Below are 131,477 nucleotides of genomic sequence, written 5' to 3'. Positions count from 1 at the left end.
CACCTCATCTGATCCAGCAAAAATATGATTGAAACATATTTTTATGCCCTATTTATCTCTGCTGTTGACATGCACTGGAAGTAAAAGTTTGTAATCAATGGGTATTGCTAAACTCTTTTATGTAGAATTGTGAGCATTCATTCTAATTAAACACAGAGTATAATTTTACTTAAAGAACAATTACCATAGCCATTTATGCATATAACAAGACAGTTATCAGACTATGTCCTGCGCCTAATTCTGATCATTCACAAACACAATTTCAACCTATGCAGACTTTTTAATGGTGCACATCTGCCCCCTTGTGCCAGTTTTACATGCCGGCCCTTTTTACTGCTAAAACGAGGACTACTGAACTACGGCTCACCTAATCCTGCAAGGCTGTTTTAAAAGCTCACGTGCAGGTATCTTGTGCTCCAGTTTCCCTTTCGGTGGACAGCAGAGCACAGGTATTGTTGCACGTCCCCATCCCAGTTTCTGGACATTTTTTCCTAAAAATGCAGAGAGATTTAGAAAAATGCAGAGGGGTGCACAGCTCTCAGTGGTGTGTGCATCAGCAGGGTTACAACAAATGACTGCTGCGGCAGTTTGTGAATATCTTTGCTGCACCAGGTGAAGAGACCTTTGCTCTCAACACAGCGAGAAACTACCCAAACAAAAGAAACAAGAGAAGCTTTCTCTGCATTTTAACAAGAAAGAAAATAAGAAACTGTGATGGTCTTCCAGACCATGACTAGGGGACATACTTAGATCTCCTTTAATCCAGTAATACAAACCCTCATCCAGGATTTGTTTGTCCTTCTCATTGTCAAAGGGATTTTGAATAAGTATCTTGTCCAAGAATAATTAATTGCCAAACCATGAAGCCTTCACAACTGACACCAAAATCACTGATAACGTCCCATTTCATATAACTTAACAAAGTTCTCACACTAAAGAGATGAAAAAAGAGTCAACATAGCTCAAGAGTAGTTGTTAAATACTTGGTTTAAGGGTGAATAAATCTTTTATGATCCCTAATTCAGTGAAAATTTTACTATTTATACTGAAATAATTAAAGGATTATGATTGATTTCTTAAAGCACACTGGAGCGTCAAAATGTTGACTGAAATTTCCATCACTTTGTAACCAATACTGATGAACTCAGATGCAATTTGAAAAATCTCACTTGTCTCTCATCTTCTTGGTTCTGAACCTAAATATACTACAAAACCTGCCTCTTCAACCTTGTTTTTGCCTCAGCTGAATACACATCATGATAGACAAGAAATACAGCAGACTAAAACCCTCAGTCTGGACTAAGAAACAAGATCCTCTTATATGATCCACAGTTTCCCAACACTGCTTTCTAAAAACAGATAAAACTGTTCCGTCCTGTACAGAACACTTCACTGTATATTTGTACAGAATTCAAATGAGAAAAAGGTTTTTTAAAGCAAACTAATGCACAGACCAGTTAAACTCATTCTACCTATCTTATTCAGGTGTGAAGTTCTGATCCAGTTGTAGTTCCTTTGGTCATCAGGTTTTGCATGCTGCAAAATGTCTCAGATGGGTTTCATGTAACCCCAAAACACATAGTAACTAGACCAGTGGTATCTAGAGAAGGAAAAATTTTTAGGGGCAGAGAACTCTGTGTGCTTCATGGATAATGTGTTCAGCTTGGAGGACAAATTAGTTTGATTGTGACCAGTGAGCATGCCCTTGTTCGGAGTCATTTGTACCAAGTCAGATCATGATTCTTGCCTTCTTGTAGGAGGGCAAGTACATTCCTCAGCACACCCTCGATCTTTGAGAACCAATCTGACAGTGCTGGGAAAGAGAAGAAAATATACAGCTCCAGATTGGGAGAAGGCCCTCAAATGAGCAGATCTTGATGTATTCCTCTGGCTGGGCCATCATACCATGAGAAGCAGAAAAAGAAAGCGGTAGAACACCAACAGAACCATAAACAGCAACTACTCAAAACAAAATCTAAAATCATCTTGTCTGAAAGCAGCTGCAGCTGTGTTCACTTGCTAGCATCCAGAAAATAAACCAAGTTGCAAAGTAGCCACCTTATGGATCTCACAGAGTACTGCTACCATAGTGACAAGTGCTAAAGGTCTCACAGGAGTCTTTGCTAAGTGCTTGCTCTCATATCAAGATTGTAACTGCTGTCATTGTAGCACGACCTACATTTCATAATAATCATAGTTGTGCAACAGAACATCATGTCCAGTGGAATATGGTACTTCTTTTGATATGTTGCTGGAGGGTGGAATTATGTGCCTTGGAATTGAGGATATTTCACAGATGTTATTTAGCATAGCAGCAAAAAATTGGAGGAAGAGAAGGTTATCTGAAGTACTCCAATGATTCTGGTCTTTTGCCCTTCTCACAAAGGTAACTGCCACAGAGAACACAATGTTAACAGTAAAGCAGAACAAAACAATTTCAGCAGGTTTTAAGGGCCAAAAGAAATTGCAAGGGACCAAAGTAAAAGTTTAAATAACTTCAAGATTTGAAAGAAGGACTGTAAAATGTTGTCTTCCAAGACCTCACATCTGCCCTTGAATCTGTTCTTCCATTAAAGATTAATTTGTCAAGCAGCACATTAAGTCATGCTGTGAGGAACAGAGCTGTCCCGTATCTTTTTTTTTAAGTTAGAAAGAAAGATAAAGGTTGGAAGTGCAAGCACACTGAACATCAATCCAAATGTCAAACCCAAAGACACCCAACCTGCTTGTTTGCTCCACTTTGCAGGTGGTTTGCAGAACTACCCAATTCACTTTCTCCACTTCTGTGTCAATAGAGGACTTGTTGAAGCTGCACAGCTAATTAATTGATTGTAAATAATTAACATCTAATTCTTGTAATTCTTTTGAACTGCTGGAGTAGAAATTAAAATGACAGTCTCTTGAATAGCTGGGTCACTCAACACATGAACTCTGTTCTCAGTTGAACTACTTGCCAGCAAGACCTGATGTGCCATTTATCCCATCTAACTTGAGATAGCCACACTGTATAATAGTTGCAGTCATGAAGGTCTGCCTAAACAGTCCCTTAGAGCCTAATTTATCTAACTTATTTTAGATATATACTTCCTAAGGTCAGTACAAGCTGTGAAACTGGAAGATATCAATGTCATCTTGAGTCAGAGGAAATATAACTCAAGAGGATGTGTTTATTTTATAATTACGTATTTATAGAAAAGCTGGATTTTGCTACAGATAACCATGTCTCAGAGAGGTCCTATCTGATGAATTCACAATAAGCAATGCTAAGAACTGAAAGACTCCAGGAAGCAAGATAGTGCTGGATGACCACACACAGAGTTGCAGTCAATGGCTCAATGTCCAATTGGAGACCAGTAATGAGTGGTGTCCCTCAGGGGTCAGTGTTGGGACTGATCCTGTTCACCATCTTTGTCGCTGACATGGACAGTGGGATTGAGTGCGCCCTCAGCAAGTTTGCTGATGACACCAACCTCTGTGGTTCTGTTGATACGCTGGAGGGAAGGAATGCCATTCAGAGGGACCTTGACTCACTTGTGAGGTGGGCTGATGCCAACCTCATGAAGTTTAACCATGGTCCTACAACTGGGTTGGAGCAATCCCAGGCACAGCTACAGCTTGGGTAGAGAAGAGATTCAGAGCAGCCCTGCAGAGAAGAACTTGGGAGTGTTGGTCAATGAGAAAATGAACATGAGCCAGTTGCAGTGTGTGCTCGCAGCCCAGAAAGCCAACCGTATCCTGGGCTGCATCAAAAGGAGTGTGACCAGCAGGACAAAGGGGATGATCCTGCCCCTCTACTCTGCTCTTGTGAGACCTCACTTGGAGTATTGTGTGCGGTTCTGGTGCCCTCAACATAAAAAGGACATGGAACTGTTGGAACAAGTCCAGAGGAGGGCCACAAGGATGATCAGGGGACTGGAGCAGCTCCCGAATGAAGACAGGCTGAGAAAGTTGGGGCTGTTCAGCCTGGAGAAGGCTGCATGGAGATGTCATAGCAGACTTCCAGTATCTGAAGGGGGCCTACAAGAATGCCTGAGAGCAACCTTTCATCAGGGACTGTAGTGATTTAACAAAGGGCAATGGGTTCAAACTTAAACAGGGGAAGTTTGGACTGGATATAAGGAAGGAGTTCTTTACTGTGAGGTTGGTGAGATACTGGAATGGGCTGCCCAGGGAAGCTGTGAATGCACCATCCCTGGCGGTGTTCAAGGCCAGGGTGGACAGGGCCTTGAGCGACATGGTCTAGTGTGAGGCGTCCCTGCCCATGGCAGGGGGGTTGGAACTAGATGATCTTAAGGTCCTTTCCAACCCTAACTATTCTATGATTCTATGGTTCTATATAAGAACCTGATATGATTCTATACATGAATCTGATATGGTTCTATATAAGAATCTGATATGATTCTACTAGACCATGTCACCCAAGGCTCTGTCCACCCTGGTCTTGAACACCGTCAGGCATGCGGCATTCACAACTTCCCTGGGCAACCCGTTCCAGTGCCTCACCAACCTCACAGTAAAGAATTTCTTCCTTATATCAAATCTAAACTTCCCCTACTTAAGTTTGAACCCATTGCCCTTTGTTAAGTCACTACAGTCCTTGATGAAAAGTTGCTCTCAGGCATTCTTGTAGGCCCCCTTCAGATACTGGAAGTCTGCTATGACGTCTCCATGCAGCCTTCTCTTCTCCATGCAGAACAGTCCCAGATTCCTCAGCCTGCCTTCATATGGGAGAGGCTTCAGTACCCTCATCATCCTCATGGCCCTCCCCTGGACTAAGGAATCATTTGAAAAAAAAACACAAATCTGGATCATTTGGTGATACCGTTTTAGTGTGTCCCATAGATAGCTTCATGTAAAGAAGAGTGAGATACACTGTAGGCCAGAACTGTAAAGATGGTTGGGCTTGAGGGTTTCAGTGAGATGAGTGAGGGCGAGTAGTACTTGTCACAGCCAATGCATTAGGCACCTATTCCCTCAGTACAGAGATCTCCATGCAGAAACAGCTTACTTAATTACTTACTAATTAACACAACAGAGAAAATCAAAAGCTCAGTTCTGTGACAGCAGAAATGAAGGCATCCTAAAAGCAGTGATTGCTAGAAACTCTAAACCTATCTAATACACAGTGTGGAGTGTCCCCACAGACTTTCAAGTGCCAGTACACAGACCCTTGGGGATCCGTAAAGACAGGAAAGCCTTCTTCCTTAATTTGTGTGGTAGCAACTGTACATCACTTACCTAGAATGAACTAAGCAGCTCCATTTGTAGCTGCCAGTTGTCACTGGTCATTGTTAACAGCCTTCTTCCAACTAAGACTTGATAAAAATTAAAAGATTCTATTGCAGTACATTGGATTGTACGCCTAACGCTTGAATAAATAAAACATATCCCTAAGCATAATAATCTTCTTCAGCTACAGGCAGAGCAGTTCCAAATACTTCTGGATTTTATTTTAACTTAAACTTTCTTACAATGTTGTAAAACATAATTTACTTGTGTAGATGAATAAAGATAACCCAAGAACCCCATTAGTATATAAAATTACCTTAGAGAGGCCAGTAATTCAACTTGTTTTCATTATTGTTGCACTGAAAACACATCTAACCAAATGCTCATTCAAAGACCAGCAAACCAGTATCGGTCAAATCAGCAGACCTCCTTCCCTTACTATCCTTGCTTCTTTAAACAGTCAAAGAGACATGGAATGTAAGGGTTGAAAATACAGACTGAAAAGGCAAATTAACACTCTGAGAAGAGGGCACTTCTGAAATAAAATGGTGTTTTAGGAAACTATTTTCTGAGATCAAGCATAAAGAATAAGAGTGCTAAATATTCTAATTAAGTTTGAAAACTCAAAGCTTCCTCAGTTAAAACAATATACATCTTTGCTAGCTTATATTAATGGGTATTGTAGCTTTGAAGATTATTGCTTATGAATATAATACATACATAGTGCTGGGTTTAATATTTTATTTGAATGATGTTTAATGTTATGCAAAATAAATTGTTATGTTACATCCACTGTGACATCAACTAAAATGTGAACTAGTTTGCATAGGTTAGTACTTTGGGCAGCATGATGTTGCTCTAGTCCACTAAGGCTTAAATATTCACAGTGTAGAGGAAGAAACAGGAATTAAAGCATTTCTACTAAAATATATTTTAATAGCTGGTGTTAACTTTCTGCATAACAAAAGCCAAATTAAGATGATACATCATATGAACCAAGAGTAAGTATATCTGTCCTTTGAAAAACAATTGTTACCTTCATAACTGTATACTCCCAAGTACAGAACAATTTTGCAAAATAACTAAAACTTTACACACTTGAAAGCAAACATAAGCCAAACTGCACAGCGGTTCATTTTTGCTTTTTATACCACACTGCAAAAACCAACAGCTGAGTTTCCACATCATGCTAATCAATGTCAATACAGTCATTGCTGTCTTCCAATGGTCTAGCAATTTCTAATAGTAATATTACATACACATGATTGAAATGCTACAGTATAGCTTATTTTCCCCCCTAAAATAATAATAATTGAACAAATGTCAACAACAACTGGATTACAACTTAAGTACAATATGCAAATTCTATTTATCAGACACAAGAAGCATATGAAATTCCTTTGAATATACTGTTGTAGTGCAGGCAGTTTAGGAAATACAGCTTTCAGGTTTTCTTTCAAAAGGAGAGATGGGGTTTCTATGGCATAAAGCTGGAGAAAATCACTAAAGCATTGCAAAATGATTTATTCTTCTACAGCTTACCAGTACTTTGCATTTGCCAGCACAACAGTTTGGAGAACTACTTTCATTAGCATCTTTTGTCTGTTTCAGTATGTTATTTAAACATTTACTAACTAAAGCATATTCTGTATTTTAAATGGAGTACTAATCAATGTAATTAAAATCTAACATTTTATACCCTGTATACTTTCTGCTAAAGATTTCTGTATTTGTCATTTCTTTTTCATTGTACAAGATGACATGCAGTCACTGTACAATAAAAACTAGAATTATTACCCTTCCAAAGTATTGGAGACCTTCCATATCCCTGAGGAACACTCAGTAGGGACACATTTGTCAAAAATATAATCCATGGGAGGTGATTCTCTGTCAAATTCCAATCTGCTGAAGTGGTTTATGGTATGTCAAATGTAATCAAGAAAACCCTGTTTCATCAAGATTAAATGCTAATGTTCCATAATGAAAAATTACAACTGCAGTTTCTGTAAGTAGCTTTGTTTAGAAAACGAAGATTAGCCAGGCAAGAAAGAGTAATGAAAAGCAAGGCACCCATTTGTTCTTGTACATATGTATAAATATGCTTTATGCTGTTTTCTGTACTTACACTTATGCTACCAAGAATTACAGCATACTATATCTTCTTTATTTCTAAAATGCTTAAAATGGGAATGTGTGAACTTCCAACCTGAACTTCGGAAAATCTTGGAAATTAGGCTCTTTAAAAAGTCTTTTCCTTTTCCCAGAAAAAAATATTGTCTACAGGAAGAAAGTACAGTGAGTGGAACATGCTGTGTTAAGAAGGAATATACAATTTAAAGGTGACAAGGCAGAATATAACATCTGTTTACCCCTATATCCCACTGCATGTAACAGGCTCCAACATACGCCTTGTAAAACCAGTGCTGGCACAATTTAATTGCTGACTTACTTTCCCTGTCTTACAAATTTTAGATCTTAAAAAACAGTTTTATAATCGCACTCTGATAATTTTGGGGATTTGATTCCATTGCTTAGAACAGAACTGCATAATGACACTAAAGTTTGTTTTATATCAAAAAGCAGGAACCATTCCATATGAACGCAAACTATGAAGCTTATACAAGATTAAAAACATAGCTACATGAATGAGTAACTCAAAACAATCATAATAATTCTGCTGACATACCATTCTCAAGAGAAATACAGTTCACATACTGTTTTGTTTTCCTGACCTTTTTTATTCTGCAGTTTGCTTCAGCTGCTTTGCTAGGCTAATGAATATTCAAAGTTAATGGAGGAAATTCTATTTCCATTGTTTAACATAACATAGTCCTCTAATGACTAATAATCAAATGCTCATTTTCTGATTTCCTTTTCACTATACATACAGTGTCCAACACTGCAAGCCCCCTCCTCACTTAGGAAGAATGCTAGTATTTTTATAGGTGGAGACTTCCTTTTTTAAAGGTCACTAAAAATTGCATCTTGATACAATATATCTATTCCTTATATCTCTTTTTATTCCCATCTGGTTAACAAATTGCCAACTTCTCTTTATGGTTGTCAGCATTGCACAGCTAACAGAGCTGCACAGCAGCAATTGATGGTAAATTTTGCCTCGGGCATCATCAGAAAATTTGCCAGCCATTGTAAAATGGGATTCCTCTACTTGCTGTTGATGGCTACTAATGAAAACCAACACAGAAGCAGACTGCTTGTTTCAGAGCTTCTAGTTCAGCTTGCTACATCAGCCTTTTGAAAAAGCTTTCTGATTTAACATGGGAGACACCAGTAATGAAGAAGGGTCTGTTGCAGCAGCAGCTCTGTGTACAAAACTGCCAAAAATTTTAAATTGCATCCATACAGACCACATATTTACAATATCACATCCCTGGTTTTAAGCCACATTTTTCTGAAGTTAGATACTCCTGGTCACTGTTAGCCTTGGAATTAGTCAGATGATAAGAACATATAGGCAATTCCACAGTCACTGACTTTTTTTATGCAGTTATTCCGCTCTGTTTGGCAGCTGGGATCAGCCCCATGTTAGTAACACCTAAAAAAACTTGCATAAGCTTTCCAATTCTTAATTTCATGTAAAAGTAGCAGGTATTTGCATTGACAACTTTCTGTTGACATAACAAATCTATGCTCCCTTCCTTCTTTATTCTTTAAATAGATACTGCAGGCTTGCTAACTTTGTGAAATCAGAAATACAAAATTACCTATGAACTCTGTATTTAATCCTACTTTTAAAATTTCAGAGCAGGCTCAACGCTCTGAGAACTACTCCAAAATTAACTTCTCTATCACATGGCTGAACACCACATAAATCTTTAACTCTTTTCTCCTTCCTCGCAGTTTCTCCCTGGGAGGAAATGCGGCACCCTCCTAGACCCCAGCCAAAGCAAAAGCAACTTCCCTGTGACCCAAGACTGATGACACATTCCCTCTTACAGGTCCATCATGTCACCAGTTACTTGGTCCTCTCCTCAGCCTCACAGACTGAGGACTGGACGTCTCAGCTCAGATGACAACTTAATGGATACCAAATAGCGCATGTGAAGGTTTGTCAGCAAATTATTTTTACTGTTTTCTACAGACAACTAACTGAAGCACGATGGCATAGAGTGTGTTGGACTTCCTTTTGGTTAATTTTCCCTTCAGTGTCAGTTATGAAAAAGATTAAATCAATAAAAGAAAACATAGTATTTCTCCATCATTAATCATTTGGCAAGTGTACAACCCACTGTTGGACCACCAAGATTTCTGAAGGAAACAGAAGCAACAGGCCATTGAGCTGAAATGCAGTACAATTAAACAGAGCTCTCCTCCATAACTCAATGGAGGTGTATTTCTGCAGCAAGGGTAGGTACATTAGCTCATCAGCAAAGCAGCCATTAAGCAAGTTACCTGTGGTAAGGAGGAGGGATGTAACTGCAGGCTTTGTGTGACTGCACAGCACTGGGGCCTCACACAGGATATTTACAGCAGTACAGGTGAAGGTAAAGGAATTAACATGAAGTACTGGTTGTTCATTGCCTTAATGGAAGTTTCTATTTAAACGCTAACTATTATTAGAATGAAACAGAAGAGTTTACAGGTTTCATACTCTAGATAGTCTTTGCAAGGAATTTTCTGTGGAAAAGTTACTGAAGAACCATGAATCCAGGCATGAACCTAACTGATGGAAGCAGAGCTGATAGAAGAAGTCACTGTTGGAAATAAGAGAAAATGTGCAATCCAGGAATAAATGTGGGTATGCAAGAGTCAAGAAATTTTTGCTGTCGAACCAGACCATTTTACTGTAAGGCTGTTGGGCAATAGCATTTTATATCTGCTTTTTGTTTTTAGTAGAATATTACTTGTCATTATTTCAAATTATTATCTACTCAACATTTTTATTTTTATTAGGATGCTAACTGTTCAAACACTAAACAACTCACTAATAATTTGAAGATGTGTTCAAACTCAGTGTGTTAACCTCCTGTGACTTCAGAGTGCCGTAAGAATTGAATCGATTTTATGGTTGTTATTATAAAGAGAATAATGTCTTTCAGGTGTAGGGAAAAGTTTCTTTCCCCTTTACAGCTAATTGACTGAAATCATTATAGGACTGGCAGCACCAGACTTCCATATATGTTTTTCGTTTTGAGGGAGCACTATTATAATCAATGCTGTGTTGAAAGCTCTAAGTTTCTTGTTGATTATTTATCTTTACTTTAAAGGGCTCTAAATTGGATTCTGAGTGAGAATGCAGACTGTTACAGCAGTGATAAAGTAATGAACATGTACTCTTAAAAGATTCTTCTGATTTTTTCTAAAAGGTCAGATTCTAAGTAAATCATAATAAAGCTCAAAGGAATAGAGACAAAAATCAGTTAACAAACTCAATATAATTTGCTGGAAGCATTCCTGTTTTCCCAGTTCTCTGAACAGTACCATACATCCAGCCATCATCAATTGGTTGCACATTGATGATATAATCACCATCCCTGAAGGAAACTTCATCTTCATCTTGAGCACTGTAGTCATACATAGCTCTGTAGGTTCTCTGTTGAAGGAAAAAAAAAAAGGCTGTAAAGTCTCAAGTCTAAACAGAAATAGATTCCTCCCTTCTTTGCACAAAGAAAATGAAAAGAGCAGAAAAAAAAAGAACAGAGGGAGCAAGGCAGAGAAATCATGTTACCTGTTGAAAAGAAACAACACACCCTTCACCCCATCAAATATACAATGAATACAGTCGCTTGTTCTGAGTAGCTATATAATTGTTTTTGTGAACCTGCATTGTTCAATGTTCTCACACAAACGGAGTTCAGGCCTTTCACTACCTCTTGAAATATTCCAACTCTTTTTTCATATATATTTGCGAGTAACAGTACATTACATCAAGCCATGGCTAACTGTGCCTTTGCTCCCTGTTTGCATGATCCCCAAAGAACTTCTCCTGTGTCTTCACTACAGAAAAGAAATACAGTCTTCATCCAGGTCATTAACTTGCCATTTCATTGAATGTCCTTCATTTAATTTGGATTTTATCCCAAAATAAAAATTAGGAATATATTATCATCTAATCAGAAAAAAAACCCCAAACAAACAGGATTTCAAAAATTCTGGAAAAATAATGTTTGTGAATACATTTTTTTGCATATTCAGATAAAAGATTGATCTAAACAGAACACTAAGTCCTATCATTAGCAAAGTCAAATTTCTGTATACCTCTGTCCACTGTAAGCCAAGTTTCCATTTTCTTTCTAAATAGAGTATTTATTTCCACTCATAACCAGTAAAATGCTATCATTCACTGGAATCCAAAGTGGATTTTCAAATGCAAAGGGAACAGTCTCCCTTTGTATCTCAACAGCAGAATAAAACTAACTCATTTTAAAATTCACAGGAGTATTTTCTTTTACTTTGTGTCTTGACAGAAGCCAGGAGCAGTTCAAGCATCACTGATAAATTTCCCTACCAGTAATTCTTGGTGTGTCAACATATCTAGATGAATTTTTCTGGTACAATAGTTTAAAGAGGAAAAAGGTAAAACAGTCAATGTTTGAGCTAATGCCTACTACTATTGTCTGAACCTTTTAAGAGACAGCAAACTGTTCTGCTTCTCAGAGGAAAACAACTTTGGATTAGTTTTAGTCCATCTCATTATCGGGTTTTGAGGGGTTTCAATGAAATTATTTTCAGAAAATACTCCACACACAGTGAGTAGGCCAGTTGTCACATGTTAGAAATGGGGGATCACCTAATCCAAACACTATACAGCAACTCATCATTGCTGTTCCCACACTGCAAATACACTTTTTGGCTTGATTCTGCCCTATCATTGGTAGTGCAGGTTGAACACTACAGAGAAATCAACTCCTGATTAAAAACTGGAAACCACTACCTTTCCTGACAAGACTGATCTGAATTTTGAGTCTTGCTGTGTATAACTGTTCACTGCCATGCCTTGTAATGTTGCTACCTGACAGGCAAGCTGAGGCTTGTGGTTTCTTGGTGGTTCGTTAATGTCTTCCAAGTGTTAATGGAAGGTCATGAATAAACTCATCATTTTTATGCACTACATAGAAGCAACTAATTAGGAGGGTTCTATCATTCTCAAAATTTCCTTGAAAATTCACAAACTAGAAATCTAGCAATTGGAAGACAACAAGCCCAGCACTAGGTAGTCCTTTAAACAATTTATTTCAATAAAAAAAGGTCCATTTAAGAAAAACTGTGCTAAGTCTGTACTTGGCATGAGGCAGAGAATGGATTTTCCTGAGCCATGCTTATATGTTTTCCTTAAATGGGCAAAGACTGAAGGAAGAGATTAGTTGTTTTATTAAACTAATATAAAAATGGGGAAAAAAAGAGAGAAGTTTTTGCTCACTCAGAATGATGCTCACTCATCCTTAGAGCATCATGGCATAGGACATACAACTGCTGTCTCCTTTAAGGCAGCTTGACTACATCACTGTGGTGGCACAGTTGTGAAGACAAGCTGGTAATTTCAAACTTTAAGAAAATTTATTAGAGCCCTAAATGCTGCTGAGAAACCTAAATTTATGGCCTTAACACCTAATTAGGTACTAAATGGCTGTCAGGAGAAATCTCCATAATAATCCTGTTAGCATTTAATGCCTAATTATCACTTCAGAGTGTAGTCTGGGCTATGTAATTGAGAATTACAATGCTTAAAGGACTCAAAGAAGGGATTTTTAAAATGCATTTTAGGGAGTTACTCCTCTGTCAGTAGAGAGTTTAGCAGGTACCCAGAGTACAAGAGGGTATAAGAAAAGGTTGGGGCTTTGTAAAACAATCAAATACTAGCTTATCTCCCCACCTCCTCAAAGGTCTAACTTGGAGCTACTGTTTAGAAAGAAAAGTAACTCTTGTGTGTAGGAAGAACTTAAGCCAGCTTGTCATACTCCCAGCTCCCAAGCCAGATGTGAACTCAGAGATGCCTATTTCCAATGCATCTACCAGTTTAAATTTATTCTATGGATCGCTCCTTGAAAGGAACAGTATCTGTTTCAGTGTCCTTCACATATAGCAGCTATCAAGAAAAGCCAATTTGCAACGTGGATTTTGTTTTCCTACCACTTTTAGTTATCTAAAGGCATGAGAACATCCTCTGTTATTTTCAGAGGCAAAGAGCCTTCAGGAATCTGTTATAAAACATTCTATACTGTGAGCAAGAATTTAATCCAGCCCATTATGGAGAGCTGCTCACAGAAAGTGAGCAAAAGTTAAGAATCAGAAAATAATGACATTTAACTGACAAAAATCTACACAAAGGACAGTGTTAGAATTACACTGATACAATATTCAGCTCAAAACTAAATAAAACTAAATTTGAAAATTTAGACATTAGAAAAATTTTATTTCTCAACATAGGAAATTGGTGAACGTGATTATAAAATGAAGTTATAGCTTTTGAGGGCCTGAATTTGACATAACAGTGCAATAAGCCAGCTGAAAGATGTAGGCTTTACTACAGCAGTTCCAATCATCCCCACCTTGATACAACCTTTGTCAAATCTCCTGTGACATGTCAAGATTTTAAAAGCACCCCAAGACTGCCATCAATATTAAGCCTCTGCAAATCACTACATTTCAACACATCCCAAAACAGGGGTTTTCCTCAGCACACACTGAGAGCACCCAGCACACCCGGATAGGATGTCAAATAACTATTTTCTCAAAAGGAGTAAGAAAACCTGTTGAAAGGAGACAGTCAATCCTCTACTTTTAAAATGCTTTAATGTCACTCCCTTCCTTTTCATATTACTTTTACATTCCTAATTCTGGAAGGAGAGGCAAATGATGACTCTCAAGATGATTGAAATTATATTGTTTCAACAGGCAGCCCACCAGGAAGGTCACTGGGAGATAGAGATACTAGGGAAATCGTAGTCTTTTACCTGCCCACACACCTGTGAAACCTAAGTGTATTTCCAGATTTGCAAGCATCTCATCTCTGGTGTATGTGAAGGCTGCTTGTTTGCTCCCCACTAACTAGCAAATCTGCTAGCAAAGCCCAGGCTTCCAGTTCTCCTACTTCCTGGAATCTGGCCCTTTCGGAGAGCAGCCAGCTTCCCATGAGCCTTTTGATATCCATGGAAATTAATGGTTGATTCCAGCATCAGTTGCCTCACAGCTGTAATGCAGGTGCCCAAAGAGTTTCTCAATTATTAGTTCACCCGAAGACGCAGGTATCTGGTTCCAGATCCAGACTTCCCAGCAAGTTAACACCTCAGAACCCAAGCAGCAGAGAAACTGGCAAACCTGAAAGCATCCAAATCTCACATAATATCATAATCTTTGCAATATAAAATGCCATGGAGTTTCAGTCTTAAAGAAAAGTACAAGCTTTAGCTAATCTTGAAAGAAGGTTTTTTCCACCTCAGCAAGCTTCAAGCTTGGTTCATAATTAAATACTACTTCAACTCTAAAGGAAGTGGCAGAAGTAGTAAATCTACATCCATTCAAAACAGTTTAAAATTCAAAATTACAAGTGAGTATTTTTAAGGTGAAAGATGACTAGATCTGGACTGTGAAATCTCTAGGCAGTGGTATAATAAAAAATATGATAACCACTGGAATTTTATTTATAAAGAGTTCAAAAACAGTCAACTCCCTAAAAACCTCAGCTGAATACCAGTTCAGCTCTTCTTCCATGACCAATTATTCTGAAACAAAATATTCACTCCAGCATTATATTCACATCCACCATAATCAAGAACTTCATGACATGGCCTTGATTTCATGATAAAGCTTCTTCTCAGTCACTCAGCAGTATATTTGGTTCAGCCACGAGTGGGTTCATGACTCTTCTGTTGAATTAGAAAGAGCACATCAATACATATCTGATGTAGCTTTATACAAGCAGAGATGAGTAATACGGATGGGCACAAAGCCTGCTAGCACAAAATCAGCAAGTTAAAATATCTGAAACAAATTTAAACCACCAGGGTGATATTAAGAGATCAGTAGTTTTCCTCCAGCACTAAGAGCCAGAATTCATCACAGAGTACACCACCAAATCTCAGCCTGTGAAATACCATCCAAGCATCTACCATGTTTTAAGCATGCAGAGGATTCAGTTATTGCTCTGCCTTTTGGAGATCATAAATTATTTTTTTTTCTAATGCATACAGATATAAATGTTCCTGCCACTACCCTGACACTTAATCTTTTTCATACATGAGTACTATCACATTTAGGAACAAGACGGTCAAATAGTCCAGCTATAGAATTCAAGGGTACCAATTCACAATAGCTGATGATGTTGCTTACCAAATAAAATAATTCTTTAAATCCAGTACTCACCAGACTTGCTGAATGGGGCTGTGAATGCATGGACCGCATAGATGACATACTGGTCTGGTGCATGTATCCATATCCTTGGGTCTGGCTTTGCTGATATGCCCCAGGGAGAACAGGGGCTGTGTGTTAAAGAAATAGAGGCACATTAATTTGGGTTTTTTTTTAAAGTTCTTGTCTAGCCTTTTGTAGAAATTGTAGATTATTTGCATTACAAATAACAACTCCTCAGTATGAAACAGTTCAGAATTATTTCCATACACAACATAAGGCTTTTCATTATTTGAGTTACACACAACTGTAGCCAAAGCTACAGCAATATATCCACAAGGTTAGCTGGAAGGAAAATCTTAACATACCTTAAGAATTTTCTCTAAAAAGGTGTACAGAAGCTTGAAACACCACTAACTAATTTTGGTATTGGCATAGATTATGTACTAAATATCATGTGCCATGATACTGCCAATTTTTAGGGAAAGATTGATGAAAAAAGGTGTATACTAATCCAGTTCTGGAATGTTTCAGTAGAAATTCTCTGCAATTAATTCTTAACACATTGCCAATTAACTCTTATTTATTGGGCTATGAATAAAGAAGGACTGTGATTCACAGGAAGAGACAGATATGTTAAAAAGTGAGGCCGTTGTTGAGTTTTTCAGTTCATTTTGATTCCACCAACATTCTTTGTTGAACACCGAAAGATCAATGGTTACTTAAATATTTCCAAGACCACCTCTTTCAGAATTGTCCTCTTACCACACTATTGTTCCATCTCTTTCACATATATTTTATTCACATTATTTTAACAATTACATTATTTCAACAATTCTGCATGCTAATCATTAACATGTTAACTTTTATTGTACCAAGAGCTGCTAAAAGAGTTAACACAACCAACATTGACTCCCTACTTCTACTAGGAAAGCACTCATAAAACTTCTGTATCTGCTGAAACACCTTATTTTGGCAGCAGACCAAAACAGATTGCATTAAAAACATGGTTGATCAAAAATCTGTGAGAAATGAGCACAACATAACTGACTATTCACTATTTTCCCAGCAAGCCCAATGATGAATAATGGATATTTTAGAAGTGCCAAGTTCATTCTAATGACATATGAGTACAAAGACATTTTAAAGCAGTTTAATCATCAGAGAATTGCTGCTCGTTAACATGTTCACAGGATTATCATGCATTAAGTGAAGTAGTTCATCAAATAATTTATGTTTTAGTGTTGTTACAAGCTATTTCTACATGACCAGATATATCCCTTCATAAGAAAATAGAGAAAAATATAATCTAATCAAAGGTTCTGCAATCAAGACAGAACGAATTTTTCTTAATTCACTACCAGCATAAACACTGGTCATTTCATAGAAGCCAGCAGAGTCTCGTACCATACTCATACCAGCAGTAAATTGCTTATGTGGGTTGAAAACTGAGCAGAGCTTGAACTTTTTTACTTAATAGGAATTTTTATCACTCAAGCCATCACTAGCCACTGATCAGACAGCATCTTGCCTGCTCTGCTGTAACAAAGGGCTAGCAGTTTTTTTCTGCTCCCTAGTAGGGGCAGACACCCGGAGAGTCCCTTTCTTCTTCCTAAGAGAAGTGACAGTGCTGGTAGAAACTTTTGATTCCTTCTCCCCAAAACAGATTTTTCTCAATTCCTACCAATCATCCTTTGTCAGTGTAAGGCAGCAAGCCTACTGATGGTCAGCTTCACTGTGGCCTCCAAATGAAGAGGCTTACTTTGGGGAAGATAACTTATGCCGCCTGCCTCTGTGACAACTACCAGCAGCAGGGTTGAGATGTGCTTTCTTCTTTTGCTATCAACTTCTCACAAGCTAAGAGAATTCACCTGCAAAGGTGAAAACTAAGCCTGGGGAAATAAAGCATTTCTTCCCAAGCAAGAGAAGTGGGAAATGTTAGAAGCTGAAGTATTGGAAAAAGATTCTATACAAACAAAAAGAAGAAATTTTTAGGATTAGCTTTGCTAATTATCTTCTAGTCCTTTATTTAGGTATCATATATATGAGCCTATATACCAACACATCAGTGTTTGAGACACTTGATTGAATAATTCCAACCTTTCCATTAAAAGAATATTGTAGTAGGGCTGCAAAAAAAAATTATCAATACTTAATTTCTTACAGAAAATATTAAAGAAATCTCGAGATTACTGTCTACTTGGAAGATAATTTGGGAATCATAAGTAAGTAGATTATTGAACAGACAAGGGCTCCGAGCTGTGTTTCTGGTGCCATACAGATATTTCAAGGTGAGATTAAATGACACAGAGAAAGAGTTAGACTTTTCTTCATCATCATCACCCATAGGTAACTGCAATCTTTTGGCTCAGACCAAAGTATAAAGTTCTATAACATCACTGACTGCAGCAGCAAAAGCAATGGTTTTAGTTAACCTAAGGGAACAATAAAACACAGTGGTGGAACATGAAATTCATTTAGCTGAAGTCAGATTTATTGGTGAGGGAGCTGAGGGCTGACCATTGCTCCCAGAAGTACAGGTGGTTGTTTTTTCTTGTTGCATTAAGACTTTACCAGATGCATTCTAATGTATCAAAACTTATTTTTTTCTTATCTCACCAAGTAAGTCAGACATTCATTTTAAATTAACTACTTGAAGAAATTTATCATATATCCCTTACTATATCTTTACAGGACTTCCCAGAGAAAGGAAAGAGAAAAATGAATGAACATGATAAAAAGCAAACAGAGAGAAAGGCTCCAAGAAAAAGAAGTTGAGAGAATGATAGTGAGTATCAACTTGCTGCAGCAGAGAATAGGATCTGCAGAGTGCGTATTGATCAGGACATGCTTTGAGAAGCACTGGGAAAGAAAAAGGTCAAACTATGGAAACAGAAAAGGAATAACTAAGAGAGCACTGTACAACTGCAAGGTTAAAAAACAAAACAAAACAATAATTTAAAGGGCAGGTAGCAATACATGTTTACATTTTATATAGACCATACTTAAACTCTCATTCTTTCATTCAGCAGAACATCAACAATCCATGTAAAACTATATATCCCCACTGCTAACTACTGCTCTTCTGTCATTTACTGCAATACAGACCATTTACTGGATCAGATGTAAAATAATAATCACTTTGCATCCTCTTACAGACATCACACAGTTTTAAACACATATTTTAATGCTATCTCACTTCACAGTTCCACTACTAAGACTTTGGAGAACTCATGAAGAACACTGCAACACATCATAATAAAAGCCACAACATAAGAGAGCAGGAAGTAAAAATAAAGATGATTAATATTATGTGCTTAATTCTAATGTCTGTACAACACCAGAAATTAAGCTTTAGATTCTCTGAGGAGCACAAGTTGCAACCTAGCCAGAATACAGCATCATCGTACATATTTGTGTTACTGGCACTATGACTAGCTCCCCAAAAATAGATGAAGCTGCTGGTGGGAATCATGTTGCTCCAAATATATTGAATTCACTCCCCTGTTTTGCCTTGCTGCTGCCTTATTTTGTACAGTTTGCAACACGTAGAGCAGGCCTCATAGCCTTACATGAGAAGGCCTCTCCCATAGTTTTCAGTTCCTTTTTTCTTTTGCCCTTCCCTTAGAAATTGCTCAGCTATGATCGGTGCATAAGAAAACATTAAATAGTGATCCAATCACGTGTGTGGAAATGCATGTCTAGAACACACTTCTGGGGTGTTCGGGTACACCCCACATGTTTTTCATGTGACTGGGTCACTGCTCGAATTCTATAACCCCCTTGACCATCTCCCACTCCAAGTTACAAGAATATATAGCTAAAAAAGTATAGCTTTAGTATAAACTTTTATTGCTCTGTTGAAGCTCGTGCATAATAACAACTGGTACCTTTTTAAAGCCTTCTCCAGAAAGCATCACAGATTCAACTTTTACTACAAATTCTGGCTCAGTACTTTATTTTTTTGTCTTCTATCACTTTTCATAGATGTTGGCTGCTGCTCCTTATCATTAAAATATTTAAAGCTATTTGGGTTGGAAGAAACCTCTAGAAGTATTATAGCCCACCCCCATTTAAAATCAGGGCCAAATCTGCAATTAGACTGGATTTCTTTGGGACTTGTCCTGTTAATTTTGAGTTTGGGATGGAGATTTCACTGTACCTGTTTGGGCAACCACAAAACCCTATAATTCCTCCTGTTTATTTTCTAGGCAGTGTATATTCCTGTGCAAGCTCTTGAGATGAACTCAGCCCAGCACTGCATTAATCACACAAGCATCCTGAGTAACAGTTTTAAGGAAAGACTTGAAGGTTAACATTTATTCTGCAGAAATTCACATACTGCCCAAGTCTGAACAGTGGGATACCTGGAACTTAATTGTTGTCAAATAAGAATTTAATGAGAGTTTTAAAGAAGGCCCATATCACAGTCAGTTCAGAATCAAAAATCTTCATACTTTGGCAGCAAATAAGACAGGATAGATATGCTGAATACAGGATGTGAAAGACTTAAAAAGAGAAGAAAAGTAACTTGTCTGCTATGACAGATAAGCATTTAGCAGGCTTTTAAGGGTGATGTGTTAAACATAATACTCTGCTAAAGTTAAGAGTGTTAGAAGAACTCAGCAGTAGTCATGAGGCGCTAAATCTGGAAGAGGCTATAGGCAGTCCATTCCTGATTCCCACTGTATGTCTGAGGTTGATGTTCCATGAGCTGGCTGAGGCTAACATTCCTACCACCCTTTCACTTCCTCTCAGCTGTGTTATTTTTCTGCTGGCTTGGTGAGCTAAGTCAGCTCAGCAATGTATCAGACCAGCAGTAGATGCAGTGCAAGGAAAGAGGCATGACCAGGTACTCAAGGCCACAGGCAGCAGAAGGCAGCAAGCTGCTAGATTAGTTCAGCTGTCCATTGGTGTGCCCTCCCAAGCACCCCACTTCTTAGCAAGCTCCAAGTTCAAACCACAAAAGAGCTGAGCCTCTCATAGATATTTCCCTCCAGATGTCTTGGCACCCAGCACCAAACAATGCATCCCATGTAATGTAGATGCTCCTGTGTGCTAGCATGTGGCATGTACTGCTCAACTACTTGCATCCTAGGTCCCTATAGTATCTGAAAAAAGTCATAGTGGAAGGTTAGAGATTAAGCCTAATGCAGCCAGCAAGACCTGTTTACCTGACAGGTATTGGAGAACTTAAAGACTTTAATGAGCATGCAACGACTGCTCAGAGATAGAAATGGTAAAGGGGCTAAAATAAGGTACAGACCTCTGCAGCATCCCATAGTACAGAGTGAGGGGATAATCTCTAAAGGATACTATAAAAAAGCAGTCACAGGAGTAGAGAAAACAAACAGAAGAATAAAAATATGCTAGATACAGATAACATAACCTCACTAATAATTTTCCAGGGCAGAACTAGTTGCAAGAATGCTCATGTCCCAAATGATGAAAAAGAAAAGAAAAAAAAAATCTCAAAGGTTAATGCAACAAGGAATTTCAAAAAATCAGATGAAACAATATTATGTCAATCATTTCTAAATATCTAGGTTTAATTTCAATAATTTTCAATGTTTATTAACATTTACATGACTTAAAAATTAAATATATTTCAACATAAAGCTGGATGCTTTGTTTCAAAAATATCAATCTATAACCTTAAAAATCTCAAAACTGAATAAAATAGGGGGGTTTGGCATTGAGATGTTAATCATAAGTGAAACATTCCTATAAAGGAGTTTGGCATTAAACTGCTATCTTCTGATGAACAATATTGGAAAATTCCCAGCCAACTCTAAAGTTAAATTGCTCAGCATTAACTTTTCAAATAAGCTAGAAAATGGAAACACATACTTTAAACTGATTGTAACTCTTATCTATTATAGAGTTTTATTATTTTCTAGTCAAAAAGAGTAGCACAGCACAGTCAAGTTTACTGGGAATAATTCAGACTGCATAAGCATATAAAAAGCACTAACCTGAAGACTGTAGATGGTGAGACCTGATACAGAACAAAGCTGTTTTTAGAACAGTAGAAAACAACATGGTAAGGCATCTTGGCATTTTTTCTTGTACCAGTAATTTTCCCTTCATTTCTTTTCTTTCTCCTTTTTCTCTTCCTTTTCTTGCCCTTTACTGGTCTGTTAGGCTGCTTTCACAGATGTCTGAGCTACCAAGCTTGTTGCTCTCAGCACTGTCAGAAGCAGCAGTCTGTCTGCATACTATCCATTACAGGGGTCAGTATTAGTTAGTAAATTGGAATATCAAACCCACGTATAATTAGGTTGTTGAAATAACAACCTGAAAGTATGGCCTAATTCACACAGGGTGCTAATAAATATCTGCCATGCTCACTGACCTCATTAGAACTGAAGCTCTGAACTACTTGGAGTCAGTGGTGAATTCAGAATGTTAAAAGCTCAGGAAGTTTCCTTAACCTAAATTCTAAAGATGTAAGAAATAAACTATGCCATCTTCAAATACTTGGGGGGCGGGGGGGAGGAGGGAGAGGGAAGGAACGGAGGAGGGATGTCAACAATATTATTAATCTTGTATTTAAAAAAACTAACATGCATTACTCATGATGCAAAAAAAAATAATTCAAAACTCTCAAGACCACTTACTGACACACTATAATGGATAAAATAAAATGTTTTAAACTAAACCTCATTAATTTCACGACTAGGCTAAGACTGTTTTAAGCAGTTATTTTATAACACCACTTTATCCGCTAGCCTACCCATATGTACCCACTATGCAGAATCATACATTTATAACTTATAAAAGCAGTTTCAATAAGAAATTAAAATTTGATTTGAATAAACTTACAAGAGAAGATCACGCAGAGCTGTTTAGCATATGTCAAGGAAACTAATTTTGAAAGGAATGACAAAGAGAATGCCTAATGTGCTCATGCCACATGGAATTATGTATTTTATTGAGAAGTTGTTTTCCTCTCTGAGGGGGCTACCTCATATTTCAGTTATGACTGAGAGCAAACTTTCCCACAAAAATTTGTCTGTTCTAAAATCCCTTATTTGTACAAACAGTCAATATCATTACTGCTGGCTACACTGGTCTTTATTGTGCAAGTCCATTATACAGCCAATAGCCAATGGAGTGGGAATTTCAGTAGTATCAGTTGGCAAAGAACAGTTAGAAGACTGCTTATCTAGTATATCAGGATCCATGTGTCTGGTTGTTCAAGTCTTCTCCCTAATTCTTCATATTCTGAGGAATGGTGGATCAGTCAATTCCATTATATCATTTCTTTTCAGGGCAATCTAGTCCTTGAGGTTCATTCTGGCCTCTCTGAGGGGTCTAAATCTCTACTGCAAAAGCCAGTCTTGAGCATATAAAAATAATATGGCTTTTATTCCCTTTCAGAGGAAAAGCATGAGAGGACTGTATTCAGAATAAGCCCAGGCTAGCACAGTCTCCAGAAGCCATGTTTGCAAGCAGGTATTAAATGTCATAGGGGAAAAAAAACAGTTTTCTCTTGTTGACATTAAAAGAAAGAGGACAATCAACTGAATATCCACCCTCTTCATCAAAAGGCAATAACACTGGGAATATTTTTGCCAGCAAGTGCTTGTAGATAATCTTTAGAGCATCACTTCTACTGAAGAACAGGGTTGGAGGATACTGAGTCAAAGCTCAAAAGCCTCTGTGATCATTAACACATTGTTGTCATTGTAAGGCATCACAGAGTTGTAAAGTATTAAATACAATCTTGTGCTCTGCTCACAGGAGAAGCACCCAGTCTCAAACTCATTTAAGTCCTTGCCTGTACCTATCTGACTGTGGAGTAGTGAGGTGGTGAGTGACCCTCACAGCCTCCAAAAAGCACGAGCCAGTCCTGTCCTGGCAAAGCAGACAATTTTGATGAACAGAAAATGCCATCAGCTCCCCCAGACTGCCTTTAGAACAGCCATTTAAGGTTGTAAGGCCATAAACACTCAGAAGAATGGATTTGATAACTGTAATTCCATAGGACCCCCTTTAAACAAAAGCTTTTTCACACAAAAGCTAAAGTTATTTGTTATAAGATAGGGTGGTAAATGATCTCCCAGGAAATTTAATAATACTTATACATGACCCCATTTTCCCTACCAGTATTATAACCAGGATATAACCAAATAACAGGGCATTCTGGAGTTCTGAATATTAACTGCAATCAGGATTTGGTATCACTGACAAACCATATTGCCAGCTGACTTTTTTGCCTGACATTCCACCTAAACTGCAGCATGTCTCAGCTGAGAAAACAGAGTACTATATGCCTCGCCTTTCCTTTCCTCACATACCATACCACATTCTTTTATTTATGAAGGTACAAAATGCCTGAAAGCCAGCCCGAGGCATCCCTGGTCTTAGTGGGGCCACTGTGTACCACAAGAACCTACTATTCCTTCTTAAATTGTGAATAGGTAGGTTGAGGATTTTGCTCTACGTTTCCTCACAAACAGACAGCAAAATGAAGGTTATATTAACATGTTCCATTACCCACACACCTTCAGTTGCAATTTGAACTCACATTTACTGAACAGCAACTGTTGCCCATTCACCCACTGAGGAAAGAAAACTGCAAGTCCTTCTCACAGAAGCTGTGCTTTGATTTCTGTAGAGCTACTTATTTGCATAGTGGATATAATGAATCTGAGCAATAGCGAAAGGATACTATCAACCCGGATCAAGTACATGACTACACATAATTTTACGAATTATATTTTTTATCTGCTGGATACAAAATCTTATGAAGTGTATCAAAAACTGCTCTAGGGGATCACACTAAACAACTGAAACAACTGCTTGCCAGGGGAGCCATTAACACTTTCACTGTGGAGTCCCTTGGAAATTTCCTTTCCACTTTCTGCTCCCTAACTGTTTAAAGGAAAAGGGAACATCAAACTCAGACAACTGGTAGGGCAAACAGAAACATCCCCTGAAAGGATGCTATGCTACAGAAACTGAAAATGAGATCTCTTCTGGATTCACCTCCACCTCCATGTGTGGGAATTACCATTTGATGCTGCCAGATGTCAAGGGTATGGGAAAGCATCATGGGAATCAAATATAGGCAGAGAGAATCTAAGCAAAAATATTTTGGAACTGTGAAATGTAAAGCTCTCCCTGGAACATTAACTCATCCTCTGTGAACACACACTGAATGAAAATGTGCTTTCAGATGAACTACAATTTATATCTTAATGTATTACAACCAATGTGGGATATTTATTTTTGTTCCCAGAGCCCTAAATCAAACCTTGATCAAAACTTAACTAAGCCCTCACTTGAAGTGCTATAAGAAGTTTCAAGTTTTACATTAAAAAATAAGGTTTTACAGATATTTCCTACATCATTGTAATGGAAAATAATAAAATCTAATTTTCTGGACTGATTTTTCTCATGTTCCGCATTAGCAAAGCACTCAGCAGAGGACAGTAAAAGTCTAGTAGTCAAGACTAGGTTATAATGCTCGAGACAGTGCACAAATGTGGTCCGATTGCCATTCTGGATTCTTATACTTACATGGCTTAAAAGGCTGAAATGGATTATCAAAAAGAGACCAAATTATGAATTAAGCAATCAGAAATCTTCTTTTCACAGAAACTCACATAACACATGCAGGCAATACACCCAACCTGTTTCCAACTGAAATCAGAACTCTTTCAACTCACCTTGCATTTAATTTTCCTTCTTACTTCAAATCTAAAGCTGAAAAGGGATCACCTTTCTAACACTAGGAAACCCCCCACTGTTTTCAAAAACCCCTCCAACTGTAATGTCATTATTTTTAATCAGAGAAAAACAACCCTGCCATTCAAACATTATGGATCACTGCAAAACAGGAGGCAAAAGCTGAAAATACAAAACACATCTCCTTCAAAAGAAAGGTTCAATTTTCATTAGGGAGAGAGCTGTCTTGCTGCCTGAACAAGAACTCTCCTTATGGGGTACAGGATATGGTTACAGCAAACCTTTACAAAGGAAACCATATTGCTTCAGCAAAAACCTATTTGAGAATGAAAGCCCAGGAGTCATCAATTATGAAGGAGTGCAAGCTCTCTAACAACAAAAACTGTTCATGCTAAATTATTTCTGGTACCAGGTATCAAACATATGCATGCACTTGTGCCCGTATTATATACATAGAGAAGTATTTCCCAAGTTCAAAAATACCACAAGAGGTTTATGGGTGAGGTATTTATTATTTGACTGCAATAATTTGTACTAAATTATACACTTAAGAACAGAAAATCATCCATTTTACTATGATGCTTTTGAGTGAAAGAAGGCAATTTTTTGCTACACATTACCTTTCAGGTTGGTAAACCTGCTGGGTGCTTGCATGTAAAAGAAGCAAAATCAGAAAAAAAAAAGAAATACATATTTATATATATATATAAGAGTCAGAAACAGATGTAAGAGTCTGGTGGATAAGAGAAGCGTAGATGTAACCCTCACCAAGAGCGAGTACACAGAGTACTGTTTTGATGTGCTCAGCCTTCTGTGGCAGTGCAGCCTGCTGATACACTTGAAAGGGGACAAGAAACCCACAAAAGCCTATAGTTCTTCCTGTGAAATCTACAATTCCTCTCCCTCCAAATGCCATGTTTGATTACTGGACTCTAGGGAACAATGTTACGGAAACAGAGTTCAGCTACCTAGCATAAAAGAACCATTCTTCCTTGGCTGCCAGAGAAGAAAATATAACTGCTGTGTCATTCTGCTTGACCTCCTTAAAATGAGAGCTTAGCAACTGAATATGAATACAAAGAGGGGTGAAGGATTTCTGCTGTGTATTCCTGCCAGCTGCACCTGGAAATGGAAGACAAATCTCTATATTACAATATAAAGAGCAGTCTGGTATTATCCCCCTCTTTTTCTTTTACTTGTCTTTTATTAATGGTGATTTCTCCCATCCTCAAAATAATGTTTTTTTATGAAAATGATAGGAAGGACAGAGCAAGGAATGGAACCAAATTCTGTCTCCTTTCCTTTTCTTCCACCTTCCACTGGAGTAAGAGAAGAGCATTAAAACTGTCCAAACACAAGCAGACTTCCTGGTCAACATAGCAGAGCATCTCTGCCATTCCAGCATCTGAAATTCATTTTTTTTTCTCCACTTCACCTGACTAGTTTGTCTTCTAACCAAAATAATAAGGAGCAGAAGTAGCAGCACAGTTCCTTGTTCTAGGATTTTCTGTGGTACATATGGCTCGATGTCAAAACCTCAGGCAAACCCTACAAACAAGCATGTTATATAGAGTCACAGATACTGTTTGTGTGATAGGGAAAGAGGAGACATCCCTGAAATCAATGTTTGAAATGTCAGTGTTCAGCTGTAGCGTATGTGTACAGTACGTATAGCAATAAAGTCTACATTTGCTGTTTGCAGGGCTAGGTTCACACTGCAATTCAAACAGTTCCTGCCTTGGTGAGTAAAGGAGAAAGATAACCCCTGGAGTTTGGAGAAAGGGAAGGAAGCAGGCACAGCTACTCTGAAGCCTTTATTCTTCATAAAGCTCATATCACACAAGGAGGACATGCCACTAGGGAAAGAGATAAAGGACTTAATGTTTCTCGTTGACTTAACTTGCACTCCAAGCTATACAAAGACTTCAAAACTTTTAAGTACCAATATCCCACAGGAAGATACTGTGATGCTGTGTTTTCTGCAGCTTTCATAGACTTTGGAGTCAAGTTGCCAGCGTGCGTATTTGTCATATTTATTCCTCAAAGTTTTTTTGTAGTAATTTTTTCTGGATCTGACCAATTGTTATGCAGTATCAATGAAGTATCTAACACGAATTTTAACTTTTGTCATAACAACCTATGGGTTATTTTTAAGGTAGATATCAAAAATTAAGACTATCAAAATATAAGTAGAATTTCAATGTTTGTTGAAATTTGTGTATTTCGATTCCCAGTGTGAGTAGAAGAAGGTAGTTTCCCAGACAAAGGTAAAGTGAGAGGCCAAAGTGTTAGTGATAGACTCTTTTCATCAGAATAAAGAAAGGAACCTCACATCAAGGCCTCTTAATGCTAATTTTTACTACTTGCCTGTGGCAGCAGATTATCTGAATATTAAGAAATTAGGCTGAAGGAAACAAGGATAAATAATGAACATGCTGCCAATCAGTAACACACTGGCTCCAACCAAATAGATACAATTTTAGCACTGATTTCTAATACACAAGAAAAGGCACTTGAAATGTCCTAATACTCACTGTTTTTCTACATAACATGAGTTTTTGGGAGTACACCAAAACTGATTTCCATCGGCTATCAAACTGACTTCTGTATAGTTTTTAAGATATGATGATGACTTAGAAAATACCTAAGAAATCAAGTTTTTAAGGTAGTTTTTTCTTTTTCCCAGCAGAGTAACCATTTATCCATGACTGAAAGGAACTGATACTCACCTCTGACCTTTCTGCATCTACAGACTACACACAATTTAAAACAGTAATAAAGGAACACTGAAAAATTCTGAGCATATGGTAACAAAAAATTTATATATCATATCTATATACTGATGTACACCAATTAAACTAGAAATCAAAATGAAATAGAAAACAAAAAAACAGGAAGCCAAAAGCAAACTGGGAGAAAGCCAAACTGAAAGGTTTCAACTAAAAAGAAATGAAGGGTGTATTAAGGACAAACAAAAAAAAAATCATCTATTACAGGATGTTCATTAAGCTCATTTTAAAGCAGAAGCCTTAAGACTGAAAGCAGATCTTGGTAATATTAAATAAAATCCTACTGATTTCAATCAAAGATAAACAGGAGAGAGATAAACAGAAAGCCCCACAGAGATATGATAAACTGAAAGATAACTGAAGTAAAAACTGAGAGAAGGAAGAATATTAGAAAGTGAAATGAAAACATTCTGCAGTTGAAACAAGACTGAAGGAAAGCAGCATAAAAGAACTCTGATAACTAAAACCAAAGGGGTAAGTCTAAGGAAAACACTTTCAATGAAATATAATGAAATCAAAATGCGCACACAAATTGTTGCATAATAAAAGGGGGGGGGGAGGGGGAATGAAAAAATAACAGCAAAATGAGAGTACAGTGAAAACTCTTCAGTGCAGATGGGTCTTCCCATTCCAAACACTCTCAGAGGAATTCTTCACCTCAAAATGAGACAACCAATGCAAAACAGAAGTGACAAAACCAGTAGCCCTAGTAGCAATGCCATGACTCATCTACTATCACCTCACAAGTCAGGAAGACACTGTTCTAGTAATAGACAAATGCATACAGTCATTTCCTTGACATCATGGCAAAGCCTGAAATTTGTTCCAGTAGTAGCAAAGTGACCCCTGTAGACACTAGGTCAACTCCCTTAAAGACAAATTTCTACCTTCTCAAAGACTTAAACTGTTTGACATTTTAATCCAAAACCAGCATTTCTTCTGGTTATATGTAGTATGTTGTTGCTTTGCTTACTACAAACAATGGGCCTGAAGAAAAATATTCATTAATCTTACAGGTTTACTTGCAGCCTTCATTTTATCATGCTACTCTTTCTCTATACCTGCCCACACAGCTTTGAGCAGCTGAGTTTGGTTTTTGTGACTGGTACTGGATCATATACTCCAAATTAACTTCCATATCTTACATTGTACCATATATTAACACTCTAGTGTTAAAAAGTCCTTTCTTCCCCTCAGACTCTGGAGATTGAACTACTGTGAAAAACAGATATATGTAAAGCGTTCTAAAATAACAAGCCTTTAAAAAAAGTCTCCAATATTGTGAACTTGTGCTACTTTCAAGCATCCTTACTCTTACCTCTGGGAGAATGGAACTAAACAAAACAGTCTTGAGCCATGAGGGTGTGAGCTAAATGCCATTTTGACCTACTGAAGTAAGTTACTAGCAAAAAATGGTGGATAAATTTTATATGAAGACCTTAAAATAGGAGAACATATTTTTTATTAAAATAAATACTTTATCACAACTTGTGAGAAACTTCGTGGAGACCATGGATACAAGTAAATCCAATCAGGTGATATCTGTGGTCCTTTCTGTCATTAGACACTGGGAACTTCATAATTATACATAAAAGTAATTCATCTCCTTTATGGAGTAAATGCTTGAAATACAAATGCAACTGTCCAACACAGAATGGATATGTGTTGAATCATATGACTCAAACTCTCCTGGTGCCTAAATGCAAGCTAACATGATGGGACCTTACTTGTAGGGTAGAAAACGAAGCAAAAGAGTGTGTGAACTCGGTAGGTGGGAGGGAACAGAGTGAAAACTGCACAGAAAATCAGGACAGACAGAAAAGACTTTCTAAAGAAACAAACAAACAAACAAAAAAACACAAACAAAACAAAAAAAAACACAAAAAACAAACCCCACAAACAAGCAGTTGAGAAATTTGTCAGACACAATGCTGTCTAGAAAGAGCTAAACAGCAAAGAAACAATCTCTTGTTGCTTTTTTCCTGTGGTGTTCTGTGAAGAAAGAATTGCCTGGTCTGTCTTTATAAACAGGTGATGGAACAACTTATTCTTGATGCCATCTCTAGACATATCAAGGATGAGGGGGTCATTAAGAACAGCCAACATGGTTCTACCAGGGGAAAGTCATGTTTGACCAACCTTACAGCCTTCTATGAGGAAGTAACTAGGTGGAGGGATGATGGTAGAGAGGTAGATGTGTTTTTCTTGATTTCTGCAAGGCATGTGATACTGTCTCACACAGCATTCTCATAGACAAGCTAAGGAAGTGTGGGCTTGATGATCAGATAGTGAGGTGGATCAAGAACTGGTTGAAAGGAAGAAGGCAGAGAGTTGTGGTCAATGGCACAGAATCTAGCTGGAGGTCTGTGACTAATGGAGTCCCTCAGGGGTCGGTGCTGGGACCAGTGCTGTTTAATATTTTCATCAAGGACCTGGATGAGGGAACCAAGTGTACCCTCAGCAAGTTCACTGATGACACTAAACTGGGAGGAGTGGCTGACACACCAGAAGGCTGTGTTGCCATTCAGCGAGACCTGGACAGGCTGGAGAGTTGGGCGGGGAGAAACTTGATGAAATTCAACAAGGGCAAGTGTAGAGTCTTGCATCTGGGGAAGAACAACCCCATGTACCAGTACAGGTTGGGGGTTGACCTGCTGGAAAGTAGTGAAGTGGAAAGGGACCTGGGGGTCCTGGTGGATAGGAGGATGACCATGAGCCAGCAATGTGCCCTTGTGGCCAAGAAGGCAAATGGCATCCTAGGATGCAGTAGAAAGGCTGTGGTTAGTAGGGCAAGAGAGGTTCTCCTCCCCCTCTACTCTGCCTTGGTGAGGCTGCATCTGGAATATTGCATCCAGTTCTGGGCCCCTCAGTTCAAGAAGGAGAGGGAATTGCTTGAAAGAGTCCAGCGCAGAGCCACAAAGATGATTAAGGGAATGGAACAACTCCCTTATGAGGAGAGGCTGAGGGAGCTGGGTCTCTTTAGCTTGGAGGAGACTGAGGGGTGACCTCATCAGTGTTTACAAATATGTAAACGGTGGGTGTCAGGATGATGGAGCTAGGCTTTTTTCAGTGATATCCAGTGACAGGACAAGGGGCAATGGGTGTAAACTGGAGCATAGGAGGTTCCATGTGAACATCAGGAAGAACTTCTTTACTGTAAGAGTGACAGAGCACTGGAACAGGTTGCCCAGGGGGGTTGTGGAGTCCCCTGCATTGGAGATATTCAAGGCCCGCCTGGACAAGTTCCTGTGTGATGTACTCTAGGTTACCCTGCTCTTGCAGGGGGGTTGGACTAGATGATCCTTCGAGGTCCCTTCCAACCCTTGGGATTCTGGGATTCTGTGAAACAGAAATAAATCTGACATACATACATCTCAGCTTCTCTTTCTGACAAAAATAATCTGAAAAACCTTCTCAAAACTGAATTCATAGATCCATGTCTGAACAGCTGCAATGCCAGTGTTAAAAGAAGGATTGAAAGAGGTTATATTCCTTTTTAGCCAAACTGGAAACTACTACTTGAAAAACATCTGAGAATGTTTCAAGAACTAATGTGGCAACAGCTATTTTAGGGAAGTGCTACAGAGTGGTTTGCAGGTAAAAAGGAAATCTTTGTTAGGACAGTAACTAATTACAAAGCATCTAGGCAGACTGAGAAACTAGTGCAACATCTTTTGTCCAGTATGGAGAAAAAATCAATTATACCATGAAGTAATAAAGTCAACCTTGAAATACACTATCAGGGACAAGCTGTAAAAAGGATGAACAAAGCTGAAAAGTAATTTCAAAATAATTTCAAAATTAAAATTCATTACTTTCATCAGGCTTACTGGAAAGCCATAACAAATGTTACCTATTCAGTTTTACCTGCAGTAGTCTAAAAGGGAAAAGAGGGTTTTCTTAAACATACATCATGCAAAAATCTACTGATTTTGTAGGGAGGCGCATCTGGCTCAGCTCAATATCATCATCTAAAATAATGGTCAGGGAATCAAACAGGAAGAGTAATTCTAGTGAACGAACAATGTTAGTAGCCTCCCTGTGATGTTACTGAAATTCCCCGAAGAGAAGAGACAGTTATGCCTTTAACATCTAGTATGAAGCCAGGGACCTAGTTAAAGGCTGGGAGAGTTGGTTAAGGAACAATTCCATCAACACTGGCAGTGGAAGACTTCAGTTGGGGGTCAAATACTGGTAAAGTTATCTAGAATAAATTAGCAATAAATCTGAAGGATGATGAGACAAGTCCAAAGACACTTAGACTTTGTAAAATTGGTCACAGATCTCCAATTGACTTTCATGTTGGCACACCATCAGATTGAACATCTGCCAGCAAGAAACACTGCTAGATCTAAAAAGACAAACTCCATGAGAAACAGCCATGAAAACTCGGCAATATGGATTTGGTTCTCATTTGGTTCTCATCTTAAAATAAGATGCCATAAGAGATACTATATAAAGGTCAAGGGCAAACTCACCCTGTGGCTATGTGCATAACAACATTTGGGATACGATGCTGTCATGAAAAAGGATGGTATTTTTGACAAAAGATGCTATCTTCTGTTGTTTTGGGTTTGTTTTTTGGTGTTCACGGAAATGGCATTTTCTTGTAAATCGTTAGGATTATGTCAAATTATTTAGCTCTGGCATTTATTTCTCCCCTGCAATGGGAACTGTCTGCAAGTGCTCAAACTCTGGCTAGCCAGCTGGGTCAAAAGCGGAAACAATATCTTGCTAAAATATGTTGGTCTTGGCAAGGATCTATTCAACACATCACCACAACAATATATTTAAATAGAGACACAAAAAAGAAAGCTTGCTAGTGCCAAAACAACCGGGAAAATAAAACCCATTTCCTATTCTCAATATGGCAAGTAATAAAAAATATCTGTTAACAATCAAATCAAGCTGACAAAACAATGTTAAAATGGCTAGGAATATAGCCAAAAAAGATCAGAACAGATACAGAGAGACAATATGCACTGGACTGCAAAGGCCACGTCACATTATCACAGAAAAACACATAAAATCCAACATTATATCATCTATTTAAATATTTGGGAATATAATTAAAATGTCAAATAAAGATGAACATACATGATATAGGGGAATACAATTCTGCTAAAGATGTTCATTTCCTTCTTTGCTCAAAGTTAGTTCTTCAGTCTGAACACTTTTTTCCTCATCTTTTCTTAATCAGAGCTGCTTCTCTGTATTCACATGGCACCTAGCACAATGTAAACATCCTAAACACTAGCCACTATAATAACATATTGCTCTGGTGACTGGGAGAACATAAACAGGTATAGTCTACAATTAAGATGCCTTAAAATCTTCTAAAAGCATGGGTAATTCAAGGATGCCAGGCAACTAAATGTAGCAGTACCTTTTAATATGTTCTTGAAAAAAAAAAAAAAAACTAAACACCAAAATAAAATATATTAGTAACCCTTTGGAAACCTTTTTCAATGCATATATTTTCACAGCTGAGGAGAAATCATTTTTTTTAAATATATACTTAGAATGCCATGCTTCTGAATACCTAGAATTCACCACTCAAGTCTAGTACCCACTGCAATACTACTAGGATGACTAGATACTTATTCATAATTTTAATAAATTTCATTCTAATCTGTGGTATGATTCAAGATGCAGTTTTGAACCTGGGAATGCAGGTTCTTAAAAGTATTCTAATATTAATCCATGTTCATAGAATCATAGAATCATAGAAGAGTTAAGGTTGGAAAGGACCTTAAGATCATCTAGTTTCAACCCTCCTGCCAGGGGCAGAGACACCTCACACTAAACCATGTTGCCCAAGGCTCTGTCTAACCTGGCCTTGAACACTACCAGGCATGAAGCATTCACAACCTCCCTGGGCAACTCATTCCAGTGCCTCACCACCCTAACAGTAAAGAACTTCCTCCTTATATCCAGTTAAATTTCCCATGTTTAAGTTTGAACCCCTTGCCCCTTGTCCTGTCACTACAGTCCCTAATGAATACGTCCTCACCAGCATCCCTGTAGGCCCCCTTCAGATACTGGAAGGCTGCTATGAGGTCTCCACGCAGTCTTCTCTTCTCCAGGCTGAACAGCCCCAACTTTCTCAGCCTGTCTTCATATGGGAGGTGCTCCAGTCCCCTGATCATCCTCGTGGCCCTCCTCCGGACTTGTTCCAACAGTTCCATGTCCTTTTTATGTTGAGGACACCAGAACTGCACACAATACTCCAAGTGAGGTCTCACGAGACCAGAGGAGAGGGGCAGGATTACCTCCCTCAACCTGCTGGTCATGCTTCTTTTGATGCAGCCCAGGATACGGTTGGCTTTCTGGGCTGTGAGTGCACACTGAAGCTGGCTCATGTTCATTTTCTCATTGACTAACACCCCCAAGTCCTTCTCCGCAGGGCTACTCTGAATTTCCTTTTTGTCCAACCTGTAGCTGTGCCTGGGATTGCTCTGACCCAGGTGTAGGACCTTGCACTTGGCATGGTTAAACTTCATCAGCCCACCTCACAAGTGTGTCAAGGTCCCTCTGAATGGCATTCCTTCCCTCCAGCATATCAATAGAACCACAGAGGTTGGTGTCATCAGCAAACTTGCTGAGGGCACACTCAATCCCACTGTCCATGTCACTGACAAAGATGTTGAACAAGACCAGTCCCAACACCGATCCCTGAGAGACACCACTCGTTACTGGTCTCCAGTTGGACATTGAGCCATTGACCACAACTCTTTGCATGCAGCCATCCAGCCAATTCTTTATCCACTGACTGGTCCACGTATCAAATTGATCTCTCTCCAATTTAGAGACAAGGATGTCATGTGGGACAGTGTTGAAAGCTTTGCACAAGTCCAGGTAGATGACACCAACTGCTCTGCCCCTGTCCAGGTGCCTGTGCCATAGCCCCATCACAGAAAGCCACCAAATTGGTCAGGCAGGATTTCCCCTTAGTGAAGCCATGCTGGCTGTCACCAAGCACCTTGCTGTTTTTCATGTGCCCTAGCATGCCTCCCAGGAGAATCTGCTCCAATATTTTGCCAGGCACAGAGGTGAGACTGACTGGTCTGTAATTCCCTGGGTGATCTATTTTCTCCTTCTTGAAAATGGGGGTTATATTTCCCTTTTTCCAGTTGTCGGGAACTTCACCTGACTGCCATGATTCTTCAAATATGATGGACAGTGGCTTAGTAACTTCATTTGCTAGCTCAACAGCTATGTTAAACAATACCAGACTATATAAGCTTTCCAGCTGAATATTAACCCTGTCCCCAAACTGCTGAGACCATAAGAAAACATTCATATATGAGAAAGTTGCCAGCTGATGCACTTTTTTTTTTTTAGCATAGAAACAGAGAGGCACAAGCACCTGTATAATTTAATAGGGGAAGAAGTACTTCAGCCACTAAAATACTATTATACACTTGATTTGCCCACCAAAAAGCACAAGGTAATTTTATTTTCACTTCAGAGGTGCATTTTTTCACTTACACTGCCTCATTTAAGAGAAGTGAAAAAAAAAAAAAACAAAAAAAAATGAAACAAAAAAAATTGATTTGTATACATTTTGCAAAAACACAACACACCTTGAGTATTGTAAATGGAAGTTAGGTGAGCTTTCAGGCTGATAGTGTTATCAAAATGGTGAAAGAGGATACACAATAAAGCAATATGGCATGCAAGAAACTGTGCAGTCTTTAGATTTTTCTTTGCTTTCTTAATCAATCAGATGACAGCTTATACAGTTTCTAATGACTTGTGACTATACAAGAATATGAAGTTAATACAGGCCTGTGAGGTCTAAACACACTGTGATAGTGTCATTAGTAAAAAAAAGGTGGGAATAAGGGATACCTCCTTCATCAGATGGCCTTGTTATCTCACTGCAGTAAGAAAAGGTAGGGTTCGTGTCTGAACCATCTGATTTATACTCTCCCAAACTGGTAGAATGTACATATTGCTTACTGTAACGGCTTGCTCTTTCTACAACGGTAGAAAGAAAGAATATCACAATAAATAGATGACAGAAGTGCAAAGACAAGCAACAACAAAAATACCAACACTGCTAACATTGATATCCATACAATGATTGCACTAAATTTAGAGAAAAGTAAATTGTCCACAATTCTGTATCCATTTTAAACACCATGACTTCAGAGTGTTGCTTCAAAATCAGGTACAACTAAACTTGTTCACTGCTTTAAAAGAATAGCAGAAACGGAAGGCAGGATTGAGAATGCTGGGTTAAAAAGAAGTATAAACATGAAGCTTATGAAAACTTCCAGTGGAAAATCAAAATGTTCCTTTATCCCAGCATGCATACAAATACATGTGCAAATACTACTTTATGACATTCAGAATATTTGAAGTTCCACTATTAGCAGCAACGAAAATAAATGTGCAAAATTAAACATTCAAACACTTTTAGGGAAAAAAAAAACAAACACTTGTAGAGCCAAAACATTGCTGTCTATTATTACATTACCTTCTCTCTTTTTCCATTTATGCTTAAATTATGAACACCTTGAAGTTGCAAAGAATAGCACAAGGCATAAGATCATGTGCCATATAAGCAAAATGTGCATAGAAAATAAACCAACTTCATAAATAGGCCACCTTCTATATCTCTGAAATTTTAGTAAGGTCAAACTACTTGAAGATTCTACTTATAGTGAGGACAAAGTAGGTCGGTGCTTTTTAAGTGACTGCTTGTAAGCAGTATGAATAACTGTCATTTAGTATAAGATTTATTTCACTATTTCTTATCTGCACATGTGATTATAGCTGAAGTTCCTATAAAGTACTGCTTTTAATATACTACAGTTATTTATATATATACGAAAACATAGTTACAAAACATATGGTTAGCACACTGACCAGGAAATTTACTGTATCGACTTAGTGTTATAAAAAGGTGAATTGGGGAAAAGACAGGATATAAGCAATACCAGAAAGCATATGCAGACTCCTAGACTGAATATTGTCCTCCAGAGGATCAATGTCGAAGATGGAGCCAGGATCTGTGCGCCAAACTTTAAGATCTTTTCCCAAAGCATAGAAATTATGACAGACAAACAACAAAGGAAGTAAAGGCATGAAAGGAATGACTTTAAACAATCAGCAACCAAATTCATCTAGAAATTAACCAAAAAATCTAGATATTCACTTGAAAGGACCAGAAAGCATTAATTTCCTGCTTAAAAGAACTTATGGCATTGATTTTAAACATTGACAATATTTTCATGAGACTTTTTCTCCAAAATTTTGGATTCTTTTTCTAAATATAACCACAGTATTTTTTTAAATCTAAACAAATGGGACCAAGTATGATATATTGGAGCTCTTTTCCACTAGCAGAACTAAAACCATCAGTTATAAGATATTGCCTCAGTCCAACAACAGCATCCTTACTCCATAGAGATGTGGCAGTATATATCCCATAGACTTGGGTATCAGGAAACATTTCTTCACCATAAGGGTTGTCAAGTATTGGAACAGGCTGCTCAGGGAAGTGGTGAAATCACTATTCCTGGAGGTTTTTAAAAGATGTGTATATGTGGTGCTTAGGGATATGGTTAAATGGTGGACTTGACAGCTTTAGGTTGATGTTTGTACTCTATGATCTTAAAGCTCTTTTCTAACTTAAACCATTCTATTATCTTCTGTCTAAAAATATAATAATCATTTAATCTCTCCAAACCAGTTTAAAATAAAACTTTGATGCAAAGTACAATCAGTTAAAGCATAAATCTATGCTTTCTGCTAAAGGTTTACTTCTTGGGCAGACCTGTCTGCAAGATTTACTCAATGCATTGGAAGTGGGGAAAATAACTGTCTTCCCAACTTGGTCCTTTCACTGGTTTGAGTGGCAGCAAGCTGAATAATGGGTTGGTAGGTAAAGTAGGACTGTGGGGGTCCCATATACATCATATTTCACATGATGAATAGCCAAAAAGAACAGACAAAACTAATAAAACAAATCCCATGGCTTCAGAATACATTCAATGTACGTATATTATGTGTTATGTACTGCAACTCCCATAAGGTGAGGCATAGTGCTAAGTCCCTCTTGACACAATGAATAAAAGTCAATGCAAAGTCTTTTGATAAACTATGTTTTAGTCCTGATAGTGATAAATTATGCAACTACATAAAGTAGTGACAGGATTGAGAGGGGTGGGGGAACTGGTGAATGCCCAGCCTTTCCTGTTTGATCATGCCTTAGTAAGTAAAAATATAGTAAGTACAGCTTCATGGCAGCATCAGTGCAGCAATCATTGATTTGTATTGATTTTGTCCATCTCTGTAGTCTGAAATAACATACAGAATCAGAATCTTGTCAACTTAAAATATCCTTATACTCACATGAGAGTTATGAAGGCCCTTTAGTCAAAGATCTGAAGCTCAGTTAGATTAATTCATGTTGATGGGTTTAGGATGGCTTTAGTAAGGTTAAAACTAGTACCTATTTTCCAAAGCAGAGGCATTCATTTTAGCAATCAGGCATTTTAATAAGTTGTTACAGCTTCACCGATAATACTTTAAAAAACAACCAGATGGACTCTAACACAGAGGTACTTTTGCTAACTGGCTGAACAATTATTAACTAGAAAAAAACACAGCTGTTTCTTTCAGTCTACAATTTTTTTCTAGCTGCCAAGGACATTGCGTGAGCAGGGAGCTCACTGCTTCTTTTCAAACAAGCAGATATTACAACTGAATTTCACTCTGAAAAAGCATTAGCCGAAATACCACTGTGTGTTAAGCTCACAGGTTTGTCATGGCCTCTTTTCTGTAAATAGTTGTACTATTTTGCTGTTTGGCAGGCCTTGGAGTTAAGAGTTCCTGTGTGTTTTGATACTGGAGTATTTTAAGGTGACAAACAGAACTAATATTTCTGGTACTTACAGCTCAAGAATTATCTCGTTGCTCATCCCTTTGTGCTAGCAAACCTTCAGCTACTGAATACAGGATTGGACATGATTCTTACATAGGGCTACAGTGCACATGCAGTGGAATAGAGAGTAGGAGGTTTGAAGTGCACACTAAACAGCATATTGCAACCTGTGTATGAAACTGCAGTTTTAAAGGAACTTTTATTTCTCTCTTTGGCTGCACCACTCTAGCCATGAAAGTGAGTTCAAGTTCTTGGGTCTCTATAGACAGAGATTTTCTGAACAAGTTGCTGACCCTCTGAGACTTGAACGGTCTTAAGAGCATCAGTACCTTCCCCAGGGAGAGCTCTCTAAACAGTTGCTTTTGAGAAATCCCTTCTGACATAAGGATGTAGCTATGGACACATAAAAGGTGGCTATCAAATAGAAAGAAATACACTTCTTTATGTGGTAGAGACTCATTTTGAGACTTCAAGAAAAAGACTGAAGCAGCATCTGCCAGGAAAGACATAGACATAACTAACCCAGCTTTAGGCAGGAAGTTGGACTATATCAGCCACAGATCAGTCCACTTGACCTGCAATTTCTCTGATTTTTGAAAGGTAGACTTAAAGTCAACCCCTGCTATTACTACTATGTATGAAGGATTTTAGATGGCTATCTCAGCATGTTTTTCTATATGTAGACCCTCTGGGGTCTACACTTGTAGAGCACAAAAATACGTCCCCCCCAAAAAAAACCCACAGAAAAAGGACACACAAAAAGAAAAGGGGGGGGGGGCAGTGGGAAGGAGGGAGAGAGTTCAGGAAAGGTCAGGTTACCATCTCCTTTGACACAGCAGACTTTCTAACTTTAAAGAGATTTCAAATATCCATTTTGATTTTGAGATAGTGTTTATTATGAATACCTCAAATTACATCTTAATACAATACTCTATCTCTACATACAAAACCAATCTGTATTCTGCTCCTTGAAAACCTGGTCCCATCTTGAACTATTTTTTAGTACACCATTTCTGAATAGTGGTGTTTTTACCAGAGATCTAATAAAATGTTGATGAATTACAGCTTGACATACTTTGAAAGCTGTGTGAAATTCTAAAACAAGAGGTAGGTGGAGCATGTGCAGCTCTGGAGAAATTGCTGAATAACAGAAGGGGAAATCTCAAACTGGTCTGCAACATTTAAACATTGACATCTTGGAGAATGACAGTTTTCATCATCTCACTTCTGTGCAAAATTAAGATTATTGCAGATATTTCTGCCTTTCTTGAAGAGTCAGAATTCAAACTTGAAGTAATTGCAACAACTACCCATACTTACAACTAAAAATTACAGAGCAAACGATAATTTATCTCCCATGTATTCCCATTATTACTTTCATAGAAGCTGGCACTGAGCCAGTAGAAAAACATAAGTTTCATGCTGTGAAGAGTGAAAATGAAATCTTTGTCTCGGTTATAATGGAGAATACAAGCAGAAGCTTTCAGCTTTCCCACACTGTTTTCAAGAGCAACATTACTTAACAACTTACCAACAATTATTCCAGGTCTTCTATCCATTTCAACAATATGTGGATGCACACCTTTATATGCTGCGTCACTCACAATTTGGGTGTTTTTCCGCACACGCTCTGTTACAGGATCATCTACCACTGGAGTGAAGCCTCTACCCTTTGTCTTCTCAAAATCTTCATGATATTTTACCTAGAAAAACAAGAAGAGTTACATTTTTCCCCAAGCTGCCATTGACAGTAAATGTTATTCTAACACAGGAATATTTGTTTCATGAGGTACTTATATTGTTTGGGTTTTGCACCATAACAGACTTGTTACACACATGAAATAAACTGGATGGCTGGCCAAATCTTTTCTCACTAACTTTCCTGATACTTTAGTATAATTTTTGCCTTTGTTTTCCACTGAATTAGGCATTAACTCAAGCAGCAAAGCATCATCTTACAGTCACACAGGACAGGAATAGTCTGTGAGGTCATTTGGCCCATTCTCTTCTTCTCTAAAATAGGATAGCTCTCTACTGATGTAGACAACTACATCTAGACAACTAAAATTAGACAACTAAAAATGTTCAATCAGTAATAGTTCCAAAGAACTTAAGTATTTTCTTTCACTGGGAATTTTGATTTTATGCAAGGTGTCATGCAAAAGGTACTCTTTTGCTCTTTTATTTTACCATATGCTAGCTGTCTTTAAATATACTTTTTAGAAAGAACTGCAGTTATTCTAAGAAGCTTGCTTTCAAAAAACAACAACAAAAAGTAATTAAAACCAAGGACATTAGGGTAGAAAGAGTTATACAACCAAGTGTTGCAACAAAACCAGTATTAGTAAGAGTTATAAAGGTAGTACCCCTGATTATGCATATTTACTTTTTAAATAGTCTTAATCATCAAAGAATTAAATTGACAAACATTCTCACACAAGCAAATGCACACAAAACAACTCATTCCAAGAACAAAAGTCACGCAGAAACCAGGAACGTGCACAGGCACAAGGTGAAGTGTGTCACCTAATCCAGTGAAAACTGTGTGATGCTCAAATGAGGCATGTACTTTTTTAAAGGAAAAAAAATCAAACAAAAGATCAGACATTTAACTGTTAGAAAACTGTTTATTAGTATTTTGAAAATGTTCATTACAGTCATATGCAGTTAGCAAACACTCCATCAACAGGCATAAGAAGAAAATATTCCTTCCATACTTGAGCACAGAGTTTCATTAGTTACCTATATTAATGGAAGGCAAAATCCAGTGGAAGTCAAGTGCCATTCCTTAGTATACTCAGTTATAGGAAGAAAGTACCCTACCATTGAGATGTTGTTTTGTGTTTCTTTGACATGCCTTAGCTCAGGTGTGTCTAGAAGCACACTACATCTACCTTTCATCTGCCTCTGATCACTGCTGTACTTGACCTGCAAAACAGCAACAGCACACATGAAGCTTTTGTTTATAGTAGAAAGGATGGTGAGAATCACACTGTGCAACAGTAAACCTTTCCAAATCATGTTAGACAATGTTATTCTTGTTTTTTCCTTTACATTCTTTGTCTAGTAACTTATTTCAGGAGGATACTGATGAACTAGTATATCAGAAAGGCCACAGTGCAAATTTATTCCATCAATCACTTACTTGAAAACAGGGTTTACCTGAAAGCTGAAACTCTTGACTAAATGACATAAATAATTAATTTGTGAACTGAAAAATAAGATAAAAAATAAGAAAACATCACTGTGACTTGGATGTCTTTAAAACATATCTGTATGGCTGATGATAAACTACCTTCCTACTACCCGGACAGACCCTGATTCTGTCCTCAAGCCTGCTCCAGGTTGGGATTAGCTGAGAACTCCTGGGTCCCCAGGGAATTCAGCTCTTACAGATTAGTCCTTCGGCACCCTTCTGAGTCTTGTTTGGTGGTTAGTCTTTGCCAGCAGCACAAAAACAACATGTCTGGTACAAATGTGAATATCCTGTTTCCAAAGAGAATATTTGGGCTCTCTTTTTCATCAGTAAGAATAGAACCTCCTGTCACATTTCTCCTAATTCGCTTCTTTTGTGGCATTTCACATATTTATAAAGATATGAAACTTGGTTCATTACCCATTAAAAAGGGGGGGGGGGAAGGGCGAACCCACTCAAAATCCTAAAACAGTTAAAGTAGTTGCTCTTACATGTTGGTTATACAGTGAATACTCTTACAGTTTCTTCTGGCTGGTTGAAATCTACTGTTAGTTAGAATCATAGAATCATAGAATAGTTAGGGTTGGAAAGGACCTTAAGATCATCTAGTTCCAACCCCCCTGCCATGGGCAGGGACACCTCACACTAAACAGTGTCACCCAAGGCTCTGTCCAACCTGGCCTTGAACAGTGCCAGGGTCAGAGCATTCACAACCTCCCTTGGGCAACCCATTCCAGTACCTCACCACCCTAACAGTAAAGAATTTCTTCCTTATATCCAGTCTAAACCCCTGCTGTTTAAGTTTCAACCCGTTACGCCTTGTCCTATCACTACAGTCCCTAATGAGTAGTCTCTCACCAGCATCCCTGTAGGCCCCCTTCAGATACTGGAAGGCTGCCATGCAGCCTTCTCTTCTCCAGGCTGAACAATCCCAACTTTCTCAGCCTGTCCTACACTGCTTTGTATCCTGTGCATTGAATGTTAGTAAATATTTTAGATCTACCTATATATTCACACTCACAGTATTACCTCTCAAATCAGTTGTGATGAGAGAAACCAAGTACTGAAATTGTCTAACTCTCCTTAAAATTACATAGTACCTAAGCACAACATCCCTATGAAAATATGAGTGTTGGTGTTTAGGTTCCTTTGGTAAGTCTGAAGCAATGTACAGAGAAATATAAATATATGGTACTGCATATTTAGAATAATAGAATCATAGAATAGTTAGGGTTGGAAAGGACCTTAAGATCATCTAGTTGCAACCCCCCTGCCACAGAGCAGGGACACCTCACACTAAACCTTGTTGTCGAAGGCTCTGTCCAACCTGGCCTTGAACACCATCAGGGATGGAGCATTCACAACTTCACTGGGCAACCCATTTCAGTATCTCACAACTCTTACAGTAAAGAACTTCCTCCTTATATCCAGTCTAAACTTCCCCTGTTTAAGTTTGAACCCGTTGCCCCTTGTCCTGTCACTACAGTACCTAATGAAGAGTCCCTCCCCACCATATTTGTCATGGTTTAAGCTGAATCCAGGACAATATTCTTCAAACCCTTCTTAATTAAACACATTTTCTTAGCAAAGATATTCAGCCACATATGCCTTTGAATATAAGACATTTTCTGAACAGAGACAGCCAACATAGTTTGGTTTTCGTGTACTATTCCTTAACATAGAAGAGTATTTATTCCTGTAAATCTTGAGAAATGAAGTGAAGAAATCACTTGGGAAAAGATTAAAAGAAAGCTTAATTTTCAGAAATAAAAAAAAAAAATAAGCCTAAAATTGTTGGGAAGTTTTCCTCTTATTTTTAACTATGCACCTCAAAACTAATTGACTTCAGCAAATAAATATGCATAAGCATTTTAAGACTGCTTAAGATATGTAGTTACAAGGTCAGATTCTGTTCGTCAGACAAAGCCTCTGACAAATTCAACCTACTTTACTTTTCACTCCTACACTCAGTTTTAAAGTGTTCCCTACTACTAATTCTCTTCTGCCACCTTGAAACAGTGGCTTTGCATTAAATCTGTTCTATTTACCATCTACAGAGGCTTTGTTACTGATGTTTCAGTGTTGAGGACACAGACAGTAATGCAAATAGTCTGGTCCTTTTCTTCACCGTGCCTGTTGGACTTCTTCCTTGGTCTTTAATAGAACTGTCTACTGCTTCTTACACCATTGTAGTGGCAATAAAGAAAAAGGGGATATAGAGTATGTTTTATCATGAAAACCAAAGAAAATATAGTATTTTATTCTTTACTGTTTACTAATAGGTTCTATTTAGGAATATTCAGCTCTACCATGTCTCAGAGTGGAATGGATGGTTATAAGCTTCTATGTTTTGAATCATTAAAAAAATTCATTTTCACTAAAGATAAATTCTGATTTCCTTTGTTCTTTACTGTAATTTACTACTGCAATCTAGCAACTAAAACCTGGACCAAGAGATGAAGATTCTTGAAAGAAGGGCTGATCTCTTCTGGCTCTCTCCTTGAAAGATAGTGGTGGAACACAACCACTTGCTTTTCCTGCAAAAATAATCAGGCAAGTCTGAATACTTTTGTTGCCTGCATGTATGTGAAATGCACATACTCAAAGGATTTTAAAAAAATTTAATTTGGTGGATGATTCATTTGACACATCAAATCTAAATTGAAAAGCATATCCTTGTTTTATTCCTACAGCAACTGAAAATCTGAATGACAAAAAGACTGAAACAACTTGCCGAGCTGATATTGTCTTGATTCTTCTTGACTCTCTCTATCTCTGGAGTGACACTCACAGCAGTAGCTTTGCCAGGCTGCTCTCTGTAGTGAACCTATTATTTAACAGAATAAAATAGTACACACTATTTCAGCTAAAGCCGTACCACATTGCATTACATTAAAATGTCTGCTTTAAAAGGTCATCCAGGAAACAGCTGAAAAGCTAAAATGTTTTTGAAGTTTATTAAAGCTTATAAACTCAATTTTTGAAGCATAACCTTGAATTCTTTCTTTATAATCTTCTTATTAATGCATTTGTGTGGACATATACACACACATGCACACAATATCTTGACATTTACCTCATTGGTCTTTGGCTGTATAGAGAAATATATTTAGAATGGGACAAGCTACAAATAATGCAGTAAAGTCAAGAAAAGCACATGAAAAACTGAATTTCAGCAATGCCCACTGTAAAAGTATATTTGTCAAGACACAGAGATCCCATAAGGATACCATCCATGTCCTTACTTTTATACTTTATGCAGTGAAAGGTGAGTAAGCATAGTAGGTGCAAAACATCAGACAACTGCCAGTTGAACCTAACTGCCTAAATTTCAACATGGGTTTATTTAAATGTACTGTAGGAATATCCCCTCTATCGCTTTTTAACAAAATAGCTTTGTAGCAATGATGCATTAACCAAATGCACACTCAAGGCAGGATTAGTATCTAAAGTAGATAAAAGACAGGATGTGGCATTGACAGATGACCCTGGCCCCAAATACTGGCAAATCAGTTATGGTAAATATTTAGTAAGTAGAGACTCTTGCATGATTTATGCCAACCCATATAGTTTCATGTAAAATAAGTATTGCTGTACAAACTGTTTGGTTTTGTTTGTTTGGGGTTTTTTTAATAAGCTCTTGGATAACTACACTGATAATTTATGCTCATAATTCTGCTGTGCACTGCAGCATTAATGTACATATTGTTTAAGCAATTGTCTTCCCACACAACACATTTTGTGTCTGTCCACATCAACATATTCCAACTGAAAAATTAACATCTTATAAAAATGATGGTAAGCTATCAAATGGATTAATCTTGTCAACTGACATTTGTAAAGGTAAAATGATTATTCAAGACTTAATGTTTCTAGAAATGTCTGAAGTCAAAGAATCTCCACCCAAAGCTTTTCCAGTGACCTGAAAGAGAATTTAAATTTCCCATTAAATGTGCACAACACAAAAATTGTTGAAAGTTAAACAATGATGTCAGTAGAACTACATTGGCTGGCGTGAATCACTTAAGAAAACAGGATTGTTTGAACAGCATGCATTTTAGGAGAGCTAGATTTATCAACATAAATCCAGAAATAAATAGCAAACACTTAAGTTAGAGGGATGGTATTACTGAAAATTATAACTCTAAATTAATCTGGGGAATGTGTCAGGAATATCCCAGGGAAGCATCATAGCTATTCATAACTCCATGAAATAGGGCTGCTGGTGGCAGTTCTCAATGAGGACCACAGAGGGTCTCTCAAACTCATTAACAGGGTACAACTTCAACAATGAAGGAAGGCAGCAGCCTGCCCCAAAAGTCCTTGTCTTCTTCCCTGCACTCCTGCAAACAGTATGACTTTCTAATGGTTATGTCAGCCACCAAATACTAAATTGGAATAATAATGATAGGAAGGTTACTGAGGAATCAGAAAGAGACAGGAAAGAGAGGTGGAGTTTGAGTGCAGCTGTAGACATTTTTTTTTTACAATGCAAAGCAAAGGAAAAAAAAACCTAGAAAAAGATATTCCTTAAAAACAAAAAAAAATCCATTTAGATTTCCTACAAATATCCAAGACAGAGAAATAACATTTCAAAACATTGCATCCAATTCTCTAATCAAATACATGATGCTTCACATGCCCTTTTCCAAACCAAGCAATGGCTTTTCACAATTGCTTCATAAAAGAGGGTTTTCAAGACATTCCAGTACTGAGCCTGCACCTAAGTAAAGAAAAGGAACAACTTCTGCAGGCAGAAATTTGTACTCATCCTCTGCACCCAAAAATTACATAAGGAATAAACAAGAGCAACTTCCCATGCTGACATTCTCTTGATTCTTCTTGACTCTTTCCATCTCAGGGGTGACACTCACAGGTGTAGCTTTGCAGAGCTGTTCTTTGTACTGAACCTAGGAAACACAGCAGAGAGTATTACACAGGCACTTCTGTGTAATCAAAATACAACACTGTGTTAGACATCATTAAAGAGCACACTGCATTTGGATGGAAAATACCAGTCCTTAATAAATACCTACATCTTTTCACACAATACTTAGTACTCACCCTCTCACAGTTCTATTCCAGACACAGACAAGTGATACTTTCAACAAAAATACTTCACTCTCATTGATGTTAATCAAAGTGCAAGACTAAAGAATTACCATTTTACCATTAACTGATTAAATTAATCTTTGTGGACAAACACCACAGACAGATTCACAGAAGCACAAACAAATTTAATACAGCAAAGAGAAGTGTGTAAGCAATGAAAATGGACACACATTGCTAATATTCTTCTGGTTTTCTTTAACTCTCCTCAGTTCAGGTGGATCAGAAATAGTTGTTGCACGACGAAGTTCTTCCTTGTATTTAATCTGCACAATAAATATTACAGATTATTAGCAATTTTAAGAAGATAAAGATAAGCATTAAAACACAACAAACAGTTTGTAATCTGTCCTTTACACACACTGCACAGATGGACCACATCTATGAACAATATTGACCTGAAAATGAATGGTTATATTTCATTTCTGAAACAGGCTGATAGGGTCTCCAATGCACCTTGTTTGATATAATAAAGCAGAGAGTGCATATAACATGCCTACTATCCTAAAACTCTTACAGAGGGAATATACATCACATGGGACTGTGGTTATCTTCATGACAGTTGGGACCCTGGATATATTACTTGGAGATATACATCATGCTGACTATGACTTGATCTTGCTCTTCTCTTGCTATGGAGTCTACCAGTCCATTTCAGAAACCAGACACTTCACAGATGTCTTCTTAAAAGGGTGGATAACCTCAAATTCTTGTTCATGTTCTCTAAAAACAACACACAGGCATTATCAGAGAAATGCAGATGTTTGGATGGATGATGCCTTCAAAGATGCTGTCAGGTATTTACTGCTCCTTTTGCCACATTCAATCTCTTCTAAACAGCAGTATGTTTAGATATGATAGAATTCCATAATTTGAAAGATGCACGGAACTAGAATTTCTTCAGTTATACACCGTATGTACCAAAACTGGAATTTAATGTAATGAAAAAGAATTGTAAGGTTAGGTGAATATGGTACTAAAGAGAAACACACCATATTTTCTGTTTTCCATATGCTATCCAAAAATCTCATCTTGGACAAATCTATGCATTGTCTTTGTCTTACTGTCTGTTATTAAATACCTGTCCAACATTCAGCACATTGAGCTTCAAATCTTTTATGCCACAGTAAAATTAACAATCCTTTACAGTGATCCAGCATGCTTTCTTTACAACGGTAAAACACAAAATTCACAAAAACGTTCAAAATTGTGGGGGCAGTGATGCATAATAGATGGAAACATTTTTCATTAGAGAGACTCAAGGAAGGAAAAGTACTTAAGAACAAGGGAACAGCATAATGAATTGATTTGTATGGTTTCATGTGGCACACAAAACTTCTGCAGAATACATCTTAAGGCTGTAAAATCAGGAACTCAAAAACTGGAAAACGACACAAGTAACTTGAATGTAACCTTAGTTTTGTCCTTTGTACACATATGCACCATTTACAGCTTTTAATATATTTTATACATTTTCATTCTTTTTCTCTTAAAGTGCTTTATAATCTTCTTTATCTATTATCCAAAGCTGTTTTTCTTCACTCATTACACATAATCAGTGACCCTTAGTGAAGTGACCCTTATTTGTACGCAGCCTGTGACATATTGGTTTGGTTTTTTTCCTTTAGCTGCTCTAAGTTCCTGCTTTGATGACAGAATTACTGATTTCTTCAGGAACTCTTCTTCTATGTGGCTTATTGCTAAAGCATCTGAGATTCTCACACACATTAATTCACTGATTTTGCTGTAAAATGAGGAAAAGGGAATTGTGACAAGGAAAAGTTCTATTTTTACTAGAGAGCACACACAAGTAACAGCTAGTCTGGCTATATAATTGAAAAAAAAAAGAAAAACAAACTATAGGATTACAAAGCACCTGCATTCAATTGGGAATTCTCATTGAACTGTAGTTTGCAAAATGGAAAACCAGAGCAGGTCCACCTCTACGGCAAACGATAAAATCATCTACTTTGGCAATGGATCTTCAGGTCTAGACACAGGGACTTGAATTCCCATTCCTGCTTTTGAGTATTGATTTAGTGACATTAATAATACTCTCTAAAGTTACCTCTTGTGGAGGCAATTTCTCATGATTTAAAAACTATAAATGTACATTCTTCCATGTGCCTTCATCTTAAGTCTCTTGTGGTTTGTTTATACTGACTGCACAAACCCATAACAACAATCATAGTTTGTTACCTCTGTGGATACAGGGGGCTCAGAACTAGATGATCTTAAGGTCCTTTGCAACCCTAAGTATTCTATGATTCTATAATTAAAAAAAGGGAAAACATTTAACCAAGAGTATCTCAGACAGACATTGACAGCAAAGGAGTGGTGAGTCTAAATGACCTTGGATTCTACTTCAGCTCTTCTGGAAGGAAGCACCTATGCACAAGGAGCACATTACCTTTGCCCATCTTTCCCCACATCTGGCCCGTTCACTTCGACCAAGCCATTCTATACTCTCAGTTCCTCATTCCTGGCCTCCCTTTTTCCAAAACTCACTGCACCAAATCTCACTTAGTAGATAATTTCCAACCTTCTTCTCCAGACATGGTACTTCTGGAGAGTGCCAAATTTTTTAACACAGACAAAACAACTTGTTTTTCTCTAAGCTCACACTTGGAAGCTGCTTTGGCTGAAATTTATAAATAAATAAATAAAGCCAAATGAATCCAAAGCACAAACCAGAATGGAAAATTTCAGCCCAGACACTTTAGGACTGGCAGAGGTACTAAACCACTGGAAAAAAAAAAAAAGGCTTTTCAGTAGAGACTATTAGGTAAGCTCAAGAATTGGCAGTGACACTAGTCCTTAAAATGCTTCAAAATGTCCATTGATTCTTAATCAGACCCCAGCTTTGTGGTGTTGACTGACATATCACTGGGGTTTCCTCCTGGACTTCACATATATAAAACCACAATTAGAATCTTCCCCCAAAAGCCTTCTTCCTAGTGCTGTTTCTAGACCTGCCTGTCCCACAGTATAAACAAATTTTCAAAAAACTTGGTATTCATAGCTTCTCAGTTCAGATTCGGTTGCAGTCCATAGGTCTCATGTTTGCTTTTAATGTTTGCTTTTAATCTTGACTCCATTTAGAAAACTGCTTCTTCCAAGTCAGTCATCACAACAGGTGAGATGAGCTCAGCCCTCTTGGCTGCTCTGACCTTGTTTTTCAGGATTTAAAAACAGACTGTTCTGATCTTTGTCTCCTGTATAGGTCATCTGGAAGTATCTCATCACTTTCGGAACATGACGCAATGTCCTTTTTTGCATGGACTGGTTTGTACAGCGTGTGTTATTTTGTTTTGGTGTTCTGGGGGGTTTTGCACTGCAGATGTGCTTCTATTCCACAGTTTCATTTAGTTCAGAACATAGTTTTAAAGCTGTCCAAAGCCCTTCTGGCTAAATTCAAAGCTATGTGTAAAATGTTTAAATCTAATGGAGTCAAAATTGGAGTAACTTACCCTTCCTTTGGGACTCCTGTAAATTACACAATATAATTTCCCTCTTACTGTACAATACATTTTCCCTCTTACTGACATATAATTTAAAACTTTCTTGCACATTGCCTTTAAATTTGGCATTCTACACTTTTAATAATATAATACAAGACTTAAGTAAATTCAAGTACACTATATATAATAAAGTATCTTTTGTAAAATATTAACTCTACACACAGACTAGCAAGGTAAAGGCCATGCTACTTACATCATACCACTAATGCATTTTGCATTTCTCTTCATATGCTTTTGTTCAAGTGTGTTTACTAGCATACTGATCCACTTTTCATACTTCCCTCTTCACTAGTTAGGATTTCTAAACTAGCAAGAGCACTGTACACTATTTTTCCATTTAATTTTGGAAGAACTTCTTTACTGTAAGAGTGACAGAGCACTGGAACAGGTTGCCCAGGGGGGTTGCGGAGTCTCCTACATTGGAGATATTCAAGGCCGCCTGGACAAGTTCCTGTGTGATGTACTCTAGGTTACCCTGCTCTTGCAGGAGGGTTGGACTAGATGATCTTTTGAGGTCCCTTCCAACCCTTGGGATTCTGTGATTCTGTGTATTGAGAAAAAGCATTAGATTAAGACTATTCCTAACAATCCTCTGTGTGCGTTCATGTAACTACTCTCAAAATAAATGACTGTGGTAACCCTAAATCAAATAGGTAGCAGGAGATAAGGGTTTTGTTTCTAGAATGCCAGTATAAAACGGGGGGAGGGGGGAGAGGGGGGGAAGAAGGGAAGAGAACAAAACAACAACCAGATAATTGCATGGGGTGGGGATGGTGGAGCAACCAAAAAAATAAACAAATAAAATGAAGCAAAACAAATAAAAAACAAACAAAAAAAAACCCAAACCCACAAAACATCCTCAAATCAAGAAAACCTACAACTTTGAGCCAGAAACACTAGTTAAGGATTCAGAATGCAAGATAGCTGCACTGAATCTTCAAATTCCACTGTTACTCAAAATGACAAGATCAAAATTTATGGAAAGAGCAGAGAAAACTTGCAAGTTTTTTTTCCAAGTTTTATGGAAATTCCCTTCCTGACCTTATTTTGGTGGGAAATGCAGTATTTACCACTACTCAGTAAGCAAGGAAATTCTAGTCCTCTAAGTGTCCAGAGTCCCTAATTCGGATTGCAATATTTAAACACAATCTAGCGTCACATCCATGTGTTACTTTCAAAACTTATTTTTTTAAAAAGCATCTAATAATCACAGAAGTCATGTCACAAACACAAAAATGCCCCTAGAGAACTCCACACAAAAAATTCCAAAGGAGTGACTAATGCATCTACAAGTGTTTTCTTGCTTGGCAGTCACTTTGCCAAGTTTGACACATATTTATCAGAAGAGCATGTTCTACTTGTAGAAAACGTTCATTTTGATGTTTTATATTTAGTTACCCATTAAAATGCCAAAGACACTGGGCATACATATATAAACAACATCAATTCAGAACCAGTCTCATCAGATCCACAGATCAACTTGACATCAGCATGTAAAGAGGCACCTCCTCACAGAGCTCGAGCCTAGACACAATTTCCCTCTTCTTTGAGTGCAAACTGTACCAACCCCTAGGTGATACACGCAGACCCTACAGAACTTTGCAGATTTTAATTTTTTGTGATATATTTCCATGTTGCTTAATTACAACTGCTGTTCACTGTGACAGATTGGGAAATGCATTTCATGCTTCTCCCTCTTGAAAGACAACACCTTTTCCTCAAATATTTATTTAAAGGTTTTTCTTATTTTTCATTATTCTTTATTTGAAACTCCACCTCTGGACACAGAATAACTAAACTAGAGTGGAGCGCTAACTCTACTAAACTGAAGCTCTATATCCATAATATTACAGTGGAGTAATATTTGAATGAATTGTTAAAGGAAAAGGTAGATTTTTGTAAACAAGATGGGAAAAGATATTTGACCACCATTTGCTCACAGAAGAATAATTAATAACACTTACCGAACTAATATTCTGTTGATTTTTCTTTACTCTTTCAATCTCTGGAGTCTCTTTTACAGCTGTGCCAGCTCCTACTTCCTTCTTATAAAACACCTTCGTTTCCCCAGGAGAAAAAGTAATTATGAGACTGTTAGCAATGTAAGTACAAGTACTCACAAAAAGGCTGGGCAATTTTCCATGGCCCAAATTGGTCTGACTATAAATCTTCTAAGAAAGCAAATACTTTAATTTTTCATAAATGAGACCAATAATCAATAAGAATAATAATAGTGTTTGTTTTGAACTGCAAACCAGATAATCTATTATCATCTTTTAGACTGATCCCAAGCATTTGTAAGTATTTGTAACGATAGTTTTAAGTTTGAAAATAATATAAACATTTAGATCATAATCTATAATACTGTACAAATGCAACTTTATGTTTGTGTAATCTCATTCGTTTCAATGTGATTGAACATATATGTGCACGCAAGATCTGAATTGCTGTTTTAATCTTCAGATCTTAAAATGCTCTGAGAAGTGAACGTACATTATTATTCCTAATTTAACAAGCTAGAAAACTGACATATTCATGACAAAATAATCACAACAGCCAAATCTATAGTCCAAGTCATGCAATTTTTGACTTCTGGGTTTGAGCCAGAAAGCTGAGGACTGCATCTGAAAACAAGGTTCACTTCTGAAAAGATACACATGCTGTTTAGATCATTCTCCTCTCTATTTCAATTGTTTCAGTAAAAGATAAAAAACAGAATGCATCAGTAGAATCAATCATTCAAAATTACTGAAAGAGACAGCAAGTAACTGCTCCACAAATTCCAAATGTGGCTATAATTTAAAAAACCAGTTCATGCTGCAAAACTCCTAAAGAAGTTTTATTTGAATTTCAGTATTTGGTGTCACAGCTGTTGCCACTCCAGTAAGTATTTCCAGGCTGGTAGTGTAAAAAACAAGTCTGATCCTGGAGTTCGTAAAATAAATCTTTACCATTTAGTATTTCTGCCTTTCTGAAACCAAGATTTATTTACCCCTTTTTTTTTTCCTATCAGTGAACCTTAAGCAATAAAGCATCATTCTTGATGCATTTCTCCTACTTCCCTGAAGTCCTCTGTAACCTAGGGTGACTACTACTGCCAAATATTCTAGAGGATAGTGGATTATTTATGCCCATAACTCATTCTTAAATGTTCAGAAAACATTTAACAATTTAGAATTTTGTTTTATCATGTGAGAAGAGAGACAGTTTATGAGTAAGAACTTGAAAATTCTTCTGCACCAACATGTCAGTACAAGGAAGAAAGATTTACATAGTGGACTGAACTAAAATATACTTAAGGAGGCAGTGGTAAAAAATGCTGGAGACAGGAATTTTTCTATGAAAGAGATGACTGTGGAGTAAATATCCTATTGTAAATCATTTGCCAAATGAGCTAGTGAGCTAAGAGCAGCACTGATCTTATCTGGAGAACTAGTCACTTTTTTGTCCCTTAAGGCAAGAAAACACCTGAGACAAAATCCAAAACCCATTAGGGGACATTAATTATTTTATATTGGGGCTGCTCCCAGCTATAACTTAGCTTCGTAAGAAGTAACTTACCTTTATAATCTAAATTGCACAGAATGCTGAAAGATTAAAACACAGAGAAAAAAATGATAATTCAAGAGCAGCTATAAACTGCTTTCCCATATTTGGAGGATCCAGCTCAAAAAAAAGGGTGATCACAAAATAAAGCAATTGCAAATCACTTCAAAGACACAACATTTTTATTTGATATTGTCTACTATACGAACAACAAGGGTAATTGTCATCCTTGGCACTAAAAGCTCAAACTGACCTACACGACTGCAAGCTGTTCAGATGTCTCAAAGGCTTGTCAAAGCTTAATTAAGTAGTGGAAGGTTATTATATGCCCAGTGTCAGTGAGTCTGTGCTGTCAGACGCGCTGACTCATCTGAGGACTTCATCAAAAGCTATCAAAGACTGGAGCAGGGAGGAAAGCAGATCAGTAGAGGCTAGCTTGGATCCCCCTCTGCTACACCAAGTTTCAGCAAAGCATTTTAGGATGCCAGTGATATGAGATACAGTAATAATCACCATCACATTGTACAGCAGAGGACCATTTGAAACCAAGAGGCAACAGATTACAAGAAACAAAAGTGGAGCCAGTGGGCCTGTCAGCAGCTCCTATTAAAAAGATGTAGGTTTCAGCTGGTCTCATCTGAAGGAAGAAAAGGAGCAGGTAAGGCTGGAAGACATTACGGGAGAGACCACTACCTAAAGCAACCTCGAAGACTTTTCTTCTCTCCCTGCAGGCTCTTATTTCCCTAGTGAAGCTGCAGTGACATGGGATAGCTGCAAGTAAACACCTCTGAGAGAAACTAATTGACCTTCTACTCCTGCAGAGTTGGAGAAGCTGAGAATACTTCTAAGTTAAAGAACAACATCTGTGTCAGATAATAAGAAAATATTTAAGTATATTCCTTTGAAATAATTTACTTTATAAGCATTACTTATTCTGCCATAAAACTCAGACACTAACTGGACAGCATTTGGTTCTAGAGGCTATATTTACTCTTCTTCTCTGTTGTATTACAAGCAAAGCCAGAATTACAAGCAGCAGAATTAATGGGTCCAAAAAGGAAGTGGAACTGAATGCATCCCAAACTGGGCAATTTTAGAAAACCAAGCTCATAATTTATATTTAGGGATAAACTGAGACTTAAATCTAGCATAAAATTAAAACAATATATCCAGTATAACATAAAATCATTAGACATAAATATTTATGAAACTTGATCTGTTCCAATTTTATGTTCTGTACATATGATAGGAAACAGATGAAAAATCTTATATGCACAGTAACAAGCCTTACAAATTTTTTGTCCTTTTAAATAAAGCATTTCCTGGGGCTCGATGGAAAAAGAAAAAAACTTCATTTAAAAATAACTGTGACTTGGCAAGGTGGTGTAAGGAGTTTAGCAATTCAAAATAACAGTGTCACACCTAGAAAAACTGGGCTTCTTGTTTTTCACTGAAAGAAATGAGTGATACAGCTTTTGCCAGGAAAATTATGCAAATGGTTCAAAGGATTTTTACTCGTAAGTTCCCTATTTCATGCTGCAGCACAGGAGAGCCTATTTAAACTGAAAAGTGTCTGAAAGGTTGCAAGCAAAGAGAGAAACACTATTACTCACTGAGCTGATGTTTTTCTGAGTACTTCTTATCCTCTCCATTTCTGGAGTGTCTGGGACAGCAGAATAGTTACAGAGCATCTTCTCTGCTTCATCTTTGTACATTTTCTGAAAAATAATTTTAAAATGTCTATTTCCTGCTTTCTTGGAGACTTTCAGAACAGCCAAACTGCAACAAAAGATGCTTATAGCTGATGAGCCTCAACATCCTTTTACAGTAGTTATTTCAACCTCTCTCCTCCATGATACTGTTATTGTTTGTGTGGGACAGATGACACTGTGTCCCACACTGATATATTCTCATATGTGTAATACCTTTTCCCTTCACTGCCAGGATACATATATATATACATATATATATATATAACCTTATTTAGGTAATGCAAAAAGACCTACAAACAGATGTAAACAAATATAATTTACATGACATGACAGGCCTAAATACAAACAAGAATCAGGCAGTAAGATGTTTTACTACATGTAAATTCATTTAATATAAGTACAAAAGCCTCTACAGAGCTAGAAAAGAGGTACTTTGAGCAATGTCTGTCAAGCACTCATTGGTTACACAGAATTAAAACATTCAGTCTTTGAAGTATGCCTACCTGGCTTGCTATTTCTGAAGCCCTTTTGACACGTTGTATTTCAGGAGTATATGGGCCAATTTGCATTCCTTTCCCTATAATTTCAGTCTCCAGATCCTTTTTATATTCTTTCTGAAGAAAAAAGAAAAACAAAACCAAAATCAATCATAACTAATTCTACAGTTATTTGTACATGCTGTCTTCAAAGGTATTTTGATAGTACTGTTCAGATGTTAAATAAATTCTTCAATTTCTTTAACTTAATGTTTCTATTGTGCATAGCTTATTCCTTTTAGCCCAAGTTTGTTCAAGAAGATTTTATGGTTTTAAACATCTCATTATGTTTTACTTCCAAAGTAATCTTAAAGAGATTAATTTTGTACTCACCTGGCTTACTATTTCAGAGGCTTTTTTGGCTCGTTGTATATCAGGGGTATCCGTGCCCACTCCCATTCCCTTTCCTTTAATTTCATTTTCCAAGTCTTTCTTGTATTCTTTCTGAAAAGAATAGCATTGTAAATATGTCAGACAGCCAAATTCTTACATTGTTCCAACTTTAATCTGTGCAATTCCACTGAACAGCATTCTTAAAAGACCAAATAACTTCTGATTCAACAGCACCCACTCTGTAGGATCTATCTATGAGACACCTATGCTATGCTGCTGATCAGTTAAAAAGATCTTTTAATAGACTTCTTCAAATCTGATATAGCCTTTCACATTTATCTGTCTTTGCAGCTTTCACAGCTGCAACCACAGACATACATAAATGAGACTTTCTCCCTCAGCTGCGTTTTGCAGGACTGGGGTCATAAGGCTTTGCTATCTCTCCCATTCTGTGTATTGTTTGGCCCTAACCAAACAAGCAGCTATTTAGACCTAAAAGCAGTAGGGCCCACGGCTACTGAATACAGCCCAGGCCAAGCACAGTTTGTGAGAAACAAGCACAACCTGCAAAAAAAATGACAGAAAGGCCAAAGTTTTGAGAAATCTTAACTTTTCCCGTATGCTGATTATGCAACTTTTTTTTTATAGTGTCAGCTGTGTTCCAGTACATAGCTGAACAGGTTAGGTATTTGGTGAAATTTGTGGTATTGCTACTGCCTAGATTGGTCATTACTTGGAATTCTCAATGGCAATAATCTGTTGCATTCTATCAAATGGAAAGCTTGAACCAGGTATGGTACTGACCATGCTTGCAATTTCAGAAGCTTTCTTGGCTCTTCTTATCTCAGGAGTATCTGGACCTACATCCATGCCCTTCCCTTTAATTTCTGTTTCCAGGTCTTTCTTGTATTGTTTCTGTAAAGACAAAACTTCACACATTATATTCACAGTAGCTAGAGAGTTACAGGTAGATTTTTGCACAAGAGACCCAATTTTAAGATTTAGAGTCAATCAAAAATCTTGAGAGAGTCGAAACTCTCAAGACTCTTGGCAATCTTTTGTCAGGAAACCACAACAAATTACAGGAGGAAAACTTTAGGAGACAGTCACTGAGCATATAAAACTCTACCACTGAGTTTTTAATTAGCTGAGGGGGAAAAGGGAGGAATCAGTCCATACAGCTTGCTACAATTATCCTCTAAAGTAAAATGGAAGTTTAGCTCTGCAGACCATAGTGTAATAAGCTGGAACTTAGTGTCAGTCTAATTGAAACACATTTTACTTTTAAGAAAATATTTTATTTATGAAAGGACTACATGTTAGAAATTTAATACCACACTGAATTGTTTCCAGTGAACTTTCAGAGCAGGAAGTTGTAATTTATTCATTTAATAGGTCTTTCCTGAACTACAGCCATTAGGCAAGTTGCAATACTCATCCATGATTGCTGCTTTTTCCTCACAACATAAATTATAAATAACCAATAATCAGGAAACAAAATGAATATTTCATCTCCATCTTATCCGTTTAAGGATATATTTCTTGTTCATCAGCAAACTATATTAAAATGTAATACAGAAATACTGCATACAATAGTTGTACTTTTTTTTCAATAAAAAATTAATAGATTCTCAGGCAGTTCTTTTTCTGCTACTATAGTAGTAATCACTCTTTTTCTCTTCTATTTTACTTCTGCCTGTGGAAAACAAGGGTGTTTTTTTCCAAAATAAATACATACAACCAAAAAAAATATTCTTACTTTTCTTGTTAATTATTTTTTAGGTACATTAGTTAAAAAAAAGAAGTAAAATATCTTTCTTCTCAACGCAATGGTCTGGTCACTTACAAGAACAAAAAGACTCAATCTTCCATTGCTGTCTCACTCTGATGTGGAAATAAACACAGTAAAACCATTCTCTACTTTGCAAACCACAGTTTTTTGCAAAAAGTATAAGTTAACTTGTGAGAAGACATCATTCATCACTTCCCCTCTGCTAAAGGTGGAATGGCAGGTATTTCTTCCCAGCTGTTTGCATAAAACAGCAAGGAAAAAATAATCCTGGGAGTTAGAGCTATATATTCCTGCATTTCTTTACAGTGATCAGATTGGCCCTATGCATGACATTCCCTCTGGTTCTTATAGCTCAAGAAAATACATTTCTTCAGAAGCAACTCTACTTTTCACAAGTAGAATACTTTGTATGGATAAAAGATCTTCCCAAGATGCCTGGCAGTTATTACCAATATTTATTTTCAGATAGCAGGTACATGATTTCAAAAAACCTCAAAATTATTTCACTGACTTTTCTTTACAAGTTCATTAACAGTCTACTCTTTTTCCATTAAAATATTAATTATAGTATCTTATTAATTAACAAATAAATAGATGGAAAAATGAGCCTAGTTTTAAATGTTCTGTCTACTGACCCCAATATTTCCATTGACCTTTTAATTGCCTGAAAATCTGAAATTTTTGTTTTGTTTTTTTTTTCCCCCACAACTTTTCTATATTCTTAAAGCAAAACAGAAAGAATTCTGGTATCAACACTTACTTATTTTACTGTAGATTATGTAAAACAAAAAAAAGAATATTTTCAGGCAAGTATTACATAGTGAACTTTCTGTGACTTTAGTAAAGTTGACTAGCATAACATACCTCATTTAGTATCTGAGCTGCATTTTTCACTCTAATCAAATCTGGTGTATCTTCAAACACTGTCATTCCTTTTCCTTTCATTCCTTCTTCCAAATCTTTTCTGTACTCTTTCTGAAAAAAAGAGAGATTTCTCCACTTACAATTGTGCACAAGATCTTGAAAAGAAATGCCACTTATTAAATGTCTGAAGGGTCTCTTCGAAACTTCTATGAAATATGAATTAGCAGAAGTACATTCTCCAGAGTTAAAATAGAATTGAAAATTATGAAATGTAAGGGTACAATGTTAAAAAAGTGAAAAGGTTTTAATGTCACCACATTTTTTCCTGTTGCAGTCTTGAAAAATAGTCTTCTCCTATACAGTGCTAGCAGATTGCTTACGGGCCTCAGCTGCCTCTCTATGGACATTTTAACTGCAATAGCATTTGCTTTTACAGACTAATATATGCTGCATAATATATGCAGTTTTTACCTCTGTTCCATTAATGGTATCATAATCAGGATGGATAGCCTGAACACTATACTAGGACCTGTTAAAACCACTACTTGATAAACTGTAATATAGATTCAGAATTCTCTACAGTGGAAAAGCAACAGAATAAGCTGGAACACAGCTGACACTATAAACAAAAAATAAGAAATTAAAAAATTCATTTTTAAGAACTCCATGTTCACCTTCTTGTTTCATGTAATACCTATCTAAGTTTGATTATGAAGCTTCACACAAAAATACTACACTACATCTTTGACTATGAAGAAATACATCATTTTGCTGAATCTCGAAAGAATAATTAAACCTATGTAATCTTTGGGTTTGTTTTTCCTTGAATGTGGATACAAACTCATACGTAATTCATGAAGTTATGCATTAAAATACCACTTCCATTTTCTCATATTCTTCCCCTCTGGCTTACAAGCATAGTTTAGTCTCTAAGTAATGAGTCTTAAAACTTGTGGAGCTAAGAATTAGGGAACATCTTAATGCATGTAGCACTATGGAGGGAAAATACATCAAAATTTTCAGAGATGAACATCTACAACTATGCTTGCACTTACCACTTCTGTGCACATTCAGCATGCAGAAAGATTAACTCAATGAAAAGCAAGTATTTGCATTTTCCCTATTCAGTAAGCATACGAGTCATGTACGTACAGAACAGTACTGCACAAACCATATCTAGCTAGAGACATGTCTACCTGACAGCCAAGCTTATCAGAATAAATGTGGAATAATAAAAAAATATCTGAAAAGAAATATCTGAAAAGAAAATCTTTTCTTTACCCATATGAAAACTAGCATAGACTAGGATAAGTTGTTTAAAGAACAAGGAAAGGAACAAGGTTTAAGGGGTTTTAATTCTAGCATCCTCAATTTGCTTTTCAGAAAAAAAATCAGTTATTAATCCAATAAGTATAAACAAGGTAATGTTGGCTCCCAAATTCATATGAAGTATATACAGCAGCCATTATTTTTCTAACTATGAATTTTTCTGATACATCTACTTCTGCATTTGGTAAAATAGTAAGCCTAATCTACAGAACCATCTAATACTCAAAACCCCTCTTAGCAGCCTTCCAGTATCTGAAGGGGGCCTACAGAGATGCTGGGGAGGGACTATTCATCAGGGACTGTAGTGATAGGACAAGGGGTAATGGGTTGAAACTTAAACAGCAGAGGTTTAGACTTGATATAAGGAAGAAATTTTTTACTGTGAGGGTGGTGAGGTACTGGAATGGGTTGCTCAGGGAGGTCGTGAATGCTCCATCCCTGGCAGTGTTCAAGACCAGGTTGGATGAAGCCTTGGGTGGCATGGTTTAGTGTGAGGTGTCCCTGCCCATGGCAGGGGGGGTGGAACTAGATGATCTTGAGGTCCTTTCCAATCCTAACTATTCTATGATTCTATGAAAACCTAGTATGAAGACAGTTCTGAATTATATAAAACTACTAAAGTTAGAAGGATTCTCAGCTATGGAAAAAAAGTGGTTTAATTTTTAATGCCTCACACAACTGAAGAGCCCTGGACAAATTTCAAAGAAACAGGCATTACAGAAAAACTGCATCTCCCAACAAAATTTTCTTAAAGCAAATTATGTAATAGTATAGCTATATTATGGAATTTTGATCTCCTTTATTTTCACCCATAACGTGTGTGATAGATAATAATTTCAATTAAGTTAGTTAAAAGTGACTATACACAGCTCAAGGCACCTATGTAACCGGAACAGACTATCATAAACCTGAAATAATTACTCAAAAGGAAAAACTGCTATCTGGACACCAACAGAAATCCTCTTTTCCACCCCTTCATCTATCTGGAAAGAAAACTCCAGGTTCTCTCAAAAACTGTATCAAGCATATGTCTTATGCAGCATGCCTGGAAGGAAACTTGAGCTATTTGAGCCTGAGGGAGGAATAAATTCCAGAACTGAAGCCCTCAGAGGGAATGTCCTGCAAACACTCAGTTTTCTATGGAGTCACCTGATTTGTTCATTTAACTCTATTTTTCTGGTTCAGGTATACTAGGCTTTATCATTTTCTTTTGTTCATAAGGAAATCTCAAGAAGTATTATTTTTTACTACAGGACTAATCAGAATATAAAACGACATGCAGTGATTTTCATTCATTAAGTCACTTTTGTATTTAGTTACCAAGTTAACTGTGAGTTTTCAGCACTCAGTAGCTTGTAGCAATGCTGCTTTATTGCTCATTTACAACTTCACAACAACAAAAAAAGTAATAAAAATCCTCTACCTCTTTCAGAAAGTTAGTGACTTGTTTTATATGCAAGAACTCTGGGGTCTTGTCTAAATCCATTGAGGGTTTTCCCTTGATCTCTTCTTCAAAATCTTTGCGATACATTTTCTGTTGAAGCAAAACCAACAATTAGTGGTAGACATATGTGCATTTCCAAGCATATTTCAGAAAGAACACTGCAAACAGACACAGAAATGAGCCCCCGTGCCATAAATTATCACATTAATAAGCAACTTTATAACTCATTACTTAGATTATGTATACAAGACACAAAATTTAGACAAAAATATATACGTATAACATTTCCAAAGAGAACATTTAACCTTGTGTATGAAGAAATGTTTTGCTTCCTAGAGAAAAGAGAAGACAAACGGCACACAAAGTAATGGTTTAAACACAGAAAAGTTTCTACCAAGAGGATGAAATCATCTATTTTTCATGAGACACAGCAAAAAGAATGGTATCAAACTGCAGCAACAAAGACACAGGAAAATGGTCCTTTAGGATGGATGGTGAAGCACTGGATTAGATTGCCTGGGAGGTCACAAAACCTCCATCATCTGAAGTTTTTATTAAAAAGTTAGAAAAAAAATGTCCTGACACAGAACAGCCAGTCCTGTTCCGCAGCCTGGGCACAGCTGTTCCCCCTTGCTGAGCTCCCTAGGGTGAACAGACAGGAGCACATTTCAGTCAAGGTGTGGGGTCAGACTGGCCTGTATGGCTTCACTCACTCCCATCTAAAAAACTCTCCCTCATTAAAGACAGAATTAAAGGCAGAAGGTGAAAAAGTTAGCAGTCTCTGATCTACATGACCTTTTGAGCTTCCTCTCAACTAAATTATGCTACTTACACTTTGCATCTAGTGTTAGAAACTATGCGGCTTTTTGAGAAAAGACATATTGAAGAACTGAGATACAGAATAAGAAAACTACTCAGTACTACTTCTACCATATCCCCAATTTATAAAACCTTTATCATCTGCTTCACCTGTTTTCTTAACCTGAGAACAAGATGTCTGTTAGCTTCTCTGTTGATCTAAATCTTACCAGTTCAAGCACACATTTTTACTAACCTCACTTTGCATCTTTTGAGCTTCCTTTGAAACTTGATACATTGGTGTATCCACAAACTCCAGCATTGATCTGCCTTTAGATTTTTCATAATTCTCTTTGTATTTGACCTAGGAAAATGAAAATAAAGGGTGTTAACAGCTGAGAGAATGTGAGATCTGACTGTATGTTGTGGTGGCAGACAGTCTTAGCCATACTCCTTGGAGGTTTTGAGTTAGAAGACTCCTCCCCAGTTTAACCTGCTGGAGAAATAGACAAGGAAACTTTTTCTGGAGTCATTTATTCCTTTGCTTAAAAATATTAGACCTAAAAATGGTAAACATTGAAGACAGTATGGGTGAGGAGCATCAATCACAATCCTTAAACTAATTGTATGATTTTGGCTGAATGACCTATATCTAGACAGTTGGCAGCTTTTTATTAGGTTCCCCTGTCATGTTTCTATTAAACACCACATTTACTGTAACAACAACAAAATCTGTTTCACAGCCACAGCCCAGAGGTCACTCTTTCAGGCTCAGGAGCATCACTCTGAAATGCACTTTTATTTGTACCTGTGGGAGGGAAAAGGTAATGAAAGCCTTCATAGGGTGCAGTCTTGCACCAATATTCCCCTCACAGCTACCAATGACCATGGCATTAGAGCTAGTAGCAAAATTCCATTGAAGAACACAGGGTTATTACACCCACATGCAATTTTATGCTAACGCACAAAGCAAATATGCTTTGTTTGGAAACCTGGAGAAGAATTCTGAACTCATTCATTCACACTCTTTTGACTAAGACTGGCAAACCTCAAATTAATCAGTGCAGTGTACGACAGAATATTCTACATAAGCCATAAAGGAAAGCAAATATCTACAAATCAAAATGTGATATTCAGAATGAATAATATCATTTTAATTTATTTGTCTCTACAAAAATAATGCTGTCTGTATTTGAGAACAGTAATCAGACTCACTTTCCCTGTCAGGCTTCTACACTAGGTTTGGGTCCTGGAAAAATAAGCTCCTCTCTCCTTATGGTGCTTCTGATTGAATATGCAATGTACATCACTGTAATCTGTCATGCATGTTTGTGCCTGATTTAATCACTGTTAGAATGCTGCATTTTTATCTTTGCAACATGTATTTATGCTTGTGCATACCTGTTTGAAGCACTGCAATATCTTTGTGATGGATTTGCTTGGTTGTATCCAGGGTGAAATCATAAAAGCCCTTGCTTTGCTTAAATGATTTCTTATATTCATACTGGAAAAAAACAACTATCCACAAATGTTTTCACAAATAAAATCTGAAAGGTTTTGTAATTTAAACACCATTTTAAATAACTATGGGAGAAACAGCATAAAAAAACTGTATTTTAGGCCTCAAGAGTTCTACCACTAAATTTGAAATTAAAATATTGTGAGGAAATGAAAAAAAGGGTATGATAAAAAAAACAACAACAAAACCAACAAAAAACTCTCATCAGTTCCTAGAGAAAATGCTTGTCTTCCTCATCCAAAGACAAATGTTTATGTTCTCAAGAAAATAAACATTATTTACACTTGAAGTGCAAAGGGACACATATGATGGTCTGGGCTTGCCTCCTAGTGGAAGTCATTCTAAATGTCGCACACCAAAATCACTTCTGTGGAAACAAACAAAAATAATCTCCATCTACAGACTCTGATTTCATACTTTTACTCCATTCCCCAACTAATGTAATAAAATTATAAGAAAAACCCTATAAAATCAAATGAGGTAAATCACGTAACCTTTTGCTACACTAAACAACAGGCACTAGATCCAGTCTCTTATGTCCTATTTATTCACCCTGTTCCATAAAATGAAACACATCTATGTACCTTTTTTTTTATTTGTAGTTCATAAGCATCTCAAAGTCTTTACAATAGGGACAGATTAAAAATGTGCAAAACAATAAATTAGCTGTTGTACACATATTAAAGTTTTAAATTTTGTGTCTCATATCATTCATGCCAAAGAGAATGAATTACATGTATACCTGCTGTAGTTTAACCCCAACTGGACACTAAGCACCACACTCCCTCCCCCCCCCCCCATGGGATAGGGGAGACAATAAGAAACTTTAAAGAAAACTTGTAGGTTGAGATAAGATCAAGAAAAGAAAGGGAAAGAGAAAGGGAAAGGGAAAGGGAAAGGGAAAGGAAATGGAAAGGAAAAGGGAAATGGAAATGGAAAGGGAAAAGGAAATGGGAAAGGAAAAGGAAAGGGAAAAGGAAAAGAAAAGAAAAGAAAGGAAAGGAAAGAAAAGAGAAGAGAAGAAAGGAAAAAGAGAAGAAAAATAAAAAAGAAAATAAAAGAAAAAAAGAGAAGAGAGAGAAGGGAAGGGGAAGGGGAAGGGGAAGGGGAAGGGGAAGGGGAAGGGGAAGGGGAAGGGGAAGGGGAAGGGGAAGGGGAAGGGGAAGGGGAAGGGGAAGGGAAAGGGAAAGGGAAAGGGAAAGGGAAAGGGAAAGGGAAAGGGAAAGGGAAAGGGAAAGGGAAAGGGAAAGGGAAAGGGAAAGGGAAAGGAAAGGAAAGGAAAGGAAAGGAAAGGAAAGGAAAGGAAAGGAAAGGAAAGGAAAGGAAAGGAAAGGAAAGGAAAGGAAAGGAAAGGAAAAGAAAGGAAAGGAAAGGAAAGGAAAGGAAAAGGAAAGGAAAGAAAAAGCGATATATTAAACCCAAGCGATGCGAATGAAAAGAAACTGCTCACCACCAACAGCCCAGCTTGTTCTCAAGAAGGATCCCCCCAGCCAGCTCTCCCCCTAGTTTATATGCTGAGCATGACATCATATGGTATGGAATATCCCTTGGGTCAGTCGGGGTCAGCTGTTCTGGCTGTGTCCCTCCCAGCTTCTTGTGCACCCCCAGCCTGCTCGCTGACAGGGCAACGTAAGAAGCTGAATAGTACCTGACTTAATGTAAGCACTGCTCATCAACAACCAAAACATCAGTGTGTTATCAACATCATTGTCATCCTAAGTCTAACACACAGCACTACATCAGCTACTAGAAAGAAAATTAACTCTATCCCACCTGAAACAGGGATAATACTATATGAGGGGAAAGCTCCAGCTTGTGAACTATCTCCCTCATCAAAAAAATGAAAACAGGATAAATTCTATCTGTCAAAATCAGTCTATGTGTGTCCAAACATGCCCATCAAGCTTTCCTTGTAACTGCTGGAATTTATTCTGATGGAAGCTGATGTGTATAACAGCTCTGCATTGCTGTTAGACATGTATATTATTTACATATAGTATATGTGTTTCATAAAGTTGCACACACTTCTACACTGTAGGTCAATCAGCAAACCAATTCAATCAACCATATTAGTTTATGGTTTAAGTAACCATACAGTCCAACATGTCACACCAGTGCAGGCATAGCTATGTTATGCAAATGATGAAGTATAAAGTTCAAGGAAGGAAGGTATAGTACAGGGAAACAGCTAAATTGGGCAACTAGCTCTGTGTTTCAGAGGACTAAAAAAATAGCCCATATGATCAGACTTTGGAAATCAGTTAACAGCACAATCAAAAAGGTTGCTCCATACAGTGGAAGCAGACTACAAGAAAGATTTGGTATGAGCTGTGGAGAGATAAAGAGAACACAAAGAAGGTATTGGAAAAACATGAAGAAAGGCAAGAGAGTAGGCCAAGTTAAAAATCAAAGAGATTACATGGGGAGGTCAAATCTAGAAAGGATTTTGAAAATGGGATTTGTGTAGAAGACAAGTAGCTAGTGGAGACCTTAGGGATTGGCAAAGCATTCTTCTTCCTGCTCAAAGCATGAAAAAATATCCACCAGCATCTGGACAATGCAAAAATCAGAACCTCATTATTTAGAGTCCTCAGAAGAAGGCACAGACAATATGAATCAACCCTTCCTGAGCAACAGAAAGAAATAAATTTTGCAAGAAGTAAGCTGCCTTAAGGGAAAGTCCAGGTTTCTATCTTTAGCAGTAAGATGGCAAAATGCTGAAGTTCATTCCAAAGGTCTTCATTTAATTAGCAAAAAGAATGCCAACCTTACTTTACATTGAAGGAAACTAGAATTAGGCCAAAATGTCATGAAGAATGCAGGAAGGAAAGCTATCAATTCATTTATTGCCCATATAAAAGGGGGGAGTCAGTGTTCGCTTTACAAATCAGAAACAGTCAAAAAGCAAGCTTCAAATCACGAAAAAGTAATACAAAAAACCAAGCACAGATGGGAAGGCTGGATTATTTTGATTATTTTAGGCATAATCTTCACAAGCAGGCACTGACTCAGAAGACAGCCCAGTATGATCCTAGTCATTAGGGCTAACTCTGTGTGTGAAACAGTCACCTCCTGCAGACTGCGAGCAGTCTTCCTTCCCAACACCACCCACTCACGCCTTTCCACAGCAGTTCTGTATCCCTCCTGTGGTTTCTGGAGTAAAGACAACAAGTGCAGCTAACCAGCCTACGCACATGTAGTATAAATATTTTGGGAATGGGAGAGAAGCTTCAGCATAGCACAGAAGCCAGGGATTTCCCATCTCTTCCTCCCCATTTCAATCCCCATCACTACTCCATATCAGATCACCAGTCTCACCAAGGGGCACACCTTGTTATGTGGCAGAATGGAGTATGTGCCTATTTCCTGATCCAGTGCAGGACACCACAGACATTTAGGAGCGGGAAAAAGTTTTAGATAGATAAAGTCTAAAGGAAGCTAGCACTCGAGAGGCTGTTTATGACAGAAGGCAAAATATTAAACTAGCATAATGGTCACTTCTGTACAGAGACCTGCAGATGAAAACAGTAAGTAAAATCTTCAGCAAAATGAGATTCACAAGGAAAAAAGTGTCTTATCAAAGTAAGTGGACAAGGTTTCACAAGAAATGCTCAAGTACCAGAAGGCTGTGTGATTCTCACCCAGTATATTAGTTGTTCTAATAACTGAAATATCTCTTCCTAAAAGCCCTTTTTTTCTTTACTACATCCCCCAACTACTATGGTTATAATGCTACGTTCTATTGGCTATGAGACTATGAGGAAAGTAACGAATATTTATGTATCCTAAAAGGAGTATACATACTACAGTACTTACCAAATATATTTTTCAGATCATTTTTATAAAGGCAACTTACATTGCTATGAGTTTTGCTGATATTTAAAGCATGGTTTAAATATAGCAGATTTGGCAGATCAGAAGCTGGATCATGTAGGCTTTCCAAATCTTTCTTGTAATTTACCTGGAAAAAGAATTTAAATTATGTAAAACAAAATTTAAGAAAACAATTCACAGCTTCATATTACAGTGTGGCCGTTCAGAAAGAGAAAGCATTAAGTGCTTGCCTGAACAATCTCTATCAACCACTAGATGGTGGTCATTTACTATTATTTGGAGGATAGGAAACAATAAAAGATTCATTCTGCTGAGCAAGTATTTGGGAACTACTCAAACTTTCCCTCAAAAAATGACATTTACAACAAAATCGTGATTTCTATGACTTTTCAGACTGTTGATTCTTGTTCTTTTTCTCTTGATGCAGGAATTAAACTAACTGTCCAAATATAAAAAGTTGTATATAAACCAGTTAAAGAGAAGTGCTCCTGTAAATTTTAGTTCATACATATTGCTTTCAGCAAAGATAAGCAATACAGTCACCTAGAACAAAAGACAGTCGCTTCATGAAGTAATAGAAAATAACTTCCTATCAGCCTACAGTGGGGTTTACCATTCTTCTGATAGCTGGATGTCCATATTTACAGGAAGGAAACCAGCCAACTTTACCTATCTTGGATGACAAAATTAACCAGTACCGTTAGTCACTTCCACACATTTACCATCCTCTTCGCTGATTTAGGCAGACTTCAAATCATGAGCACTCAATTTGTATACCTCTTCTAACAGTTATTACTTCAACTAACTTTTTACTAAACGTTTAGATTTTTGAAACAATCACACATTTGGCAAGAGCCTTCCCAGAGCCAGGTTCTTCTGTTCCCACTGGGTGGTGTCCCACACTTTGGAAATGCCAAACTACAGAACATGTCCCTACAGAAGCATGTCCCTTGGTTATCTGGGATCATGGCCTCAAAGAGGAGCTCACATTTTTAGCATTAGAAACACTGTTAAATATATCAACTCAATGGCATCGTCACTCCATATAGATGTTTTCTCCAGTCTGGCTCCAACAGCAGGCACCCATTGCTGAATCTAGTGAGTGGTGTACTTTGTAATACCATTCAGAGGATCAACCAGCAGAATGAAGTCTAAAAGACAGACACATAAATCTGAGCTACACATACAGCATCCTTCTACAACCACTGGAGAAATGCCAGCACTTCACTCCTTCCTCTGAAGACTGGAATCTACAACAGGTCAGAAGAATTGCCCCTATACGTATTTATTTCTTTCCCCAATACAAAGGGACCGAGTACAAGGCGATTAGCTCATAGTAAGCAGTCATACCTTTTGAAACACTTAGTGAAGTGAGATGAATCTCGTCTAAAATCATTATGAAAAACTCTCCAGACCTCTAGCAAAGGGCTTTTTCAGAGGCACAAGAAGAAATGCGTAACATACTGTACCTGCTAGATAGACACACTGTATAGCAGAGGTTGCAGCTCAGAGTAATTCGTAAGATGGAAAAAGAAATTCTGTTTGAGAAAAAAATATTAGGTTTTCACTATGTAAAATGCATATAAAATACAAAGCAAATTCACTTACATCACTTGCCAAGGTGGATGCAATCTGTGCTTGCTTGAAGGAAACACTGTCAAGAGGATTGTACTGATGGCTCTTCATTTCCTTACTGAACTGCTCTTTGTATTTCACCTTCAACCAGAACAAACATATCTAATATTAACATGTAGCACTTAAAGAAGGCACAGAGAATTCAGACTACAAAGGAGCTTTTTAAAGGCAATAGCCTTATCCATAAATCTTTAAACAGTCAAGATGTTTAAAGAAGCCCAGTTTAGCCACACCTGTGACTCTCTCACGCTGGTTTCAAAGTAATTTTTCCGTATCTGAATTTTACTCAAATAAAACAATAATTTTTAGTGTGTCAGATGTGATTACTGGTGCTGAAGCATATATAAAAAGGAAACAAACAAAAACCATATAATTCACCTGAGTAATCAAATAAACCAGAACTATTTGACTAGTGGCAATAATCTACTGAGAATCATTCCATTCATAATTAACATAATAAATGTGGTTTTAAAGAAAAAAAGTATAAGATTAATAAATTATAAATCTGGTAAAATAAATCACTTGTAAATTTTTCAACCACTTGAAAGCGGCATATCAGAATCAAACTTCCCACTCAGCCATCTTCCCACCACCAGGTCCACATGTCACTCACACTGAGTCAGACTGTCACCAGAGCCCCCAGGTTTATTTGTAACTCTGCCAGAAATTTCCCATGAGAGTCCCAAGGAATCTCACTGCAGTACAGTCCCTTCTTGGGGACAATGCCCACCTCATTACAGTGTTAGAAAGCATAATTAAATGACTGCCTGCCATCACTTTCATTCTCTCTTCTTCTTCAAAAGAAAAAGGGAAAACTACAACACATGTAAGAGGAAATAAGCAATACATAAAGGTTGAGGAAATTACATTATAAGTAAATAAATCACAAAAAATCCATACAACCTGCTGAAGAACCGAATTCAGAATCTGAATATATGAAATCAAACAAATAGTAAATCTCCCTCCTTTGTCCTCCTTGTTGTGCATGATCATCAAACATCTGGAGACTTTGTACACATGACTTGCTTCTTTTCAATAGCTGAGATTCCATGCAGGAGAATAAAATTCAGTCTGAATTACGCTGCTTTTATGATTATTCAGACACCTGATATCTGAGCCTGTGCAATATCCATTATAATTTACCATGCTCTGCATTAAATAAATACACAGCTTTTTCCTTACTCCTTTTTTCTCTATTCCCACATGAATGTCTGTTAAAGTGGTTAAACCACCTCAAACAATCTCCTTTTTTTTTTCCTCAGCTATAGTTGTGGGAAGAATTTACTTTTTCCTTTTTAGTTCTTCTTTGCCTCAAAAGACTCTCAGCATGGTTTAGCTTACATAACGTCATTATGCTTAGCCACGATGCCCAATATTTCATTAATCAGGATAACAAGAAAGCAAAACTAAGCCACCCAAACAGACACTGTTTATGTTCAAGAACCACATTATGATTCTAGCACTTAAGTTAATTTTTCAAAGGAAGGAAATTCAAAAATGTTGTTACTTTTAAAGAGAAGCTTTATCTGAACGCATGATGAACTACAGGGATGCTGGGGAGGGACTATTCATTAGGGACTGTAGTGATAGGACAAGGGGTAATGGGTTGAAACTTAAACAGCAGGGGTTTAGACTGGATATAAGGAAGAAATTCTTTACTGTGAGGGTGGTGAGGTACTGGAATGGGTTGCCCAGGGAAGTAGTGAATGCTCCATCCCTGGCAGTGTTCAAGACCAGGTTGGATGAAGCCTTGGGTGATATGGTTTAGTGTGAGGTGTCCCTGCCCATGGCAGGGGGGTTGGAACTAGATGATCGTGAGGTCCTTTCCAATCCTAACTATTCTAGGATTCTATGATTCACACTAACTCTAGAAAAGAATATCTATTGCCTTTTGGTAGATTCATCTGGTTCATATTGTTTGATATTTGCCTTGGCTTTGGATCAAGTGCAAAGGCATATATCTGAACATGCAAAGACATTGCCTTTGTCAGAGGCAAATCGACAATCTATGCAAGCAGTAAAGGAATAAATCAGTAGGCTTTTCTCTTTTAAAATGTGTATCTAAATCTTGCCTTCTAATAAAAATCAGGTAGTGCTGGAACATATGATTCAGAAAGCCTCTGAAACCAAAGATCAAGCTTATCATGGTAAGAAAAATTATCTTTTACTCCTTGGGCATCAGCTCACATCATAACAATACTGTGAACAACAGTTTAAATATTCAGCTATTGCAGGCTGTATTCTGCCCAGCCAACAAATGGCCACAAACTCTGCATGCAAGCCGAATGCACAAGGTGATCCTTGATATTCTTTTTAAGTGTGAAAGCATCAGTACTAAAGGGACCTCTCTTCACAACTGGCTTGCCATGTTCCAGCTGCAGCCATTTCATGCCATCTTTTGAAAGATTATTTTAGCAATACATGTCAGTCTAGAGATTTCAGTAATAAATCCTTAATAGTGTCATTTCAGATCACACCACTACTACTGAAGGAAAAAGGAGAGCCAGTAAACCCAGTCTTCAGGGGGCTTGTGTCTCCAGATGTCAATGTACAGGTGGGTCCCAAATTTAAGGAGACTGACAACCAATCCAGCTGTAAATGTTCCTGTTGGATTGAGGGATGTCTCACTACCTCTAGGCCCTACTGCCTCATCTGCCTGCTCTCCTTATTGCCTTTGCTCTCCTCCCCAGCACCATCACACATGTCACTCTGGTGCAAAATGGAGACCACACAATAATATCAGATGACCCCGGCAGTATCTCAAGAGCACTTCCAGCAGTAATTTAACTCTGATGTGTCATAGGGGATTCATCGCATTGAAAGTTACACACCCATTCACTTTCTCTTTTATCAGTATTTTCCTGTTTCTTTCTTCCTTTTGAAAGAAAGCGTGGGGTGGCAGAGGGTGAAGAGAGAAGAGCAAGCCCGTGGATGAGTCACTGTGAAGTAACTCACACGGTATTTATCCTTCTTTTGAACATAAGAAAGTCATGAATGCAATTTAAAGGGGAAAAATAAGCCTGAGAGAAAGGCTTCTGATTAAAAACAACGCAGAAAAATACTTCATCAGTGATTTCTAAAACATCCAAAAGGGGGAGGTCTTAGGAATGCTGTAACATGGAAGAGCAAATAAAAAAACAGAGTAGAAATGACATTTGTTAGTGGAAGTTATCTACAAACTTCATCATTAACCAAAAGCTTTATTTTAATGAGAGTTTAAAAGGTGGCTACTTAATTCCCATCTTAATCGAAGTCTTAAGTTTGTTTATTTTTTTAGAGAGTATGTAGTAGGGATTAATTTAAAAGAAATGTGTGGAGGTTGCTCTCTCATTATTGCTGAAGGAAGAGCAAACTTTGCAGGCTTTTAACACAACATCCCTGAAAAACCAAACTGGAATTAAATAAGGCATGGGTAAACAAACTTCTCATCAGCCTCGCACAAAACCGATAAAAGTCAGAACTGCAGCTGGACAGAGCAGTGTCTTTTGAAGCTTTGCAGCAACATTCCTAAATCAATTCTGTAGTTCAAAGCTGTTCACACAGGGAGTGTTCAGTTTCAGAAGTGGATGACATCACCCACTGTTCAGATTTACAAAGAACCTACAAAAATTGAAGCATTCAACCACTGGAATCCCAGGATGAAGCAGACACTTGCAGCTAAAGCATTTCCTCACGAACATATGAAAACATATTAAAAATAAAAAATTAAAAAAAACTGTCAGAACAAACAGATATTGAAGAAAATGTTACATCAACAAAGAGCTAAATTAAAATATTGGTTGCTAAAAGCACCAGCAGAGCTTAACGCAAAGACAGACTAGGAAAATCCTAGGCTCTTTGTTACTCATAATCTCAGAGAAGGTACATTTTGAAAAATATTCTGCCTCTAACACTTTTATCCCTGAAACAATCAGCACCAGATCCAGCACGAAATACAAATACCCAAAATTATTCATCATAAAACCAATTATTAAACACCATAGGGAAAATACTTCATATCAGCAGCTCTTTGAAAAAGCTAATAAAATGCATTAGAAGACATAAAAAAGACTTAAAAAAGAACTTGTTTTTATAAGAAATACAAAAAAAACCCAAATTATACAATGTACATTCAGTAAATTGACAAGCTTAAAGTTTTCACAAGGGCTAACAGTTTCTGGTTTAAATTTGGTTTAAAATCAACAGAAAGGGGTTACTACGTGCTGTGGGTAAATACACTAGTTCTGGGAGCTATTATTTTTGCTGCTGCTGTTGTCAAAAGCGTTGTTAAATAAAACCTTCAAAAAAAAAAGAGAGAGAAGAAAAAGGAAAAAGAGGGGAGAGAGAGGGTGCTCTGATTTCCTAGAGCCTTGAGTGCCAGTCAAACATTAACACTGTTTTCTTCGCTTTGTTTGCCTTCCTGCTTGCCTTGATTGCTTTCTCCCTTCGTTACACCCACACTGCCTGACCTCTTCTTGCTCCTGTTCTCCATACTCCCTAAATTACCTACCCATATGCACCACATTAAAACATGCTATCATCTTCTCTTCCCATTACATCCATCAGAATTGTCAACTTTGCAAATTTACTGTGAGGGTCAAATAACTAATATTTCTATGCACTGTCACAGCTTATAGATTCATGCTATTAAGGGAGATTACCAACTTTCACCACAAAAACTTTATAATGCTCCCACTTGCTGAGAAACAAAGAGAAAACCTAAAAGCCAGAAAGTCTGGACACAATAAAGAGATTATTAACTTCCCTTTTTTTTTTAATCTTATAATTGTTACAAGCCTGCTTCAAGATCCTTGATGAAGAGGACTGACATGGCTGACCCATATTCAGAGCTCTTCCTCTTCTACAGCACAGGTGCATTTCTCATCCTACCCCACAACCCTGCTCTTTGGACGCAGGGGTCATCTTCATTTTTCTGTGCTCTTGATTTATGGTCACTGTGTCTAAGTGTTATAATGATTCAAATAATATATAAAAACATTAGACAACTCATGGCCACTGCCTTCCCTTCATAGGAGCTTGGGAATTGCTGAGTGCATTCCCCGCTGCTGAAAGCAGCCTGGTGTTTACAGTCTCCATGCTGATGTATGCAGATGGATGGCAGCAGTGACAAGCTGAAGCATTGCCTCCCTTTCTGAAAGTGTATATGTTCCCTATCACACACTGCAAGCAGCCACAACAGTGTAGACTGAGAAGAACACAAGAGAAGAACGGATCCCAAAATATGGACCCAGGCCCAGATGCTGCAGTATTTGGACCACTGAGGCTCAGTAGGAATCTTCTTTACAAATAAGCTGTAAGCAAGCTACATTTTGCCAACTGCTCCTCTCTTGCTGCCACACCTTCTGCACTATCTGGACTCTAAAAAAAGTTTAAATAGCACACCAAATGCTCTCTTCTGCAGAAGTATCACAACTAGAACTGCTGCCACCTCAGTCCCTGGCAGTGAAGAGACTATTATAAACCTTTTGCACATGCAGCATGGATTGTCCAAGAGAAAAAGCACATCTAATAAAAATTAGATAAAAAGTGTATTGATGAAGCCTATGATGCAGCTGGCTCAACATCAGCCTGCAGGACCTCATGCAGCTGGTATTTTCTGATAGTTGAGGTTGTTGCCACAACCTCAATAGTACCAGGCTTAGTGAGATGGAGAGGGCTATTGGTCTCATTTGCTATGACAGGCAACTGCAAGCCGACTAGACTCTGAAATAGGCTGCAAGGAAAGAAGTGTGACAGCCACGGAGTAGACATACAGGAAACCATACACTAAATTTAGATATGAACCCTTTTAAAAACTACTGAAAGTGTTTGCTAAATGACAGACCCTTTTCTATAAGTGACACCGAGATCTAAGCAGCATTGCACTTGGGCCATTTTAGAAAGGACAGGTTGACTTCCAAGCCTGCACAATGTTAAGCACAAAAGAATCCCTTAGGAGACTTGCCCATCAGCAGAGGAATGAGCACATAATCCGTTAAAAAATGGAAGATAAAAATCTATTTGGAGAACACAAACTAATTTTGATTTTGAACGTATCAACAACAAAGCAATAAAAAAACCCACATCTTTAACAGAAAATCAAGTAGCAGATACCTAAGGCAAATGTTTGGAGACTGCAAACCGAGTTCAACCTCATGCAGATAATGCACTGTTTTGCAGCTTGTTCTCTATGGCACATTATTCTCATTTTATGTTAGTTCTAGGGTTGATGTTTACTATGCAATCAAATCACAAGTATTTGTTACACAACACTGATTTTCAGACTGTTTTAGCATATACACTACTACACTCCGGGGGGGTAGAGGGGGAGGTGGTGGTGTGTGTTCTAGTTCTGGAAAGGCTGACATGGCCTTCTCCAATCAAAGGGTGTTATCCTTCTCCTACAGGAGGGCAGAATTTGTTCCTGGGTTTACAAAAGCTCTAAGTGTAGCCTGACAGGATTACTAGCAAGGATTATGCCAGGCACTGTGTAAGAACAACTCCAGGAGGGAAAAAAAAAAACCCACCCAAAAAAAACAGGTCAGCAGTAAAAATCCCTTCTATCGGTGTCAGACTGACCTGTAGTAGAGTCTGTTGCATAGATCTTATGAGAGAAGACTTATAAGATGAAAAGAGGGAGTATTTGTGTGTTCAGCTTTTTAGTTATGGACTAAAATACTCCCTCCTTCCTCCCCCTCCCCCCTTGTTTTGGTCTTTTTTTTTCTGAGGTTAATATATAACAGAAAGGAGTACATAAAAGGTTTGGTTTCAGGGGGAAGGCGGGTGGTTTACGTGTCAGGCCAAATTCAGATCCCATTACTCACATTAGCAAGCAGTTATACAAAACACCCCAGTTACTTCAGTGGGATTAATCACAAGGTAAAGTTCCACTCAAACTGAATGAGAAGCAAAATTTGCCTCTAAATTACATACAGATCAGATATTTTAGAAATCCTAGATAATCTGTATAAATATACACCATCTAGAAAAAGATGAGTTGTAACAGTCAAAGTTCACTGGGTTTTTGCTTTAGAATGTATATTCTGTTTCCTAAGAAACTTAAATTTACTAGTCATTGCAATACTATATGAAAATTTTGAGAACATAATCTTCATGCAATCAGAGATAATCATCTGAAAATCCAAATATTTTCTTGCATTGCTATGAACAAGAGATCTGAATGAAGTCATTGTAAAATGATAGAGACTCTTACTTGGCTTAACAGTTTTGAAACTCCTTTAGCATGTTCAAAATCTGGTCTTCCAAGTACAGTAGGCTCCTTATTCATCTCTCCCCTTCCTTTCTTGTACTCAGCCTTAAAAAACAATTAGCATGAATCACTATCAAATTAATTTGGTTTGCTTTATCAAGAGAAATGTAAGCATTAGAGCCAGTAGAAAAAGTCTCATTTAGTGATCTGCATTGACACTGCTGTTCTAATCCAAAGAAAGCCCAGGCTTCATCTCGTTAACAATAACATATTTATTTATTGTAAAATACAATGCACAGCATTCACAAACCAAATGCACATCTTAAGCCTGAGAAATACTGTTCTTCCAGTCAGGCAGAATATTTACAGTGGCTCAGTATTTCTTACGACAGAGTCTGCAGTTTACACAAGATTATCTGTAGCAGCTGAAAATAGTCTTGAAACAAAACTAGGCTGAGGGGCAGCTTTTTTGAAACGTAGGGTCAAATTCCATTCTCAGTTTCATGACTGCAATCGTGCTGATTGTCAGTGAGGTTGCAGTGGAGTAAGAGAGCAGAATTAAGTCCCACAAGGTTCATGTTATGTGATCTTTCCAGCTGAACTGCCTCCCATGCAAATTGCTGCAATTTTTTTCCACAATGCATTAGAAAACAGCACAGATGAATCAACAATAGGTGCTTTGCGATATCACAAACTAAATTACCCATTGCCTAAAATAGGCTTCTTGCATTACTCAGGCATAGTGAATCAGCAAGGACACTTCATAACAACAGACTGAGAGAAATAAATGCCACTCTAACTCAAATGGACTTGAAGAGTAGTTAGTAAATTTGGGTGTCGAACTTAAAATTTTGTTCTTGCTTTTCAGAAAATCTTAAATATTCAAAAGGTAAATCTCAGGTCTCTTTAAACTCTCTCCCCATAGCTGCCTAGTCAGTCTCACATTAAACTATAAGCAGTTACTTAAAATCTTGGCTAAGGGTTTTTAATATATATATTGTTCGACTTGTCTACAATAAAATATTAAACTGCACCATACATTGCTGCTTTTCAAACTGCTCCTTGACCTATCCATTAGCAGATGTCACAGTGGGAGGGAAAAGAATTTGAGAGGGGAGTTCAGGGAGGAGAGCCCCCATGCAAGAAGCAGTGTGTTTGCACAGCTCTCAGAAGGACAGCAGGGAATTGCATTTCCCTGTCACTGCCAGCTGAGATGGGAGGAGGAAGGGGAGCCCAGGGATGTGAGCTTCTCTTGTACTGAGGTGAAAAAAGGCTTGGTGTGTCTTCAGAAGCACAGTACAGCATACAAGCATATGACTTATTTTGAGAATGATTATCATGAGTAAAGCTGAAACACAACCGACTTTAGGAAGCTTAAGGTTGTCTTTAGATCAATGACAAATAATTGCAAAGGTCATACTGTCAACATCAAATTAGAAGAAACCCATAACTTTGCAACATACCAGGCAAGGTTAGTGGGGGTTTTGTTGTTTTGGGTTTTTTTTTAATGAAACCTCCACATCAGGCTTGAGGTTTCAGGTTTTTTGCTTGTGACATTTGAGAATTTCAGCAGCATTCTAAACAGTCTGAATGACATTGGAATAATATGTCTAAAAACCCAGAAAGAGTAACAGATGAACATACATCGCTCACTATCTTTGTTATCTCAGTTGCCATCTTTATGTCTGGTCTGTTCAGCACTTCAGTGTATCTATGAGTATCTTGCACATCCTTCTTGTAAGATACCTGTCAAACAAAAAACAGTTTTGTTTAAAATAGACAAATAAAAATGTTTGAAGTTTATAAATAAGCTTTGAATGGCCTATCAACTCAGCCATCAAATTTAATAAAACTCTGTTTGACAGGGATTATTTAGTAAAACCCACACAGGTTAACAGGAAACAGAAGAAATTCAGAAGCATAAAATACAATATTTAAATGAAAATGGTTTTGCTTAGAAGCATAGTAGAAAATGAAAGCACTGCAAAGATTGAAATATTAGGTTTTATCATTAAATTTCAGAGGACTTCTAAGAGTATGATATTTTTGCTATGCTGTGCTCTTTTTTAACATAAACTAAACCCACCAGGATACTGAACACCACAGCCTGGCAGACTGCTGCTACCCTGAACCAAAACTGCAATGCTACCACAGCAAAGATCTTTCTCCGTAATAGGCAGCTGTGCAGCTGGTACGTAACTCGATGATACACCTCCACCTCAGCATCCCCCCACTTCCCGCAGCTCCACTTATCTGCTCATCTGCACAATCATTGGAACAAGAAGGCTGAGTGTTCCAGCATGCGGAGCACAAAACTGAATCTGTTTGTGCAAAAGCCGCTACTATAATGAATGGACTCAGAAAGCTTTGGCCAGAAGGCTAAACCACAGGTAGGAAAGTCCAAACATTCTTCATTTAGCAAAGCAATCACAGGAACAGCATAGACCTCAGGGACATTGCAGAGCTCTGGGACCACAAGTTATCCTCCCTCTTCAGGGTCTGTAGACTTTTTCTTCTCCCTTCCTGTAGCACATGTGCCAATCTAAGCCAATTTCCAAGAGCTGTCTTACTGAATTATTCTGAATGATTAATATAATCATAAGATAGTGTCTGACAAATTGAAGTTTCAGGCAAAAGTTAGAGAACACACAATTAAGTCTACAGAAAACAGAAAGTATTAGAAGAATTCCTGCTTTACTGGACAGTCTTTTATATTTTCTATTGTCTAATAAATTTAATCAACCTCTCACCACAGTATTTCACCATCAAGAAAGTCCTCAGCTCGAAGCTTCACTTACAGCCTCCATTCCTATCTCCAAAATAAAGTTTCACTCTGGGTACAATGCAACAAACTCATAAACTGCAGCACTCCACAACAAATATAATTTGTACAAATGTTATTGTAAAAAGAAAAGAAAAAATCTTACTTTTTGGCAAATGTTTTACAGGCAACAGGAAAGCAATTTTGCATCCATATGGCTTTAGCTAAGTAGACAAGCTAAATAGGCTTCAGTGTTGGCCACTTGCCCACAGATAGATCTTACAATTTTTAACCTACAATGAGTGACACACAAGTATAATCACTGATAAAATAAACAAATAAATAGGTTGGCTGAATACAGCCCAAAGCATCACCCACCAAGAAAACAGAAACTGATTCTTGCAGCTGGTTTAAACCACTGGAAGTTTCATTTTGGTTAGGTTTAGATTTCCTCTATTTTTTTAAGAAACTAGATGTACAGACAACCATTTGCAATTCAAGGCTTTACATGAATTTAGTTAATTATATGCTGTTCATCCTAATGACCACATGAGGTGAGGTGAAAACCACAAAGGCAGCAGAAACAGGTTTCTGAATAGCACCCTATCATCCATGTAAATTGCAAATTAAAGGCCAGCATATGTGCTCAAAATAGAAATTAGAAATGGAGTGAATTTAACAACAGAGAATCAAGAATAGTGGTGATAAAGTTGAGGAAATGTGGTCACTTATTGCTCCCAAATGACATGATCATATAGTACATGAAATAATGGATTGTGGTTAATTTCAGGGGGAAAGGGAGGGTGGAATAAGACAGTGACAGTCCTTTATATTTCACCATTTCCAATTATATTAGATGCAAGGCCAATTGCTATAGCTTTCCCAGAGTGAATTATTATTCTTCCTGCACCTAAACCAGTATACCTATTACTTATGTCTGAGGGAAAGTCATCTAGCATTTTACAAATGTCTGCAATATATATTTGCTCCATTCTGCAGCTTGTCATACTCCAGTGAGAATAAAAATGTTATGCAGCAGAACAGTAGTTTGTCAGAGGTAGGCCAAAGAAAGAAAAAATATGTTTCCCATTTCCTGAATAACCTCAATCCCTGGATGCTGACCCTTTCCCATTGGGACAGTGTGCTGGCCTCTATTACACAGCTGCTATTCTGTTCCATGTAGTGATTTTTTTTTTATAGTGCTATGTTGGAAAAGTAAAACCAGAGCTGTTCCAAGAGAGCAGAGGAACAGATGTAGACAGGGCAAAGCAACCAACTTGGTGTGTGCACCTATGGGCTCCAAAAGGTGGAAAGTTAAGAAGCCCACAAGAGAGAAGAGAAAAATAAAGCCTGGTCAAGAAAACAGCAGAAGCACCCTGGGAAGCAGACATCCATCTTTTCTCCTGAGTTGGTTCAGCCCTTACTGGGAGGCTGAAACCCTGACTGGAACCTCCAGGCACTACACGATGCACGTACTCAAACTTCACTTCAAAGGGTTGCTAAGGTACTACCAAAACACATCACCAAAGGTTCAAGAATTGCTTCTTTTTATGAGGACCACAGGTCTACAAAACATCTGCTCAAACTGTTCTTTGCAACTGAGATACTGACAAGAGCAGCAATGAAAGACCTAAATGGAGAGTTACAGCAGAGCAGTGGGAATTGCGAGCAAGAAAGAAGCAGGGACAAAAAGGGAGAAAACTTGTACTACCTTTAGTTTTGAAGTTTCTAATAGTAAATTAAAAATACTAACTAAATTTAAAGTTGTTTTCTACCCTAATTTGAAATTACAATATAAAGTGGTTACATTGTTGAATATTTTTAGAAACAACAATAATCTGAACAAAAGCCATTCTTATGATTACATACTCTGAATTACCACTAGTTTTTGAAAAGCATGGAAAATATTCAGTGCTTGCTCACAATCAGTAGACTAATTTTAATAAGGCCACACCTCCAGCTCTTATAAAAAGGCATAAGGTCCACTCGGAATAAACGTGTTGGTTTATTTATTCCAGCTGATGGTCTTGAAGATGCTTCACCTTTCATGATGGTGAGAGTACACTGGAATGCACTACAGTGCCGCAACATAAACGGATTTCCAAAGGTGCTGCAAAACATCTCAGGTTGTCAATCAACAAATTGAAACTTCTGCTACATGGTGACCCAAGCACACCTAAGTTTAAAGACTCAGACCTTTCCTGCAATCTTTTTTCATCTCCCCTGTTCCAATTCCAGAACTATTCCAAGCTATAGGTAATAAATTATTAAAATATGCACAAGCAGCTTTGAACACATTTTGCCCTCTTGAGATGCACACACAGAAGTCAGCAAGGAGCTGGGCACACCTGCCTGCAAGAGAATTTGTCTTTTACTGCCTGTCTCTTCTTAGTATTTTCTAAGAGCTGTAAGTTCACTAACTAATGGCTTGTCAGCTGTGTCTCTGCCTCCTTTTCTCTCATCTGCACTTTGGGGTCCATCAGCACTAAGAAAATGACTAGCTGGTGACAATCATCATTGGCAACAGCTTTTCTGATCCCCACTCAAATGGTGTTGAAAACTGTTTCCCGGCCTGTGTAGAAGAGACAAACACATTTCTGGTCTATTACAGATTGATGCAGTCATCCTTTCCAGTAATGGGCTTGAAAATTGATTGGTCCCAATTACATCAGGAGTAAACACATCATTTTCAGCACCAGTTGGAAGTGGTCCAGGGGGACCTGCTGTTGACAACCACTGTCAGCAGAAAGTTAGTCAGGGAAAGGTGATTTTTCTAATGCAGATGCTGAACAGAGAGCCAAGAGAAGCTTTAACATGACCTGCATCAAAACAAAGATCAACGTTTTGGTATGTTATTGGTAGTGTTTAAGCTCACTGAGTTTAAGATATGCTGATTTGGTCTTACCAGAAAGAATGTAATCTTGTGTGTGTGTGTGTGGATTGTGACTGCACAATAGCCTCAACATGAAAAAAAAAAAACCCTTACTCCTAAAACAATATAGACTGCTTAAATATTCAAATTTAGATGGTCAGTGGAACATTATAAATTACCCCTACTGACATCATATGGACTACAAAGAGCACACATATCCATCAAAAGTTTACCCAACTGTCAGCCAATGTCTTAAAAGCAGCGCTGTTTTATACATAGGCATAAGAGAAAAGATACCAGAGCTCCAACCTTAGATATGCAAACTGCCATTTAAATGTCCACAGTTGAGGCTATTGCAGTTTTCTTATTTGGAGAATCAGAACACCACTTCATTATTCTGTACACAGTACAAATACTAAACTTCTTTTTCTGTTCATAATGCCTGGTGATGGACCAGGTCATGGAACAGACAAAACTATGATCCACAGCTTTGTTTACCTTGACCAAATGCTATGTGCAGCTTCTACACAGGCACAATGTGGCATTTTCTTTGCTTTAGAAATTCAGTTGTCATGTCATTTCACTATTCAGTTAATTTCTTCCATCTATGTGATCCTCAACTACATGTAAGGTGAACAACTATGTTGAGACCTGATGGTTTTCTAAGTGCCACCACCCAGTTTTGGTCCCAAGTCTGGGAAGTTCCAGATGAGCTAAAAGACATCAGCCAAGCACAGACACAAATTATGCTCATGGCCCCTACTTCACTTTTCTCCAAATGCCTTTGTGCGCCAAAGTTACACCATTAACATTCACTTCACAAAACACAAACACAACTTCTACAGAAAAGTCCTTCGGTCTGGGTAAACATGCTTTCATTAAAGTATTATGTAGTATTTACATTATTTTTCAAGTAAATGCCCTATCATTAAAACAGTCACTTTTGTTCTTTTGAAAGCAACTTTCCTCAGTCTAAGCACGAAGAAGAGAAAAATGTTTTTTTCATACACGATCCACTGTTCAGGAAATTTTACAGCACTTCCCTGTTACACAGCTTCAGCCCACGCTTATAGAGCATGTTAATGATATTCAAAATGGTGAGAAGGCCTACAGCACATGACAGTTTCAAAATGTCAGCATAAATGTATTTTAAGTTGAATACAGTCTTAATTTTTAAAGGAAATTGCACATTTCACAGAGTTGTGTATAAATGTCAGCCTTATTTTAAGGCTGAGTAAATAGTCTTAAACACATCCTAATCCTATTAGATGCAAACCCTGCGTGTAAAGGTTGAATTGAGTTGGCAGAGCATTGTAGGTAAACATGCATTCTGCTCCCGTAGGTAAACTGTACTGAGCACTGGATAAAAGAGCTTTGTCCTTCTATTCTCCCAGTAGTTTCCCTCCTTTTCCTTGTACTTTCAAAGCAGTGATTCTACAAGTAGCCTGAAATGGTTCTGAAAGACAAACACTCCACATTTGGGATGCTCAGTATTCCATGCTCTGACTCAAAGATGAAAATTCACACAGCTCTTAATTAAACCTGTACTAACAAAACAACAATTCCATAGCTACTCACAGTGATGCCCCAACAATTACTCGCAGCAGCTGTGTAACTCCACCGAACAATAACTGGACATACATAACTTACTCCTTTATGTGTCATAAAGATGCATCCCCATTGCACTGCATCTCCCCGTGAGCAACCAGAAAGAATATGTTCTTAAGCAGATAAAACTATCTGGTTAGAGTTTTATGTTGGATATGGAGGGTTTGTTGCATTTTTTTGAAGTTTGCTCAGGCTGAAAAATCATTTCCTTTGTATTTTTTCATTATTTTTAACATGCTGGTTTCAGTTGTCATTTATCAAAACACCCTTGCCTCCTATGTTTGCCTTCATTTTCTTTTATTTGGGTTTTTTTGTTTTGCTCGCTGTAAGGGTGAAAGAAGTCAGAACAACTGAATTTCATTCACTAGCACACTAATCCTCATACCATGATAAATTTGATTAAAAAGCTCATCTCATATTCCTCCTGATGTCATCACCTTCTCTGAGAGGGATTCCAATGTCTCCTCCCAACATTATTTCCTTTCCTTGTAGTCCACCATTATTCCTACTGCTAGGTAAAAACAAAAAAAACCTTGCTTATGGGGAGAGAAGTTCATGTTCCCAACTCCTACACTCTGTCAATCTGACATCCTGATGCTTCCAACAGCAGTGACAGCCAGAATTTGACAGGAAGAGGGAATTCTGTAATCAAGACAGGTTGCAAATTACTGCTGGGAGTTCCAACACAGGTATTTCCCAGCAGAAGAAAAAGTTATTCTTCAAACATAATGCTTCCCTGAAGTTTTCCAGCAGCCTTTTAATCAGCAGCCAGCTGTCAAGATTCTGCACACACAGACATACATCTAACATTGACATTTAGTTTTCAGCCTACATACCCAAAGAGTGTTTGTTATGCTGTCAGTAGGGAAGATAGGGTAAATTTAAGATAATTCAAAATGAACACCCAAGCTTCATTTTCTACATTGTTAACAGCAAACAAATATCCTGTTTAGCTGAGAAACAAGTGTTATAAAATCACCTACTTACCTGACTTGGTTACCTAATAACAATGGAAATAAATTATAATTTTAAAGGTATTTACATGTCAGCTGTTCTTACTGGTTTTGTGTACCCTATAAGAAGACCTCCCTATTTTGGCCAATCTTCTCTTAAAATTTACTTTGCTCATAAGTCAGCTTTTACAAAACCTAAAACTAACATATGTTTGTCTTTAAAGTTGTGTTTATATCATTCAAGACACCAATCTTGGTAGCATTTCTGGCCCCAGAAATGGTGCATTGGGCTAGTATAAGCTAGCTTAACCACAAAATCCAAACTGACTTGACACTAATAAAAAATGTAAATACTATTATTAGGGGGTTATATTGTGAAGTTGAAACAATTATACAAAAATACAAAAATATTTTAATGATGTTAACAAGCAGATCTAGAAGGTAAGCAACTTTAAAAATATTGCTAAACAATCTGAATTATCTAAGCTATCTAAATAAGACTATAGAACAAATACATGGGTCAATTTCAGTCAATGGTATAAACTAATGCCTGGCATTAAACTGAACTCTATGCCTCAGATTCTGTAAAACAAAGTCATAAACTGTTCTTTGAAAATCATTTCATATGTATTCAAAGAGATAGGAACGATGTTATTCATGCACATAAAAGTGTGCAAGAGCAGAGTAGAAACAGCCCCTCTTCCACCTCTCCACAGAACCCTAAAGAACCAAGTTTTGGCAGCGTAAGACACTGAAACTATGCTGGTAAGGTCTTCATGTAAACAAAGAGTTTTATACACTTTTAAAGCACAAGTAGGTCCACATGAATTCAGAGAACCTGTGTTTGTAATTTTATTCCAAAGGGATAGCACTTAATAACAACTTCTACCAACAAACAACTACTTCACACTGAAGTTTAGAATAAAAGGCACATATATCATTACTTGTATCATATTTTATACACACATCATGTCCCAAATTACTTCGGAGCAAATAATGTAAAAAAATACGAACTAATGAAATATGAAAACATTCCATGCCCAATTCATTTCAGTTAATAGATGTATTTACCCAAAACAAGCAAATAGATGGGGGAGTACTTACATCACTCTGGTATTTATTGACTTCCATAGCATGCTTAATATCTGGAGGCTCCTTCATATGTGCATAATCTGAAGTTCCTTTCTCAGCATCATGCTTTTGTTTATAGAGAACCTGAAAAGAGCAACATTATACTTTTGTGGCCTCATCCAGCAGGTATAATAATGTGAGCCGGGTTAAACCTAGTGTCAATAGTGTGCCTGTACTCAGGAAGAAATGCAATAACTAATTAAGCTCCTTAATGGAACCAGAAACCTGAAACAAGAGCAGCTTCCGCCCAAAACAGAGACATATGAGGCACAGTCAGCAGAGAGACTTCTCTGCTCTGTTTTTGCAACAGAGATATGAGTAGACGGGGCGAGAAAAATATACTGAAACAGAAAATTCACCTTAACAAGGTGAGAAGACAGTTCACAGAAAAGCATAAGCAAAAGCTTTTTTTGCTCAAAACAGACTTGAAGCTATCAGCTAAGTGACTATTTCAGGTTTAATTTTTTTTCCTGTTTTTTAACAAAAAAAACCCACAAAAAACAGATTTTGTGCATTTCTCATAAACAAAGAGGTTTACATGAAATTCTCATAGCCCAAACATCTGTTTCTTCCACTGTTCGGAAATTACTAGCACAATGCCCATTTTGACTAGCCCCCAGGTTCTGGGGGCTAGAAAGAGATCTTTACATTCAATTGTTATCATGATAAAGCAAAATGGAATTGGATTGTGAGTTTACAAACAAAACTTATTTTTGTAATAGAAACTGAGCTCAATGTTGGGCATTCATCCAGCTTTCACTATACTGTGTTATACTTACATATACACACCACACACTAAAAATGCCTGAAAAGCTGATCTTGCACTTATCCTTGTCAGAAGCTTTCAGGCTTACATTAAGAAAATTCACCATGTTTTGATTTTGAAGAAGCAGTAAACATTAAGAAAATTCATTTTCTAATAGCTCTCAGGAGTAAGCATTGAAAAAAATCCTCAAGAAAACAGCAAATACTAAATAAGATTGAAAGTTGATCAGGAGGAGAAGGATTTGAAACTAAAACCCTTGACTGCAATAAAAGAATACTGTGAAAGTTTTGAGATGGGAACTCTAAACTACAGTGATTCAGATTCTTTCAGGACATGACACTAGAACTGTGAGAAAATGTTATATCTGTTTGTGTTTAAGGCAGCAAGATTGCATCTGAGTCACAGCTCAGGGTGCCCAAGGCAATACATAAGTATCTCCCCTGGCCATCTCAGATTACAAAATGATATATAGGCTGAGAGATTAAGACAAAAAGGGTTGGGATGTTTTTTTGCACTGCTACTATATGAATGAAAATCAAATTAGTAAACTTAAAATGTGCCATCTCCTTATACAGTGTAAATTCCAACATAAAAAAATTAACAGAAACAAAAATTGAGTGTCCACTATCTTGAGAAAAGATAACTGTTTCTTTAGCTTAATGTAGGAATAATTGACTTGGTATTTGACAGCCCTGTTGTTCCTAACTTTTCACATTATTTTTATTAACTGACTTGAAGCCAGAAACCTTGAAGCAATCACAGGCTAAGAGGAGTTCAATAGCTGTCTAGTTTAGTTTTGGACAGTTTCATGCAGAACTATTTTCTGATCTGTAAATCAGTTCCAAGGAAGCATGAAAAAAATGCTGTTGAGGATTATTTCACCAATATTCTTGGAACCATTATTTTACACATTGGTATGTGTACATTTTTTTCTCATTTCATGTTAATTTTCAAGTTTTAGCTAAACTGAATTTTTCTTATCAACTCTACATATGAAACTACACAGAGACTGAGTATTACAGGCCACTGACATAACCTCTACTCTGTAGTGGTACCATTTACTAACTTAAGAAATAAAAGGTAATTATTTAAGTAGGCATGACTTCAAATTGAACTAATCTGTAAATACTAATTTCTTAATTATTTTGTTCTCTCATGGACACCAGTGTGTCAATAGGAAGCTGCATTAAGGAAGGCTTTATGCTCCTTTAACTTAACTCTGACTGACCCTCTGCTTTGGAATACTTTAAACACTACAAAATTTTTATGTTTGTATTTCTCTATATAGTCAGAAAGATGAGCCCTGAACTTAAAATCCACAACGTAGGATTGTGTAGGAGGAAATGGTCAAGAATACAGAAAATGCCATTTTAATCGCTAGATACTGAACTAGATTAGCTGATATATTTGTGTAAAACAAACTACAGAAGCCCAGAAGGGCAATACTTGTTACCATAAAAAAAGAGGAAGTCTTGAACATGAGATTTGAAACCATAAAAAACATGAAAAATTACATAAAACAGCCTGATAATGTGTAATATGATTGTAAATGATGCAGTAAGCCACAAAAAGATAGCTTTATCATAGTAAAAAAAAACAAATTCAAATAAAAGTGAAAGGATTCTGCCTACAAGTGAAAAAAAAACTCTGAAACTTTCTCTTGAAGTTGAAAGTATTGCTTAAGATTCACTTGGTTCATCATCTTTACTAACAACCAGAAAATACTTGAACATTGACATATAGTTACTATTTGAGGTATTGCCCAGTTCAAAGGAGAAAATTAAACTGCCTTCAGTTTGCTTGAGATTATTCCTTTCAGATAAGAAGAAAAACAGCGCAATCTCTTCTTATGGCAGAAATAAAGTGATGAAAAAAGTGATGAAACGCATACTTTTTTTTCAACACTATTTCCCCTTAAGCAATTTTAAATACCTTTATCATTGTTTGTGACACCTTATTAAAAAAATTGCTCTGTGTAAGGAAGGATTCAGTTTACTGGTCTTCAGACAAGAAAAAGACTTGGCACAAAGCTAGCAATGATCAGAAATTTTCCTTCAGAAATACTGTTCACAGGAAAATTGTAATTTTTCCAGAAAATGTAAATTTCCTTTCAGGAAAATCAAAATGAGGGCTCCCTGCTCTCACCAACTTCATTTTCGCATTGCAGAGAACAGGGAAACTGGTGAGAGCTTTGTAGGCTAGCAAGGAGGGTGAAGTTATGTGGTGAGGACAGGGACTTCTGCTCTCTCTAGCTCACCATGGGGACAGCCATGATAAAAGAGATGTAGAGAGGAAAATCTGCTTGCTCACCCTGAAGAAAGCTATTGAGAAGGCAATAGACAAATATTCTGTGCAGAGGAAATGGATGAAAGCCACATAAGTATCTGAGGCTGTGCAAATTCTTTTTCATTCTCATGAAATACTTTTTTTTTCCACAAACAGCATTGTAACTTTTTTGTCAAAATTTTTGATGCATTTCCTTCTCTACGGGCAATCATTTCCATCTTCATGCCAGTTCTACATAAAATACAAAATAAGCAAACATGGGCTTTATGCAAAAGCCAGCAGAAGTAGTCTGGCTAAAGTCTTTCCTGAGTATCTTGAAGAGGGAATTGAGCATGAATCAATACAACCAATATGGGGCAAAAGCTCCTCAGGAGGTAAACTACAAATGTCACGGTGTTGTACTCTCCATTATAGTAAGATCCTGTCAGTGCTGACATTGAATGGCTCAAACCATACCAAATGAGATCTTGGCTCTGCTGAAATCCATAACAAGTGCCATACCAGTTAAAGATGGTAATATGGCAGTCTGTTTTGGAGAGGATTGTGGAAGGCAGCTGTAGGTGGGCAATAATTTCTTGTGAGAAAAAAAGAAATTTCACCCAGTTGCCTCCAAGTTCCTAAATTCTGAGTGTGAGCTGAAACAATGCATGAGATTAATAAATTGGGCTAGATCGAGGTAGGCTGAAGACAGTGCTGCTGGGCAGCAGCAGGGCAGCAGCACCATTTCAGGCAGCATCATATGGCAGAGACCATTTGTGGAGGACCATGTAAAGAGATCACCCAGTAGAGGCACACTGGCCTCAGCAATTGTGTGCCAGCAGGCAGCAGTGGAGAGTCAGTAGCTCTCTTTCTTCCACATCATGATCCCCTAGTCCCGACATACCTGCTTGGCATATGAGGCTATGGATCCTGCCAAGAACACGGCATCACAGAGAGAGAAAGCACCTGCTTTATCTGGCTATAAAAGCATTCAGGCCCATCCAAGAAGCATGAAAAGGGAGTCAAAGGTGTAAGTTTGTTCTAATGCGGATGAGGAAGAGGTCACGCTATTTCCACCTCACAGGAAATAAGCACCCATTTAAAATCAGACTAACATAATTGAGAAATAGACTGCAGTTCTGTGCTTGTAACAACCTTTTTGAGGGAGGGCTGGCACAATGGCCAGTTGATGCTGTTCCCTCTCCTTTCTAAGGTATACCTGTGGTCTCCTCTTACTGAAGTGATGACCTATAAATTCACAATCCCAGCTGGATAAATGCTGCAGAAATCCCCTCTGCCATATCCTGACCCAGTTGAAATCTGAAATCCTTGTATTAGCCACTTAGGTACCTCAGTGATAGGCACAATATGGCTTAGATTTGAATACTGTAGAGAAGATTTTCCACTAGAAAATCCCCTAGGATTTCTCCCAAAGTAGCATTTAATTCAGGTCCACTATAACAGTAACCATAAGTTGGAAAAATGTGTCAGCGTATCTTTAAGTTTTATGGTAGATTATGATTTATAATGCATCTATTCCTATGGGGATGGTATGAATTTTACAGGAAAAGTTTCTGCTTAAATATTACTCATGGTATATGCATATTTGTTTCTCTATGACTGTTGGATGATTGAAGAAAAAACTTCAAAAAGTATCAAATGAAAATGTCAGTTTTTTCCTTTAAAGGCTTTTTTTCTGATGGATCAAATGGTTTCCTTTTTAGTCTCGGTTATTTATCTTTTCTGCCACATCACCGATGTTAATTAACCTCATTTGTTTAAACCAATGTAGAATGTACACATTCAGAATGAATTCAGGAGTAAATTTGTGGCAAACTACTTAACTAATGTTTTATAAATCAAACTAATGGTTGAAAAATGTTATACAAGTTTAATTCCCAATTTATTTCTACTGTAACTCTTCTAATCACTCACTTTACAATGAAACGCCCCATTAATGTCATTTCAGCTACTGTGCTACTTTGAGTGTATATATGTTCCATTTCGAACTATGGAAACTACAACATACTTTATGTTATTTTATTTGCACAATATAGCCTTGCCTTGTTTAACACATTGTTTTAAATCAAAACATTTCTCCACAAGCTGCCTCGAGATATCAGTGCTTTCTTCTGTTATGAATATTTTCCTTTGCTTGAAAAAAAAAAAATCACTGTGTTAGAAGAATGCATATTGAGATACAATCAATTTTGTGGATTTAGGAGTATGTTCACTTCACAGACTAGCTGCATTAAACTACACATAGTTAATAGCCTTGAAAGAGGAGAAAGGCAAAACAAGAGAAATGTGGAAATGGTTGGTGGACAGAAAGCCACAACCATCTATCAGCTGTAATTCTCGTGAGTAACAATGAAAATCTGTAACTTCATTCGTATTACACATACTTAACACTTATAATTCCACCGAGATCAATGCAAGTGAAGGGTCACCTGCCTACATTAAAGGGTATTATATTTTTAAGCCCCTGGATGCAACTGAACTCAAATTTACTGTTTTATGGGTTGTTTGCATGTTTACATGCTTACAATATACTTGATTTCGTATTTTTATAAAATTTGTTGTAAATGGTAGTATGATGTAGACCTTCAGAAATATGTTTACTGCTACCAATAAGTGCCTATGAAGGTCATTATCTTTCCTTCCCTTCAGCATCAAACATTTTATAATACAACTTTCATATTGAAATGGCTGTTATATAAGATTTGTCTATTCTATAAACGCAGTTCAATGTCACTGAGTTCAATAAATCCTTATTGCATTTATGGATTTCTAATGGATTTCATTGGACTCATGAATGCACTATCAGTTTTTAAATTTATATTTAATAAACATAACAAGTAAGATTGTCAACATTTTGTAAATTTGTAGTTCTTGAAGTTAAGAAGTTATGGTGATAAACTCTGGATGATAAACTCCCTCAAATAAATCAAGCAGGTAACCATGTATCTATTCGAATACATTGTTAAAATTGGTCAGATTCTGTCACACAATTCATCTAAAAATCACTGTTGTGATTCTAAAATTTTACCTTGCTCTGAAGTTGCATTAATTCCTTTGCAAATACGCTGTCAATTGTGGCTGGCATCTGCTGATAAAGAGAGTTGGAAAGGTCTTTTTTAGCAGCTCCCTTATACTTCACCTAGCGGGGAGAAAAAGGTGGCATAAAACGCAAAAAATAACATTCAGGAATCATACTACCTATTTTCTCTATTCAATTAAATGCCATAGACCATTAGAACTAAAATGTAGTGCTGTAATAAACCTTCAGGTAAAACCAGATCTTTAAATAATAACTTTAAAATACTTTCAGTAGATGTATCTAAATTACAAAGCAATAAAAGTATCTCCTAATTTAATTAAATAATTTGGGGGGAAGTATAAAATAAGCTAAGCAAAACAGTTATTTTTCTAGCATTTTTAAAATCACCTCCAAATCCCAAAATTTTCTTTTTCCTTCCATTTTCCCAACTTGTGTACAACAGGACCAATGAGAAGCCAACAAAAAACACTATACTGATTAATAAGCAGTAGCAATTAAACACAACTGGAAAAGACAGACACACTGATCTTAGCATGTCTGCCATCATTTCCACTTCACCTTTTCATACTACAGACTAATTTTTCAATTAATTTTTCTTCATCCTGTATTTCTCTAGTGTTCAGTACTAACAATTCCTTACAAAAGGGTTTTAGGAGACAAGCCAGAATAATAGTTCAAAATCTGTGAGGGTTTTGCTTCAGACCCAAGTTTTCCAAATTCATTAAACAATAATGTCAAGTATTGCTGTGAAAGTAATCATACATAACAAAGATATCTTAAACAATACTGTCTAATGTCGTTAATTTACCGTGCAATATACAGCTCTTCATTAGAGACTGGCTCCCCATATGTGTTATATATATTATTGCTGTTTCCCCAAACAGAAGACTCTTTTTCACTGCAGTAGACATGCTGCTAAGAATTTTACTGCCCAAGTTTTGCAAAAGCAGATTGTAGGACACTAGAGGTCAGTAATTTACAAGATAAACCATCCATCACATCATTGGCTTCAGGTAATGCTGCAATAAGCAAACAGAGTACTCAACCCTGATAACGTAAAACATGCGGGTTTAAAAATTCTTAAATATCTTTACATCTCCAAATATTTGACTAATAATTAGCAGCTTTTCTTTGGAATCAGACAGATGGATTTGAAAAATACTCTATATATCGTGCTTTGGTGGACTACAATGGTCTGTGCTTAGAAAGTATGATTTCATCACATTTATGCCCTTTGGGATACGGCACTCTTTCTCAGACAACATGAAGACAAACATAGCAAAAAAATTTATCAGATACATTTATATGCAATGTAGCCACACAGCAAACTGATGTATATCAGAAACAGGATATAGAATGTATATGAATTCCATAACTACAGACAGGGATATTGGTATGTTCTTTATCATAATCATAAAAGTAGCAGAAAAAAAATACAACACAGCAGCAAACATTTAAGTCTTCCAACAGTCACAGTGACAGAAAAATCACTCTGAATCAGCAGTTCCTTAACAAAAGCAACTCTCTGTCAGGTAAAATTCCTGATGGTATTCTAACCCGTGGAAAATATGCAGAGATGTAATCCTACAACTTGTACCTGGAACATGATGAGCTGGCAGTAAACTGCTCTGGCATTTTGGAAGCTGCTGCTCTTTCTTTGTCACTACTGTTCTCTCTGTGTGTTATGTGAAGACCTACAAACTTGGCATGGGTATGCATACGTATGCATGCTAGAGCTCAGGCGACCTGCTGTTGTCATTGACCTAATGTCCATCCAGTCCCTTCCTGAAGGAGGACAGGGAGTAATAAGAGGGCAGCGGTTTCCTTGTCTCCTCTTTGATATCAGGCTGTGAATTCTCCACATTAGGGAAATTATGCACAGCTACAATTTGCAAACCTCATCACTGCACAATAAGTAACAAGAAATCCTCTTCCTATTCTTCAGTTTATCCATCCATAAAATGGGGTAGGTAGGACTGTCTATTCAGAATCATTAATAAAACAACTTGGAATCCCAAAATTAATGTGTTGCAAAATTCCAAAATATTATTACTCACATATAGATTATACACTAATTATAGCACTTTAAGTCACTTCAGCTTTAAACAGATTTTTTATTTTAAATAAGCCATCCTTTGCTTGTTAAAAACCACCATATTCAACTGAGGAAGGATAAAAAGCAAAGAGAATTCTTCATCCTTTTAGGTCTTACCTCAGAAATAAAAGCACCAAGACTTTTCACATGTTTTAGCTGCGGGGTGTCAGGTACAAATATGCACTTGCCTTTAGATTTTTTAAACTCTTCTTTATAGTGTATCTACAAAGAGGAGGGGAAAAATAAGTTTAATTGTCCTTTAAAATCCCAGAAAAATAAACAATGGCTATTTTTATTTATTTTTTATTAGTAGTATTACTTGATTTATGGATACTATGCTGAGTGGCTTGCAAATACCTCAGGCTGGATCAAACTAAGCCATAAAGGGAAACACCCAGTTCTCACACACAGTACCAGAGCTATGTCAAAGTCACAGAACTCTTTAATAATGAAGATGAAAAAGATTTTTCTTTACATCTACAGCACATTTCATCAGTGTTGCAGATGTTCAAGTATCTCTAAAGAAAGGAGACACAAATAAGTGACTTACTTGAGCCTTGATCTCGAAGATAAAATTGTTAAACTGACTTCTAAATCAGACCTAGCAAGCACAAAATCTGTGTAACAATCAAATGCCCCTTTATGAACCCAAGAGTTACATGAATAAATTCAGGCCACTGCCAACTCATTGACTACAAAGCACCCCAACAGTCATGATTTACAAGCAATAACAGAATTTCTTTGAGACCAAATTCTGAATTGAACCATTTTTTAAAGTGCATATGCACAAAATAAACCACTTTTGAAGGAAAACACTAGGTTGGTGGGTTTTTATTGTAACAACCAACCTTTTTCTTACTATGAGGCCAACAATATAGGCAGGTATAATAATCACATGACTGCTGATAAAGTCAGTTACTCTTTCTATTAGTGAGACTGCAAAAAGGATAAAATCTGTGGACAGTGAATGTGTAGGGACTTTATTATGCAAGAACTGCGTGAAGAAAGATAGTGAATTACAGTGAGATGGTCTAAATAAATTTCTAAGATAGACACTTTACATGGATACTTCAATGTTTTTAGTGCCATTTCTTTCTTTGTAAATAGAATAATTTAGCTAAATGCAAATTGAATTATTTAGTATTAAGCTTTCATGGTTATTATCTGCTCTAACCTCATTTTCACATTCTGCACAACAGCAGCTTGCATTTATGCACTTTAGACTTGCTGACAAGCACTGACAGAAGCAATATGATCTGCATCTGAGCATTACAGAAATACGCAGTCTTAATTTCCTCTTTCTCTGAATCCTTAATGGATATCACAAGTTCTAGTCTATGCTCCTCTGGAGGGACTTGGAAAATTCATGCAAAATATGACAGTCTACACAGAATCAGCTCCCATATTTTCTGAAGCAGACTTTTTGTCTACCACAGAATGGAATAGACAATGCCAAATTCATCTCAAAATGTTGACTACATAATCCTTACACAGGAAATAATTTTAGTTGCACATTTGGACTACTGGAGGAATCTACATCTCATTACCAAATTATACTGTCTGCTTTCGTGAATTACAGTCTATTCTAAATAAAAAATGCTTGGTGAACAATGGATGTAAAATTACTGTGTATCATGATTTTACACAGGGACTCATAAACCAAATGGTTTGTATAACCTGCATGTGACACCATACTCCTAAGTAATCACAGAGCAATACACAAAAAGGGCAGTTTTATGATAAACATGAGCACTCACTTACTGTTCATCCTGCATGTACTTGCAAGTGTATGTAAGTATGTGCACATGAACTGCTTAAAACAAAAAGATTTCATAGATTTATGTTCATTCATGGCTGGGAAGGGACACGGGAAATGTACAGAGCTGACTTTCTACTGGTTAGTTCTGCTGAAGTTCCCAGTAGAAACTGCCGTAAAGCTGAGACTCTAGTAGAGGAAATTGAGAGTCTTGCTGCTCACAACTTAGATAAGTCACCCATAGATATCCGAGAGCTGACTGTAATTACATCCATTTTAATTACAGAGCATTACATTCAAAAATCAAACATAAAAGCTTCCTAAGGCATCTATTAACTGGGGGAGGGGAGACAGGACACAACTAAAATAAATAATCAAGCTATTCTGCTGTAGAAGTCATGATTTCAAAATAACCAAAAGCAGTAAAGGACTAATGCTACCTCCTTATGCCTTTATTATTCACATTTATTATAGTAACCCACAGAGTCCACAAAAGGCATGTAGGCTCAAATGAGTAATTTAGAGATACAACAAAATGTGTAGTCAAACTCTGACCCAACACACTACATCCTACTACAGAAGTGTATGAAGATGAAACTGGACCTTCCTACCCAAACTGTTCAATGACTCTATGATTCTGTAAGTATAATTAAGTCATGATATCTGCCCTTAAAAAGTGTATTTATTGTAAATGACATAAGCAAGAGGCTTAAGAGATTTGCTATGACTAAACATAACCAGTGGTTGGAAGGAATAGGCAGAAAAGCTGATATTCCTCTTCCAAGTTTGGGATTACATATTCAAATGTCTAAAATACTGAATAGGAAATTTTGCCTGCAAGTGACTTTCTCTTCACCACAAAATACACTGTTTAGGTTGAGTAGATCAGTAAGCCTTACGAAAAAAATAAATAATAGGAAAAATTTGTAAATGATGGCCTGAGGCTGCTACTGCTCTATTGATATATTTTTTAAGTCCAATAGCTCACTAAAGGCCCAATTTTTAATAGCTCCCTCCTGATCCTTTTCTTCTTCCTGACTCATCATAAAACTACCCTGAATGGCAGCACAGCTATCCAGTAAAAGTGGATTAAAATTCCTAGACAACCACCAAAACAGTAAGTTTCAAATTGCATTTTTTTATCAACTTTATAAACCAAGGACATCAAACCCTTGGCTGAAGCTTCCTGGCTCAGCAAGAAAATTCATATTGCCCATGGCACTGTTTGAGGGGGAACACAGGAGAAGGCTGTGGTCTAAAGGAAAGGCTCTGATGGTAACAGCTTAATGTAAGCCACCACTTCTCCTTTGTGCGCAGAGGTACATGCTAATGTAACTTTAAAAAGAATAAACTTGAAAAACTGTTCTTAATATCTTAACATCTATGATATAACCATGTCAACCGTCACCATGCCAAGATACATTCAAGAACTGCATTTCTCAAAGACCCACTTAAGTTTAGAAAAGCCACCAAAAGGTCTGAACCTTTGTATCTCTTACGCTAGACCAAAAGGGAACTTTTTCCTATTAAGAGATCCCTTTCCAATGCTACATTTATAATCTCTCATAAGAGTAAGAGCTGTGTCAGATCACTGATCCATATAATACCAAATGCTCTTTCTGTGGCCACAGAAACCTAGAGAAAAGCATGAGGAACAGGGCAAGCATACGATATTACTGCCCCACAGCATTTTACAGCTGCAGCAATTTGGACCTCAAAGTCCTCCTGTGTTAGAGGCTGTGACTAGTAATGGTGAGTTCAAAGGAGCAGCTCCACCCTGAATGAGGTGGTCACAACCCTACTGGTATGACTGGAAAGGCACTCTGTTTCTACTCTTCACTCTAGGTCTCTTTGGATCTTGCTTTATAACAAAGAGACAAGCTGAAACAAAGTTGGACTCCATACACTGACAATTAAATGACAAGTTGTACTACTTCTTGATGTAGTGGAAAAGAAGCATTGGTACCATATATTATCAAAATTCAGCAGTATCTTCAGAAAGCAGAGTGTCTGCCTTCCTACCAAAAAAGATTACAATAGATTGGTCGATGATCATTTTACTCATACAGTAACTCCCCTCTATGCTTATAACTATTCACAACATCACACCATACAATCAAAACAAAGGAGATGAAAATATACCAAAATATAAGTAATATAAGCAAATGGACAGGATCAATTTCAATATGGAAGAGAAAAGGCCTGGGAAGGAAGGTAATTCATAAATCAAACACATGCGACAGTTTTGAGAACATCTGTGGAATAAAATTGCTTAATGGAGGGAGATTAAATGAAATGGGTTTAGGGAGAAACAATCCAAAGGGTATCACAGCCACAGAGCAAACATCTGCCAACCTCAAACTAAAACAGGGATTTCCTCAAGAACCAGAGTACATAAACACTTCACAGCTTCCCCTACATATAGTTGAAGGCTGGCAGTTAGGCGTGCACTAAGGGCTGCTGTCGTAACACTTTTTAAAACCACATTGCCAAATTAAAGTCGTCCTGCAAAGACTGCAGGGTAAATGTAATGCAACCCCAGTATCTCAGTCATGAGCACTCCCAGCACTGCATTCTGATGGAGAAGCTGTGCTGACAGCTCCACTGGCAGAAAACGACAATCACCCAGTCTCGTGGTCAGCAAGGACACAGGCTGCTGTCCCAAGGTCACCTTAGAGCCAAACTGGAAGCCCTGTAAAACCACTGTACACATAAAATGTACAGATGTACACCAACATCCATAGTAGTTTGTGCAAAGATTCATGTGAAAAATGATGAATACAAAGAGTTCTGAACGTTAATGAGTGAAAAGTCAAAGGCAAGACAAATTCCTTGCAGCTTATTGGCCTCTTCAATAAAGTGTGAAGGGTGAGGAACTTATCCGCCAGCACAAACAGCTTCACTGGTCATAAGAAATTCCAATTATAACAAGAATTCTGTGAAACAGAATTCTTCCCCTATACATATATGTATTCCATTCAAGTCAATGAAGAAACCCCTACTGATTTCAGCAGAAGCTGAGTAAGGCCCCAGAACTGGACACCATTTTTAAACAGTCTTTTCTTTGAAATTAAAGTGGTCTGGACCATTACATACTACTACTCCTCTGAAAGCATTAATGATGCTTTGCCATTATGCTTTATATTTCTCAAGGAAAATCTAACACACTTGCAGGCTAAATGGATCACAAGTTTTCAGCAAAAGCCCAAATCCCTGCATTATTATAGGCTTCAGAAACCTGCTTGACTTAGTTATTTACCTTAGCTCTCTGCAGAAAATCGGAGAAAATACCACTTCATTTATCACTTAATTAACAGCCATAGCCAGCACTACTCCTAATGGGTACACAGCACAGTAATAATTTGTTTGCAATTAAAAATATTCCTCCAGCATTTTTCAAGAAGTTTTTTGCCTTTGAGAACAGCAACCATGTTTAGAAACAAGTTGCATGGAAGTAATAAATGTATTTTGGGTCAGATAAGCAGATTCCCTTAAGGATATACTCAATTTTTAGCATTCTCTATGCAAATTAAAGTATTACCAGACAATGCAAGGACAAAAAGGAACCTTTGACCTTGTCAAGTCACACTTTCAAGCCAGCAGTATAACACCTACACATCCCAGGTACCATATTTCTGAGTTGCCTATTTTTTTCTGATACATAACCCCTAACATTTTATACCTTAAGTGTAGATTTTGTATGTGCTATTGAAAAATTAATATACTCCTTCACCTTGAACAACAGTATCCCAAATCTAAGTATCATATTATAACAGCAAATTTTTCAGTTCCTTTAGAAGAACGCTTGTTAAAGCAAGTCACTTGCTTCTCAGTATTGTCTCCTCTGCTTCCAGCCACCATCCTCACAGGAAAAATAACACTCTTTACTGCCATTTACATGAAGGGACAAAGTTAGTCTTCAACCACACTTTCCCAGAGAGACACAGAAATAAATTTCCACAAGGATAAATCTGATGCTGTTATATTGAAGAAATTGAATCTACTCCAATTTAAATTGTCTTGGATCAGGTCTATATAATGTCTATATCTGATCGACAGTTTTAAAAATCTATAGTAACTAAGTCAACAATTTGCTAGCTCAATAATTTTAAAGATATTCTAAAATTTCAGTGGGTTCTTTCTGTAAGTGCAAATCAATAATAAAAAGCTAAGCAGTTGTGAGCATCTGTCACCACAAACCAATAGATAACACTCAAAATGCATCTGTTTTATTTTTATCCTTCCTCCTTCCAGCTATGTATACTGGCACCCAGTTCTGTTCTAACCAATCAAACTTCATAGAAATAGGCTATAACCAGAAAAAAATATTGCATTTTCCTGATGAAATGAGCCAAGGTGTTCTCATGGGAGACACCCTCCACATGAGACCCACTTTTTTGACCACTCTTTTTCCCAGTACTTACATTTTATATCATCCAAGTGCTCTGAAAAGTTCATCCTTCCAGAGCTGATAGTTTAAGATGCCAAAATAGGCTGTGCTTTCCTATTGTTTTGTGTGTTTTTATATTTTGAGCCTCGGATGAGCACACGTTGCACTGTACACATCTAAAAAAAAATTATGCATCACAAATATAAACCCAATTGAAAAGAGAAATACAAATACAAGGATGCAAACAGTCACTGTCACTTACATCACTGATTATTTCACTGCATTTTAGGGCCAGTTCCATATTTCTGTCCTCAATAACAGGCTTGAGGAAGACCTGTAAGAGAAAGGTAATCATACCAGGTTTATTGTTGTAGAAGGGCAACAACTGAAGGAACTAAGTACTTTCCAAAGCTATTGGGATTTAACTCACCTTTTCTTCTTCTTCCCCATCCCCATTTTCATCCTCCCTGAGATCCTGAATGACAGATACTCGCATTTTAATACTTTGCAGAAAACAACAATGAAAATTCTAAGAAGGTTCAGAGCTGCAGGACCCTTTAGGCTCAGACCCTAAAGCACAGCTGGAATAAGTGCTTCATTTGTGTCTCCCACCTAACTCTACCAAGGCGCTCTCCTTATTTAGGCAGCACTTGACAGTCTTATCTGAGCAATTCAGTGTGAGTGAACTGAAAGGCAATGCAGATGGCCTTGCTAGCTATCAGAGCTAATGCTTTCTTACAGATAAAATATAATTAAATGACCTATCTCAGTCAACTATTTTTAAAACGACTATGAACACAGTTAAAACACAGTGGTGCGGTTAATTCATAATGTAATTTAATAAAATTAATAGGCGTAAAGCACTGACTCTAAGCTTATGGGGAAAATGATTCAAAGCACCAATGACCCCAAACCCCCTTATCATAAAACTTTATTTTGTTTGGGTTTTTATTTAAAAAGCACACTATTCTCATTTTCCAGTAGATGTAACTGCTAGTTTATTTTTCAGGAAACACTCCTTTTCCACAAAGCTTATAAAATTCTTTAAATACTTTCCATATCATGTCAGCTGTGGGTTAAAACTGTGCATACATAGATACAAACATGTCTGTATATTCATAAGTATGCATGGCCATGTATTTAAACAAACACGTATGTTTCTTCACTGTTAAAAATTGTCATGGTCTGTAGACTTAAAACCAACCTTTTTCAGTAAGAAGTCACTGATTCCAGCTGCAAAGAAACTGAAAGATATCCTTATGTCGATGGATATAGTTTCACAGTGACTGCTTCTGTAAAACAAGCAAGTATTACAGGATGAATTAGAGCAACCAGCATTTTAACTTCCCCCCCCAACTTTATCTTATATAATTTATATTTTATAGAGGTAATTACTTTGAACTTCATCTTGCAAAGTGATTCACCACAAGAGAGCTTTGCAATTAGGCAAAGATATAAGGACTGTGTTCTCTTAAAACACCCCTTCAAAGAATTTTAAGTACTCGTGCCCAAACACAATGTCCTAGAGCTCATTTAAAAGCACACATTTCCTTAGCAAAGAGAAACATTTCAAAGAAGAGGAAAAATACAGCATTTGACTTAACTAAGGTCCGAAAATTTTAAAAAATTCCTAAGATCATGGGTACAAAATGCTTTCAGTGTATAATAAACAAGAGACAGGATTCTTTATATGCTAATAGTACATAAAGCGTCATGATTTTCCTTTCCGTTATTTCAAACATAAGCTCCTAAAGTTCAGATTTTGATTGGCACTGCTGAAGTTCACGTTGAACCTTAGAAACCTGGTTTGTACAGATGAGAATTACCTGTGATTTATGCTGACTACTTTTGGAACTTTCATCCCTGATAAACAAATCATTTAGACTTGTAAGATGGGTACTCACAGTAATGGGTAATTTTGGAAGATTATGGCCACAGCAAGTGTATTTCTAAACAATAGATTCATGTATGATTTTAAGGACCACATGTTAAGGAGACAGAGTACTTACAAAAGTGCCAGACAGAAATACAGCACCAAGGCTTCATCTGGGGATTTTTGTGATAATATTGCAAAAACTATATTCTTCCAGCACAGTTAATTTCTCTTTCAATCCTACATTTAACCCATCTTTTTAAGTGGGGATATTGAAAAATATTTAAAAGAGTAGAGAATATGCTTACATTATATCTGGTAGGTTTTCAGCAGCTGGACATACCAAAATTTATATATTAGTGGCTTTCCTGCAATGGTCTCTGCATAATAAAGGTCTGCTTTCTCTTCAGCATGGTCACTTTTGGTCAGCCCCAAAGTGGTCAGGCAGTTGGATTAGACGATCATTATAGGCCCCTTTCAACTGAAATTGTCTATTCTATTCTGTTCTGTTATCTTTAACTGCATTGATGAATTCATTTTTTTTCTTGGTTTTGCATGAGCTGGATCAGGCATAACTGAGTGTTCAAACATGCTATATCCCATGTAACTTCCGAAAAACAAGGATTTCAAGACAGCTTTTGTAACTCATCATATTAAAGAAAAATATACTATGCATAAAGGGAATAAGGGAAAAAATATCACAATATCACTAAGTATACACCAGGTATTCAAAATGGCACTTTTCACATAACAGATGCAGTAAGAAGAGACTATATGACACACAAACCTGCCCCTCTTTTCTTCACCCCCAAGACACTGAATACTGTCAGATAACATGCACTGTGCAATAAAGCAAGCCTGAAAATTAAATATATCCAGATGTAATTCAGGGAAAAATTTGTTACAACCATTTAAGAGTTGCATGGTTTAGAAAAGCATTATGATTCTATTACCAGCCTGCAGGTCAAGAACAAACTTAGGTTACTTCCATGACAGGCAATAAATAGCCTAGGATCAGCAGGCATGTTTCACATTGTAAATGTTTATCTATGTTTACAAATACCTTTAAAACTATTCTAAAAATACTAAATCTAATCTGAATAAAGACATAGTTAAAATGCTGAGTTTTACATCTTCCCCCTAAAAAAATAAATTATTAGGTATATTGTATTAAAGATTACTTTTCACCTGCAAAACCTCCATTTTACTGAAACCTCCTAACTGACACTTGGAACCATTTGCCACTGTGTATAATGGAAAAACCATAGTCATTTTTTTTGGCCTGAAATAGAACAGATTAAATAAAATCCAATAGCACAGAATTCTAAGAAAACACTAATGGAGTGCTAAGGTGTGTATACATAATATTTGCATAGCACATGGAAAAAGTTATTATTTATTATTATAATTTATTATTGCATTATGGATATCTTGCTATGCACACAAAAGAGAGGAATCTGCTCTTCAGGGAAGTATGCAGTATGAACTCTTTAAAATTTTGTGAAGAAATGCTGCATAGTCCCATATTTCAGCTTCCAGCCACTCTGCCTGTACATTTCACATCTCAGTTCAAATTTAACCCTAGCAATCAGGACTTGAAGAAGCTACAAAAAAATTAAAACAACTGTACATTGTCTAGATTGTTCACAGAAGCACAGTATTTGCAGAACACAACTTTCACTGTGTATGAACTTACTGACAAAAAAGAAAGCCTTGTAGAAGCAAACTATATGGTTTGTCCTATAAAAGAAGACAGCTGAATATCCCAATAATTACAGACATCATTCAATTGTGTCAATGTACTGTTTTTTGGCACAGAACATTACTCAAGTACTTGGTCTAAATGCATATCTGCTGAGGAGGCATAAGAGGAAAAAACATGGGGTATAAGGAAGCCTAAGCCCCCATGAGTACAAGCTGGCCCAGCACGTGAATGTTTCAGGCACAGAGTTGTACAGCTTTCCTGCTTTGATCACACACAGCTGTGTCCACATCTGTCCAAAGCCCCACCATCCCCTTGTCCCTTTATCAATCTTTTAAGAAATACATTTGGGAGATGTTAGCCCAGAAAGTTAAAAGGCTTCATCTCATTTTGGCCCTGATATACACAGCAATTTAGCAGTGATGCTTAGTTCTGCTCTGAACAAACAATAACACTGGACTTTTTTGGCAAAATTTCCAAAAGCCTTCTGAGATCTGCAATATGTACTGCTGAGCTGAAAGAACATCATTTCACAGAACAGCAGAAACTGTGCTTATCCTAGAAAAGGTACCAGAAACATCACAATCTCAAAACTATTTAATTGTAGAGTTTGTTACTGAGTACTTGAGCATAGGTTGCAAGCTAAGGACTGAGGTATTTCAGCTGGCAAATCTGTACACATTGCAGTGAGAGGTATTATGAATATACTTGTTTTGATTCTGAACTGAAAACCTAGGAAGATTAGAGGTAGAGTTTTAGTGCTTTAACTATCCTGCTTCCAATGAGTTAAAAATCAACCCACAGACATCCCAGAAATGAAAGTATTATTTTCCATTCTCAGTGGACAGACACACATCACTGAAACGAGTACAAATAATTCAACATGACACAGCTGGTGGTCTCTTTTCAAAAAGCACACAAAGCATTTGTAAGCTCTGACGTTCAATTACTTCTCATTACTAGAAATACTCATCTATCAGACTGGAAGTTACTAGCCGCCCTGCATAAGGAAGTTCATAGTTAAGCTATCAATACCCCAATCAACAAACAGAAAGCAAGCAAGGGATCCCAGCCTGCCAATTTTAACCTCCCCTGAACATGAAATACCAATTAATGTCAACAAAAGAAATTCAAGAGGTGGTTCTATTTAGAGAAAAAACTTGTATCTGTCAGATCATTAACCATGCATTTATCAACACTTCAAAACCTCCAAATATCTCATGGCTCTAAGCTAAGATTTTCATTCAATGGAAGTTATTTTGTGTAAGGTTTTGGTAAAGCAGAGAGTGGCAGTGGTACTTTTAAACATGAACACAATAGGATTTCTAAATCCCAGAAAATGAACTTTCAATGCCTAAAAAAACCATAGACACTTTTTTGCAAACACATAGAGGCTTTGTCTAGTCTAACTAGATCTTGATGACAGAGCATTTAAGATGTCTGTATAGGACAACTAGTTTCATGTAATAATACCCAATCCAACCTAGTTACCAGAAGCGGCGTAGCTATGCCACCATGACACTGTCTAAATTAATAAAATCCACATATCTAATTATCCTAAGAAATTAACCCATTCAGAAGTGGGAGTATTTATCAGAGCACAAGAGTGTGCCACATGGATGCAACATAAGCTGTGGTCAGCAACAATACATTAAAGTAAAGCAGTCTAAAGCTTTTTCACATATTAATGCATTCAGGAGAATAAACAAACAAACAAACAAAAACCCTTATATTCATTTTTCTGACAATATTCATATTTGCCTATTATATTTGCACAGTAGCTTCTAATCCTCACAGATGGTATTCCTTAAATGGCATAATGGGATTATACAGTTTCACCAATTTATTTTTTTTTCCAACTTTTTTTCTTTTGACAAGGAATTAAATTCTCAGCCACGGAGGCATTTGGTGTTTCCATACACACCCCAGTATTGCCAGGAACCTAAAAAACTCTATTGTTCCTAAAGTTCTCTTCGTAAGTTGACGAACCAGCAGCTGAGATGCCATGTATGCTGCATTGCAACTGTTTTGTCCACTCTACTGTGGCATTTCCCTATCATCCCAAGTTTAATAAAGCTCCTTTCTCTTTACTCAACTGTTCAACTAGAGCTAACAGCCCTGGTGCATAGCAGCTGAGGCTCTCCATCATTCCCCACCTCTTACTAAGCCATTACAACAATGCATAATCAAGATACTCAGCGCTTACAAAACTGGAGCCCTCATGCCAGACTTGTACATTAGTAGTCAAGAGACCTGCTAGTCCTCTGTAGCTGGTGAAGAGCAGTACACATTCAAGCTATCCCTCTGCCCTGCAACTTGTGGCTTAGATTTCATAAGGCTATTCTACAGAAGATGGCTAGAAAATTAAATTAATAGATGAATGGGTTACTGTGTAAGTTATTCATAAAAGCAAAATTGCATTAGTCAGAAAAAGAATTTGTGAGGGACATTACAGCTTTTGTCTTAAAAGTTCTCAAATGCAGAAAATTTTAGATAATAAATCAAAGTTTTCCATTCACAAAATTTTAATTTTATCCAAAACTAAATCCTATGGAAGAAAGAGCCAGGACTGTATAATAAGAATTTGGAAGTTTTATCCTGCTATAAATCACACCTAAAATTATCAATGATTGTAGGTGAAAGGTATGAAGCCAGTAATAAACAACTTTCAGTTTTCCTCTATAAATCCTAAAAGACTAGATACTCTCTCTTTTCAGTGGCCATATATTCATATACAGATCACTATAATCTGAAATAATAGATATATTTGTTTTATATGCAGACTTGTGTGCACATTTTCTTAGCCATAAGACATTAGACTGCACATGTTTACTTGCCAGGAATTTTTCTTGTGGCATTAATTCGAATTCAGGTGCCTGAACTGACAACCTCCTGGAGCAGGAAAATTGGACTTTTCCTATAAATTTGATTTCAGTTGTAATTACATCCACCAGTATATAACTTCAGTTATTTAACAAATGCATTCTTCTAGAAACTAAAAACACAGTGGTTTATTTTACTTGTGTTTAATTGATTTTTTTCTCTTCATATTTCTGCACTTCTTGTGCTTTGATAGACCTGATACTGAACTTCAGTCATACTCTCTCTGGAGGGAACAATACCATAACTAACACACATCTTTAAAAAAACTTTTACAACTTCACTATTCTGGACCATTTCATGTTGCTACCGAGTCTCAAGTAACTAAAATTTGCTTCAAATTGCTACAGAAAGGTAACGTTAAATCAAAAACTAAGTTCTTCAGTTGACAATTACTTAAAATAATAGCTTTCAAATTTTAGAATAATCTTCAGAAAACACCCCAAAAGATGAAACCAAACAGACCAGGCATAAAAAAAGGAGAAATTTAATTAGCAAATTTGAAGTAACAGAAGTCACTTGTTCAGTGACAAAAAATTTATCCAAGTAACCTCATTTTTTTATCAAGACAAATAACTGATTGTCAAGATAGATAACTGCTATTGAAATCATAAATAATTTATAGAGAAGGCATATTTTTAACTATCCCCAGACACAAAAAGACAAAAATAAACCCATAGTTATGTAAAACATCTAATACTCTTGCACTAAAAATTACTGATTCTTAAACAGTTCTCATTTGAGAAAAAAAAAAACAGCCCATCATTAGATTTAAACAAGAAAACAAGTTAGACATACTTTGTGTCCAGGTTTAAATCTCGCTTGCCACAGTCAAGCTTCTCAGCCTACCGTGTATGACAGGTTAACACAGCAATACACAAGAGCCGTATTATTAATACAGTGTATTTGATACACTAGCGTGTATCAAATTTCTTGATACAAAAATTTGCATCAAATTTTTTGATATACTAGAGTGTATCAAATTTATTTGAATACACTAGTGTTAAGTACTAGTGCATTCAAATATACTTTATATATATATTACAAAAATAAAAATATATTAAATATGTGGCTTAATATAAAAACACATTAACTTTATAAATTAATATAAACTATATACTTATATATAAAATGCACATTCAGAAAATGTCTATAATTTTCAAGACAGAGAGTTTATAATGACTGATAGATAGCTCATTCTTTTCCTAAAAGCTGCTGTGTCTACTTGAATAGAGTAAATATTATTTTTGAAGTGCTCATAATAGGCTACAATGGATTTGGAAATGCGACTGTTAATAACCCTGTATTGAAAAGAACCTTGTAACAAAGAACCCTATACTAAGGGCTCTCTGGACAGCCTAATCCTGTAATTGAGTTCGTGGTTGTAATTCAGGAAACCAACTTACAAGTCCTTAAGCATTGACTACACTGTTGAAGAAAATACACTAAAAATACAATAGCTAGCAATAAGTCGTCACAGGGATGTTAGATCCTTATGTACACTCTGTTTAACAATGATATACACAAGTTTCCATGACAACAGCGACAAGATGATAAAAACATCTTCTTCCATCATCCACTGAAAAATACATTTCTGCTTATATCATTGATGAAGTGGCAAGATCCTAATTTAGAAATGTCGATTTGCATTTAGTAACCTTTTTATATTCAAAGAAACACACATAATATTTTTAAAGGATGCAACTGAATATCTGAAACAGATTAAAAGGATTAATGATCTGATTTTTTCAGTCTTTTGTATCAAGTTACATAAAGCTTTACTTTTTATTTTAGTAATGGTCCACAGTTTAGCTGCAGAATTACAACTTAAAAAATTTTTATTCCCATGGAAAACTCTTCTGCATGGATCAAGTAAATCCTGACCTAGCATTTCACAAAGAACCAGTGCAGATTATAACAGAAGAATGTCTTATTTTTAAATTGTCTTAATTTTTCTCCATTATTCACAAACAAATAAGGAAAAATACATACAGCATTTCTGCTTCATCAGTTATATAATTTGCTCTCACATTAGAGCATCATCTCACTTCTAGCCTGAACTGTTCATTTTAAAACAATAGTGGACACAAAACTGGCATTTGTTGCTCTAGCTACTTCAGAGTCATTCCTGGCACCTGGTAACCTTTGAAAACAGGCAATTACAATGATTATCAGTGGAATTTAAACTTGCAGTTATTTTGATACCAGTAGTTCTAGAAGAGCATTCTTCTCAAGTCTATAAAGTACCATAATACTTATTCAAATGTCAATTCTCACAGTTTAGGAAAAAATAGTTCCTATAGGTTAATAATAAAATATTAGCCTTACAGTGCTTGTCATATAATACAGTACATCTAAATTACCACATTAAAAGCACACTGAATTACAGTTCTTCAAATCAAGGAAGGCTAATGCCTGCACCACATGAAATAATGCAGCAAGAACTTTTTGGGAGGAGGAAGGTAAAAGAAATAATATAACAATGTTTTGTACACTACAAATTAACCAGAAACACCGTCTTTGGGTATAATGGTTTGCTGTTCTTAATAATATTAAAGAACAATAACTACTTTATACTCATAGAGGCTCTTGCAGATGAGATTTTAAAGAATTTTCTAAATATAGAGCTAAAGGTCTGGGAGGTGCAGAAGGCTTGATTTGGGGAAAAAGTTGTCTTAAGTCTCCTTTGAACATCTGGAATTTTGTAAAGAGAATTCAAACCAGGATAACTAACTACAGCATTGCTCCTTGCTATATACCTGAAGATATATGATCATCCTATAATTCTGTTTTACAAGGTGGAGAACAAGAGGCCATGAAGTAAAGCAGCCTCTCCACAGTAAGAAAGGAAATCTCTGATGAATCAAGATTTCTCAACTCCCAGCCCTGCAGTTTTAATGCTGATATCAGAGAGCAGGATTTTCATTCTCAGCAGGATTTTTCCTGGCTCTTTTTCAGTGATATTTCTGTTAAGTCATTTGCAGCATTAACTAACTCTTAACTTATAATACCCTCCTTACAGCACTGAAGATGTTTTTCTTTTCCAGAACATTTTGCTATCTGTTAAATAAATCTTACTGTTAATATAGCTTAAAAAATAAGAAAGGACAAAGTGGGAGGAGATCAGAACACAGAGCAATCTTTCATTTAGGACTTTATGCTAAACTATAATTAGTAAGTGACTGGGTTAATGTGCAGCACAGAATTAGAATAACAGTGCAGTTACTTGTAATGCAAATTAATTTCAGTGTCTATTTAGAATTACTGGTAGTAACTATTCAGCATGAAAAAAGCAAGATAACCTCTCTGAAACCTGACTTACAGAGAGAAAATAGCATGTTCCTTCCTTGTCTTCTGAAGTCTAAATTAAAGTTATATTAAGATGGTTTTATGTTGAATTCAAAAGAATAGGTGAAATTAAAAAGTTAATTTCAAGCTAAGTTAGGTAAGGTCCTATTTAAATGGCATTTTTGTAAATATTATTCTTTTTTTTACATACATAAACCATCACCAGAGAATTAATTTATGTTAGGGCCTAAGGCCCAGCTTTGAAGAGCTTTTAGTTTTTTTATCTCTTTGATGATCTCATGGCAAGTTTAAGCCTGCCTTTCAGCAAAAAATGAAAAAAAAAAACCTCCAAAGCCCAAGGCTGCCTCTGTAAGAACTGTATTTGCCTTCAGGTCTGTGGCAAATGCGTTTTGGCAGCTTTACACTACAGCTAAAGGAATTTCTCAATCTCATCAGGAAAGTGTACGCAATAACAATAATCTGTAATACAAAACTGCAAACCCTGGGGGCGGGAAGTTACTAATCTTACATACATGGATGCTTATTCTACAGCCCCAGAAGTAACTACACATTTCACTTCCTTTTAACAATTTTAAACCATCTCTTTGCAAGATGAAGATGCCGCTATAATATGCTCTGCGTAAACATTCAAAATATGTCAGACTCAGCTTCCCCAAGCTTATATTTAAATCCTAGGATATTAACATCCAGTATAGCACAGTACTTGACTAATGCTACCCACAGGGGGTTTTAAAGATGTTAAAACTTCCTATAGCTAAAAGCCAAACTGAGGTAAAAAAATTAATATTGGATCACAAGTCAAGTTAAACTCATGTTGGCTGCAAGGCTAATAATGAGTTTAATCTTATTGTTTCATCATCCTTAAACATACAACTAACCTCTGGAGCAGCAGCCAGAATTCATCCTGTCCCTGCTGTGTGATAACCACAGGACTCAGACAGAGAGTCCCGCAACCCTCCCCTGGCCCACGGCCCCTCTGTTATTGCCCATGCCAGGGTAAAACGTCAACGAAATGCCTGTCAAGACCCCCATCACAGCCTGGATTAGGCCACTCAACTGTAGGCTCAGATACCTACTGGGCTGGAAGCAACGTTGATCACTTCCTAGAGGAATGCCATCACACCTAGCTAACTAGAAAAATAATCACAATCCTTCCTCTCTGTAAAAACCCTGCTGAGTTTCTAAGTCAGCTTATTTGCGACACATACACTGCAGCTGCAAACTGCCAGGCAGGCTCCAAATTCAACCCAAAGACTAGGGATGGGGGCTCTAATGGGTTATAAGCAATGGGCAGATGAGGAACCATTTGGAGGGAGGTTTCTGAATACCTGCACGATGCTATAACAGATCTGCAAGCTCTGCTCTCTTCTCATACCCATCGTAAGGCAACATTTTGAAAATTATATTCTGTGCACAACTTACCTCAGCATCCAAATCTTCTGTGGATGCCACAATCCTCAGCTTCTTAATTTAAGAAGAGAGATTAGCAGACTTTACAACATAACTGCAGATGGAATCCTTTTAACATCAAAAATTTTATAATGCTGGACCAGTGGACCAGCTCCAGTGGCTTTTCTGAATAGTATTTAAATATCTTCATAATTACATAAAGGCAGATGGAGGTATCATTTATCAGACCAGCAGCATTTAAAGTCTATTTATGACTAAGTGCTCGTGAGCTTTGCTAGATAAAAAAATAAAAGCAGTCATTTGTCCAATGGAAGTTTTATATAGTTGTTAGTCACTTTCAAAAACAACACAAACTGCCCTATGTGAAACTGCTAACAATCTTAAAATGGAAAATAAATAATTTCCATTCTTCCAAGACCAAGCAGCACTCCAATTTCTAAGACTCAACTTTTAAAAAGCATGGGGTCACTTCAAGAACAGAAATCCTCAATCTCATAAAAAACTTTTTAAAATTCTTAAATACAAAAAACATAAGACAAAAAAATGGTAAGTAAGGCAGAGAAAATGACTAAGTATTTTAAGCCTGCACTCAGGTTTAATGAACATGAATGATATGTTCTCTGTGTCATCTTGAGCCACACAAAATATTAAGATTTAACTTCATAAACTTCAATTAGTTTTTTTCTTTGAAGGCTGCTTGTATCTGCATTTCAACTGCAAAAATGTCATCTTTATCCCAGTTATAACTTAATTGACAAATACAGATACAAATTATGCAAGCAGATATGTGAATTTTGTTCGTATGTAGAAATCTAGATGAATTCACAGTTTGTCTCATTTAATCAAAATCAAGTTTTGTTAGATAAAATTTGTTTTTCCTCCACTTCCTTCTCAAGTCTATCAGTCTTTGCTGCTTTGCTTTCATTTAAAAGGCACAAAATTTCTGTGATTTGGTTCATCTAGTGTAAAATGACTTCCAGACAAAGCAAGAATATGAACATTCCTCATAGATTTTTTTGTCCACCACAAATTCTAATTCTTTTTCCTGAGTTCAGCTGTAGCAGTTATTTTTCTCCTTCCTAGTAGCTGGTGCACAGCTGTGCTTAAGCTTTAGACAGAGAATAATGCTGGTAACACACCATTTTATAGTTATTGCTAAGTAGCACCCCGATCAAGGGCCTTTCAGTCTCATGCTCTGCCAGTGAGAAGAGGCACAAGAAGCCGGGAGGAAGCACAGACAGAACACCTGACCCAAACTAGCCAAAGGGGTATTCCATACCACAGCACATCATGCCCAGTGTAGAAACTGGGGGAAGCCACCCAGAAAGGATGGATCACTGCTCAGGTCAGGTTGGGTATCAGTTGGCGGGTGGTGAGCAACTGTATTGTGCATCACTTGTGTTTATTGGTTATTTTCCTTTCCATTTTTAGCTTTATATTCTCTCCCACTATTGTTTCCCTTATCATTATTAGTAGTCATAGTAGTTTTATATTATAATTTATTTATTGGACTGTTCTTATCCCAATCCATGGGGATTACATTCTTTTGATTCTCTTCCCCATCCTATCCGGGGCAGCGGGGGAAGAGGTGAGTGAATGGTTGCGTGGTGCTGGGGTACCAGCTGGTCTTAAAAACGACATTCATTCTTCTGGAGACTCAAATTAATGATGTGCTTTAATCCACTACTCATCCCTTGTATCCCAGCCACAAAAGAATGGAGTCTCTAAAAATAAACATGATGTACAATTTAAGAAAAAAAATCCAACAGTTTTCATCTCATGTAGATAGCTATTATCTTTCCATCAATAAGGAGCACACAAGTAACCCCTGAAGGTGCAGTTCTGCCAAATAAGAATTATGTTGAAAACCAATTCTATGCAAAATTCCTTGCCATATGCAATTCTCATGTATGAGAGTGGCAGAATTCATAAATTGCAGAAAATAGTACAGGCGCTCAGCACTCACTGTAGAACTATTCCCAAGCACTGTAAATCAGTGTAACTGACTGTGCATATGCATTACTATGTTTGCAGAAACAACAGTTTAGTTGTTTTCTGTCTTTCAATATCTGTATTTTGGTCAAAAGCATGAATATATTTACTCGTACAATGTAAGGATTGTGTTAATGTTAAAGTTTAGCCCAATTCAGTACTCAGTTTAACACTACCTGACCTCTTTTACAGGCTAGCCTGAGTTAAGATAACTGCTTTCAGTAATACATTACAGAATAATCTTACCTATGAAAAACAATTCTCATTATTACAGGTTAATTTCATATGTGACTTGAAACAACTCACACTCAGATCACAGTAACCTGAAGAACACAAGACTTCAGCAACCTGCTTAATATGAGTTATTTTATCTAAGACAATTAGGCAAAAAACTGCTGAAATCCCTATCAACATAATTCTTATTTTCAGAACCCATTAAGATAGGATCTTTTCCGGTCAGTTATAAAGAGAAATGCAGCAGCTGATACGTACTGATTAACAATGTAATCAGTATAGGTATTCCACAGTCAAAAAATGGGTTTATTTTCTTTGGGTGTTTGGGGATTTTTTTGAGCTGGAGAGAGCTTGGAAAAAAGGCTAAAGTTAGCTAAACTTTAAAATCAGTTAGGTATAAATAGAGATCATTAAGTAAATCTCAGTTTACAACTAAAACCCGGGTTTCCTTCTTTTACTGGTTGCATTATCCACAGTATGGTTTAGTTTATTGCACTCTGAATTGCAGATTATACCCTGCCAAAAACAGTAAATGTACTCATTGGGATGGAAAAAATCTATTCATATATTCTCCATCCATGGGAAAAAATAATTTGGAATGGAACAGTGTTCCTCTATTACCTGTTACATACTGAAATATGCATTTTTTGCCTTGATTCAAATCTGCACAGAAAAAGACAAAAGGTTTTTCACATCTTTGCTCATTATGAAAGAGAATACATAGGGTTTGAGTCAAATTATGCAAAATATTGTCTGCCAAATTTAAGATTCATAAAGATGCAAAAATCTCTTTTTCTGCATCACCTGTTTGAAGAACCAGAGTCTATATCCTCATTTTGACTCGACAGCCCCATGTTTTTCCATATGATTTCTCAGTTTCCCATCACTCCTTTTCAGGACACCTAGGTGTCCTAATCTTTACTTGAATAAATAAATAAATAAAAGCTTTGTCTTTTTAAATAACTAAGAAGCATTTGTTCGAAACATATCAGCATGAGGAATTTGTTCTGTATTTACCCTGGGCAGTCCGGTGGAATGAGTGTTCAGAATGATGGACAGTGTTTGGAATAAGAGAAAAATGGAGTGAGAGTTGACATTAGTAAAGCTCTTCTTTTGTTCTGAGTGAACATTAATGACTCCTGCTCGGTCTTTCATCAAAAATTCATTCATAATGCTATGTTATTGGAAAAAATTCCCCATGTGGAGAGACATACTCATGTCCTTGCTGGAGCAGAAACTGGCAACAGCTACAACAATACACATTTTTAAACCACATCTTTGTCTTCTGAGCAAATCTTTCATGTGGTAAGCTTAAATAACATGCTTGCCATGCCCCAGCTTGTGATTTTGAAAATGTCTCTTTGCACCTCTACTCTTCACAGTCATTTGGAAAAATATAAAATAAAGACAGCTTAAGACAAGGATGGTTGAGGAGCGCAAAAATGCATATTGCATAAAAAGGAAAAAAATAGAAAAGAAAGAATGCACAGATACAAAAATCTAGAAAAGAAAATATTTCATCACCAGGGACAGTCCTCGGCTCAGCCATACACTGTTTACAATTCTGTTTCAGTAAGTTCATGTATTCTTTTTCCTTTTACCTTCCATTCATTATTGTCAATAAGTTTTTAGATTGTAAACAGAATTGCAAGAAATTTAACTTATATTTAATTTTCAACTACATTGTTATATTCCTTTGCATGGACTTTTTTAATTCCCAAATTCATCTGTAATGACAGATTTTTCCTCTCAGGTGAAACAGTTTGTTAAATGCTGTATTTACATGAGGCAATGCCTTTTGTGTATAGATGTTAATTCCTTTCAGTATTCTATCTGCCTTAGATCCATATTTTTTCCAGATACAAAAACATTTCTGTGGCAAATGGTAAAAAGGATGTTTATTTTTCCTACAGATAGCTGAAGCCACATGACTTCCTCCATACCACTGTGGCTTCTCGTTCTTTTTTCCAACATCCATTCACCAGAGGTGCTTGGCTGCACAAAGTCCTCACTATCGTTTTAGATTTACAGAAGAAACAAACAGAATAAAAAGCTGGCAGCACAGAACATCCATTCCTCTTCCAAAATCTAAAGCTGAAAACATTTATGAAAATACGGCACTGTTTGATACTTTCAATAACATGAGTTTTGTATGGTGCAGTTAAAAATGTTTTTTTATTTAAATCCTATAACCAGATCTTATTTACTGAAGACTGCTGCCACATACTAAGCTTTGTGCTTCTACTAAGCACAGAACGTGGTAGGAAAACAATTCAAGATGTCAAGACTGACTGTTTCACTTCCTCTGCCTCTGCCCTCTCATCCTGCCTCTAATCTCCAGATGCCCTAAATATCACTAAGTTCCTCCTGGACAAACTGAATGAACTTCAAGATCACCAACTTCATGCTCCACTTCCCCAGGGCCATTTAGACTGAATGTAACTCAGGGCCTATGCCATACTAGCCCATTCCCAGATGTTACTGTAGCTCCATACACCAGTGGTAATCTTGGTGAGACCACCTACAAAGAAAATAAACTGCATATCCCATCACACTGTGAAAATCAGAGTTGGTCTAACACATCACAATAGTAATATAATCATGCTGTCTGCACTAGTGAAGGGTTTCTAAGATGAGAAGCTGAAGAGGGTGAAGGAAAAGAAAGGCCAGCTCTCAGAAAACTGCTAAAATGAAGAGAACCACAGTGAAAACTGCAAACTAGTTTTCCAGTGCTCCCAAAGGCTAACTTCTCATCTGTTCCTGCATAACCCCCATTCCTCTCCTACTGCTATCCTTCTTTCACAGGTGCCACATGTACAAAAATCCCCTTGCTGGAGCTGGAGCACACTCCCTTTGTGCACATGAGAGTTTAAACTCTACAACCTTTAAAATTTCTTTAAATACCAAATATGCTCCAGTGCAAAGTCAGACAGGGTGGTTTATTTCCCGTTTCCTGGTCAGTGATCTTTTTCAGACTGGCCCTAACAAGCAGATGCTGCCATACAGTAAGACTATTACTCCTACAAAGAATGCATGACCATGAACAGAGCAGACTACATCCTCTGCAGACCTCAACTGAGTTCATACTTTCCTACCTCAAAAAAAAACCCCAGAGTCAACACCCCCCAAGAAAGATATGAATTAGTGAACATTCATTTTCAAATTAAAGGGTGATTGTGAGAACACAAAAGCAGATGTGCTCAGTTTCAAGATGCCAGTTTTACATTGCCACTCCTCAGATGACAACTCTACTTTCAGCACAAAAAAAAAGCAGCCTTCGCAAAACCAGCATGAACAGAAAACATGCTTCCCCAGAAAATTTACACATTGTGAAGAACTTTAAAAATCTAGGTCGTATGAAAGGACCCAAAATCAGTAATAAGAATTAAGAAAAAACAGTCTTCCAGGTAAGGAGTCACAGGAACAATTACAGGCCAAGATCAGGACATTTACAGCAGATGTCTGATGTGCCAAGATGAGCCAAGACATATTAGATGCTAGACTGAACTTTGTGTTTCATATTTACAATTGAAGGTCAGTCTTGGATACATAATAATGAGGTAGAAAGATACGTGTTTGACAATGAAAATAATACATAGTTAGGTTATAAAAATTATTAAAAGTATTATACACAAAAATATTGATTTATGTAATGTAGGATTATATCGCCATATGTATGGTCTTTACTGAGGTTGCCAAGACAAACTGAAATTTGGCATTTCCTACCTGACCTTATGAGTGACAATGCATTCATGATAATGCTTTCTATAGTATTTTGTATGTAGATTTCTAGTTTATTTGCCCAAAATCAAAAAAAGCAGGAATTCCATTAGTTAGCAGTGCAGTGACACATGGTCTCTACCCAGGTTGCAGCATTTAAACCCATCACACACATCCCTGCCACCTGAGCTGACAAGCTAAGAACAGACTGTCATGTCCTTTGCCACACATCTCAGTCTGCCAGTCCTGCCAGGCTCAAAATAGCTCCCTGTCAAAGTTAAGATTTCTGCTCTACCTCCCCCCAAATGCTAACAGTCCTCTCCAAACTGATAGTCCGAATTTCCTTCTCCAGACTGTCCTACTTTCCTCCATTTCCACTGAACAACAGCTAGTCCCAATTTCAATGCTCTTCCTTTTCAGTCTTCTTCAATCCTCTCTTTACATCTTCTCACAAGTTTGTTCTCTGTCTCCTTTAGACAGGAATCACCTGCATCCAGCAGACTGTTGAGGCACAGAAGGGAGAAATTCCCTATTCCCACTTCAGATATTTCAGCTTAGTCCAATATGCAACATCCAGCAGCAAATGTGGAGACAATCCTGAGCAGCTGTTAGAATGCAAATTCTAGCTCTGTTATATTCCTAAAGCAAACTAGACAGAGATCAACAGACAAACACTCATCCATCACATAAATCCTCCTCCTTTCCTGACTCTTTTTTCTTTTTTTTTGACAAAAATATTAAATACAGCAGAAGAAAAAAAAAGTTATTAAAAGAAAAAAAAAGATACATTTTTAAATCAAAAGCAAAGTATTTTATATTTTCTTTAGCCTTTGGAAGAGCTCCTTCACAATGACAATGGACATGGAAGTTTTCAGTTCCAAGCATCAGTTAGAAAACAGTAATAATTTAGAATAGAAAGTACTGGACAAACAATGCAACTGACAGCTCCATCAGGTTCGATAGCAAAACCTGTGCCTCAGAGTTCACCCTTGAACTCCCTGAAGCACTGCTGAAAACCTACTGTACTTGGTGGAGAAACTCTATGCAATGAAAGAAGGGAGTGTTACCAGCAATGGAAACAAGTAACTGTAACAAAACAAGACTGAAGATGAGAAATTACAAACTACCAATCATTTTTGATATGTAAAAGGTGTGCAGCCACTGTAACTGGAGAGCTAAACTGCTTTCACGTGCATTGATTTTAGTAGAGAATTTGTTTACCATTCCTTTGAATAAATATACTACTTAACAAATTTTATTATTTTACATCCAATAAAACAAGTAACAAACAAATAAACAGAATTAGTATTTGTCTTAAATTCTCACTGAGTTACAGACATGATGGCTATAGTCTATTCCTATCCAAACCAACATATCCAACAGTAATACATGTTGTTTTGGCTGACCATCACTATTTCCAATGAAAATAAAATCTTGGCAAGTAATGTGGCTTCATTCAAGGTCTTTTAGTAAATCACATGAAATCTTGGAAAGGATAAAAGTAAACCCAGTCATCACTGGGTATATTAAAATATAACAAGATTGATGCTGTGATTTTGGGATATTTCATTTATCATGCTGTACTCTTACACAAAAAGAACCCCAGGAGGTACTTTCTTTTGTTATCAACATGCTTGTTCTCAGTTTAAACAAGGAAAATTAAGACCTTACTTCTGGTCACATTTACTGCTTATTAGGTACATCCTATTACAATGCACAAGTGCAGACCAGAGTCACATTAAACTAATTCTAACCCAACAGCTTTTGTCTTCTTCAAGCTCTCTTGCTCTGCTTTCTCTCTGAATCTTTCACTAACTACCCTCCTTTTTCTTTCTATCCATTAAAAAAAACAAAATCAAGTCTGAAAGCTATGAATCAAGAATGCTTCAATGTCACCAGATCACCACAGTCTCTCTGGATATGGTTAATTTTCATACTTTGGCACTCCCATTTCTCTAATTATGTTTATATCCTTCTTAATTGATATCATACTATCTGGCTGAATTGCAAACTATGCTTTCTGATTGTACTGAGGCATTGCTGAGTGGTCCTGATCGGCAATCAGGACTCCACTGTGCTAGGTCCTAAGAGCTGCCAAAATGCCCTCCCCTCTGAATAGCTTATATTCTAAATACAAGTCGATGTCAGCCTTTATCAAATCCTGAACTCCACCACTGTTTATCTTCTGTACCTTGTAACTATATTGCACAATTTTGGTTCTGCTAAGAATAAACATGGAAGTGTAGTAATTCATTTACATTAGTATAGCATTCCTCGTCATAGGATGCCAACTCTTCTTAGATGTAAACGGGAGCTTCTGTATCAGATGAGTTTTTTTCCTTCATCTAGGAAAGTTAGAAGTTGTCTGAGGTGACAGGAAAGTCCATGGAAGACCAGTAAACATATCTAAATCCTCAAATATGGGACTGCACTTCCTCTTTCCCAGTGTATTCTTTTGGGCCAACAGTATATGAAATTCAGTTATTGCCATATTCCAAACATCTCAGAGCACAAAGTCCATCTGTAAGCCTTCCATTACTAACTAGTTTGGGATCTTTGTTTAATTTATTGCCCTGTTTTTTTGGATTTGATACAAATTTTCCCCCACTTACTCTCCTTTTACATTTCTAAACTTTAATAAAGCCTATGGAAAGGAAAAAACATGGAACAAAATGACTGTGAGCTCTCTGCTTTCTCAGCATTTTACTGGCGTCCTTGAAAAAATAAGGCAAAGAGAAGATACTCTAAATGTACTAACGTCAGAATAAATCTCATGTCTCTGCTGACTAGGTTCCATTTCTTGAAACATTTTTCCATACAAGCAGTGGCATATGAAACCAATTCCTTCTTTCATAATTCCATATAACACTGCATTTTTCCCCCATGAAGTATATATAAAAAAACATCTCCCAAGTCAAACAGAGAAATGTCACAAAAGTTAAATTCAAAATGAAGATCTGTAAACTGCAGCACGTAAAAGCATTGTTTAATTTCAGAAACTACCATATCAGCAGTTTTGGAACACCCAAATAGGAGGTGCAGTTTTATTAATATTCTACACGTAACACTCATTGCCCAAAAAGCAGCCTAGGCCTCCCCCTTAATAAAAAGACCTGTTCCAAGCTTTCTCAAATATACACATACACACACATATATATATAACACTTCTGCACACTGATACTAGAACTCCATATCGATCACTGTAATTTCTTAAGTTATAATGCAGGCCTACATTCCCCTCTAGGCATCTCTCTAAGGGAAGAGAGCCACTGGTAATGTAATTTTCTATAGAAATGCCAACTGATGTCAAATGACACTGAGTAAATGACCACAGACTGCCAAACTCAACAGAAAGGTCAATGAAGTCACTAAATACTGTAGAAGATGTGTTCCTTTTCCTTTGTAGTTCAAAAGATTAGAAGAAAGTGATTAACACTAACACTACTGAAAAAGCAAATAAATAATTTTTAAAATTAGCAAAAATACTTACCTCTTTTTTATGTTTGGGTTCTTTTAAATGCACCTTAAATTAACTGCTTCTCCTTCATGGTACTGTTAAACACAGAAATTTTGGAAACCTCTACAACAGCAATAGAAAAGAGACTGCCTTAAACCTAGGCTTAGGTAACAGGCACGATAAATGGACATTGTGAACTTTCATAAATAAAACGAAAGAAATACTTATATAGGGGATGTTCTACTGACTACTGAAACTTCAGCCAGCAATGGAAATACTACTGCATTTTCTCAGTCCCCTGTCAATATACCTAACTGGAGGGGAAAATACTAGAACTCCTTAAAAGTAAAGAAAACATAGTACCAAAATCCTCAGGTTCCCAGAAAAGTTGTATTAAACTGGAGTAAGGACTGAAAGTTTGTATCAGTAACTTAGGAGTTAACTGATTTTTTCACCAGTCCCAGCAACAATAAGGTCTGATTTCTCACTGACTTTTCTTCTTCAAATGTCCAATCCCTGTCAGCTGCAACATTAGTTCTACAAGGACCTCCACACCATTCCTACACCTCTGGATTTACCCCAGCATTTTCCATATCCCATCTACAAGCTACACAACAAACCAGCAGGGCTATGCCTGGACCACATTTCTCAGGGAGACTAGGCAAACCCCCACAAAAAAAAAATAGTTCTAATTATCCAAAATTAAATATGAACATAGAATATTGAGACTTATAGCTAAAAGAAATCAACCCTAAAATCATGAATTCTCATCCAGGAGGCCACTGTGATATGTATTCTTAACTTTTCACCTATGAATATATATAAAATTTCATATCATAATTCCTCCATCACAGTATACATCATAAATACACAAATGCATTTTTCTGTAATTACATCTAAAAATGAAGCCCTTTAATTTACATTTACTTTGTTATCATTCGATAAATTTTGACCTGTCAGTGACAGGGGCCATGGCAGTGCTAGATGGAATACTAGGGCTGAGGAATTTGTATTCATTCTGTCCATTTCAATTACTATAGAGATTTCCTTGGGGGGAGAACAAGAAAAATTTACTTCTTGTGGCATGATCCTCATATTTTCCAGCAATCTCAACCTATTCCCATTCACTTTCCAATATTTTCTTTGAAAAAAAAATATTTCATAAAGAGGTAACAACTTATGGATCTCATTCTGCTCAGAATTCTGTGTAACAACTTTTCACATCCTTAGGGATTTCCACCACTGTCAGTAGAGCACAGTGTAAGTTATATTTTTATGCTTTATAGAAGTGCATGCATCAGCAGGGTTCAAATTACCTTTAATTATGGCTATTTCTACTTAACTGTAATCATATCAACAACTATGCAGGAACAGAATACAGTCCAAGCATCTGTAGAGTAACTTGAAGCATGCAACCACTTTATCTTTAGAAGGTGGCAAACTATGAATTTCTTTTAGGAGTTATGCAAGACCTCTTTTCATACCATCCAGATTTTTTAATGTACTTTTTAGTACAGTTCTTCAATGACTCCTCCTCCAAGCAGGTAAAGATTTGCTTTATGCAAACCATTAAAGACTTCACAGTACTGGCAAAGTTGTGCACCCATATGAATTTCCTCATAGGACCAGTGCCTAACACTATGATCAAAATCGTATGCAATATGAAATGATAAATGCAAATTATCTGCCATTTGAAGGAAATTATCTACAATTTGAAGGAAAAAAATACATGTCTATAATTGGTATTTACTAGAAATTGTATCTATAATTTTGAATAATCCAGAGATTGTTCCATGCATAGAAACAGACGTGGTTTAAGCCTCTCTAAAAAACAGAAGAGTCATATTATACTTATTTAAAGTACTAGCAGGTATATACATGATTCACAAAATAACGACTTGCATTTTGCAACAGTTATGCATGAAACAGTCAGAGCAACAACCAGCTGGGACTTTAGAGGCATCCTCTGACTTGCAGAAAATAAAAGCCTGATGCCCACTTCTGATTCTGGCTCACAAGAAATTTATAACCCCAGCCACTAACATGGGCAATTTAACTGATTTTTATTTATCTTTATGAGAGAATGTTTTACATTATGGCCAAAATGCAATGGATATCTCAATGTCTGCCACTGATTCTAGAAAAACTTCATCGCTTTCTAAGGGAGAATTTATATCCCTATAAGCAATTAAATTGGTAACAGAGGGTTAACACAAGCATCTATCACTGCAACAGTTATCAGCACATAAGCATCTTAGCACACTCTTAAACCACCTCCTCTCTCTTCTTGGAGAGCATTTTAATTGCACAAATTCAATACATATGCATCCATTTATTCTGAATGTTAATCTTTTGAAAATCAGAACTCATACTACAAAAAACACATTTGATAAAATGGTAATTTGCATGAAAAATGCCAAAAGGCATATACAAAGTGGTATTTCATATACCAAAACAAAATTATGAAGTCTCTGCAAAATGAATTTCATCCATTATCTACATAAAACCAAACTATAATAGAACAATTTTTCTCTCTAGCAAAATACACTGAAATTGCAGCAAAACATTCGTTTAAGAACTTTAATACAGTTCTAGTATTATTTCATATACTGTCTTTGAGCTGACCAATTGAAAACTAAAATTGTTCTCTTTTTTATTCCTTACTATAACTGGCACCAAAAACAGTGCAAGAAGGAAATGTGTAAATAGTGTCTTTAGCAAACCTTTTTTATTTTTAATTTCCAGTTTTACCACTTAGAGATATGGAAAAACATTCAGCCTCTACTTCTGTTGTCTTTTTTCTCCCTTATTTTCACCAAACATAAAAAGGGGGGAGGGAAAGAAGGGCATTTTGCCTAAATTCTACCTTTTTCTTTTAACTGAGTTTTAAAAACTCTGGTAGGAAATTTTTTTCTGCAAACAGAATGGAAGAATCCAATGCTAAAATGTATAGAGGCACAAATGACAGATTTACCACAACAGAAGTAACACTTTAATACCCTTCTTAAGTCTACTAGAAGCAACTTTTTTGACCCTGAGCAGGAAGAAAATATTTGGGATTTTTTTTCCCCCTGAACATAATGAACTAGGAATTGTTTTGAAAATGTACTTACACATCTAAAGCACTTTGAAATCCTTCATGACTTTACTACACAGGAAGATTTTCTCCTGCGTGGTCTACCTCTACTCTTCCATGTCTTGGTCCCCATTGCCTGAAGAACTCCAGCCTCAAACACCTGTAGAGCTCTATATCCCCTGTAACCATGAGAAGCAGGTTCCACTGTTGTACTGATCATCCTTGCTACAAAACCCTTTGAAGTTGCAGAAATGGCCTGCATTTCAGAAACTGAAAGTTTTCTGTTACTTCAGGGTGTTCTTGATGTGTGCATCAGAGAACTTCAGTTCCATGCTGGGGCAGAATTTTGCATTCAGGAGAAAGGCCACTAGAAAAGCCTTATGGGTTCACAGTCCTTATAAGCAGGCTCCACACTTAGCTTATGTACAGACCAATGAAAAGGATCTAATTATATTCCAGGAGAATTTGCTATATGAACGGACACCTTTCTTTCAGCATTATGTCTGTACACAGTGATGCACCACAACTTTGGCACAGCCTGAGCCAAAATTCTCAAGGGACTAATGCAATTTCATATAACAGAAGAATCAAAGATGAACATTAAGGGTGGTGGAGCACTAAAAAATGTGAACTTTTAATTATTTGTCTGATTTACCTCTTAGGCCTTCCAGCATCTTACAGAAAGGGACTAAATCTCCATTAGCTTCCTAGCTCCTCATAGCTAATATTAAACATATGAGTGAAGTTTCACAATTCTCTTACACCAGTTCGGAACTTCATTTTCACATAAAAGAGCAATAGTGTCCTCTCCCCATCTTGCCACGCAACTCATAAGTGTTAACTCCCAGCACAGATGGATGGCAACGTCACAGCAGGCAGCAGCAGCACCTCTTTAAACAGCAACATAATGTCAGATCAGCTCAAGATGACTGTGCAACACAGCCTGAAATGCACCGTTCTGGTCAACCATCAGCTCTGTATGCACAATAACCCTTACAGAATAGTGTTCCACTTCTAGAAATTTTGTTCTTTGCCACCCACAAGTCCTGGCAAGTGTGGGTAAAATCTTCTTGAATCTGCCTGGTCTGTAACATTTTGACCTGTTTGTTGTTTGTTTCTCATGAATCTACAGAGTGCTGTAAAAGATGAGCTTTTGCTCAGAGAACCATAAGAATTACGTAGCCTTAGCAGTAACAGATACGAACTTTTTCTAAAAATCCCCACTGTTATCTTGATCCTGAATATATACACTTCAATTTCTAACTTAAAATTCATCTTCCAGATAGTAGATCTTGGTTTTGTTTTCTCCAACACATACAATGCCTTTCTCCAACCAAATATAATATTTCTTAATGAGATCCTTCAAAGTCATTTAATATTTTCGGTATTTTATTCAACAGGAAAAAAAAAAGAATTACCCTCTCTAAGGACTAAAATCTTGCCTTAGAGCAATCCTTTACCATTTCTTCAAACTATCTCTAATTTGTTGGGCTTTTCAAGTGTATCCCACAGAACTGAAACTGCTGCTACTACAGAGGAATATTAATACTATTAGAGAAAAAGACAATGACATCTATAGGATTATACCTATGAGGATTGTGTTACCTCTTCCAGTCCCTGCTTAAGCAGCTGATGCCCACCTTGCATAACATTTTACTGTTTTCTCTACTGAAGAAGCAACATCCCAACTCACTTTCAGGCATCATTGTTAAGTTTTCTACTTATTTGTTTGTTTGTTCCAAAAACTGAAACAAACAAAGGTTCTAGGAACTGACTTTGTTGAGGGAAATAGAGAGCTCTGATAACTTAAATGCTGAAATAATAAAAAAGTGTATTAAAAAGTACAGGTAACAGTGAATAAAAGAAGGAAGTGGTATTTCACAATAATCTGCCCGCTTTGCTTATGGAGGAAAGATAAAATAATGGCATCTGTATAAGAATACATCATAGAAATATTAAGCTTATTCAAATCTCTTTATTCACAATTTCTTTGCTTTATTAGATTAATTTATCTTAGCCAAGATGATAAGGATGGCAATATTCATCAATCTAAGGAATTCTACCAGTACCTAATAAGGTAAAAATCACAGGACAAAAGCAGATTACCCGGGAACTAAGAAAATAATAAAGATCTTCAGTTATTTATATATTCTCAAAATAGTTCTGCAATATTTATCACTTCTTGCAGAAGAATATAAATGATAAACAACATATTGTAATCAACATGCACCCATTGGAATTCCATGAATACTGCTTAATAAAATTTAAGTTTCCCCATTTCCCGACAAAACCCATGCCCAAATTCCATTCACCTGCTATTGAATGGTTACAATGTTCAGAACACTTGCAATACTGTGACAAGCCAGATAAGATTTCAAAAGAGAAGATGATCTAAGAGGAAAAATATAGTTACTAAGTACAGTAAGGCTAAGCACAGCAATGTTCCTTGAAGATGCCCTAAGAAACTGTACTTCTTGGACATCACGGATGCTGCTCATCTCCGTGCAAGCCCTTGCTTAAATTCAACGCTATAAGCAAAATTTGAAAAGAGGAAGTCAATTATTTATGTGCTGAAAACCCCAACACCAGTGTATGTAGGACGACCTTATAAATAGCATATATTTCTCCATTTCTCTCTGGCCTTGCTGTCAGCAAAATTATAAACAGAAGCACACAGACACTGGCAAGAACAAGTTGCACAGTTGAAAGGTGAGATGCTCTAGGGATGTTGGGGATGCTCTAAGAAAATAATTACAATCCTTCCTAATTTCAAAAGGAGTGATAGGAAGGGAAGAGGAGCAAGTGACACTTGTCTTTCCCATAAGGAAACTGTTTGCGGCTTGCTTGCATCTCTCTGCGTAGCACAAGAGTGTATTTTGTCCTCCAAAACCCTTAACTCAAAATACTGGGCCACATTAAAAATTTTCAGTCTGGGGATGTTAAACAGTTTGGCACAGAATGAGAAGATGTAATCACACTGCATGAAAAGGGAAAAGGCCTCAAGTCCTTTCCAGTATGTGTGGGAGAAAACATCTCCAGGCCCCATATCTAATTAGCCTGATGCTGAGCTGAGGAAGACACAGCAGGACTGCATTCAAGATAGTGTTCTCTGTAGTATCTAACAGCTCTGATCCAGGCCATGTCATTTCTAAACAAATCCATAAACTGAATTTAACTGTCTTTAGGAAGCTACAGGCTATTAAATTCCACAGACACGAGATCTTGTCACATCTCTATCAGGACTGCTGCCAAGTCCCAGCTCTTCTGGTATCTTTTCATCTTATAAATATCTATGCACACTCGTAAGCCATTTTTTTCCTCACAGCTGAATGAATAGGTGTCAACCCAACAGCTTAAAGAAGTCATTAACTAGAATTAATTCTATGATTTACTGGTTTCAAATTCAACTCTCATCCTGTTATACACACAACTTACTTTTCAGGTTCATAAACATATTATTTTACATCTGACTATTAAAAATTTGCAATTTCAGACTGACCATTTAACCCAGAATCCTTTTACTTCTGATATTATTTAACTTTGCATCTGCATAATTTACCAGCAAACATCTCATCTCAATAAAGAACAATAAAAATATTTCAAGTCTTGGGCCAAGGACTAGCCTTGAGAGAAACTACTAAAAGCATCCCCATTTGAGATACCCCTTTGGTAACAACTACATCTGGAAATCTGCCAGTTATATATGCCTCACTACTCACAGAGAAAAAGCCCTCTCTAAACATTTATGTGGTCCAGCATCAAATTTCTTGAGGAAAAGGGATGGACACATCTTTCTGCTTCATTCCAAAAATAATGTAACTTTTTATATCTCCTGGTTGTAACTTTAAAAAGCCTACATCCCAAATGTGAAATAAGGGCGTACTGATTTCAAATACAAATTCAACATGCAAAATGCTAAGACAAATTGGAAAGGATTGGATCAGAAACCACATTCCATTGACTTGAAATAAGATTACATTGGCAGAAGTTGTCTTGGTTATAGCTAAAAACTACATTTTACAGTGATCCTTTATTTTAAAAGCTTTATTATTTTTATCTATCAGCCACTTATAACAGACTCTTTCACCTTTCTATATCCTTTGTATTTATCTAGTAAATTCTATACATCATCCATTTTTTCCCATCTAGTATATAAATTTTTAATTTTTTTTATTTTAAAAAATTATATAAATGTTTTATCACTGATTCTATATTAATAATGAATTTAAGAATCTCTAGTATTGGCTCAGACCAGAGGCCCATCTGGTCTCGTGTCCTTTATCCAAGAATGGTCACAGGCATTAGTAGGGAGCACTACGGACAGGGTAAATATATATGATACTTCCCCCACTTACCCTCTGGCTCAAACTGCTCTCAGTCTGGTGTAGCTCCTGAGCCTGGTGTGGTTTGTCTCATTCCACAGCAGATTTTTCTTCTCAGTGCTTGACCTGTCCTTGAACTAATCTAAACTTCTTGTACTCACATTGTCTTCCAGTACAAAAATCCATCATTTAACACTTTCCACAAAGAAGCATCTCCTTTTGCTTAGTTTCATTGTGCTTCAGACAAGTTTCATTTGTTAGTTCACAGTTCCTGCATTAGAAAAGAGGGACAACAATCCCTCCCTCACTGTGCTCTCTGTGATGATTTTGTAGACTTTTCTACAACACCTTTGCAAATTATAAAACACTTTTTATCTAGGCTGAAGACTCCTAAGTCTGGACTAACTCATTCCTCCCATTGAATTTGATCATCCTTGGTGATTTTCCAGAAACCTTTATTTGCTTGTTCTTTTAAGTTGAAGGTAGCAGAACCAAAAACATTATCCAAAGTATGGGTGAAAAAGGGATTTCCACAGAGGTATAATAAAGTATTTTTCATTTGTTTTCCATCATTTTCCTATTTATTTCTAATGTTTTAATTGTTTTTTGTTTTGACTGCTGTTAAACACTCACTGTGTCTTCTCTCTGCCTTCATAGAAGTTGCCCATGAGTGATAATGGCCAGTTCAGAGGCCATTATTTTGTGAACTACACATAAGCATTTATCTGCACTTTTAATCTCATTTTCCATTTCATCATTCAGATACTCTTATAAACTCTTTTTGTAATTCTTCACATTCCATCTTTGCCTTACCTTGATTAACTTATAATTATCACAGACTTTTATGATTCTTTGCTTATCCCCTTTATCAGGTCCTTTATGAATATCACTTCTTAACCAAGACTGATTCTGTACAGTGTAATTTTGCATTTCATATTTATATTTCAATTTAGTTACAGTTATACTACTCTTAATTGCTTTAAACATTGCAAATAGGGCTTTTTAACAGTCCAAATAAGTACAGTACTGCCAGGACTTATGGTTTGCTCACATCTAAGTACTTCACTCAGATCACAGCCATAATAACTGCTAATTTTTAAATTGCCAATTAATTCTCCTCTATCAGGGTGAAAATTGACTAAAGGACTGGTTCAAGAACATGTCACCTGTTAAATCTTTGAACTATCCTCATGTAGGATAAAATGGCTACTAAATCTGCTTCCAAACGGTTATATCATGGTCTGTGGTGAGGCATTATGGTCTAGGGTGAGGAACCCCTGTCCATGGCAGGGGGGTTGGAACTAGATGATCTTAAGGTGCTTTCCAACCCAAATCATTCTATGATTCTATAATACAGTTTTCAACTACCCAAAAGTTTCTTAATATATTTTAATTCTTAATAATATTTCTTAGTATTCAAATTTTAATATTGTAATATTTTCTTAGTATTGGCCATATAAAAATTTTAAAAGGTACTGTGGCAAGTTCTTAATAACACTTTTGCAAAATGTAAGTTACTACACATGTCTTTCGTCAAGGACTAGTTTATATTGAATGAACTCATTTCCTTTAAGAAGGAAACAGAGTAAAAGTGCCAGATAGAAGCACACAGATAGTGACTATGGAATGACAAAAAATGATATTTTGTTTATACATCCTTTCTGCACAACCTTAAGTATATCCAGTTTAATGACATAAGCACCTTACATAATGGTTATTTGTATGCACAAATGTTGATGTGAGGGTCTATTGTGGAACAAAATGAACCATCACATTGCTTTTAAAAAACATCCCACAGAGTTTTTTTACTACTCAGAGACCTCTCACTCTATCAATGCTTGTATTCTTAAAGCAGGTTTTGAAAGTGAAGCTTGTGGGCAGAAATCTCGTAGTTCTGCAAAGCTAAATTCGTCCGTAAGGTCGTACTCTTCATATATGTGAGACCTGCTTGTAGATTTCAGAATAAAAAAGCCTTGCTAGCATTAAATTAAGATTTAGGGGTTTAAAATTGGTTGTTTTTTTTTATGACAGCACAGCTTGTCACCACATTGGCTATTAGCACTTCTATCCAGAGCACTAGTTTATTTTTATTAAAGCTAGTATTTAATACTCAAGCAAGATTCCCACAAAGCAGTGAAGGAGGGAATTCTCATAATCATTATTATCAAACACAGCATTTACATAATACAATTCTAGCAAAATTTACTGAATTAACACTGAGACAGAAAATCCAGGAAAGAAAAAAGGAAATAATGAGCATTTAAAAAACCTTGATTTCCTTTGTGCTGACTTAAGAGCATTTAACCAACCTGCCACAGCTACAGGTGTACAAAAGGAACGTGTGGAAAGCATCTGTGCAGGACAGGCACAGACAAAGCACAGATGTTGGCAAAACTCTGTACAAGAACAAGACTTTCAGTGTAGCGAAAAAAAAACAGTTTAAAAGACTAAGGAGTCTTTATAAACCATCAATTCAATAAGCAATGACTCTTCACTTCTAGATCAAAAAACTGACTTAATCATGGAAAGATATAAAAAAGGGGGGGGAGGGAGACTGCTTCCTGCTAG

At 36.9% G+C, this 131,477-nt stretch overlaps 1 protein-coding gene across 1 annotated transcript; it reads right to left on the bottom strand.

Moving 5' to 3' along the window:
• Window positions 1-10,471: 10,471 nt before the first annotated feature.
• NEBL (nebulette) lies at window positions 10,472-101,430 on the bottom strand. Its single transcript, XM_034060521.1, has 28 exons — window positions 101,365-101,430; window positions 101,197-101,268; window positions 94,906-95,010; window positions 92,682-92,792; window positions 86,575-86,685; window positions 78,921-79,022; window positions 77,280-77,381; window positions 70,061-70,168; window positions 68,475-68,579; window positions 64,501-64,603; window positions 63,861-63,907; window positions 63,356-63,463; window positions 62,281-62,391; window positions 59,529-59,639; window positions 57,677-57,787; window positions 56,873-56,983; window positions 56,507-56,617; window positions 55,905-56,009; window positions 52,710-52,802; window positions 47,398-47,490; window positions 46,934-47,025; window positions 44,850-44,943; window positions 41,743-41,847; window positions 40,451-40,622; window positions 36,971-37,063; window positions 35,877-36,005; window positions 15,553-15,668; window positions 10,472-10,783 (listed from the first exon to the last, which is right to left on the bottom strand). Exons 1-28 carry the CDS (start codon window positions 101,428-101,430, stop codon window positions 10,607-10,609), a joined length of 2,964 nt encoding a protein of 987 aa, XP_033916412.1. The 3' UTR covers window positions 10,472-10,606.
• Between the last annotated feature and the right edge of the window lie 30,047 nt (window positions 101,431-131,477).

This window comes from Melopsittacus undulatus, chromosome 1 (assembly GCF_012275295.1).
Source record: "Melopsittacus undulatus isolate bMelUnd1 chromosome 1, bMelUnd1.mat.Z, whole genome shotgun sequence".
Lineage (NCBI taxonomy): Eukaryota > Metazoa > Chordata > Aves > Psittaciformes > Psittaculidae > Melopsittacus > Melopsittacus undulatus.
The sequence above is the reverse complement of the archived record's forward strand: the minus strand, read 5'-3'. Positions and strand labels throughout refer to the sequence as shown.

What these genes read in the sequence shown, in the direction of transcription:
- NEBL (XM_034060521.1), bottom strand. Translation starts at nt 101,430, where the DNA reads ATGCGAGTATCTGTCATTCAGGATCTCAGGGAGGATGAAAATGGGGAT. An exon ending in TAATGCAACTTCAGAGCAAG is followed by an intron (nt 86,686 to 92,681) that starts GTAAAATTTTAG and finishes TGCTCTTTTCAG; the next exon opens with GTTCTCTATAAACAAAAGCA. An exon ending in TTTCAAAACTGTTAAGCCAA is followed by an intron (nt 70,169 to 77,279) that starts GTAAGAGTCTCT and finishes TTCTGGTTGAAG; the next exon opens with GTGAAATACAAAGAGCAGTT.